Genomic DNA, 128,753 nt, shown 5'->3' with positions numbered 1-128,753 from the left:
ACTCAAACAGCCAGCTGCCGAGGCTTACATGATGTCAGGGCCATTAAAGTCATGTAGCTGGAGAGAGCAGAGAGACAGATGAAAGGCCTGTCATTTAAACAGAGCGAACTATTAGAAGGCTTACAATCGCTGATGGACAGACAGCTTTACTGCCTCGGGGCTGCAGGCTGCGGAGGCCTGTAAGGTAGATACTGTAGGTAGCATGATGAGTCAGAAGTACTGTAGCGTGGATGTTACACCACACAAGTTTGTTTTATCCAATAAGAAAAGCCACACTATAATGAAGGTTGAGCGAAAATGCTGCAGGTATCACTAAAAAGGTAAGATTAATTTTGGCTGAGTCCACTCACACACACTCGCACACTGCCTCAGTTTGGATCTGCACAATCCATCAAGAGTTCAAACAGAGGTTTTTCCTGATAACATTGTACAGTTGCACATGCACACCTGTGCCTTGGCTGGCCATTGCATTGCAAACACACACACACACACACACACACACACACACAGACACACACACTCGTTTTGCTCTCAGTTGATTCTTGATAATAGGATCAAAGTGAGCAAAAACTGTTCCAGTACTTCTGCAAACAGCCAGGGAGTACATGTTCAACTCTGAAAGATCATCACATTTCAAAAGAAAAGGGATTGCTGTCTGTCTGTGTCTACAATACTGCTATGCAGTATTTACATTACGGAGTCCACTCTGTATGGGTGCATCATAATTATGGTACACTGATGAAAAGTTGCTATACATCTCCTCAAGTACCTCAGTACATGTTTGATGTGCATATTTTTTTACTGCACCACTTACAGATGTATTACTTCTTGCGCTGCAGATTAAGAATTTGCTCATACAACATTTCATCAGTTTAGAAAGAACTATGGATTGAAACTAAACTAATGCTACGTTGATGTAAATTCCTAATAAATAATCCAATATTAGAATGTGTAATAATACAGGGGGGCTATTACGCATAGTTTGTACTTTAACCATTGAGCTACGTTTGCCAATAATACCTGTAAATAAAAGTAAAAGTTAAATTATGAATACAGGAATTATCTGCATAATGCGGGATTCAACCCTCATTATTTACCTTAAGTCAAATATGTCAGTTCCTCTTCCAACTTTTGGTAAGCAGGACCAACTTAGCGCTAAGCTAGCTGTCTGCTAAAACAAACCAGATGCCAGTGAGCATGTCTGAACGCATGCAGACACACACCGGTCCCAGCCAGCTGCTGCTAAGTCAGCCACAAGCTGAGGAGCCAAGAGGAGAGAGAGAGAGAGAGAGAGAGAGAGAGAGAGAGAGAGAGACGATAGGGGCCCTGGAAAGGCCAAGGTCAGCAAGGGCCAACGTTACCGTGGCGACGTCAAACACACACTCATGCAGTCACGCAGGCAGACGCATGTTGAGAGCCACAGGGTTACCACAGTAACTTCATACAAAACACACGCACCTCATCCAGAAGAGAAGGGATGTGTGGTCGACTTTGCAGTTAATTATAGACGACGGCTGTAGGTATAGGTTACTGTATGTTCTCACTTAAAATGACTTTCTTCACACCCATCAAAGAAGACACGATCAGTCAAGAGTTCAGTGACCACAAAATCGGAGGATGAAATAGTCCATATGTCATTGACTGGAACTCAAAAAGAAGCTGCAGAAAGGTTTCTCTAACCATCCCCTAAAGATGGAATATTTACCTTACACCTATAGATCAATGTATTTTGTGTAAATGACCAACAATAAATACAATACTGATTAAAATGAAAAAGGATATTTTAATTGCAGGTTCAAGACGTTGAAATGTCCAAATCAAATCATATCAAACTCTGACCTTTTGAATGTTTCCCATGTAGCTACACCTATAAATTAATAAAATTTCTCAAAATTGTGCACAAAGTTTCTGTTCATGATAACTCCTCTGTTAGTGAGATAAAGGATTGAACTAACTCTACAGGATTTCATCCATAACCCAAACCAACCGTCTCACAGGGTGTGTGTGTGTGTGTGTGTGTGGGGGGGGGGGGGGGGGGTGTATGTGTGTGTGTGTGTCAGAATGATGGAGGGGGTGAGGGGTTTGGGTTTTCAAGCAGCCGCTTGTCCTGGTAGAAATGAAGCAGATCGGAAAAGCCCCAACAGCCCCTTCCGACACACACACACACACACACACACACACACACATACCACCACATCTTACTCAAAAGGGAAGCTTGTGACATGAGATACAGAGGAGAGTTCAGGTGCTCTGTGGGTGGCTGTCCTGATGCAGTGGCCCCATGGGAGATGGTATCACCAAAAATCATGAGTCATCTCTGAGATTCAGTATCTTTCAGGTAAACAACCAACTGCATCACTGACAAATGTGTTGCAATGGAGGGATCCTGAGAATAATTACTGTGGGGGAAAAAACTGCTATCAATTTATGTCTTATCAGATACAAACCGCTGGATATGGGAGGTTTTAAAAGAAAAAGAAAAAAAATAATAAAAAAAATGTGACTTTGTCCAGTTTCACCCTAAGCAACAAATGTCACAGGTCTTTGCCTTTACTGACTTGATTTTCTTCCATGGATGTATGCCCCCCCTACATTCTCATGTTGATCTTGAGAGAAAACACTGCACTGCTCTGCTTCAGCCTCCACTCTGTGAAAGGAAAAACCCTTCTGCCCTTTCTGTAGATTATTTATAAGATTCAGGTTCATTCACCGGTGATCCATTAGACAGACAGACACACACACACACACACACACACAAACACTAACCCACACACACATTAACATGCACGCACCCACGCACACACACACACACACACACACACACACTTGTCATCCATAACCAGGTCCAAGGAAGTGGATGAAGAGCTGCCTTCCTTCTGCCTTTCCGGTTCACAGACTAAGGAGGTCAGGGTGTTAGGTGAAGAATTAGTCTCTCCTTAGGAAACCCAATACCACCCACCTGGCCACACACAAATACACTCTCTCTCTCTCTCTCTCTCTCTCTCTCACACACACACACACACACACATACACACACACACACACACACACACACACACACACACACACACACACACACACACACACACACACACGCAGACAGTGAACAACACAAATACACCCACTAAAGCTGCTGTGATTCAAACAGTTGTGACCAATTAGAAGTACACACACACACATACTGACAAACACACACATTTGTGTGTCTAAAGAGCATTAGCTTTCTAAATATGGTGTTATGATCATCAACATGTCTGTGATATTTGACAGATTGCAATATCACAGAATTGCATCCTATAGTTGTAACACCTCAGTTTGTCCTTAAGGGGGAGACTCACACCACTTATCAGGTCTCCAACACAGCTTTTACTTTGGTAAATGATTAAAAAGTAAGAAGCCCAATAGATGTATGATTAGTGTTACTTATACACTGTCAGGAATTCACTTTGTTTCTCACATGCACTGATCATTCATTTTTGACTTACTTTAAGTCCATTGTTCAACATTGAAAAACAACACTAAACGTGTTACTTTATGTATGCAGTAAATGTCTGTCCAGAATTGAAAGCTTTTGTTTAATTTATTTATTCTAGACTAATGGTCAATTGGTATTGATTCAGCCATCCAGTTTAAAAGCCAATCCATTTATGTTCTATTTCCCTAAGAGGTATAGGACGACCATTCCGGCAAGGCTCCAGAGAGTCTTGGTCCTCCCCTGAAAGACAGATATTCATGCAAATGCAACAAGACAGACGCTAATGTACACACACACACACACACACACACACTCAAAGTGGTTGCCCAGGCCTGAGCAAGCAAGCGTTACATAGCAATACGGGTCTCTAGCCAGAGAGAGAGAACTGGTCCTATAAGCCTATTAGTACTATTAGAGATACTTGGTGGTGGTAATGATTGAAAGCCACTTAGCGCTGGTGTATTTACCAAGCGGATCAGCCTTGGCATGGTTAAACAGGCCTGATGGATTAACTCAGTCCAACACTGAGACGTATAGGCAACACACTGACCAGGGCAAACTAATGGGGATCAACCGGGTATATCAAGAAACAACATGTGTATAAGCCCAATGTGAACTATAAGTTTATGGATATAATTATTCCGAAAGCAGGACTAAATATAGATTTGTTTTTTCTTTCATCAAAACTGACAGGTGCCATATTTCAAAATCGCATCAGAGGAATGTAGTTTTTTTCCTCAACTGTGCGAGATTGTTGACCTACATTTAATAATCCATCCATCAAAAATAACTTCTTGTCGGTCATCAGTCATAGCTCCTCCATTGCCATTGTAATTCAAGTTATAGAGTATACAGGTTTGGATGTTAAATGGTAAAGATGTAGGGGTTTTGTTACATACAAGGTCTGTATATTGATGCGTTATTAATAAAAAGAAGTAAGTCTAAATGACTGCTGTGCAATACATCAATATAATGAATGTCTTGACATGGGGACAGGTAATAGTCTACGTGTTGCATAAATGATTGGTTTCAGCAATTATTCAATCTATAGATCCATCAATTTAATTAATAAAGAATGCCTTTTTATTTATTGCTCTCTATTAACATACACTGTGGTGTTGACCTTTTAGAATCTTTAAACTTGTTTTTGTGTGGAAATAGTATACTGTTGCATGTTTTAAAAGAACAGGTAGTAGCCCCCCCAAAATATAATCACACCTATTTACTGTACATCCTATAGGTACACAGTTACCTTACATGACACATACAAACAAACGTGTGTAGCCCAGAGGCAGCACACACAGGATCTATACTTCGCTGTGTGGTGAATAATTTCAACCTGTTAGGATTTAATATGACAGATAGAAGTATAGTTAAAGTTCAATTCAATACAGAGCTGGGAAGGCAGCCAGAAATTACCTGGTACTTTGCCATCCATTTCCATGACAGATACCAAGGGCATTGTGGATCACTGGCCAGCAGTCTCCTTTCTGAGGCACAACAGTATGCGTTAGGAAGCATATGGCATTTATAAGTGCATGCAACCGTGCGTGACCTTAGTTCATGATCTGACTTATGCTTTGTGAAGCCTTAAGCATACAACTGACTTCAGCTAGTGAGAGGTTCTGTAGCATGCCAACAAGACTGTGTGTGGCACAAGGGATATTAAATCTGAGTACTTTTTACAATAAAGCTATGTTGCGTAACTTTTTCATATAACTGAATGTTGGTTACATTCAAGCCATCAGCAAACAAGTTAACACAAAGTTGATTAAGCCTATGACTTCAGCAAAACTCTCTCTGTCTTTCTCAGCATGGCAGAGTGGTGTCAACCCCCAACGCAGGAGCTCAGAAAAGTCCCATGAAGAGCAGAAGAAATGTTTTATTTGTTGAATTTAAAGGTAAGAAAACACCTGAACGTACAGCAGAAGGTTTTTGTTATAGAAGAATAACGTCATGTAGATGCAGTGACTGTTGTTGGAATGACTCAGAATTCCTCATGGGGGCAACAGAAGTAACGCACTATAGCTTTAAACTCCATCAGAGGGATTTAGTTTAAGTTCAAACAAAACATCACTTCTTTTAGTAACCTTTGTAAACCCTGGGAATTCTGGGAGGTTGCTTCTCAGTTTGGATGGTTATCAGGGAAGGATTTTCAAGGATTTTCTCAGTTATAAGTTCACATTCAGAGACGTGAGATTTCCATCACCACATCAAATCCTACACGGCCCCTTTCAACCTCTCACATCAAACACTAACACTGTACTTTATCCAATCGAGCTGTGAGGTGGGAGCTCCCAGATGTTGTTGCTGCAGTGGTGTTATGTAAGAGAGTGTAACCCAGAGATTACCCTGACAGTCACGTGGATAGGACCTCTGTGCTCATGGCACATATACAAACACAGACGGATGGAGGATTACCCAAAGGATTTGCTGAGTAGTAAAGCTGTCCTTTTTTGAAGATGAGTTTGTGACATCTCTGCTTTTACAGGATAGAAAGTATAGAAAAAAAGACACGTGATACTAGGGTTATACAGTGTGTGTGTGTTGATAGATGAGTGGGACTTGAACCCAAAATGTTGCTGCACATTGTGGCACCACCATCCATACCTTCACACTGCTGACTCACAAGAGTAGCCTTACACTGTTTTAATCCTTGAGATAAACGCCCGTTGGTGACATTTGGCGTTGCTTAGCTGTTTTCACCTAGCCCCTTCCTGGCTGGTGAGTTAAGCCATACATGCACCTTATAGGGATAATTCAGTATTTTTAAAGTGGGGTTGTATGAGGTAGGCTACTTATGCATATTTAGTCTGCTAAATGGAGATGGCGATCTCCCCAAAACTCATTAAAATGACTGCGCTGACCACCATCTACATTAGGTAACAGGCTAACTATATATGTTCCTCATACAACCCCACTTCAAATAAAACTGAACTATCCCTTTAAGGACTAAACGTATAAGGAACGATGCAAATACATGCAAATATTAGGAGGCCAGAAGGAGAGAGCCGCTTTACTGCTGAGCAGCTGCAGCTATTCTGCTCCAGATAGCTGCTTGAACACATTGATTACACAGGATCATTATCATTTGCTTGCTTCTCTTCCCACTGATCAGAGCATCACTTAAGCGTGTTGAGTCATATGCAGCATATTGAATCAATTGAGAAACGCACACAGCACAGCCAAAACCCTCCAGATTTTTCAGATGTCTTAGTATTTCTCATCCTCCCTTTCAGGTCTCATCTATTGTCTGATACATTACATACTGATTGGGATGTTCTGCAGCCAAGTCTCAGAGGAGGGAGGGAACCGGAGGGGATTCATGGCTTACAGGGAGCCACTAATACAAAGATGACCTCACTTTATGTGAGGTGCTTTACAAGAGACAAGAGGGACCAGATAGCATCGCTGCAAGACTTAGAAGAAAGGCATAAATGACCAAGTACCATTTTGTTTCCAGTTAGTGGTTTTGGTCATATTGTTTCATTCTGAAAAGGAGCCCCACAATCAATCAGGGAAAATGGCAGGTCCTAGAAAGAGCAAAGGGGCGACAGAATAATATCGAAGAATACTTGTTTTTCGGCACATGTTCGTGAAGGACTTGCCCAAGGAAATGAGAAACAAATTCCCTCTGGCTCAAGATATCTAAAACACACTTGGAGCAAGCAAATCCACTTTAAGTCTCTACTCTGTTGGCAGGGAGTATTCAACAGTTTTAAAGTGCCTTGTAAGCAATCCGGATATTACTCAGAGCCCTGCTTTATCACTATTTGTGTATACAGCATTAGCAGGTTTGCAATGCAGTGCACACTCTGCGATTAATAGCACCACTGCAATATTCACAGTAAGCCTACATCAATAAAGGGAGCATGTCCATTGGCAGTTCAGCACAGTATATGAAGAAGACACATTTTAACATAAAAATAGTGTAACAGCAACACATACTGGTGTTTGCTCCACAATTATTCATATTTAAATGTTTTACTCATTGTAGGTTTTAATGTAAAGGCTCAGATGTTCCTATTGAAGTCATAGTCAAATTAACTTAATGGGAGACCCTGGTCAAAAATTAGCTTCTTGGTCTCCATTATAGGGGAATTATTAAGAATCAATATAAGCTTAAATAATACAAGTCTTATGGGTCCCACAGAGCATTTGCCAAGTTGGAAACCCAGCCTAGATCTTAATTTACACATATTGACATAAAGAATAGACTGTGCCTGTGTATTTAAATTTATATTAAAAAGACACATAGGTTAATTACCACAGTATTGTTTGTCATCTCAGTTCAATTCAAAATCTCCAAAAGTCTGCACCTCTTTTAAGAAATGTTGTTAAAAAACTTTATTTGTTATGAATAAGCTAGGCAATCAATAAATAGAAAATATAAATATAGCCTATCTATCTATCTATCTATCTAGCCTATCTATCTATCTATCTATCTATCTATCTATCTATCTATCTATCTATCTATCTATCTATCTATCTATCTATCTATCTATCTATCTATCTATCTATCTATCTATCTATCTATCTATCTATCTATCTATCTATCTATCTATCTATCTATCTATCTATCTATCTATCTATCCATCCATCCATCCATCCATCCATCCATCCATCCCACCCTATGTGAGATCAGGCAGGCAGGGGGCGATGAGAGGCCGCTGTAAAGCAGTCAGTGGCCGCTGTGAGCTGTGTGCTGGCGGGGGGAGACTGGTCGTGGCAGAGCAGAGATGTAGCGTAGCTCTCCAGGACTCCGCGGCCAGCCGTCTGTCACTTTTTTCTTTTTATACCGGGGATCATTTGTTTGACATTTCCTGCGCTAATGGCGGAAGAGCGGATTTAATTTTTTCGTCCCGGTTAACCTGCATTAATGTGTCGCGTGATGCGACTGAGACGAGCTGACTTTGGTGGGGGAAATATTTATGTTTCTGGACGGTTTTGTTGGAGTAGCTAGTTGCTAGCTGGCTACTATTTTGCAAGGATGCTACGGTGGATACGACAGCAGCTGGTAAGAAAACAACTGCTCTCTTTACCTATTTCTCACAACGCTAACCTTTACTAGCTCAAACCAAGCAGTATCAAAATACAAGGCTTAGCCCATGGACAGCTTTATGAACTTTATTTCGGATATAATTAAGCAACGCTTACCTCGGCATTTAGCTGTTGCAGAGGATTTCTAAAACATAGTTGTTGTTGACAGTCAGGTACAGGTTACGTTAGCTACCTTTCCAGCTAGCTGAAAAGGGTCTACTATAAGGTAGTTGAGACTCAAAACAAAAAAACACATCATATGTTGAGTTTTAAACTGAAGAGTTGTGATTTGATTTGAAAGTTGCCAGCATTTCATTCACGGTCGAATCGTTTATTTAATATAACAGAGAGTTACCTAAGTAAGTTAACGCTAGCTAGTTGGCTAACAATGTTTAACTTTGCAAAGTTAAACAGCAACTGCCTTTAACTCCACACGGACTGAGAGACCAATGGTCCTAGCCTACTGATTCAATTAAAGATGATAATTCAAGTGTCAAAAGAGCCGAAAAACTAACTTCAACAATTGCCCAGATAATATCACTCTCCACTCTCGAACATTAAAACCTACATAACCCTCTCGTATTGTAACGTTATTATAATGCTACCTTTGTATCAATTCAGTTGTTTTTATTAGTTATTATTGCATGCACTGGCTTACATTTAACTGAAATGATCACTGAATGATTGCCCACGAGACGATATGTCCAGGGAGCATCCTGTATTTGCTGTAATCACCTGTTGTTTGCCTGCAAACATGGCTGTGTTGGCTCTCAGGTAGGCAAATTTGGCATCGGTAGTTCGAGCAGTGAAAAGGCCATGTCAGGCAAATAAGTATAGGCTGATTTTGATTTCCTCCTAAAAGACATTGCATTAGTCAATCTAAAAACAAACCCTTAATGGTAGTCTAATGTCTTAAATCAATCTTTAAAAAAAGCGAAGACATATAGGCCTAATTATTTTTGGCTATTACGTTGTGAATTTTAATGAGCCTGAATAAAAAAACAATGACATATCAAATGTAAAGGCGCTATTTTTCAGCATTTGAAGTTGAAAATCAAACCTCTTCACTGGGCCAAAGAAGTAGGCTAATTCATGTTTTTTGTAAAAAGTGTCACAAACCCAAATTTATTGAAGTTGTTTTTCTTTTGTTTTTGCAAAATTGGACATACTGCAGCTATTGGCACCAACAAAAGTTTAACAGACACAAGTTTAGATGGCTTTATCAGTAGGAAGCCTGTTTCACATTAGCTGATACTGGGAGAGTGAGTACAGGGGCATGGTGGGTCAAATTGATTAGGAGGAATGAATGATGTGTGTGTGTGTGTGTGTGTGTGTGTGTGTGTGTGTGTGTGTGTGTGTGTGTGTGTGTGTGTGTGTGTGTGTGTGTGTGTGTGTGTGTGTGTGTGTGTGTGTGTGTGTGTGTGTGTGTGTGTGTGTGTGTGTGTGTGTGTGTGTGTGTGTGTGTGTGTGTGTGTGTGTGTGTGTGTGTGTGTGTGTGTGTGTGTGTGTGTGTGCGCAATCAATGAAACAATTGTTCTCTGAATACTTGTGATAATTTCAGTTTGACAACATAGAATCCAAAGTTTAGATAAGAACCTTCATTGGAGGCCTACGTACACAGTATAAATGAGTGTGGTGTGACTGGTAGACCATGTGAGGGTTGCGCATGCCAACACATGTAAATGAAGCATGTCATCATGAGATTAGTCACACATTGGTTGATGTCACCACAGCCAGTGAGTTTAATCAATGTTAAGGTGTTTCCATGCTTCTAACTTGTAGCCACCGCACTGTGGCTGGGTAGTTTGTCCCTTGCTCAGCTGCCAGTTTGTCAGTATGAGTAGAAAAGTTTTCTTTCTGCTCTTAGAGGTTAATTCTCTCACCACAACGGAGAGTTGAACTCCATATAAATGGTGGCTTCCTTCTAATTCCTTCCAACTATGAGATAGTTCATTTTATTTGACCCATCCCATATGTATTATGGACCTGGCTAGTTAATTAAAAGTGTAATTAAAGTCCAACTTCTGGCTTTAATGAAAACGTTTATCAGGGGCATTTTCCTGGCCTTGATGTCAACTGGAAGGTAATGCGGCAATGTTTATTCCCTCACGTCACTTATCAGTTTCCCACTTTGAAGAGAAAAGAAAGAGAGTTCTAATGGACTGTGTGTTAAGCTTTACATGGCGGTCTGCTTCCTTCAGCAGTGCTGCTGAGTGCTGACATCATGTTAGTTAATGCTGCATGTACATCATAAAAGGGAGACCATTATAAATACAGAGCAAACAACACAAGGCAACTGGACAAACCCCTTGACTTCACGTTATGCAAGTATGACATGGAAAGTTTCAGTTTTTGTGGTGAATCTCAAATTGCAGTGTACAAATTATTGCTGACCATTTTGGATACATCAAGTTTTCACATTTGTTTGCTTCGTCCCAGGCAGCACTTCAAATTCACATGTTCAGGTCATCTGAGATGTGCGATCCGGCTGCTGGACAGCGGTCCATTTATTTCAAGAAACTATCAAATATCAAATTCCTATTTTCCCATCATAATCCTTTGCATTATTATTTCTTGTAAAGCTTTCTGCAGCCAGGCTTCGCTTGCAAGTGCATTGCCACGTAATGATACTTATTTTGAAAAACAAAGCTAGAGTTTATCTGTATGCCTTATGCCTCAGGTTTGAATCTCTGTACGCTGATGTTTTTTAATGCTATGAGTTGATATAGCAGGAAACCTATAGCTCTGATACAAGAAGATGGAAATGTAGATTATTATGTGAATAAATACATTTTATTGACTATTCATCATAATATGCATTTTAGCCTGTACTGAATGTTCTCCACTTTTACAATCAATTTCATTAATCTCTAATCGGACCAGATAATAATACTATGCCACTCAGCTAGAATTGTTGAGTTCCTTATCTCTTCTTCTGGTTGGCATGCCTGTGGTCATGTTAGTATCAGGGATGTCATCAGTAATACCGTCAAAGCAGCAACTAGCACTTCTGACTGCAGTCTATCTCTCGATATCTCTCTTTCTCTGTGAGTGGCGTTCTTCCTGTCTTCAACACTTGCTCTATGGGAAGACTCCCTCTCTCCCTCTTTCCATCTCCGATTACCTCATCCCATTTGATTAAATGCCTCTTGGTCTATAACACGACTCAGTGCGTTGCCTTGGTTGTGATGCATTAGTCTGTCGCCCCCGCCAGTCATCGCTAAGGGTAATGCTTCCCCCAAGGCATCGTGGGACTTGTAGGCTTGATCCAGGGATTAATTACCTGTCAGTCCACACATTGATGGCGGCACAAGAGTCAGAGGACAAATATAAAACTTTTGATTTCAGGGACAGAGTGCTTACAAGAAAGCCATGTCGAAATTATGGCTATACTCACTGTCAGTATTATTTAATTTTTACTGCCATAACTGAGGAGACCTGTTATTCTCTTTTAGGTTTTTGCCTCTATGTTGAGGATTCTCCAGCTATACAATTAACTCAGAACATGTGTGACATACCTTTCATTGAAAAATGTGGGACTTCTTCCAGATATTCAATATCAGCCTCTTTGAACGATCTCAATGGTCCGAGAGCTTTGAAATCCTCCTTTAACCCATCTGCTTTTTGTTATATCCATGGTCCTTTCTGATAGGTAATGGTATACATTTTATTAGGGGAATAAATAATGGAAATGGCTCCTTCTTGGATTTAGATCATTGGGTTACTTAATGAAATGTTTAAGGGTCCCTAAAATATTGCAGTTGTACCTATCCATCAGCCAAGTATGGCATCACTATAGTTGGTTATTTCCAAATAGAGGTACTACCATAACATGACATGGTAGACGCTACGTAATTTTAGGGCTCTGGCTCAGTCATAACTTACATATATTATCTACAAAACCAGATGCATAAATCACAGCCTGGTTTGGATTAACGGTTGAGTAAGGATGGTTATCTTTTTTAGAATTGGATACATGAATAAAAAGATTGGAACATACTCAACAGTAATACTTTTTGGCAGAAATGACAAGATACATTGCTGCTTGACCCATGTTTTCTATTATTTACGAATATAAATGTAAGTGCTCAAAACCGATTCGTTAGAAACTACCGACTTTTTGTTAAAACGATAACAAGTGATACCCTGTCTAGATGTGGTATATAGACAGTCATATTTGTAGTTTGTCAAAACCTATTCGCATCAAAGCAGGTGCAGCAGCCACTTTGCCCAATCAGTCAACCATGGTGAACTGCCTCAGATTTATATGATGCTGTACTTGTAAAATGTTCTTGAGGTTGCTGGTGTTGGATGTTGAAACACAACTACATGTAGCATTTAGCTGGATTTCATTACATGAAGCAAATGAGCCATCACCTTTGAACATTTACCCTGTCAGCCACGACTCAAGTCAACACAGTTGTATAAATCGGGAAAATGCAGCTATGTTACAATTAATACCAGTTACGTGAATAATATGTATTAGCAATAGCTGTCCTGTCTATCAAAATGTTATCAATGTATTGGACGTTGGACATTGTTGGTTGCTGGGAGGGCAGCAGCAGCAGCAGCAGAGGTTTCTTAAGAGATTTGTATAAAGTGATTAAGTGCCCACCTGGCAGTTCTTAATTGAATAACGAGACCTTGCTTGACCTTAACTGCGCCCTGAGCAGCCCTGTCATTCATAATACAAAATATTTTGTAAAGAATAATGTAATTGTGTGTAGATTTTTCAACATGCATTTGAAAAACCTTTTAGCTGCCTGATGGATCACTGTACGTCACTGTGCATGTACATTTGCTGTTGGAGATAAAGACTCTAGAAGAAAAAGTTAGAGTTGACTTCGGCCAATAGGAACATTTTGAGATATCAGCCATCTCTGCTCTTGTATAACTTTGAATGACCCTGAATGTAACCAGTCTGCTGTACTATTTTTAACCTGCATTGATGGTTCACTTGCTATAGTTGAACAAGAAGCTCTTACAGTTGGATCTTCTCGGTGTAAAGTTGTTAGCCATACACCAAACAAGCAATGGACAACAATTGCTTTGTCGAAGCTGCATTGCGTTACTTTCCAAAACATTGAGTAAGAAACTTCCCTTAACATTGTTGTTACAGTGACAGTAGATTTGTATTCAGACAGCACCTAAGATAACTTAAGCCACGGTGTGCAAGGAAGAGGAATGATTAAGCAACTTCACTGATGGCTGATTGATGTGATGGTGCAGCTAGAATCTCTTAAGTCCTCAGACTGTCTGTAGAACTGGGTGGAGAGAAGGGATGAGAAATGTACTCCTCCAACAAACACAATAAAGGATCCTTACAGTATTCATAAGGTGTACTGAGAAAGATGGTTTATACCCTCAAGCACAACATTACCATAATCGGTTTGTCCATGTCAGTGACTCAACAATGACTTTGTTGGACGTGGATATTTCCGGCTTATAAAACTCACTTATTTCTGCCTGTTAGCATCTGCGATTAAGTTAAGGTTTGTGTTGAGTTCAAATATGTATTACTTAATGTAACCTTTAATGTAATCACCCCATGGGAGCCAAAGAGTTATTTTTTTGTCAAAGACAGATAAAAAGAAAAGTGAACTGGATTTCTTCCAGCTGATACAACTTATGAGATTGTTGTATCCCCATAACTTCTGATTAAATATGTAGGACTTTGCAGGCTACTATTTATAAAACTGTAGGCTACTCTTTAACATATTGAACATTGTACTGAAACACTTTTTTTACCAGGGTTCATTCATTTACTTTAAAATGCATGAGAACTTCCTTTGGCTGCATTTCCCTGGTCAGATATTCAGTCATTTGAGAAATGCTGCTGTTTGAAATAACTAACAAGGAAACACTGATGTAGCTCAACTATATGTGGCTGGCTCTACATTCACTTCTACTGCTGGGACTGTGTGTGTTAAAGGGTAACTTTACCAAGTCATGGCGAATGAAAACTGTGTATGTGAGAAATGGATGCAGCAGAGAGTTACGCTCAATCTAATAAATTGCCTCAAGTGATGTCATTTGAGGCAGCATCGGTTGGGGTGAAGGACTATAGGTTTGAAAAGAAAAAAATCTGGGTCGGTGCAAGACGTGAGACTAGACCGCTGTAGCTCGCCTGTCATCTTTACTTGAGACTAGTGACCTGAGGCTACGTTACCTTCTAGTAACATAACACTCAAGAATCTCCAACTGAACTTTTGGCCTTTGAGCGGCTGCTCCAAATGTGCTGTGATAAACACATTGCATTTCCCATAAACCTGTTCACAATAAAAGCATCCCGCTGGTTTGCCAGTGGAAGACTTTTAATTTGAAGGAGTCACACAGCAGGAAAAGTTGGGTTCACATCAGATGCTTAACACAGCCCCAAATATGGCAGAAAGATATTGGGAAAATTCAAACAAAGCTGATATCTGAAAGTAGCCTGGTCCAACCAGACCATCGTACTTCATTCATTTGTACAGAAGGTCTGGAAGTGCTGTAATTGGCAAACGTTGACTCACTTGGAGGCGGGTGTCTGTCGAAGTTTAAAACTATTGGATCTGCCCAGTGCCACTCTGGATAAGCCAACCAATCGCATCACGTTTGGTCGTCACGTGTGTCATGAGCCGGCTTTTCACGGTGCGTTCCAGTTGGACAGGGAACTCGGAAATTTCCAACTTCACTACATATTGTAGTCTATGAATCTACCGGTACCTGGCAACAGTAACTTGTTAGAGCCTAACGTTTAGTTATTTGGACGAGAAAGGTTTTAGGCGTCCATACTTTCGCGAGCAGATGCACTGGAACACAGACAGGTCGGAACTCAGAACTACCAAGTCGGAAATCTCCTTCTTCCGAGTATAAAGGAACGCAGCATTCAACTGAAACTGGAGCGCGACTTCGACGTCATCGTTCTCAGCCACTCGCTCTGTTCGCTGATTGGACGATTGTAAATTCTCCGGTAAAACTGGGAAATGCACTGTACACCCAGACTGACTACTGAAGGGAAAATGAAATTTGGCCGGAAGTAGGCGGGCGGGCGGAGCCAGGCTAATCTGAAAGTACAAACAGGAGTGAAAAGAGACTCCGAAACCACAAGGAGTCAGGTTAAATCAACAAAAGTTAGCCCTGCTGTGGAAATATATCCTTGCTTGGCTTGGCTAAACCGGACTGAGCCGGCCCAATGGAAAAAAAAAAAAACACATCATAGTATATATGTTGTCAAGGGATGAGGGTAAAGAAAGCACACATATTTTGAAAGCTGCGAGCAAAGCTGAAATGGAAATCCCGATCACATTGTTTTCATTCCTAAAAGTGAATCACTGCTTTAATGCTTGGTGATGACATAATGGACACCGTTTTGCAAAGTTAACCTACGGCACCCTGGAAATTTGTAAATGAGGCCTACGAGATATCAGTAAGAGGATAAATACACATTGACTGGCATGCAGTTGTCTGTCTACCTTAGTGTTACACTTGTGGTGCATTTATTTAGGGAAAAGCAGTTGCAGTGGATGGAGAGCTTGAGAAAGTGAAAGAGAAAGAGAAAGGCAGTAATAGTTTACATGTGTCCCTCAGCAGAGGTGAATCTGTGTGGGAGTGAGTGACGTGGCCCGGATACATTCCTGTGTGCGTGCTTGTGGGTGTGTGTATATGTGTGTGTCAGACTTACAGTACGTCATATGATATTTGCAAAAGATTCTAAGCGGCTAACTTTAACCTTCTTAGTGTTAGCAAAGGGCCTTTAACATACACAATATAATTGTGTGAGTCATTAATGGGTTAAGTCTGAAACTGGTAAATTACAAGACAGGCAGCACTGAATTAAAACCTGAACTAAAAAGTAGCTCAATCAAAAACATGTACAATATATAGAATAAAATGGAAAAAGTATGACAAACTACGCTAAAAACGTTCCTCACATTTACATGTAAACAGCTCTGGAAAAAATTAAGAGACCAGTCTGGATTTTCCTTAAATCTGTATCTCTACATTACTTAGTGGAAATGCTCTTAATGACAATATTTTTTGAGGGTATTTGCTAGAAATGTTGTCAGTCATTTATAGAATAAAACCAAAATGTTCATTCTACTCAAACATATGCCTATAAATAGTAAAACGAGAGACACTGACTATTTGGAGTGGTCTCTTGCTTTTTTCCAGAGCTGTTCCTGACATGGTGTATTTGAAATGGGTTTGAAATGGTGCAGTTAACATGCTAAATATCCGATTTACACTGGATCAATGCAACATATTATTGAAGTTCAAGTCTTTTTCTCTCTCTCTCTCTCTTTCTTTGTCCATCCTCCCTTCTCTCAGGGCGTTGACCCCCCTCATCAGAGTGACACCAGGACAATTTACGTGGCCAATCGTTTCCCCCAGCATGGCCACTACATACCACAACGCTTTGCTGACAACAGAATCATCTCCTCCAAGGTACTTTGACCCCAACCTCATGATGCAGGATTTCACGTTATTCTGTTCAAGCCATATTTTAATTGTATTTGTCTTTTTTTACTTCACTTTATATACTGGTATTACTTATTGCCTACAAAATTAGGTACATGTTCTGTTATTGTTTTTTTTTACTAACATTATGAATACTCCTAGGTTTTTTTCACATAACTGCCACAATCATGTTGTCAAATTATGTGTCACCATGTTTGGACTTTCCAGCTTTAGCCAGAAGTGCAAAACAGATGTTTGTTTATTTATTTATATATTGTTTTGGTGGTTAGAGGCACTTGACGCTGCACCATGACATTTCGCATGAACCTGAGCTATGACAGCAACCATTTTTTAGTGGGAGGTTTTTTCAAACCATGTTTTTAGTGGGAGGCTACGGCGGCTAAGCTGCAAAAATAACAGATACAAAAGCACTTTTTTACCTACTGCAATTGCACTTTATAATGACTCCCCTTTCAGTAAGGACAGAGGACATTTGAACTTTTAAACTTTAGCCTGCGCTGCATATTTTGCATTTTCTGCACATGTATAATTGCACACTTGATTGCTTTTTCTTTTAGCATAATTTTTGTTTTTTACCATATCATATGCACTGGCAGAGCTAGTATTTGTGTACTGTTATATACGAGTAACAGCTACTTATGCACTTATGCACAGAGACTATCCATACCACTTTCTCATCTTGGCTATGTATGTATGCTCATGTTTGGGTGGGGATAGGCCTATATGTGCTGTGTTGTGTTCTGTGTATGCTGGCTGCTGTAGCATCTGAATTTCCCTGCTGGGATGAATAAAGTATATCTTATCTTATCTTATCTTATTTCTTAAAAAAAAAAAGAGAGAGAGAAACATAGAGAAACACAAAACCCATAAACTGATTTCTGGCTTATTACAAAATAATCTGGAGCTCTGTTTTGCCAGGGGAGAGCTGAGGAGTGAAGCATGATTTGTTGAGAACAGGATCGAGTCCGACAAACAACTTTTTGGTTTTGGTTTGGAAGATTGAATAGACAAAAAAAGCATACTTATCCAAAGAGGCTGCTGCCCACCATTAGTAGTGAGGATTTTTATTGATTGGTCAGTCGATTGATGGATTGATAGAAGGGTTAAGTCAACTGGGATCATTAAAGTTTCTTTATGGAGCCTCTTTTTAAAGGTATGCATTTCACCTTAATAAGTTAAAAGAAGTTTGTCAAAGCCCCACGCAGAAATGCTTTTTGTGGAAAGAGTGAACAAAAAAAGTGCAACCACATTAGCCATTAGAGTATGCTGCACCGGAAGTGATGAACTGAAACCTATGATTGAAACATAAACAGTAGTTGTCTGGAGAACGCTGCACTCAGATCAGCTGAGGGAAGTCCCTCATTATTTACCAAAACACTTTTTATGTCAAAATCAAATTTTTACCTGCCTAGTAGCTGTAGTTGTTTCCGTATACTTGTTAAAAGCAATACAATCAATAATTCAGATGTTTTTGTAATGCATGCACACACCCTGCCTGAGTCAACCTTTGATTAATCTGTGTCCTAAATATTGTTTTTCCTATTTTTTCTTTCAGTACACCGTTTGGAATTTTGTTCCTAAGAATCTGTTTGAGCAGTTCAGAAGGATAGCCAACTTCTACTTTCTCATCATCTTCCTTGTACAGGTAATGCACACACAACTGTGCACCCACAATTCTTACTATGAGTTAAGAGTAGAATGTGGCCTCACCTTCCCTGTCCTAAATATGCATGTGTGTGTGTGTATCTGTTTGTGCATGCGTGAGTAAGTGACTCATCAACTTTTAGAGAGACTGGTCTGCCCTTGTGTAATTATAGCATTACACCCAACCATACACTAAGTAATATGTGTGTCTTTACAGCAACACCCAAGTGCTAGGCCGTCACTATGCGTCAGTCAGACTGTGCTGAAGTTGGATTAGGCCTTCACATGTCCAGGCCTCTCCTGATTCACTTGGGCCGGTGTAGTGAAGCCAAAGCAATCGACTTGACTCTGTCTAACACGTCTCTGTTTTCAGCTACTCAGCTTGTCAATGCTGCTGAAGTCAGCTTAGGCTCACTCACTTTAAGGAGGCTGTCAATTCATCTCGATGCAGTGAACATTACATTTTCTTAGATGGACCGTTTGACCATTTTACAGTTGGTGGTTCTCTCCCCACCTCCTGCCGTGTATCGAGAGCAAGACATTAAACGCCACATTTCTCCCAATGTTTGGCCAGCACCATGCATGGTAGTGCTTGTGTGGATGGGGGAATTAAAGGCAAAACAAATTGTAAAGAGCTTAAATGTGAGGATCTGGATAAAAGCGCTTTTTAACCGCAGTCCATTTACATATTTGCTGTATCTTGTTTAAAGGTAACCCGAGGAGATATCTGACTACCAGTAGTATGCTAAAATGGGGGCTTTGATTTCATTAGAACAAACTGTATTTTTGCATCATTTAAGAGGGTTGTTATGCTTTGAGGGATAGGCTTTCACTTGGCTATATTAACTAAACAATGTGTGTGAATCTGGATGCAACATTTTTATATTTATATTTTTTTTCAAACGCCAGCTACCAAGCAGATGTAATTTTAGCCAATAACGACACTCTTGGTGTAATGTTAAACTGTATTGAAGTGATGCCTAAGAGGACATATCACTTTGGTTCCAAAGAAGAAAAGTTTTACATATGGCATCCTATATGCTATATCCTTATAACCACAAACCATATAACCACAACGTCCCCGTTTTGAATCCAACCAGGGACCGTTACTGTATGAAATATCTCTCTCCCATCATTTCCTAGCAAAAATAATAAAAATTTAATCTTTGGAAATCCATTTTTCTATTCAAGAGTAAGATAATAATCAACATTTGCAGAGAAATGGTACCTGGGCTTTAATTTTTTGTATTAATGGAGTTCTGCGGAAATCATTTTTAAGCAGCAGTCGGTGTGCAACTTTCTAAACAAATGGTCCTTCAGGTTTGGAAAGCTGAAATGTGTCTGCTGCAGTTAATGTTGCTTTCGCAGCTTTTCATTTCCTTTGCGTTTTTTGCATGTTGGTTTGTCTGGCTCTGTATTGACAGTTAACCTTTTGACGAAGGCAGGTTTCCTGTTTGACACATCAGCCACTACTTCTCTCTTTTGTCATCCTAGTTCGCTTGTTGTCTCTCTAACAGGCCACACCCTATGGTGTCCTTTTTTTTCCCCCCTTCACTTCCAATTTTGTTGAAATCTCTTCACACCGGGCATCTGTTTTTGTCTTTCCAGTTAATGATAGACACCCCAACTTCCCCAGTCACCAGCGGTCTTCCTCTCTTCTTTGTGATCACAGTAACCGCCATAAAACAGGTGAGAACACAAGCACACTATAACTTCCTCTTTGCCGGTACTGAGAATGAGGAACTCGCATCAAGTGTTATTAACGACTCATTTTAGTCAGTGACTTGTGATACCTAACTTGTTTCAACTAATTCAAATTCATTAAGAGAACTTGAATCCTTCTAGTAAATGAACGATGTTGAATAAATGACAATGTGAAAAAGATATCGTTAATTGAGGATGCTTTATCCTCTCACCAGTAATCAAATCTGCGTTGAAGGTGGTGGCAGTGATTCTGGAGAATGCTTGTTGTCAAAATCTCTCTTTATGATCGGCTACCTGTATGTAGGTTGTTTGCACTGAAAACAAATCCAGTGTTAATTCTCAGGCTAGGCTCCGTAAACGGGTATGTAAACAAAGGGGGCCACCTTAGCTAACAACATGTCCATTTACAGAGTGTAGGCTGTGTATTAACACCAGATTTGAGTGCACACACACAGTATAGCCAGGTAGCATATGGTGAGGAGATATTCAGTGATATGACAAAAAGTGATTTTGACAACAAGCATTCGCCTTTATCACTGACTCAACTTTTAATACAAAAAAGATGTGTTTAGAATAACTTAAACAGCATTGGTTGTAAATACCGCTGTATTCCAGAAGTATGTTTTTGGTCATTAAATTATTTTTTCTTTTCATAGGGCTATGAGGATTGGCTGAGACACAAGGCGGACAACGAGGTGAACGGGGCTCCAGTCTTTGTGGTTCGCAGTGGAAGTCTGGTCCAGACAAGATCCAAAAACATCAGGGTACGAAGGCAAAATCTACACCCTCAAAGAACTTTCTGAATCCAGTTCATAGCTTTGCTCTTTATTTAGAAGCAAGACACCACTTCTACCATAGTGAAGCATTAGGTTTGTTAAGAAGGACTTGAAAGTACCTGAAAAGAGTTCTTCGCAGCTCAAAGCAAACAGCATAAACTAACTTAAGCTGGGCTGTTACATTCCTGGTGGGTGTGCTATACAGCCAGAGCCAGTTTGCTGTACAAAGATAAGATAGTGTCAATGAAAAGAGAACTGTTGCATATGTTTGGATTGCAAGAAACTGGGGCGTTCATGACGTTCAAAACAAATACGACTGGAATGTTCTGTGAATGATGCATCTGTTGCAGTAACTATGAATGCCACTGTTTGTAGGGTTGTTACAGAAGAGTGAATATGTTTTTTTCCTCGTACATATACATTGTCTGGTACAAAAATACATTTAACACATTAGCAGAAGAAAACAATAGATTACAATAATACAGAAAAATAATAAAACTCAACAGCACCCATTCCAAGTGTTAAAGACCTATTTCACCGGTAGAAATATGAAGGTGTATTGAACTCTGAGATCCTATGTGGTATAAATGTGCAAACTTTTTAGAAATCGTTTTTTCTTCCTGTGCATCCAGGTGGGGGACATTGTTCGTGTGGCTAAAGATGAGACATTCCCAGTTGACCTCGTGTTGCTGTCGTCAGATCGGGCCGAAGGCACCTGTCACATCACCACAGCCAGCCTTGATGGAGAGACCAACCTCAAGGTGTGTGTGTGTGTGCGTGCGTGCGTGCGTGCGTGCGTGCGTGCGTGCGTGCGTGCGTGCGTGCGTGCGTGCGAGGGCGTTAGCTTTAGGACTATATGTGAGAATATCTGTGGTTTGGTGGTGTGCTACTTGTGGTCAGTAGATTTACCAGGGTCATCTGTTGTGTAGCTGTGTGCTCTGAGGCACTGCACGTTTTCTAACAGGACTCAACAGTGATGGTAGCAGTGATGCTCAGGTGAAGATGGACGCTGTCATACTGATACTCCTGGGACATTACGCTAATGGGGATGGGCTCCATTACCTTTATGTTCCAGCGTTAAGCTGTATGCATGGAGAAGACCTCATTGAGACTCATTTGAAAGCTGTTTAATGGAAATAATTAGCATATTTTGGGAATTAGTCTGTGATAAGTCGGAAAAGAGTGTGTTCGGCAGACCTCTGTGAATCTGTCACAAGACTAATGCCAGTGTGTGTTTGTGTCTGTGTGTGTGTGCTAGGTGTATGCATGTATGGGGGGAAAAAGTATTTTAATGCTATTCCATGTTTTATTCAAACATTTAGTGACATGTGGGATTTGTTTAAATACGCAAAGAGATGAAATGTATAAAAAAAGACAATCCATAGTTCTGTCTTCCCTGACATTCATTATATCCTGCATATCAATGGCAACTGACTCCACTAGTTGTTTTATAAAAATAAAGTTTTCTGTTCTATTTGTAGATCTTTTCACGTATTGTTTCTCAATATTGGTTATTAAACTGTGTGTTGTGTGTCCGTGTAGACCCACTACTCTGTGGCCGAGACCTCGGTATGTCAGTCCGTGACCCAACTGGAGGCTCTGCAGGCTGTGGTGGAGTGTCAACAACCAGAAGCTGACCTGTACAGGTGTGTACACACACTTGTATGGTGAAGGCACAGTGTAAAGTCAATGATACAAGAAGGATCCAGTGCTACATTTAAATTAGAACATTGAAATTAACATCCTGTCTTTCGGATTCCTCATATAGAAACTTCTTTATGATTTTAAACTCTATTACTGTAACACTGTAGATATAATATACTGTATGTCTCAATATATATTTCCTGTGATCCCCTTAAAAACCCCTGAAAAGCTGCAGAACCCACTTCCAAAACGATACAAATGACCAATACACGGTAGCCATGCCCTCCCATAGATGTGTTATTAAATGAGTAATGGGGTGAGAGGGCCTCGTCACCTCTTAAACAACCCCTCCCTCTGTCTCAGTTGGCTACTTCAGGATCGATCCGTCTATTTTTAGATCAGGCAATTTGTTTCGGTGGCAGTTTTCTCCCTTTCCCCCGTCTGTTGGTCGCCGCCTCGTTCTCTTAACACTCTGAGTGAAAAGGCACTCAACCTTAACAGGTTTATTTTCATCCGATTTTTCCAATATTATATTAACCAAAAATAATGCTTTACTATTAAGGGTTAGTGATTGCGATAAAACTTGTTAGAAATTTTAGCGTCCATGTTTTTCATAAAATAATTGAATCCAAAAGTCCAAATTAAACTGACATCGATAGGTCTAAATATGGCCGTGTCCTCTGCTTCACATTTAGACACATTATCACAGTTAAATAAATCTCGTCAACACTTATCCGTGCTCTGTCAGTCTAAACGTTTCAAAGGAGAATCATGACAACCGATCAGCTTTTTTACAGTAAACATATTATGTATTTATGCACGTGTAAAAAGCCTCTCATATTTCCTGTATTTGTAGGCTTTATTCCTGTATCCTGTTTTCCTGTGTGCAATATTGCATAGTTACTGTCTCTATCACAACACTCCCAACTAAAATGCCTTTGTACTTTTCCCAGGTTTGTGGGTCGGATTACGGTGACTCAGCAAGGGGAGGAGATAGTCAGGTGAGACCAGATTTATCCAGCTGCCTAAGCTTATGATTACATTAGTAAATTCTAAGTGTGCTATCTATCCAAGCTTAACACACGCATAAACAGACATTCCAAATATTGGTGAGAGCCTTCTGAAAGGGTACCAAGATTACGCCCTACAATTTTCCTTTTTTGCATTTTTCTGATGTTTGCACTGATAGGACTGCATCCAAATTCGTTGTACATGTGCAAATATTCTTTTCTCTATTATCTCTAAATGGGATATAACAGTTGACAGTGAAACCTGAAAGCCTGTCTGTGTTACTATTCGTCATGCAAAGTGCAGGCTTTTAGCACAGGGTTAAAACGTTTGATAAAATCAATAGCATATATGGGCTGCTATGAAACCAACATGGTGGAAAAAAGTGTGTTGTTAAGTGAAAAAGATTAATTACATATAGGTACAGAAGATGTATGAGCCTTACTGACAGTGTTGTAGTTTATATCACGGTCCCACAGTGTATTTTTTTAACCACAACTCCAGTCAAATTAATCTTTCTTTGTATTTACTATGTTTTTTCTTCAGACCGCTGGGTCCAGAGAATTTGCTGCTGCGAGGAGCCAGGTTGAAAAACACCAAAGAGATTTTTGGTAAGTCGATACAACTGTAGCCATAGCAACAGGTGGCTTCTGAAAAGCTTCATATTGGATGTTGGATGAATGACAGAGATGTGACACTTCCATGCCACAGCTGTGACACAGTCAAGCCAAGCTCGGTGGACATTATAGAGGGGACGGGCCACTCATTATCAGGGCTGAGAATTTGATCATGTTAACTGAAGAATGCTTCTGTAGGCTATATCGGAGTAGGGTTGTATAGAAATGCCCCATAGTGTGTATGTGTATACTGTTGTAATTGTTTGGCATGGAAAACCAGAGCCAGTAATCTGCTTATAATTTCTAATATTTATATATGCTAATACTTAAACCAACTGTGCTGTTGCAGCTGTGGCCGTTTACACAGGGATGGAGTCCAAGATGGCCCTCAACTACAAGTGCAAGTCCCAGAAGCGCTCTGCAGTGGAGAAGTGAGCACTTTCTGTTGTCCGTCATAGTTGGCATTAAAAATAATACGTATCATTAAACATGTATTTTTATTGTTTGTTAGACAAGAGATGTACAATGTCACACGAGTTTGTAGTATTTTATAATGGAATGGTTACATTTCTTTATCAACAAAGTATGTACAATGTTGCAATAATTACAGTATTTTAACAACAGTTACATTTTAATAAACCCCATCCAACCCTAACAAACCATTCTACCATGCAAAGAAAGGAGATGAAAAAATATAGAAATATATATGTATAAAATAATAATAAAGGATATGCTTAGTTTTACATAAAAACCTTTAATATATTTCCCTGTGCTAGGTCCATGAACACCTTCCTCATCATCTACCTGGTCATCCTGCTGTTCGAGGCCATCCTCAGCACCATCCTGAAGTACGCCTGGCAGAGTGAGGAGGAGTGGAACGAGCCCTTCTACAACCAGAAGACTGAGCAAGAGAGAAACAGCAGTCCGGTGTGTCTGCGTCACTTTAAATGTCTTCTTATTGATTTGTTTGTGGAAATAGAGAAAGCTATCAAGCCCAGAGATAAGAGGGGGTGGAATTTTAGTCAATCTTCTCCTTGCAAAACAATGGGAATTTTCTTTCTACTGTGGATTAAATACATAGAGAGTTTGTGAAGATATAAAGATGAACTCGCGCTGGAAACCACACACGCACACACACACACACACACACACACACACACACACACACACACACACACACACACACACACACACACACACACACACAGAAGACAGCTGGTGGTGCAGTTTTAAGTGTCTCCGGATTTTGTGACAAGTGCCTTTGCCGGGCCATTCTGCCAGCCTATCATCCTACCTGCCAACACTAATCAGTCAGGGAGAATTGAGACTGATGGGGAAACGGCGAGATGGATACCAGCTACAAATGTGTTGTGTGTGCGCTGTGTTTTTAGATTTAGTATAACAGCTGCTCCAGAAACCTGCTGGCCCCGTTATAGTGTTTACATTTTTATAAATAACTTCATGTCACCGCAATCACAGCTAAAAAAAAAAAAAGGCTAACTTGGAAAAAACATAGAATTTGTACTATGCCCTGACTGTTACAGTGTGTGTTGTTGCATGTGTTGCCTTGTCCTTAGCATCATGAATAGGCTTATTTTAACCAGTTCATTTTCTTGAGTTCCCTTACTTCAGGAGTGGCACATCATAAATGTGGCTTTATTAAAACTGCTGATAACCGGGTTTTCAGTTTATGGTCATTTCTCACTCTCCTTTCCTGTCACAAGAACTCATTGACTCCTTAATGGGAACGAATTACCCTGCCAGCCATGATTGAAAATGATTATCAGCACCAAAGTACCATCAGCCTCTGTGTGGCTAAGATGTATATTAAGACAATTTTTTGGCAATTTAAATCTTTATCTGCACTCTCTTCAATGATCAGTTGCAATCAAAAGGGAAAAAATGTAGAAGGAAACAGAAGAAAACAGACGAAAAATATTATTGTACAGACCTTCAACTTAAACAAACAAAAGTACAACATTGCCCAATTACATTTCTGTATTTTCTATGCCAAATAAAACATGGCCAGTGTAAACGGAGAATAAAAAAATTCATAAATTAATTTGCAAAACATTTGAAACACACTTCCGATGGACTCTACACTAAATCATGTGAACATTTCAGAAGTTACCGTAATTTTTTTTTTTTTTTTTTTTTTATTAGGGACAGTGCATATTCATGAACAGCTGTAACATTTACAGCTGTAAAAATTCCAGATTTTAGCAAACATGCTAGATTTCATCTGTTGTCCCTGGCATGCAAAGAAATACATGTTAAAAAAAGAATACATATACAAAGGCACAAATAACACAAGAAAATAAAAGAGTTTAAAGGTGGTCACAGACTTGGTTTTCTTTTATCCACTGTTTGAGGTGTGTTTTGAAGGTTGAATAATTTTGCGAGTCTCTTATTGTGAGTGGGAGAGTATTCCAATATTTAGTTCCTTTGACTGACAGAACAGTTTGTCCGAATTTAGTGCGTCTGTATGGGACGTCACAGTCTCCTCGGGCTGTGGCCCTGGTGCCAGTCCCACTCGCAGACTTCAGAATGGAGTCGATGGCGCTTTATCTTTTCTTGTCTTATTCTACTACTCATATTTGCCCTCCTTGAGTTGCTTCCTTTCATGTCTCATTCTAATCACATTGTCTCTCCTCCTTCTGTAGATCTTGATGTTCATCTCAGACTTCCTGGCGTTCCTGGTCCTCTATAACTTCATCATCCCCATCTCTCTCTACGTTACTGTGGAGATGCAGAAGTTCATGGGTTCTTTTTTCATAGTGTGGGACATGGACCTTTACCACGAGGAGACTGACCAGAAGGCTCAGGTCAACACCTCTGACCTCAATGAAGAGCTGGGGCAGGTAATGGGCTACTAGTGCAGCATCAGCACTAAAATATACATACATTTACCTACACTCACATATGGATACACCACACACAAGCACACACCACACCTATGCTACCTACCACATAGAACATTGAACAACAAATCCCCAATGTACAGCATCACAGCAATTATAGCTACAGCTAATTTCTGATGCCGTCCCTAAAAGGGCTTTTAAACCATTGAAAGAAAAAAACAATCACATTTGAAACATAACTACATTGGGGCGCCCTTAGCTCAGTTGGTAGGGCGTCCCCCACCGGGCCGGGCCCAGCAGCAGACCCGGGTTTGATTCCCGCCCGCGGTCGTTCTCTGCATGTCACTCCCCTCTCTGCCCCATTTCACCTCTGTCTCTCTGCACTGTCAATAAAGCATATTTTATTTTATTTTGCATAAAAATGCAAAAAAAAAAAATCTAAAAAAAATTAACTACATTAACAAACCTACAATGCACTTACACCTGTACCACCCCACCACACCACTATATTTGACTTCAAGTCTGACTATCAGTTGTATTTTTCTGTGTCCTAGGTGGAGTATGTGTTTACAGATAAGACGGGTACGCTCACGGAAAACGAGATGCAGTTCCGCGAGTGTTCCATCAATGGAACCAAGTACAGGGAAGTGAACGGCAAACTGGTTCCAGAGGGAATGACTGACGATTCACCAGATGGTTCTATGCCTCACATGGTAACGCACATACACACACGGCAACAATAAGCACTGCATTGCATTGCTTTGTCACAGTTCTTGATCTTAGTGGCACTAATGCATCAGTCCAATTATCCATTGTAATTGCATGAAAGCCTCGAGGGAAAAAGGCAAAACTAACATTTGAGGTACAGTGTACTGTATAAGTATGCACTCTACAGTATGTATTGGTCTGTCTGTCGAAGGAGGAGGACGAGGATACATGAATGCCATATGCATGTATGTGCAGATGGGAAGTACGGGCATAATAATAAGCTACAGTAATAGTTTTGCTCTCTCTCTCTTTCTTTCTTTCTTTCTTTCTTTCTTTCTTTCTTTCTTTCTTTCTTTCTTTCTTTCTTTCTTTCTTTCTTTCTTTCTTTCTTTCTTTCTTTCTTTCTTTCTTTCTTTCTTTCTTATCTGTCCCTGTTGTCTCTCCATCCAGGCTGGGGATGAATTGTTGTTCCTCAAGGCGGTGTCGTTGTGTCACACGGTTCAGATCAGCTACGACCAGCCAGACTGCCTGGGTGGTGGAGGGGACCCGTTCTCCCATGTAAACGGCTTCTCCTCCAGTCACATGGAATACTACGCGTCCTCGCCAGATGAGAAGGCTTTAGTGGAGGCAACAAAGAGGTAGAGTTATTACATTAAGGCTAATTGCACCTGTACAACAGAAGTAGTGAGCCAGTTGACACACATCACATATTTTCATTCTATGGCCAATTGAAGACAGACACAGAAGTCTAGCAGCTGGATTCCTTAGTTTGTAGTTCCAGAATGTTGTGCTCGAGTTTGGTCACTGCTGATTTTCAAGCTTGGATTGTATCTGCTATACTTTGTAAACGGATTGTTTTGTCCATGTGGGAGAATAAGGGATGTGAATCTCTTGTCTCCTCTTGCATCTTTGTCTGCCACTGTTGTTTATATGACTGTGAGGATCAAGGTTGTGCATTGGAACTACAATAGAACCTAGAAATACAGCAGTAGCTGAAAGTAAAAGTTGAGAAAAAGTAAATACAATTAGAAGTGTTTGAGGAAAATGACCCAGTCTTCATGTATGGTGAATTATACAGTACTTCCTATGAGCTTGTGATTTCATCAGACTGCATGAGTATGCAATGGTTACATTACAATTCAGGAAATGCGTGAATTCAATTTTCAAGTTTACGCCTTTGTCGCTTAGAAGCCCCAGTGATGCAAGACAAAAAAATAAAATGTGCACACTGTTATCTACCATGCCCAGTCTGTTGAGGCTGCTATAGGTGAGAGAGAAAAGCTTGGGCTTTAGTTTAACCAGAAAGCACTGCCAGCACTACCTGTTCTGACAGTGTCAGCTGCTAAGGGACATTGAAATATGTGCTGAGGTTAGACTGCAGGCCAAATAGAAAGCGGTACTTTCTCTTACTCACTTGCTCATTTTATTGTCAGAGAAATATGACACAGGCAACAGTTTAATACCCGGGGAGCAGTAGAGAAACCCTCAAGTGGGTCTGTGTGGGAAATGGCTCAGAAGGGGAGGACAAATAGAAGGTTGCCAGTTTCTTCTTTAGCAGATTGATAACAACTCAAGAAACTGAAGCCATAGAACTTCTCTATTTCTACAAGAATTAAATTAGAATAGTTACAAGTCTGGTGATTTTATCCACAAGAGCACACAGAATACTTGAAGCAATGTTGTAATAATAAAATGTAAGTCATTAATAAGTCACTCTCTAAGAAGTTGATGCCTTAAAGACCTGTTTTGTTTTGTTGTTGTTTAAAAGCAGTCTGCGTTTATGGATAAAATAATAGTAATAATCAGTTGTCCTCAATTGCGTTATAGTGTATTGAAACCTTTCCTTCAGTACATTCTATCCCAACAGCCATGTGAAGGCAGCAGGACAGATGTGTTGATAATAATACTGTGCCGCAACAGAGCACTGTGCCATTATGCATTTTTGTCCACTGCCACCACCTTTATCAAATCACATAGATCGACACCAGGCTGCTCCAAATAACTGTATTATAACTCTGTACTCTGTGGTATATGCAGGAGACATCTGCCTCATTCACTCTGGGCGTCATTGCCTCCTTTCCTACCATTTTGCAAAAATGGAACGTTTGTCATATTTTGTTCTCGAAATGCATAACTGTTATGCATAACAAACGCTGTTCTGTCACATTTTAATGTGTGACAATTTACAAAACAAAATACAGTGTTGAATAGCTTTGAAACCGATTCAATTAAAACACACACCATCTGCCTTCGACAGTGTGTTGCTCTCAACCATCCAACACGACTATATGATTTTCCCAAAGAAGCTCCATGTCCGTTAAAGGTGTTGCTGTCTTGCTTCAATGCGATTGGACCATCTGTTTCAGAGCTACTAGCCCAGTAATGTGATTGGCTGAGAGTGTATTTATTACTCACCACCATACCCTCTGCTCTTGTGCAGATGGAGACGCCTACACAGTCCAAGCAACCAAGACCAACTACTATATAGTTGCTGTTGCTGACTGTTGCGCTTGCGTTATTAAAATAGGGCCCAAATGGCATCAGGGGAGCGCTATTATTCAGTCTAATGGTTTATCTTTCAAAGGCCCAATTATCTTAATAACTCACCATTGAATTTTCCTGCAGTATTTTAAAAGTCAAAATGTGCAATTTCCAAAGAATTCTAGCTTTAACTGCGTCTGTCTTTTCTTCCTAAGGATTGGAGTGGCCTTCACCAGCTGCAGGGGAGACAACATGGAGATCAAAACATTTGGCAAATCAGAGAAGTACGTCTAAGCCTGTGTGTGTCACTGAAATGACAAGCGCAATAAAAGCATGTCATCTTGACTGCAAACAAAAAAGGTTGTTTTATCCTGAGTGTCTCTCTTTGCTCTCTCTCTCTCAGCTATAAAATGCTCCATGTGTTAGAGTTTGATGCAAACCGCAGGAGGATGAGTGTCATACTGCAGACTCCCTCAGGTAACTCCATCTTAAAAAGTATGTTTAGCATTTCTTGACCAATTATGGACTGTCCGCAGCATCTAACAGTGAAAGATTGACAACAAAAGACAGAAAATGGATCATATGGTCAAACAGAAGACTGGAAATAAAACTAAAAGGTTTTTCACGAGTTCATAAGGTATATTCAGTATGCATTTTGAATATCTTTTCTCACTATACCTTCTTCTTGCTGTCTTGATTTTCAAGGAGGCAAAGTGCTGTTCACCAAGGGCGCTGAGTCAGCCATTTTGCCTTTCGCTACGACCGGTGAGATAGAAAAGACGAGACTGCACGTTGACGAGTTTGCCTTGGTGAGAAATACTTTTGTTTGTCCATCAGCGTGTACTAATACTGCCAAATTACACTATCTATTCACCGGGTTTAAATTATGGTTTCACATTTCACATACATACAAAAAAAATCGGAATGTGCAGACAATCTAGAGTCAAAGAGTTATGCCGATAGGTTCCCTTCATGTTACCAACAGTATACATCATTTTATTATTTTATATTCAATGTGCTTTGTTTTGTAGTGTGTCACGAACTGCCTGTGACTGTTTATTGATGTGATATGAAAAATCAATGTTCATCTTTTCCCCATTGGAGGGTCGATAAGCAGACGTCGCCTGTACTTTCAGACATATTAAATAAACTTAATAAACCACCTGCCAACTCGGAGAATTTTTCTTCACTGCAAAATTGCTCTCCATCCTTATTACGAAGCCTTTGAAAAAAATCTGAATCAATGCCTCTTGATCCATACGTTCCAAATCGTGTGCCTCTGTGTGTGAACTAAGGCCTGCCATTTCCCACCGTTGCAGTAATTACTTTTGGCTCTGTCCCTATCTAGACTATAAATTCATCACCATGACAGCCACACACTCACACACACACACACATATCCGGGCCCTACATCATGTCATCAGACGTCAGACCCCAGTAGTCAGAGCTCCGGAGTGGGTGATTTGTGGTCGTCTACCCCTGAGGCTGGTTCCCTGATTTAAAACCAAGCTCTGATAATTAGTTTTACTGTGGTCCTTTCTGTTTCCATTTGGGTTCTTTTTTCCTTTTCTTCTTCTTCTATCCACATCTCATCGACCTTACATTACCTTACATTACCCATGCCGTACAGTAACATGCTCTTTGTTTACATATCAATTTACAGAGCCTAGACTGTGTATAATTTTTATTGAAGTGCACACACAGTATGGACAGGTAGTGGATTCATGATGAGATATTCACTGATTTTGACATAAAGTGATTTTGACAACAGAAATTCTCCAGAATGGCTGACTCCACCTTTAAGTACATTTTCATATATTCTGACCCGTTTCTCCTGTGTTTTCTCCCCCCCTCCTCCCCCCACTACAGAAAGGTTTGCGTACCTTGGTGGTAGCGTGTCGTCAGTTCAGCCCTGAGGAGTACATAGACGTGGATACGCGTCTGAACGCAGCCCGCACGGCGCTGCAGCAGAGGGAGGAGAGGCTGCAGGAGGCCTTCACCTACATAGAGAAAGACCTGCAGCTGCTAGGGGCAACAGCGGTCGAGGACAAGTATGGAATATGACAAATATATTGGAATATGTTGGTGTTGTCCCTCCTGAAAAGCAGCTCTCAATCCCTTGAGCTTATGTCTGTGATTTAAATAAAGTTCATGTCAAGACTTAATCAGTTTAGCAGTGGATTCTAAAAAAACTCTTATATTGTTTATTAGGAAATACACATTAAGATCATCAAGCTGAGTTAATCCTGAATCAGGAGTTGCTGGCTTTTTAAAAATGTGAGGGAGTTTAGTTTGGCTATTGGCATTAGCTTAAAGCCACTGAATGGTTTACGTGATTCGCTGTTATCTGAAAGCAAATCAAACGACCTAATTCCAATGGTATCCAACATACAGTAGGTTATAGAATGATGTAACAGAGTTGTTGTTTTTTTTTTACCCATGATGTTCTCCAAGTAGAAGTGGGTAAATAACATATACTGTAGTTACTGTTTGGATCAAACATATGTTCTATATCCGCATGGTTAGCTTCCACAACAAATATCAATCTAATGTGCTACGACGTTCAACTGCCTCTTGTGCATCTGTAGCTGCGTAAAGGGCATCACTATATGGATGGCCATGTCCATGTGACAGTAGGTGAGTCCACCACTTTGGTCCAGACTGAATCATCTCAAATGTCTGGATTTATTGGATTAGTTGCCATGACATTTAAACAGGTAGTCCAGGTCCAGAGAATATCAATCTTAAGGCCTCTGGTGTTCCCCGTTTCATCTAGTGCTATCATCGGTTCAAAGTGTTTGATTTGTCATATGGTAATAATTGTGAACAAATCTGCCTATTAGCTTCAGCTGAACGTTGTGTTTAGCATTATTTATCAAACGTTAATGCTAACACGCTAATCTAATAATATACCTGCTGAACATCAGCATGATAGCGTTGTTATAGTGAGAAAATATTTAGATGATTCAAAATTGTTTGCCACCAAAGACAAATTGGGGCATTATTTCTGCTGTACGTCCAGGTTTCTTTCTTAGCAGTAGAATCAATAACAGGAACATTTCTTGTGCTGATTTTTCTGAGCACTTGGGGGTGACACCAGTCGGTAAATGCTGCCATACAAGAGAGAGTTTTGTGGAGCTGATAGGCTAAATCATCTTTGTGTTGACACGTTTTGCTATGGCTTGAATGTAATGGACATTAATTTATATGAAAAAAGTTATGCGCTATAGCTTTAAACTGAGTTACAATATAGCAGAAAAAACACGGAGACATCACCTCACTGAGCCTCCCTGGAAATCAATGTTGATATGAGTTTGCATGCGCTCACCATCTGCTCCTCACAGAAGCCTCTCACTTCTCCAGCTCGTTTGTCTCTCTGTGTATGTTCTCTCTCTCTCACACACTCTCTATCGTTCTCTCTGTATTCTCTCTCTCTCTCTCTCTCTCTCTCTCTCTCACACACACTCTCTCTCTCTCTCTCTCTCTCTCTCTGTATTCTCTCTCTCCTGCTCTGCTTCTGTTTCTGGGATGAATTCCTCCTCAGGCACACAGTCACAATCCAAAGATCTCCTCTTATTATGGAAGAGGAGAATAAGGTGTCCCTCTGTTCTGAGTCTAATATGAATAATGTAACCCTAATAAGCATGGTAATAATAATGGATCATATTCATAGTCTATTGACCTCCTTAGGTATGTTAACTGTGGACGGAAGTTGGAGAGATCTTCTTAAGAAAAATCAGTGTTGCTGAATTTCAGAGCAAGTTTTCCCCATCCTCCCTTCAGTCATGAATAATATAAAGGCAACAGTTTAGTTTTGTGTGTTTCTGGTGGGGACGTCTTATTACCATTTTGTCCAACCATAATGTATGAGATTTTAGTTGTTGTTATTGTTGGCTTATTTGTTTTGCAGCAGGTTTCTTCCATAAGTACAGAATTTAACTGTCAGATAAAAAGAGGTTTTAAACAAGTTATTACCAATAATTGAATAGGTGAACTGAATTATGGACACTGTAGTTTGCTAACAAAGCTCAAGGGTGTGACCACATTACACCCACAGCGTTAAAAACACCAGGTTTAAATGGTGACTAGCTTTATTATCTCACCGACAGCCAGTTTAAAACAACATTATTCTTCAGGTTTATGTAACTTGGCAATTTCATGTACATAAATATATAATCTTTCTCTCCCTTGCCTCTCTCAGACTCCAAGACAAAGTCCAGGAGACTATTGAAGCTCTGCGGTTGGCAGGGATCAAAGTATGGGTGCTGACGGGGGACAAACATGAGACGGCAGTCAGCGTCAGCTTGTCCTGTGGACACTTCCACAGAACCATGAACATCCTGGAGCTTCTGCAGCAGCGCTCTGACAGCGAGTGTGCAGAGCAGCTCCGCAGACTAGCCAGGAGGTGTGTGTGTGTGTGTGTGTGTGTGTGTGTGTGTGTGTGTGTGCGCGTGGGTGTGTGTATGTGAGTGATTTTGCTTTTGATTATAGAAAATACACAGTGTTTCCTAAAATGTGTATCCAACCTCTTTCCAACAGGATACTGTGCTGGTGAGTGAACCACCAGTAAAATCCATTTCTTCTAATATTATGTTTGTTTTTGCTTATTTTCTTGCAGGATAAGTGAGGACCATGTCATACAGCATGGGCTGGTGGTGGACGGGGCCAGTTTGTCTTTAGCCTTGAGGGAACACGAGAAGCTCTTTATGGAAGTGTGTAAAAACTGCTCAGCCGTGCTGTGCTGCCGCATGGCTCCACTGCAGAAAGCTAAGGTACCAGACTACTGCCACACACACACACACACACACACACACACACACACACACACACACACACACACACACACACACACACACACACACACACACACACACACACCCCACAAACACACCCCAAACACTGAAATACATTACCCATCAGCCCTAATGTCAATGTTATTTTGTCCGGTCCAGGTGGTGCGCCTTTTCAAAACATCTCCAGAGAAACCCATCACCCTGGCTATTGGGGATGGAGCCAATGATGTCAGTATGATACAGGAAGCTCACGTGGGCATAGGTAAACACACACACAATACCCTTCCTAAGTCCTGATATGTATTCCGCAGTGTGTCGTAAAATACATGTGTGTGTTCATGTGCCTCCAGGTATCATGGGGAAGGAGGGCCGTCAGGCTGTGAGAAACAGTGACTATGCAATTGCCAGGTTCAGGTTCCTGTCTAAACTCTTGCTGGTCCACGGACACTTCTACTACATCCGAGTAGCTACACTTGTACAGTACTTTTTCTATAAGGTAAGACAAGGTTATGAACTTTTAAACTTTTTGGGAATTATGGAATACGTTCTAAATGAGGGTGATTTGAATTTGCATTAGCTGTTAACAAGACTGTCTTTTCCAATGTCTCCTTTGACTGCAATGTTTTTAATGTTTCTTTTCCTCACTCTGTCTTTCCTAGAATGTGTGTTTTATCACGCCCCAGTTTTTATACCAGTTCTTCTGTCTGTTTTCACAACAAGTAAGTCTCGTTATCTCTCAGTCTCTGCACTCTCCCATATGTCAATGTGATTTTGTTTGTGGTTTTTATGTTGCACTTAGTTTGTCTTTAACTCCCCCTAACTCATCTTGGTGTTAGGTAGACATACTGTCATTTTCTATTATTTATGAGTTCCAAAATGTTCAACAGGCAAGAACTTCAGTGTGATTCAGTCATGACTTGTACTTGATGCTGGAAGTCATTAAATCTACAGTTACTTTTAAATGGTGGTTCTCACAATATATAATTATACTCTTCAAATATTTCTATAAAATAGCTTCAGAACCTATCTCAAATGATTTATCAGACTTGTATCTGCGTTAATTGAGGTTATCACTTTGGTCCTAGACAATTTATTTTGTAATTATCTAAAGATATTATTTTGAAGTGTAAAGTACAGAGACTCAGAGTCTGTACCTGCCATATGGTAATAGTCTGATTATTTTATGTTTTATTTTGTCCATCCCAGACACTTTATGACAGTGTGTATCTGACACTGTACAACATCTGCTTCACTTCGCTGCCCATCCTGGTCTACAGTCTGTTTGAGCAGTTTGTCCATCCACACACCCTGCAGACTAAACCCATCCTGTACAGGTAGGATTACACGTGCACCTTAGAATAGCACTAGCTGGTTGTGGGAAGCTGCTTTGGTCGCATGTATATACAATCAAAAAGCCAAAAAAGAAAGAAAAAAACTATTAATCTGCATGACACATGTTGACCCACCACTGTTTTAGCAAAGACGACTGATAGAACTTTTATGTATCATTTTAAATAAAATCATGCACACAAACTTTGAGATTGTTGCCAATTGCAATAGTATTGGCTCCATAATTCATGCAACGACAATATTCTGCATGGCTTTGTGAATGAACGACTATTGTCTTTATTCATCTTATTGAAACAGGAACGTTTCTTCCGTTACAGTATATCCTCTAAGGAAGACATTTTGTTGTTGTTGTTATTGTGCCCTACAGGGACATCAGCAAGAACTCTCTGCTGTCTTTCTGGACCTTCCTGTACTGGACTCTGTTGGGCTTCTGCCATGCCTTTGTCTTCTTCTTTGGTTCCTACATCCTGATGGGAGAAGACACCACACTGATGGGCAACGGACAGGTGCGTGCTTGGGCCGTGTAGCTGTGTGTACTGTGTATATAATGGAATTCCCCCAGACAAATACATTGGTCTGCTGAAAGTGTTTTTACAAAGCATAACAGGAGCATTGTGTAGTTATTTAGTTGTCATTGGTAGGGCTGGTTGCCTGCTGGTCTTTTCTTCAGCCTCTCCTTACCTTTATCTTTCATATTTTTAATCTGTTTCTAACTCATTGTCTTGTCATTCAACAGCGGGTGGGTTCAGCGATTCTGGAGAGTGCTGGTTGTCAAAATCGCTTTTGGTCAAAATGAGTGAATATCTCCTCACGATCCGCTACCTGTCCTACTTTGTGTGCGCTGAAAAAAATCTGGTGTTAAATACACAGCCTATGCTCTGTAAACTGGTATGTAAGGGGGCCCACCGTAGTGAGCAACATGCCCGTTTACAGAGCCCAGGCTGTGTATTAGCACTGGATTTATTTTTTTGTTCAGCTCACACATTATTTTGACAACAATCATTCTCCAGAATGGCTGACTCCACCTGTTAAGTGTGTTTGTCTGTATCCCTGTTCCGGCATGTACTGTGTGTCACCCACTTGTTAAAGAGAACATTTTAGTAATTTAACTTTTTCCTCTCATCACATCTTGTGTCCTTCACCACATCTGTTCCATTCTCTCTTCTTTCCTGCTGCCTATCTTTGCCGTCTGTCTCTCTATTTAAAGTCTGGTATTTTTCAGAAATCACTCACTCCTATTGCGCTCTCTTTCTTTCGCTTGTCTTTTTTCTTCTATCTTTTGTTGATTGCTCTTTTTTCCTTCTGCCTTCACGCTGTGCATGTCTTCAGATCTTGCGAGCTAACAGGCAGCTGGTAAGAGTCTGCTCTTCAGTCCAATGCATGTCTCTTTGGGGGGTTCACATAATGAGAGGTCTATCAGGCTGATCACTCAAAGTGTTTTCATCTTGCTAATGATGTAGAAAAGGATAACATTATGTACCTACGCTTGAAATTAAATTAAATTTGATGTACTCCTGTGCACAATGCTGAATCACAAAACACAGAGTTTGCTTTCCTCTTTTACATACTGAGTAAAATGAGTACAATGATTCCACTTGATTCCAAACATGCGATGGCTCATTGACCCCTGATGGTTCTGGTAAATAGTAAATCAGTGTTATTACTCCGTTTCCTCTTCAAGTTAATTGTGTGTTCAGTTCAGTTCTCATTTTAACGTCTCATGCTTTAAAACAGTAGTAGTTACTCTCTGTTTAAAAAAAGTGTCCATTCCTATTTTAATTTATTTTCTAAAAGCCATTTAGAGATATAATGTTTGCCTAGTTAGTAGAGGAAGGATCAGTTCTTACTTTGATTTGGACAAATCTGGAAAAAGGTGCAGGGTTAAGCAGAAGTGTCATCACTTTAAAAGTGCTGTTGGTTAAAAAGGACATGAATACAAATGAAAGTAGGTCATGCAAAACATGCAATTTTATCAAAACATTTGATTAACCATATTCCTTTAAAGGTGCACAGTCATTTTCTCCTTATTGGGTTTTTCAGTGTTCAGACTCCAGCAGGGTTCTGAATTGGCTGGCAGCGAAGCAATGCCCCCCACAGCTCTCTACCTATGAGCAGGAGCTGCTGATGGCAGTCACACAGTCGGGGGACAAGGCCTCATTACAGGCATAGCAACAAGCACCTTGTTAACCGAGGCTATTGCCTTGTACTCGTTTTTCTCTGCTCAACTCGTCCAACCTGTCGTGACTCCCAACTTTAACCACATTCGTGATTTGACTTGTTTTAGTTCATAACATTTTATTATATACTATATTATGTAACATAATGAGCAAATATCAAATACAGCCACTTTGACATTTTTTATTTTTTTATCAATTATTCATTTTTGTGAATGGCAGACAAAATGTCAGATTCTTTCATTTCTATTTGACTGATATGCAACCTTATGCAGAAAAGGAATAACATTATGTTGATAAGTTCATACTTCAAAAACCTAAATAGCAAATTGCAAAGCATCAAAGTTGCATTCAAACCTATCGACCATACAATGATCTTAGCATGTTGTTGTATTACAGGCAACTGAGTTCATGCTTGTAAAAGTATTTCTCTTTTGGGTTGTGATGATGTAAAAACTGTTTCATTAACAGTTGTGTGTCTGTTTGCTAGATGTTTGGAAACTGGACGTTTGGGACTCTGGTCTTTACCGTCATGGTCATCACTGTCACATTAAAGGTACGTTACACCTAATCTTATGCTCTACTAACAAAGGAGCCTGTCTATTTTTCTGAATGGTGTTAACTGGTATTTTAGGATTTAATAAATAAGCTAAATAGCTTGCTAAATAAGCATGTAGCAAGCTAATGATATTATACTTTGGAGTCAGTCAACCAAATTAAATGGAAAATTCAATGTAATATTTGGCCTTAAATCATTGCACCTTGTTGTTAAAGCAGGCAGATGTATAGTCTGTCTTTGGTTCCACAGGGACACCCTTGTAGGTAGACCACAGTCTGAATAAGAAATACATTATGTTGTGAAAAAAGTGTTATGATGATGTCAGTGGCTATTAACAGGAGTGGATTATTTGTCACAGGTTGGGGTGAAGGTCTTTTTTTACAGCACAGTGGCAGATTGCTTTAGTTTATTAATGCAGTGTCAGTGTTTTACACCTCACCTTCCTTTCCTCTACCTCCTGTGTGTGTGTGTGTGTGTGTGTGTGTGTGTGTGTGTGTGTGTGTGTGTGTGTGTGTGTGTGTGTGTGTGTGTGTGTGTGTGTGTGTGTGTGTGTGTGTGTGTGTGTGTGTGTGTGTGTGTGTGTGTGTGTGTGTGTGTGTGTGTGTGTGTGTGTGTGTGTGTGTGTGTGATGACAGCTCGCTTTAGAGACCAATTTCTGGACGTGGCTACACCATTTTGTGACGTGGGGTTCGATTGCCTTCTACTTCATATTTTCTCTCTTCTATGGAGGCATTATCTGGTAAGAAACTGTTTTAACAAAATATAAAAAAGGCTGAGGCTTTAGGTAGGTAGGATCAGCTTTGATTACCTATTAGCGTGTTTATCAGATCAATCTTACCCAGCCAGTCCAGTCAACTCACAGACTGGTAGGATCCACTCTGATGATATTGGAGAAGTCTTGTTATTTGTTGTCCGACATGTGCCCTGGTTGTAAAATTCTGTGGTGTCAGGGGATAATAGCAGCATCTTAAGGGCTAGAAGCCAACTGCCAGTGAGAGCTGAATTTACAGAGAAGAGAGCCAAGCCTGGCTGCCAACCACGGGGGCGGCTCTATGTTTGTTTTCAAAGGCCTCAGTTGTATCTCAAGCCTCAAAGGTGGAGTCGGCGATTCTGGAGAATGCTTGTGGTTAATTTTCTCTTTTCAAAATCAGTGAATATCTCCTCAAAATCTGCTTCCTGTTCGTACTGCAAAGGACTTTGTTAAGGGGGCATGTTGCTAGCTACAGTGGGCCCCCTTTGTTTACATACTAGTTCACAGAGCCTAGGCTGCGTATTAACACTGGCAAAAGTGTTTAGCAAACACACAGCATGGACATATTCACTGATTTTGACAAAGTGATTTTGCGTTCTCCAGAATTGTGACTCCACCTCTAAGACGATTACCTTAGTCAGTTCTTGTAGTTTTGTAACTGACGCTACTTTCAGAAGTTGATGCTTTTCCCCCTTTTCTTCTGCAGTCTATAAAACCATTTCATCTCTCCCTCCAGGCCGTTCCTGCACACCCAGGACATGTACTTTGTGTTCGTCCAGCTTCTCTCCAGCGGCTCGGCCTGGTTCGCCATCATCATCATGGTCATAACGTGTCTCTTTCCTGACGTGGTCAAGAAGGTTTTCTACAGACATCTGAGGCCCACCAACACCCAGAAGAGTCAGGTAACAAGAGGGGGGAAGGGGCAGAAAGGGGAGATCATACGAGACTTTTATAGGTGGTTGTTTGGGAATGTTTTGTTAAGGGGTTCAGCCATTCCTATGATAAAGATTTTAAAAATTGTATAAAAATGTTTTTAAATGTCAAGGACAAAATATTATTTACAGAAGGTTGAAGTATTAGATAATGTATGGAGAATATTTTTTTTTAAATAAATAATATAAACTTACATAAACTAATGGTGCCAACTGGACACTGGCTAGTTCATTACCACATTAGTAGTAGTAGAAAACTTTAGTAGTAGAAAACTTTATTGTCCCCGTGGGGCAGTTGGGTTTGCGGCACAGTCGCACTTCATGACATGACATCAGACAAATGACACAAACAGATAGTCCATTCATCAGACACTGACAGACATAACATGAAGAACATACATTACACACTACAATGCACTATACAACTTTGGACATGACCAGGCCAGCTGGACATCTAGCTTATTTTGACTGATTTAAGGCTTTTATGGCTTGTGGTACAAAAGAGAATTTGGATCTGTTCTTGGTCATAAGGGGTACGCAGAAACGACGACCAGATAGCAGTAGTTTAAAATGGGATGCCAGGGGGTGTGTACAGTCACATACAATGTTATTGGCCTTTTTCACCAGTCTGTCTTTGTAAATGTGTTCAATGCTCGGTAGTGTGATCCCAAGTAACTTGCTGGCAGTTGTAACTGTTTTTCTGATTGTCTTTTTCTGTGATTCTGTGGCATTTCCAAACCAGCAGACAATACAGAAGGTTAAAACACTTTCAATGAATGCAGTATAAAACATTTGAAGCATTTTGTTATTGACATTAAAAACAAGCATTTTCTTTAGAAAGTACATCCTTTGCTGTACAAAGGATGTACAGCAAAGGATTAGGAAGATAATATTACCACTTGTTGTTGGTGAAGAATGCCTAAAAGCTGTGTATCTATAGTTTGTTGGATTGAGTTCTACTGGCAAAGGCTAAAAAGTCAACCTGAAAAAAATTAAATGGCAAAGTCAAGGCCAAACACACTGCGGTAGTTAAACTGTCGTCTGTGTGCAGTGTGAGATTTAATATGTATTCCTCCTTCCTGTATCACAACAATCCAAATGAGACTTTCTGTTTTACCACAAGAGAGTCCGCCTGTAGGGAGATACTTAACTGAAATGTCATGGTCAGTGTCATGGTTACTCAAAGTCTAGACACACAGAGAGAAGTCGCTCTGTGTGTGTCACAATGCTTGAATTGTTCATTGCATTTTTCTCAGCCTGTGTGGTCATGAGATACCCACTGCTCTACAGGAACAGCATGCTGTTAGGTTGAACACACACACACACACACACACTGCTTGACATATTTTTAATCCACTACAAACACACACACAAACACACAGTGTGCATGGTCGCCTTTCGGCAGAGACCCGCTGACACTGTATTGATTTGTCCAGCAGGAGACTGTTTTTGTGCCTAGCTTCCTTCTTTTCAAAACACTTCTCTTGTTCCTCTGAAGAAACATATCTTCTGATCCCGTGTGTTGCTCTAACCTTTGTCCCCTTCTTGTCTTTGTGTGTGTGGGAATCTGTTTAGTTTACTGCTCTAACCTTCTCTGTGTGTCTGTCTGTATGTGTCCTTCCTCCTATCTTCTCTGTGTATTCTCCTGGCGTAGACTTATTCCAACCGCGTGCCGATAGGTGATGACTTCATCGCTCTGCAGCCCTTGTCCAGAGCCAAGAGCCAGCTGGGCAAAATTAGGTAGTGGCCCTAATAGGCTTAAAACAATACATCTAAGAATCAATTCAAATAAGACAATTATCCAAGGAGTGCTTTATTCAAACGCAATGTTTCCAAAGAAGTTGTTTTTTTCCCCAAACTGATGCCGCTTCTTCTAAATCTAATTTCCCTTCCATTATAGTTTACAAATGTTTTTTTTTTTATCCACTGCAACGATTTAAAAAAAAACTCACATTATCTGACATTACAGTGTTAAAATGTATGACATCAGTTAATTGATGAAATTTTTAGATGTGTGAATATTTTTTTTGCACCGCATTTAAAATAACTGAAGATGGTTCGTACCAAAACAAAAGCCAACACAACTTTACATCAACTTACTTTTTACTCCCCCCCCCTGCACTTGACAATCAATTAAATTATTTATCAAATGCTACCTATGCAAACTGAAGACTCAATATGTAATATGTATTCTCAAAAATACTTGCTTTGAAAATTGTCTTGAATTTTCCAAAACATTTTCTTGACGATTATTGATGCCAAGGTAACGACGCCTTTCAAAATCTAATCTCCAACTTAAAAATGTACAGAAAGCCTCTAAGATGGAGAAACATTGCCTTGCGAAACAAGCGCTCCTGTTGATGATAATTCATACCATACCACAAATGTTCTTTCACCTGGGTCTGGACTTGATTTAGTCCCATGGAGGCCTGTTTCTAACACTGGCAGTGCACTGACTGCAGAGATGTGTGCTGTTATTGTTGGAACAGTTTTGTTGTTTTGTCATGTCTTTGAGTGCATGCCCTGGGACAAGCCAATCAGCATTCTCCGTGATTGGGATAGGGGTGGGCAACCAAACATATTTCTTGAGATAATGCAAAAAGAATGTGTCATCAAGCATTTCAGCTGCTGCATGAGTTACATTTAATTGCAAGGCTGATATAGAGATTGTGTTCTGAGACCTCCACCCCTCCCACTTCCTACAGCATGCTCACTGTTCATGGTACTATCATTGTCCAGCCCCCCCACTGCATGGATGAATGTAAAATCAGCTTGGAATACTTATTGTCATTATTGTGTACTATTTCCCTTCCACTTATACTGCAGTAGCAATGTTGTCATACAAGGGATCCTACATGGAGTCCTAAGTTGTTATTTATGAAGTCATGTTTAGACTGGGACCTCCCACATATGTATTAGTTCCAAATCAAAGCACTTGGTCAGACCAGCCTCTTGAGCATCCGCTAGTGGTCTTGTCATGCATCTACAGTTTGGAATGCCGCACTCATGTTAAAGTGACACATAGGCCATACAGTCGCATGGTGCAGCCCATCAAACCACCCTTCTTATCTATAGAGCATGGTCCGTCCTCTTGACATTTATCTGACAAAGCACCCTCAAATTGGATTCACCACTGAATACCTCAGCTGCATGACAGACTCTTGGACTGATCTCTAGCATGATTATGAGCGGTTAGAAGAAGCATGACTGTGCCTGCTGTGTTGTGATGCACACCTATTGTAGAGTGAGGACTTCAAGGCTTGTGCTCTCAAAGCTTGGGGTCTTTTTCGGACACTTTATAGATCAAACTATGAATTGAGAAAATAACTAGCAGATGAATTTACAAAATGAATAATTGGTAGTAGCAGTTCTAGTATGGTACATTTATTTTTTTAGGCTAATTTGTATACATGCGCAAAGCCATATAGCATGTTAATTCTGATGCTTTTGTAGCACTCAGGAAATGCTGCTCTGTACAGTATTCATAAAATGACGAGCCTATGTTTCAAGTTTATAGTCGTTTATATTACACTTAATTGCCAGTAAATACACCTTGCCAAAACTAATGCAATCTAATTCAGCAGCCCTCCAATTTATCATGCCTTCACAAAGGCTATTATAAACTATATAATACTGTACCTACTTTTAAAACGGTTTTAGAGAGGTTTTGATTGAACGTAATTGTCATTTCAGAGGCTGCAGTGAGTGGTACTGTTGAATTGTATCACATTGCACTCGGCGGTGTTTTAACATTATGTCATCACCACATTTATATAAATGAAGAGAAAACTAGAAACAACTCATAGTTTAAACACAAAAGGACTGTTGTAACCCCGATAAAGGTGGGGTTCACTGCAGTAGTTTCAGAATGTTGTATTTTAAAATGACTGGCAACTGAGTGTTTATTCCAAGTCCCTGACAATAAAGGCAATGCAGTTCCCATCCCTCAAACTCGATGAGCAGAAACAAACTGTAGACAGACCGATTTAGAAGTGTTGTGTGCATTACGGTAAGGGAGGGCACAGAGCACATTATGTAAAGCAGATCCTCAGTTTGTTATGTTCAATTGGTAGAGCCACACAAGATGCTCTTACTGGGTTCACAATCCAAACGTCTATTCATGCCGATGTTCTGTATAATTCAAATTATTCAGTCCTGTCAAAGCAATTCCGGTACCTTCCGAAACCTTTTTTTTTTCTTTTTTCTAGTAATTAGATTAGAGGGAAGTTTTCACAAAAGAACGCAGAGTGCCCTCTTGGGTTTCCCGTTGTTTGCCTATACTCCGTAGCTCTGATAGATTCCGCAGCAGGTTAATTGGTTTGGATGCTAATAGATTTGCTCTTATCTGCACTAGAAGTATCATTTTCCCTTGAGATATCTCTCTCTTATGCCTGCAGCTTCTTTCTGCTCATTCATAGCCCAATTGTAAAGCTATTTCTGAGCTTATACCGGCCCACTCGCCAATGTGTTCAATTGTCACTGCTTTTGTGAAAAAATTGAAAGCCCTTCTCCGGCTACCTCGTCACCCCACTCACATTTTCTAAAGGACTTCTTCCCAAGTAGTGATTTATGATAATCTCCCCGGCCCAATTAAAATGCGGTTCAGATCTATTGCTGGGGATTAGGACCCAGGATGTTAATTTGTGTCTTGTCTTAAACAAGCAGCAAGAAGCTGTTCTTATTTGCCTTGTAAGCCAAAAGAAATTCCTCTTGATTCTGTTGTTAAAAAATTGTTGGCGAGGTTACTTGTGAGGGTTTAAAAAAAAGAAGGAAATCAGCATTTATTTGGTCCATAAATATTGTATGTATAAGTGTCGGGGGTGTAATTAACTGCCCTCCTACACTGGAGCCTGGACTGTTTGCTCACTGACTGACTGACAGCTTGCTTACTAACCGATCGAATAATCTATCGGTTGGTAAATAAGCAGCACTGAAAAAAAACATTTCACTCTCTCTGCAGTCTTGTCTTGTATGGAATCTATACAGTTGCAAACAAAGTGTGAAATAATGCAAATAGTTTTGGATCGTTTCAAATCTGGACCCAATGAAAGTCACCACAAAAAAGTGCATTGTTATAAGATAGTGCCTTAGTTCTTCTTGAGCTTTTACAGAGAATTCCTAAAATGGCGAAGAGAAATTTGAAGATGTATTTGGAACAAGGAGTTGTCTCCTAAATTTTCTTTCCATTACTTCTTTCAAGAAAAAATCATTTAAAGACTGTATATGAGACAAAATAACTGCCAAATGTTTTGCAGTACGATTTGATAGCTAACAAGCTAGCTTTAATGGTAATGTTGTTGCTATGTTGGATGTCTGACCTAGCAACAGCCTTACTTGGCTTGACTGATGAGCTGTTTGACTAGCCAGCGGGGGCTCACTGTGAGCGTCTTGTGTCCTTCAGATGGAAGAGGGTGAGGGTTCAGTCGGCCCAGAATATGACCCTGTTAAAGCCCAGCGGAGCCCAGGGGAGGACAATTGGCACCTGCTAGCTGCTTCTCCTCCCCCTGCTGTTATCCCCTCGCCCAGACCCCTGCTCCCCTAGGTAGTACCATACTTCACTCCCATTGCCCCCCCACCTTCATGCTATTATCTCTCCCCCCCACCCCAGCATTATGGCTTCACTTTTGGACCAACCCCAACCCTCCTAACAGTTGTCAATCCATTTGTTTAGAACGACCTGCATCTTCGGTCATTCACAGCCGCCCCTACACTGTCATCTTCTTTCATTATGTAAAAGTTATATTCCTGTATGTGAGCGTATCCTCTCTGTCTATCTTCCTGAATGAGCCCATCCTCTCCATCCAGTCCTATCCTTCCATTGTGGTTGGGCGGTATCCAATTCTTGTAGTTTGCCAGGACATGGACAGCATTACCGTCGTGTGATACTTATTTCTACTTCACCTGTAGCCTATTTGTTGTAGTTTCCCTGCCTAACACTACATTTCACAGGATGACATTGAACTAATCACAATGAAGTAACCTTCGCCAAATACAATTTTTTTTTACTGAAAAGGGCTTGAACACATCACAATACAACCCAATACTACCAACGTTCCAAACGAAGGAAACAAACAAAATCACTGCATGTCATTTACTTGTAAAGTATTTTACGCTGCATTCTTATATCTTAGATGTTACATAAGATGAAGCAGCAGTTGCATTCCTTTTTGGTGGACCAACTCGTTTGCGTTGGCCATATTTTCTTTCTAATTATCCCTTCTGAGAAGAGGCTGTCACCTGACTCACAGCGAGTATGAGTGTTGAAATAGGTTTGTCCATTTTTGACAGGTTTTCTAATCGACATATTAGACTTACAATGCATCATTAACGGGAGGTCTGTTCACTTGCAAAGCATTTTCAAACACAGGCATTGGTGCTGCTGCTGTACACATACGTATTACCACCCAACCCTACCCTTCCAAATATGACATCATCCTCCCTCTCCCTTCCAAACATCCGACCCGTTCCTCCCTTAACCATCCATGGTTGTCCTCGTCATTCCCTGTTCCGGTCTCAGTTCACCTCTGTCTGTCATTGATCTGATCTGGGTTCAGAGTTTATAGAGAGAGAGAGAGAATGCTGTTGGCATGCTGACTTCATTGTCTTCTATATTTTTGTTCACCAATACTGTTTTGAAGCCTGACTGATTGTATTGTGTTTGATATCTCATATAATCCCTTTCCTATTGTATGATTTTTTTTGTAAGTTTCCTTGTTTATTCTATGGTTTGAAACAGTTTATATTTCCTCTAGTGCCATACATCACACGATACATTCGTCATAATCTCCAGGACTATAAAATGACTTGTACCAAACTGTTTTCTCAGAAACAGTGCAAAGGTGGAATGGGCCAGTTCAGTAGATACTCATAAAACTAGCATCGGAGAACTAATGTGACTGCCACTGGAAGCTGCAGTATCTCACTTCTTTCTAGCATTGCATGTGATTTACTAGCACTATGCGATGACTGATCGCTGCTTCACATTGATTTATATTAATGGTTACTGGTAGATCGAGCATAGCTAATAAATCAGTCATTTTTGAGTTAATGAAAAGCTGATGGTTTTTATCACCAATATGGTCATATACCAACATGGAAAGGCCAAGGAGAACTCACCAACAGAAAAACTCAAGGAAACATTAGCAAGCTGTGGTTGTGGCTGCTGTCGATGTTGGTACTGTGGTTTGGAATAATCACATTCTACAAACTCAGCTTTTGCTATGGCCACGTTTCAGTGTTCTGTTCACTGTTGTAACAACTAACAAGAACAATTTTTTTCCACACGGCAAAACAAGCTATATGTTCTAATAGAGCAGGAACAAAAAAGCCAATGCCTTTATTACCCAGGGACGCCCGACGCTGGCACTAAATCATATTCACTTTGTCCTGTCGGTGTTTGGCTCTAGCCAGCCAAGAAGCAGAAGTTTGGTTTCACGCCAGCTCTGTCTCGGATTTCTGCTGCAGAGAAATGTAACAATGGCCACGTCCCAGTACAAAGCACAGTGTGGCATAGATGGATCGCACATTCGGCTACAGAATAGCCCCAAGGTTGATGAAATATTAAAGTTCAGGAATTGTTTCTCGCTCAAAAGCACAATTTTGAATCGTGTTTTCTACTGTGCCGTTTACTTAGTTTCAAAACTTTACATAATTGAAAACATTTGCTGCAGCTCAAAGTTGAATTATACATTTTAAGAAACATTTCCACAGATATCTCTTTTGTGTATCTAATAATAGCTAATTAAAGCTTATTTGTGGACTTATAGCTAAGTGGGCCACTTAAGTTAGTCTGAGCTGAATCTGCGATGCTGTTATTATGTTGGGTTATGCTGTAGAAAAGAAAGGAACAGGATGCAAACTACGTGAGTGTAACCTCACACTCTGTTTCCTCTTTGCCGCTCTGCACTTTACTTTTCTTCTCCATCATCCGCTGTCTGTCTCTTTCTCTCTCTCTCTCTTTCTCTCTCTCTCTCTCTCTCTCTCTCTCTCTCTCTCTCTCTCTCTCTCTCTCTCGGGTGCTGACTGGGTTCAAACGGAGCCACCTGATTATGCAGCTTTCTAGGCAGCGACTCCTTCAACTTTTGTCTGCCAATACATCACCGGCAGACCCTGTTCACAGTAGCTCTTCAGTCGGATGTGATTTTCCCAAAGCAAGGATGCAGACTTAATGTGCTTTGCAACCACCTTGAAATACACTGCCACTCATTTTGATTGAACACTTCATTTTTATTTTGATACAGGTTTTATGATTGAACAGATTGATTTGGAACATGTCGGCCCCCTTGGTGTAGCATGTTTTGAATGTTCCCCCTGTACATCATTGTTTATGTGACAGCATGCACTTTGTTTATTGTCCTATCAGAATGTGACAGTGTTGTTTTATATTAATTGTTTTTCTTCTCTTTCTCACCTCCATCTCCATCCAGTCTCTATCCGCCCCCCCGACGCCGGCCCTCAGCTGTGTGGAGTCCCTGTGCTGCTACCAGCATGGGCAGAGCGGCTGTTCCCGCCTGGCCTGTCTGCTGGAGCAAATGACGGGCCAGTGTCGCGCTGCCAGCACCAACCATTGCCACGCAACCAGCCGCAGCAGCAGCAACAGGTGGGGAGGGCGACCAATGCGACAAGCAGTGATTATTATGAATCCGCTGATAAACACTCACCCACTCCTGGTTTCAACACATGTGGGCTGCAGCAGTCCTGACATGCATTAATAACCCTTAATGTGGCGTCGACTCTACTCTTGTCTTTCTCGGTCAGGTCTGTATTTGAGGGATAACGAGTTTTTGAGACAGTGGAGGCTGAGAGTGAATGTTTTTTTAGGGTACGAACTAGGAGTCAGAGGCAGAAGACTTCATTGACTGCACTATTACGATTTCCTTTTTATTCCATCAAAGTGTGTTTTGGGAGAGTGTGTACGAACCAAACGGAAAGGTGTACTTGATCTCATATCCACAGTAGTGTACCATGCGAAATATATCAGCACGCCTTGTAATCAAAACCATAGAGACCAGTGTGACTGATTATATTGCGATGGCCGTGCCTTCTGTAGAGCACGCAGATGTGCAAAATGTTTGGAAAGTCTAGACAAGGGAGAGTTTGGGTTGCAGCGTTTTTTATTAAGGCCCTCACAATGAAGACCTGCTGCAATCTACCGGTCTCAGTATTACTCTATGTAACCTGTCTTGTCTGTGTAGCCCCTACATTAGGGCGTGTCTCGTCCTTTAGCCCATGTGTCTGTGTCTTTATCACTATGATCTGTTCTTATGTGTGTCCTGTCTGTCCTCCATTTCCTTTCAATTCTCCCTGAAAAAAAAAACAATGTTGGCGTCCGAACGGAAGCCTAATCTGTAATGCACTTTAACAGATGTCTATATGTCATTTAAAGTGGACTCCCCAAATGTCCAGTAAGTCCTCTTGTTCACTGGAGGCCTTATGAGGCCAGATAATGGATAGCTGGTCGAATTATTTATTAACCTCCAAACACCAAATTCAGTTGTGCACATCTGTAGTATTACCCCAATGATTGAATAGATGTGAAAGTGCTTCAATAAGTGAAGGGTTCTACCGTCTTAGCCTTCAAGCTGCACACTGCAATGCTGCATTCATGGTGGTGGTGGCTACTTAATGTCAAGCAGAGGTTAAAATAATGCAACTTGATGTAGGCTTAAAGTACAAAGAGGGCTCTCAGTAAGTGCAGATAAAACTTTCTTCTCTGCCGCAGCCCCCCACTTTGAGATAAAGAACGATACAGCATCAATAACATTATTTACTTACTTTTCTTTTTTTTTCATAAAACATTTTGCAGAGTGCAGCTTTAAGGATGAGAACCCTGAGTTGACAGTTTTTAGCTGGGCTGCTCAATCTGCTGCTTCAGTTGTTATTGTGTCTTTTTTTTTTTACCTGATTCCCAGTGACACAGTGGTGAAGGGGCATTGATCAATTGACCTGATCGGCCCCTTTGTGCTGAGCAATCAATATTCCACCAAACCAACTAGGGACACGGAGTATTGATTCAATCAGTAATGAAGACGTAGCATTCTTGTGCTTTGTGTGTGTGTGAGTCTTTTGCAGTGTACCTTTGCACAGAATCGGGTGGTGTGGGCACGCATGTTTGTTTGTTTGTTCATGACTGTGTGTGTTTGTGAAGGTAATGACAGCATGCTGGTTAAATTTGGGACACACTACCCTCCCACCACACACACACACACACACACACACACACACACACACACACACACACACACACACACACACACACACACACACACACACACCCTCCCTCCCTCCCTCCCTTCCTTCAGCCCCTCTGGACAACACCCTGCAGACTCTCTGTATTCGTGTACAGGACTGTGTCACCACAAACTGCAGTCTTATTAGCTGTAGCAATTGAGATCTAAAATTGGGACTGGCTATAAAGACATCTCCTCGTTAGTAATTTTATTCCGTGCATGGCCTGCGTGCAAATAATTAACATTTTAGGCACCACAGGATCATTTTACAGTTTAATTCAGGAGCATATAATGGTCTCTACATTTAGATATCTATACCTTTCATTAGTCGTGTGTGGGATATGCAGCGTGAAATGATCTATTTCAATTGTTGTCAGGGTCCTTTTACTGGAAGAATGGAAACTACACTCATTGTTTCTGGGTTGAATTACCTCTTAATGCGTGATTGGATTTTGATGAATTCCTTCCTCGTGGGAATGATTGATTTGTTCTTTGACACGCAAGCGGCCAATTGAATTCTTCCAACTGTGCAAAGAGCGGCCAATTTGTACTCCCAAATGGATAGATTAAAAACTATGAACATCAGTAACATGCTCTGCTTCGGTGGGCTATATACTGTGAATTCAAAAAGTATTTGAATGTGGAGATTTAGTTTTCATCCCTCATCTCCTTACCTTAGTATGGACTTTCCCCACTCTCTCCTCCTCCTCTTCTCACCACTCCCTCTACTTTTGGTTGAGGAAAAAGGCAGACTAGAACCAATAGGGAATGAAAGACTAGTTAGACTTGGCCCACATTTGGCCTTAATGCTACGATACTGCCATAACGGAAAGGGAATATATATCCACTCAGTTCTATATAACATGCTTAAATGACTGGAAGGGACGTGTAGCAACCATATTTACCAACATATATAATACATAACGTATTTATCTGTTCTATATTGGAAGCCCAACTGTAGCTGGCTGCTTGACTTGGCCTGTTGTTGCAGTGCCGATCTCGAGGCGACAAAACTGGACATGTTTCTCATTATATAGAGACACTTACCCGTATGTGTGTGGTCAACCCGGCAGCTGCGTTTCCATCCAAATGTTACACTGAACTTTTAGATTTGATAAAAGCGAAGAAGCATTTTTGATTGGCATTTCCAAAAATGCTTCTTGAATATCAAAAAATAACAAAAAATGCGGTAGAAAATAAGAAACAAACTTGGTGGTGGGTTTGAATGTTCCAATTAACAAGCAGATATAGAACAACAATAGAACAATATCTAAACACAAAACACTTGGAAACTGTTGTCTAACTCAATAATCATTGGATGGAAACTCAGCTGCCTCCCCACACTCCTCTTCTCCTAGAACAAGGGGACCACACTCTAAAACAAAGAGGCTGCTGGGACATGTAGTCCCTGAGAGTCTGTTTTTGCTACTTCCTTGTATCTATGAATCTTTTTTCTACTGGATCCCGAAGCCTTATATGTGCTTCTGAGAAGAGGCCAACATTGAGGGCGTGCTTGTTTTATAACCAGGAGTGTTCCCGGGTGGGTGGAGTTAACCTTCTCTTTCATGGCTACAGTCTATAACTCCACCTGTCTCGTTCCACACTACCAGCTACAAAACAAGAATGCCCCAGACTGTGTCTTGTTGCATGGGGACTGCTGTTGCCTTTTGGTACTTTGTATACAATGTAAACCTGTATGTGTTTGTGCCCTCACACTCTCCTCCTCTTCTTGCACTTTTTCTGTCCTCACTGTCTCTGTGTGCCTGTCCTTCTGTGTCTGAAATCTGCATAATGTTGTTTGACCTTCCAGATTAATTATTCATGTGTTGTGAACGTCCCCCGTGAGCTTGGTCTTGTCAGAAAATCTGCCTGTTTTGTTCTTTTTTTTGGGTTCATGTTGCCACCAGCCAATCCTAAAGAGGTTTTTAATGCTAACTCTCCTAGTCCTCTTTGTTTACCGTCGTAACCCGGGGAGCAAAGACACTTTTAGCACCAGGGACTTTTCCATTTGACCCGGGCCCTCGGTACACAGCCGAGCTGGTGATGTGGCGCGTGAGACAAGCGCCTCCAGCCGGAAAAAAGAAAAACACTATTTGAGTCATCAACAGCTTATTTCAAAGTCCCTGGGTGGCCTCGTTTTTTTTTTTTTTTTTTTATACCAGGTCTTAAAACGGTTGTCTTTTTGAAATCTCAAGAAAGCAGCGTTATATTAAATGTTGTGGGAATTGTTCCTAGGTGAGCAGAGGACATTTAGAAAGAGTTGTATGGACATGTGCAAGTATTCGAGGTGCAGACTATTCTCTCTCATTATGTAAAAGGCTGCACACGTATTTCTAGCTTTACTGGCGCAGTCATATGGAGATGAGGTGTAGCAGTCAGTGTGGAGGCCTTGTTTGAACCCAGAGTATAGCTGCTCCCTGCTGGGGCTCCTGGGAGAAGAGAAGCTCTGATCATCCACTCTGGTTCTACTGTGATGTGAGTCAGCATGGTGCTGGTTTGTCGTGACCTTTACGGATCAAACGGTAGCAAGCTGTGGCTTTCATGATGGATCCATGTTTTATTATTTGTATTCCTTGTCCAGACAAATCACTGGCCTTTTAGCTGGAGTGGTGTGTGGAGTGAAGTGGGTGAGATTGTGTTAAAGCTGTCTTGGTTAGAAAATGTCCAAAGGAGACCCAGCTATGATAAGCTAACTACAGGAAATCGGAATGTACAGTATGTCAGATCGATGGTATATACAGTATCTCACAAAAGTGAGTACACCCCTCACATTTCTTCACATTTTTCTTTATATCTTTCCATGGGACAACACTGAAGAAATGACACTTTGATACAATGTAAAGTAGTCAGTGTACAGCTTGTATAACAGTGTAAATTTACTGTCCCCTCAAAATAACTCGACACACAGCCATTAATGTCTAAACTGCTGGCAACAAAAGTGAGTACACCCCTTAGAAAAAATGTACAAATTGGGCCCAAAGTGTAAATATTTTGTGTGGCCACCATTATTTTCCAGCACTGCCTTAACCCTCTTGGGCATGTAGTTCACTAGAGCTTCACAGGTTGCAACTGGAACCCTCTTCCACCCATTTATGACAGCATCACAGAGCTGGTGGATATTAAAGACCTTGCGCTCCTCCACCTTCTGTTTGAGGATGCCCCAAAGATGCTCAATAGGGTTTAGGTCTGGAGACATGCTTGGCCAGGCCATAACCTTTACCCTCAGCTTTTTTAGCAAGCCACTGGTCGTCTTGGAGGTGTGTTTGGGGTCGTTATCATGTTGCAATACCACCCTGCGGCCCAGTTTACGAAGGTTGAGTGCACGTGGTCAGCGTCGTACACAGAGGTTGGCTTTGGAAAATAGACGTATGAGTGCTGCCAGCATTGCTGAAGGGCTTGAAGGGGTGGGGGGTCAACATGTCAGTGCTCAGACCATACGCCGCACTCTGCATCATACTGGTCTGCATGGCTGTCATCCCAGAAAGAAGCCTATTCTAAAGATGATGCAAAAGAAACCCCACAAAAAGTTTGCTGAAGACAAACAGACTACGGACATGGATTACTGCAACCATGTCCTGTGGTCTGATGAGACCAAAATACATTTATTTGGTTCAGATGGTGTTAAGAGTGTGGAGCGGCAACCAGGTGAGGAGTACAAAGACAAGTGTGTCTTGCCTAGAGTCAAGCATGGTGGTTGGAGTGTCATGGTCTGGGGCTGCATGAGTGCTGCCAGCACTGGGGATCTACAGTTCATTGAATTCTAACATGTACTGTGACATACTGAAGCAGAGCATGATCCCCTCCCTTCATAAACTGGGCCGCAGGGCAGTACTGCAACATGATAACGACCCCAAACACCCCTCCGAACGACCACTGGCTTGCTAAAGAAACTGAGGGTAAAGGTTATGGACTGGCCAAGCATGTCTCCAGTCTTAAACCCTATTGAGCATCTTTGGGGCATCCTCAAACAGAAGGTGGAGGAGCGCAAGGACTCTAATATCCACCAGCTCCTTGATGTCGTCATGAATGGGTAGAAGAGGGTTCCAGTTGCAACCTGTGAAGCTCTAGTGAACTACATGCCCAAGAGGGTTAAGGCAGTGCTAGAAAATAATGTTGGCAAAACTAAATATTGACACTTTGGGCCCAATTTGGAAATTTTTTCTTAGGGGTGTACTCACTTTTGTTGCCAACAGTTTAGACATTAATGGCTGTGTGTCGAGTTATTTTGAGGGGACAGTAAATTTACACTGTTATACAAGCTGTACACTGACTACTTGACATTGTATCAAAGTGTCATTTCTTCAGTGTTGTCGCATGGAAAGATATAATGAAATATTTGAAGAAATGTTAGGGGTGTACTCACTTTTGTGAGATGCTGTATATATTTGTGTTGAAGGTTGAAGAATAACTATTTTTCTAGTAAAAAGGGAAAGATATTTTAAATGGGTAGATTATCAGATACTAGTCCTGCTTGTCTTGAGAGTGGATACATGAGGCAAGAATGTTGCTGATCTGTTGTTTGTTGTGATTTTTTTTTTTTTTTTGATGATTATGATTTTGTTGATGTTTCCATGAGTTGAGTAGCTCAAGTCTCATCTCACCTCCTCCTTCTCATGAGAACTTAACCAGAGATGGATTAGGCGAACCAGAGACATGTATTACAAAGAAATGAGACAGATAGATTTGGAAAAGCGGTTGAAGCAGTTAACCCTTATCGTCATTTCTGAAGTTTGAGATCGGAAACGTACAAGCTGTGTCTGATCAGCTTTATGAAATCTAAACCTTAAGACTTCTGAATCATTTGAATTTTCAAGCACAACATAGATCTACTCTAACTCCAAACTGCTGCTGTATACGCTAATAAGGCAAATAAGAGATTATAGTTGGTTATACCCAGATTCTAACTGGGCTTTGATCCCAGACTTAAAAAAAAAAGACAGATTAAGGTATTACCAGGTCCTCAAATTAAAAGATTTAAGGCCTTAGAGTCGTTCATTTGTGACCTTCTATTTTACAGTTTTAACCATAACTGGTGTGAGTAAATGAGGAGAGACTTGTGATACTCATCACTTCCCACCACCACACCACATTACCACCTCTTCACTCTTCCATCCCTCTCTCCTCTCTGCTTCCTTCAGCCTGGTTGTGTAGATTAATAATAATAATCATTCATTTTATTGATGGGCACCTTTCATAACACTCAAGGACACCTTTTAGATAAACAGATTAAAATCACAAACTTGTGGATAATTGTGTTTGACCTAGTCACGGCCGAGCTCACTGTCCTCCTGCCACACTCACAAACACACACACACACACACACACACACACACTCTAACTTACACACACACATTCACTCTGTCAGTCACCTAACCCTCAGTCACTGCTGCCTGTTTTCAGGTCTTGGAACGACACAGAGAACTTCTACTCCAACGACCGCAGCATCCTGACGCTGTCGCCCATCGAGGCCACACACTGCTGACTCCCAGGGCCTGTAGGAAGCAGAATTGTGGGGTGGGCTACGAGTCATAACCACACCCACCACCACCACCGCCATTTTATAAACCTACTTCAACTTTAAATGAATGCAATATCAGCCGGATTGCAGTGTCGAACACAGATGGGAGCTGTTCGCATTATGTGAAACCAAATGACTTGGCACAACAGGCTGCTTTTGGCCTTCACCAATTAGTTTCCCCCAGTGAATCAATTATTATCGGGAATGAAACATGAAGTGTGGAGCAAGTCAGCATGGCGTGAAGCCCACATCTGTGGAGCTAAAAAAAAAAAGATCCAGCGACAACTATTATCAGATACCCGCACCTGAAATGGTGTCTGCAAAAGTCCTGCAGAAGTATCTGAAAAACCCTGATTGAAATGAAGTACTTTTTAAAAGATGTTGGCTCACAGGTTGCTGCCCAGGTACATGAACTCTCATGCAGCAATTACATTTTCATTTTCAGTCCGGTTGCCATACGTTTTGTTTCTTGCAACTGGCATATAAAAATGACCTTCTTGAATATTTGTAGACAAAGAATGAATATTTCCTGGCCATCTGGACGTTTTGCTTCAGGTGTTAGCTAATGGCAGGTATCAGTCCTATTCAAAGCATATCAGCATAAGGACTATCCAAGCTGGTTTGGAAATGCTGCAGATCCCAGAATCATTCATGTAGCACCAGGAAAAAGGCTACTCGAAGTCAGACCTCATTAAGAGTTCATCTCATAGGTGTCGACTAAAAGCTAAGTCTCGATATCATGTTGCTTCCATTAAAACTTACGTACACTTCCTCATCCCAGCTGCGACTTCACTTCTCATTTTGCTGGAGAGGAAAACAGCTAACCCACACACACTCAAGCACACACACATACACTCAAACACACTCACACACACTCACACAGTCCTGTAGCTTTCGGAGCCTGGCTGGTTCTGGTAACGTCTTGAACTTGCTTCCTTTGGACCTACAGCACTCCCTCCCTCAATACTGTACAAGGAGTTGAATCTCCAGCGTGGAACCAAAGACTGAAGTTTGAAAGATAAAGTGTTTCTTTTTGTGCCTGATTCATTGTACATTGTTAAGAGGAAGACTATTATAACTGTTTGCGCTGCTTTTCCTCGTCTTGACTTCTCAGGACTCTCTCTCTCTCTCTCTCTCCCTATCTCTTTCTCTCTTGCTCTGAAGGAGTCCGGATGGGGTCTGTTTTTAAAAAGCCATACATTTCCGAGAGGTTATATTATTGATAGATTATGAAAAGCAACTGTGGATAGAAGATGTTGTTGTTACTTTGTGTTTGGAAACTTGTTCAAACGACTTGAATGCCTTTTTTTTCTCAGTCAGCCCCGGTTAGCAAAAGGCATTTTAGCATTAAAGTCCATGGTGCTCAGGGAATATCTTTGAAGTGACTGGATTAAAAATCGTCTGTACAAACAGAATTGGAGGTAGAGATTTTTGCTTTTCGGTTGCCTATACATTTTCCTGAGTATCTGATCAGATAACGGCACCGTTCTTATTTCGGTGTCCGTGACAAAAATGGCTTTTAATGTCGAGATGCTTTTTTTCCCCTAAACCAGCGGCTGACGCACGTCGACCCAGACAGCAGAATGTCTCCAGAGAGTAAGATATATATATCAGATAATAAAATCTTATTCAGCTTCCACAGAAGTGGAAAGAAAAAGCAGAAGGTTTTGCACAAGTCACATATCAAAATCACGTTGTTGTTTTTCAAATCATCTCAGCTCGTCTCTCTCCCCATTGCAATCATCTCAATCATGTTTTTTCGCTGTTACGTTGTTGTTTTTTTCCCCCCATGTGTGTTTATAATCCAAATGTTGATGGTGTGTGTTTGTGTGTTGAAGTGTGTTTCTTTTTGTATGCCAGCCACGTCGGTTGCAGGAAAATACTTGTTGTAAGCAGGTCAATGGTGAAGGTTTCACTTTGACACCGGGTTCACCTTCTTTTCCTAAAAGGAAAAATCTTGACGGTTCTTAATTTTTTTGGGGGGGAAAGTTCAGTTGACTCCAGAAGGCCACTGACAGAAGTGTAACTGGAAATCTTTCGAGACAACCGTTTTAAACTTGACGCAAAAAACCACCTCAGCTTAACACAGGGAACATACAGAGACATAGGATGTTTCTGTAGCCACGGTTACTGTTCAAACAGCAGCTCGAAAAGTCAATAATATCAGTTCATGTAATGTTGTATTTCCTCTACGGTACACCTTGTTTGATGCATACCTGGGCCTGTTTTATCCTCTCTGTTCACGCAGGTGGAAGTGTCTATTTATTATTGCAGCAATTTTTTCTTCTGTATTTCTGTGTTGAACTTTTGTTCTTGTTTTTTTTTTACATATCACTATATATGTTTGTGGTCCTGTACATGGTTCGAATGCAGAAACTTCCCACAATGTTTTACTCTGTCTTAACTCTTGTAATCACGCGGTTCATCTTCCATTTTGGCAAATGTGTGTTGTTGTTTGTTCTGAAAGGTCACGTCTGGTTGTTAATTTTTTGTTACACTTGGGAAAATCAAGTTAACGTCACTCCATCCAACAAACCCAACACATGATGTTAAACATTTGAACTCATATCTTCTATTAAAATGACTACCTGGATACACCTATGATACCTGTAATCTGTACCCGGGTGTTAATGCTGTTTGAAGCTGCACTTTTGATTTTTACAACATAGAGGTCAGTTTGTTTTATGGATTGCGATATCCAGCCCGTGAAAATAGCTGTAAAATGTTAATCTGTGGCTCTGAATTAAGCATGGGACAATATGAAAATATATCACGATTCTCCTTACCAAAATAATTTAAAGGTGCTCCGGGGAACTTTAATTTTTTGTTCATTCTTGCACCCCCTTTGGACAGAAGTGGTCGTGTTTTTACTACACCAGCTGTAATTCCCGGGTGAGCGTACCCATGACAAAGGCATTAAGAAAAACTATATGAAAATAGCATTCTTTGCACTGATGGTTTTATTTACTGTTACATGTCATGTATGATCATCAGAGTGAAAATGACAGTTTCAGAAATATTCAAAAGTTTCTCATAGCACCTTTAAATTCATGATATGATTCTATTAATCATCATTCTCAAAAGGTTGTGAAAAGATGACAGACCTACCATAGTCTTTATAACCCCTGCAGTGGGATGCCAGTGATGGTCAATTGATGACGATATTGAATCACTTATTTGGACACTCCTCTTCACCGGAAATGTCATCAAACTCTGTTCAGGAGGATTCAGAGGCATCAGAGCTGTGACCTTAAACGATCTCAGAATACATGGCAGAGGATGGAAGACTGCAGTGTTAATGCATTTCTGATGCCCCCTTGTGCTCATCTATGAGAGACCCAACATGATCAAAACTAAATAAACAACACACAACGTCAATTATTATATAAAAGGTGTGTCCTATTCATTGGGATGTACAAATAATCAACATAAAGTTGTTACATGAGTAAAACAAAGCTCCTTCCAAGAGTTCAACAATTAAATTATCATTCATTAAAATGAATACCAACAGCTTATCTCAAAATGTCCCTTTTTTCCAGAGCAAAAGTCAATCACATAACAGTCTCCTGTTCTTGATTGATTAGTGATAAAAAACTATAAAGTTGCCATTTTGGAACTAAACAATTTTGTGAAAGTAAGCCAGACAAGGAAACAGTTCTAAAATCTATGGGACTATTTAGCAATTTCTTGGTTATATATTGATCATTTTGGGTCTCTATACTCTGTGAGGGGAAAAAAACTAAAACATCATCCAGTACAGTTTTGATCCAAAGCAGACAAAATAATGCTTCTAAATTATTCAGACTATATCCAGGTACGTTTTTTTTTCTTCTAGTTTTCACATATAAAATGTTGCACTAGAGTGATACCTTTTATGCTGTTTATGAAGAAAACCTATGGTGTAACGTGACATTATTCAAATCTGAATCTCCAAGCACTGACGTCATTGTAGAACAGCGGGGTCTGAGTACGAGGCCTCTAGGGGTTTTCTAGCAGTTAACCCGGCCACATCATTTAAAAAATGGTCTTTTAATATTTCATCTAACCTCGACTGCAGATGAATATGATCACGTCACCCGTCAGAAGCACTAGCCCAAGTTTAATTGGGTATCTTATAAAGGACGCCGATGGCTGTTTAAGTCCGCAGGCGAAGGTAGGAAGTGCTTCTGCTTCTGGGAATAGCCTATTGGCCCCGCGTTGGAATATGTGAGCAGCATCGGCAGTGCAGTCAAAATATGCAAATCAGAGCATTCTGTTTGACCTTTACACTACATTATCCAGTGACCAAGTCTCTTGTGAAATGTGTGTAGTGAAGAGAATGATCCGGAAATATTAATTGAATGGAATTATACCGAATATTACCATGATTTTTATTTTTAGTATAAATGAAGGATCATACAGAGAAGAAACATTTGGAACTGGAGAGAAAGCTGACGTCAGTGCAGAGATGCTCTTGGAAAACTCACTTAGCCGACTTGAATCAAAACTAACAGTTTCCTGGATCAAATCAGCTAAAAGGAGGAACCCAAATGAAAATGTCAAGCAGCGATCAGCTTTGTGTGTGTGTGTGTGTGTGTGTGTGTGTGTGTGTGTGTGTGTGTGTGTGTGTGTGTGTGTGTGTGTGTGTGTGTGTGTGTGTGTGTGTGTGTGTGTGTGTGTGTGTGTGTGTGTGTGTGTGTGTGTGTGTGTGTGTGTGTGTGTGTGTGTGTGTGTGTGTGTGTGTGTGTGTGTGTGTGTGTGTGTGTGTGTGTGTGTGTGTGACTCAGCACCAGGCTGCAGATCATGTCGGTTTTTATTCTCTTCTCTCATCAATAAAATCTTGCTGCACCAGATTATAAGTAACCCATTTATAATCACTCTTCTGTCGACTGGTGTCTGTCTATGTGTCTGTCTGTCCTCCCTACTGTCTGTAAATCTTGTCTTATATCTGATGTTTATGAAGATGCGGTTCTATTTACAAAATATATACATTTTTAAAAACTGGTATTTGGAGTGTGGCTTTTTTCATTTATATAAGCTCTATAATGGGAGGAGTAGATGTTAGCTGAGCAGGACCAAACAAAAACAACAGCAAAGTTGTTTCCTTTTTTACTATTTTGACCTTTTCATATTGAAATATTTTATTAACAGGAAATTAATGTACAATTATTGTCTGTTGTGTACATTTAGCAGCTTTGGTTGGAAAAAACAAGCAATTTGAAGAAGTATTCTCTGAGATATGAATAAATAGAAATTAAGTTGTTACACAAAGCAACCCACCTTTAACCACAGTACATCACATATGACATGGAGCTGTGGCTTTATACTTTTGAAACATTTTTATTACAGTATCTGAGCAGTCCAATATCATTATTTTACAAAAACTAATCATTCGTCAAAAATCTACAATATGAACACAGGTGTTGATCAGTTTAATCTACAAGGCCTCAAAACACACCAGTTAGTAAGAAGAGAGTGAGCAGCAGAAAATAAATGGGTCAAGTTCACTTGAAAGGATGGCGTATATACACAGAAACAAACCATCTGTCATTTTCAAATCAGAGCCAAAACCGTTAGCAAAAAAGTTGGGAATCGCTTGATAATTCCGGAGTGTTTTTCAGCCATTCTCCTTAGTGCCATGTTATAATCTCTTCTACAACAACACACAGGCAGACATCTGTGGAGTCAGTCTGGGTAGGCAAAATGTATGGACATCAACAAACCCCCATAGAAAATATCTTCGTAAACCAAAAATAAATTGACATCAAGCCTCTTTTATATGGTAACATCACTGTCCAGTGGAAGCCATGTAGCTTCAAAATGAACATTTTGAATGAAAAAGGAAAACATTTCTTGCTTTAAGTCAAGTTTTTTTTTTTTAAATACTGGCCAGTTTTATAATATTTACAAGTGGTACCACAGTTTTTTTGTTAAAAGGGAGTATTTGACAATGAGCCACAGTTTAAAATACATGGTTTTACTGGACAGTGATAATACTTTATCCACCCAAGATAAGTCAGTTATAAAGCCTCAAACGTTGATGTAAATTGATGGTATTCACTCAGGAAAAATGTGGAGCTCAAGTAAAAGTGAAGCTGTACACCCTCAGTCATCAGTAACTATTCCTATAGCCATCTATGGCAGAATTCAAGTGTTACATCTACCTACTCATTACTCATTCCCCTTCTGATATAGTTACAAACAATGATTTTGACTTAGTTGTGTCACTGTGTAAAGAAAAAGAACAGAGAGGACTAACAAACACTACACCGCTGAATGGAAACTTTGAGTGAAATTATAAAGATTCTCAAAAAACACAGAAGTTGCCAGAGATCCACTGATTACTGCAAAGGTAAAAACACACAAGAAAGAAAAGTCGAAACAAACCAAAAACCTCTACAAATCGACATGAAGGCAATAGTCTGATGTGTGAAAGGCAACTATACATGAGAGATTGTTTCTCTGTGTTCACCCACAGGATGAGCCTTGTTTCCCTGCTGCCACCCGAGTCAAACCCAGTGACATTTACTGTCGCTGTAACAGTGTATGACCTTTCTAAATGCATTGCGGGTGACACAACCTCGGGCCAAACTTTGCGTCTCATCCGTTTCCAGACCGAACCAAACCCTCTCACCCCAAGCTGATGATTCAGGTCCTCACTCGCATTGTTTAACAAATATCAATCAAGTTGCTGGAGACCTCTGAGCTCTGATTGGATAGCTCTCTCTCCCCCTCCGGTTGGCATAGTAACTAGTCCCGGCTCCCTCCTACCTGTCAGTGTGTATGTATGTTAGTGTGTGAGTCTGTTTACTGGCCCACCCCCTCCTCCTCTGCCTCTGGCTCCTCTTCAAACTCCACCAGAGGAGCATGGCGACTGGCCTGAGAGCCCTCGCTGAAGAAAACCTTCTTGATCACACCTGCCTTGGGCGCCCGGATCGTGTGCTGAAGAGACAGAAGCAAAACAATTCATTACAAAACGCAATGTTTGCCATAGTTAATGAGGGGACCGATCGACATACCAATCCAATTCCACACGCTAGAGACTTCTAATACAGGTCTGTAAAAAAACTGTTCCAGTAAATGGGTTTGAATACATGTAAACCTTTTTCTTTTCTGTTTTTAAATATTTATAGCGCTCTTAAATTAGAATTGCTGTACTGCTTAAGCCTTTATAACCTATTAACCTTACACATAAAAAAAAAGTATAATTCGGACGGATATATCGGACAGTATCCTTATCAGCCAATATCCAGAACCCAGATATCGGAATCAGATCAAGGCTGAAAAATAGTGGATTGGTGCATCACTAGTGACAGTGAGGATGTGTGTGTGTGTGTGTGTGTGTGTGTGTGTGTGTGTGTGTGTGTGTGTGTGTGTGTGTGTGTGTGTGTGTGTGTGTGTGTGTGTGTGTGTGTGTGTGTGTGTGTGTGTGTGTGAGCCAGCATATGTTCCTCACCTCCATCTTCATGGCATTCATAACCATCAGAGGGTCTCCTAGAGCCACTGTGTCCCCGGCCTTCACCATCACCTGAACACAACACAACAAATGGATTTCAAACGTATTTGAAGTTGCTGTAAGTCTCTTGTTAAATGTCATCCTTTTTTAAAATATTTTCTGCTGTTTAATATATAGCAGACAGTGTGCTCTTATCACCTCTGCTTCAGCCTCATTACACTGGCTGCAGATGTGTCCCCATTAAATTTACATTTCTGTGACTAAGTCCAATTAATTTCTGTATCAGCAGGAATGTATTACAGACTGGAAGCACAATACAGTTATGTCCAAAACTCCAATAACCTTTAACAACTCTAAAGTTCACTTATCAACATACTGTATATCTTGCTAATTAACAACATGGTGTGGGGGATACAATAGGAAAGGAAATGAACAACTATCTACATTTGTTTAGCTCTTTGCTGTTGTTTCTTGAACCAAAGTCTAATTCCTGTACTCAAGAGCTGTGGGAAGACATTTTTAACAACCGGTTCAGCCTTAAGAAAACAAACCCAATTCCTCTGGATGACAATGGTTCAAATCACTGCAAATTATAACACATTTGTCAATACAACCAAACTCACCTTCTCTATGGTTCCAGTCATGGGGGCCACAGCTGCCCCCTGAGCTGCAGAGCCGCTCACCCCAGCCAGATACTTGGGCACTGGGACAGACACTTCAGCGCTGCCCTCCTACAGAAACAGTGGCAGGTTAAAGGTTATTCTTATTAAATTGACTGAATTTACAGCTTTGACTAAATATCTTATTTGGGCATTTTACTCCATGAGGAATTCACTTTTTATTCAGAAACATTGAAGTAATCTTAAAAAAAATTGTGCATTTTTAATAAATACAACATTGATTTGAGTAAATCTGTGTATGAACCATAATAATAAAATGACTGCCTTCAAGAAGTAATAGTATTAGTAGTAGAAGTAGTATTGGTGGGAATGTACCATGGAGAACAGGTGCACTGTGTTGTCCAGGATCACCAGTTTGGGACGAGACTTTACGCCGTCGACGGTGCAGTGAAGGAATGACACTCCACCCTCCATCTCCAGCTCCCCAGTCACATGGTACGACTTCTCACCCATCTGTTAACAAGACATGTATTGGTGATAAATGTGAAGGGGGCAGATCTATGACTATATCTTCACCTCTTTAATCTACGCTGGGCTTGGGCAGTATTCAATTCACTAAATAATGGCTGTGAGATGTGGTTGAAAGCTCCACAAAAATTGACCCGGAGTTAAGATTACTTTTTCAAACTACTGTTCCTTCGGCCTATGTACTAACTTTCATGTGTAGGAAATTTCATTTGGTTGATTTTAAATATTAAAAATCATACTTTAATATGAGCTATGATCAATATTTTAAGTGTACAGAAATCTGCCCTATAAGAAAGATTGTCGGTACTTTTCTATGAAAACATTAAAAATTAAACTCTCCCTGCATTCCAAATCGCATACTTTTTAATTTTACTATACTACATATACTGCAGCTGCCCTTTTAAAAGTATGTACTTTGCATGCAGTATGCATATATATAAGACATGCTATTTCATCTATACATTTCGCCTTGAACTTTTGACTTTTCGTCCAAGTACATAGCACTAGTTGTTCTCTCTCGGTGGCTCAGTCCATGTGATGCAAGTTGCACTCAGAACAGCAAAAAGAACATGCTGGCTTGCATACTGCAAAATGATACCGGATGTTGTAGGACATATTGGTATTTCTGGCATGTAACATTTGTATTGGGGGACATCCTAAATCTCTTTCTGGCATGCTAAATAGTGCGGAAGTAGAGGTATAGACAGTGATTAATGTTGTAGGACAGAAGGCCTTTTTCCAACTCACCTTCATTGTGTAGCTTCTGTCTTTGTTGTACACGATGACCACATCAACTTCTGAAAAGACAAACACACGAGGAGAGACTAAAGTTACTTCAGCTGAACATCGTCTGCACTCTGACTCAGCAGCAGCAGACAGGGGGATTTATTTTTAGCTTAGCGTTGCCACGTTTAATAGAAGCGTTGAATAATGGATATAGGTTCATTATCAAACTGTCAAAAGACCAGACCCCGGCCCAGACTTAATGATTCAAAACAGTCATTAAATCACATCCACAGTTATGAATCAACCCCTTCACTGCAGGGCTCTGCTTATTAAAACTGAAACACTAATTTAACATATAATTTAATAGTCACGGTGGTCATTCTATAAATCTAAACACAAAGTTAATACACCAGGTTTTTAATTGGTCCAGTTATTAGATAAGTGATGAGAGGAAGAGAGGGACTTTCCTGTCCTGCCATTATTGAAGTGAGTGCTTAAACAAAATTAACCAACAACAATACTGATAATAAATCACATAAATTGTTAATCCATTATGAAAAACATGAGTATTTGCTATCTATCTTTGTTTATGTTGTGTTCATTTGAATGGATTTGCTTCGGTCTGTTGGAGGGACAAAACCAGAAATGTAGAAGGTGGTTTTAGAAAAATTTAAAAAATGTAGTATGTTAAAAAGTGCCTGGAATCATAAGTTTGTCATGTGTTAAGTTGAACTACAAAAAAAACTTTGACAAAAATGTCTACTTTGCAGTCACTTCATATTCTATCAGTCAAAATTCAGATTTTCTATTCGTCTCCTTGCCCTTACACTAGGGGGCGGTACAGGCTCACCACACATCTGTCACTTACTTTTGTCTCCCAGCTGTAGCGTCATGCTTCTGTTAAAGTGACTGTTGCTTCGCCATCCGCTGCTTGAGCCAAATGGGGAGAAGGGGTCTGAAAAATCACACACACACACATTAGTATACGATTACTTTTTCAGGTCAGATATTCTATAAATAACCATCCCCTCACCATTAGAGCTCTTGGTGAACTCCTGTGTGTGTTTCCTCTCCTGTAGCACCAGGCCCAGGGCGGCGTGGCAGAGCGTTGCCCCAGACGGAGCCCTGGGAGCGGGGAAGAGGGAGGCGTAGTGCTGGGGGATGAAGCTGGTGGTCACGTTGCCCGCCTCAAACTCCGGATGGCCCGAAAGACTCAGCAGAAAGTCAATGTTGGTGTTCAGTCCCACGATCTGAGGACAGGGGCAGTAGTAGAGAGGACAGAAAGGACGCAAAGAAAAGTTGAGATAGAGATCTGTGAATAAAGGCATATTGCATGTATTCGTTGGATAATTTCCAGTTAAAAGCAAAACTTAGGGTTACATGTAACAAATCATTTGAGTGTGTGTGTGTGTGTGTGTGTGTGTGTGTGTGTGTGTGTGTGTGTGTGTGTGTGTGTGTGTGTGTGTGTGTGTGTGTGTGTGTGTGTGTGTATGTGTGTGTGCGTGTGTGTGTGTGTCTGTCTTACATTGTACTGTCGTAAGCAGTACCGCAGCTTCTTTAATGCAGCAGATCGGTCTTCTCCCCACACCACAAGCTTGGCGATCATTGGGTCATAGTGTGCTGACACTTCGTCCCCTGAAGACACACATAAACACACGCATGTATTTTTGCATTACAGTGCTAATTCTTTATTATATACACAGACCTACACAGACACTACTTATACCTCCATTCTCATGTTGGATTGATTGATCATGGATCAAGAATTTAAAAAAAAAATTAACAATTGGATGATTTCTGCCTTAATCTTTGTTTTGTACGTAACCAGGAAGTTCAGCCATTGTGATAAATATCAAGCAACGAATAGTTCTAGTAGTGAATTGGAAACTCGATTCTTTAAAAGAAACAGAAAGATTTAACAAACTATGTAAAACACCACCGGAGGAATGTAAAGACTCCCTACCATCCCTGACTCCAGTCTCTATGCGCGTGTGTTGGTCAGCTGGAGGGGTGGAGAGGTGCAGCAGAGGCCCCGCCCCTGGCAGGAAGTCATTGTTGGGGTCCTCGGCGTAGATGCGGGCCTCAAAGGAGTGCCCGTTCAGAATGATGTCATCCTGGAGGAGAGGCAGACGCTCCCCTGCTGCCACCTGGAGGGGATTCACACCAAGAGCAATCAGTCATCAAAACTTTATGTTCAATTTCAGCAATATATGTAACAGACACACATAGGTATGGAAAATAAGTTTCTCTACGACTCACCGTGCAATAAGTACAAAGGATTAAAAAAGATGAGTAATATATTACAATTAATTCATTCTAAATAGTGCGAAAAGTAAGTCAAAACCAAAACAGTCGAAAAATAACTAAATTGAAAATGTACAATATAAAAATGGAATAACACTTCACAGTCAGGGAATAAATAGATGCATAAAAAAATTAAAACACACAACCCTGATTAAAAGCAAGGAAAAAGGTATTGTTTCTATGAAGTGGCTTTAGTCTTCTCTCCCTCCCTCTGCTCTCTCACCCTGAGCTGCCACTCCACCAGGTCAGTCCCAGTGATCATCTCAGAGACGGGGTGTTCCACCTGTAGCCTGGTGTTCATCTCCATGAAGTAAAAGTTATGCTCCGCGTCCATTATGAACTCCACCGTGCCTACACAGGAGAGAACAAACAATATCATTAGAATAATACTTAACACGTCTTTATTTGTATAGCACCCTTCATACATGAAATGCAGCTGAAATTGCTTTATATGCACAACATGAAAACAATACAATACAAGCATCTAAAAGCATAATTCATATAGCAAGCGTAAAAAAAATGTAATAAAAAATTATGGTGATGGTATGAAGGTGTTGATAAGCTGTGAGGTCTGGTTGTAAGCTGTTTGTGTGTCTCACCTGCCCCCACGTAGTCCACAGCCTTGGCTGCTTTGACCGCAGCCTCTCCAAGTTTCCTCCGCACCTCGGCACTAATACCAGGCTGAAAGAATGCACATAGAAAAAGTTGAAAATAAATTTTTTTTTTTAAACTATCACAGCCTTAATGTCCAGTTTCACATGATAGAGCCATGCACTCAATCCTTTGTGATTGGTGGCTGTGAACTCTACAGACACAGGTGGACTAAACTTTTTTTCAAGATTTTTATCATCATGATACATGTATTCTCTTTGAAGACTAAGAGAGTAGTAGGAAAACTAACTGTATGTTTATGGGTTTGTAGCAAAACAGACTTCCAGTTTCTTGTTCTGAAGTTTAGTCTGATTTGTGCAAAAGTTTACAGGTCCCTACTTATCAGTCAATATAAACTGAGTGATACATCCATGCTCCAACCACTCACTCTCTCACTCACTCTCTCACTCACTCACTCTCTCACTCACTCACCCCTGGTGCTTCCTCTATGATCTTCTGATGTCTCCTCTGGACGCTGCAGTCTCTCTCAAACAGATAGACAGCGTTACCGTGCATGTCCCCGAACACCTGAACCTCCACATGTCTACGAGAGATAGGCAGACAGACAGACCGTCACATAGATACACATAACACGGTGGTAGAAAGGGTTGGTTAGTAGTTATAATTGAATGAATATAAATACCTGGGATCCTCAACAAACTTCTCGATCAGCATTACGTCATCGTTGAAGGACTTTCTGGCTTCTCTTCTGGCCGATTCCAACTGCTCCAAGAATTCAGAGTCTGTCCGTGCAATACGCATCCCCTAAACCAGACACACACACACACACACAGACGCAAACACACACACACAAACAAACAAGGTTATTTTATGTCTACTGGAGTTATTTAGTTAATATTATTCAAGCTTTATGTCGTCCTCTCACCTTCCCTCCTCCTCCTCTGACTGCCTTAATCATCACAGGGAATCCTATCTGGGCCGCCTCTGCCTGAAGCTTCTCATTTGATTGGTCCTCTCCATGGTAACCACCAATGATTGGCACCCCAGCAGCTGACATGATGTATTTGGATGTGCTGAAAAGTGCACAATGAAGTTTCTAAGTGACTTTTGTATTATTAAATGTTGTTATTTTTGATCATTTTTTGTATATACAATGTTGTTACCTTTTAATGCCCATGTCTCGGATGGCAGAGGATGGTGGACCGATGAATATGATGCCTTCCTGTTTACACGCCTCTGCAAACTCTGTGTTTTCTGACAGAAAGCCGTAACCAGGATGGACCGCCTACAATCGTACAAATGCACAGAGATGTTTTTGAACAATTTAACAATGTCAAAGCTCCTAACAGATTAAGGGGTTAAAAAGACCTGACCATCATAATGAACACTTCCTTTTGAAGTAAATTCTTTAAGCAGGGCCTAAGGGAAATAACAGCATGACTTCTCTTCCCAAAGCGGTTCACGACAAGTAGAGAATGACTCACATGTGATCCAGATTTCTTCGCCACCTCCAAAACTTTCTCCATGGAGAGGTAACTCTGCTGGGAGGCTGCAGGGCCGATGTGGTAGGCTTCATCTGCCTGCAATGAATACAAAGCATCAAAACAGACTGTTAAGAAATGAACATAGCCAATGCAAGAGAACTAATAATGGACAGCACTTTAGCAATGTGCTGTCTCTTTTTTGGAGCACAAAGTGTAGAGGAAGACAGGGAGAAAAGACTGAGAAGCAGATGATTAAAAATACTTAAGAAAACCGATCCAACATCTCACCATGGCGACGTGCATGGAGTCTCTGTCTGCGTCACTGTACACAGCCACAGAGCGGACGCCCATCTTCTTGGCCGTGCGCATCACACGACACGCAATCTCCCCTCGATTGGCGATCAGCACCTTCTCTATCCTTCCCACACCTGAACAAAGCAAAGAAGACACTTGAAGAGGTTTTCTCCAACATGTCAACAATATAAAACATGACAGACTCCAAAACATGTATTTTGGCTTATATTTTTCTGAATTTTAAATTTGTTTTATGTACTTTATTGTAGGAGCAAAAATGAATCTGACAGTTATTTTTCACATTCACAGCATCCTACACTTTTGTTATATGCAATCAATTAAAAGAAAATAGAGAAGAATAAATAAAAGAGAAGAACATGTGATGTACATACATACATATGTACAAAAAATACATACATAAAAAAAATGTAAATAATAAAAATTGAATAATAATAAATGTACAAGAGTACATTCACATACATAGGCCTACATACATATACATAACCAGTACAGATATACTCACCAAACAACATGTAATAAAATATATATATATATAAATGAACTCTTCTTACTCTAAGAAGTTTCTAAATGATGGTGGAGTAGGTTTTAACCAGTTCCTCGTTATCTGTTTCATCGCTTTGATTCTAAGTAGCCTTAACAAATGTGTATCTATTTCTGATGTGAGTTCAGCTGGTGATACACCTAAACTAAAACATTTTGGTTCAGGACAGGAGCCTGCTTGATTTGGAAAATTTTCATAATAGACTTTGTAATCAGTTGCCAGAACTTGTTTCTGAAATTTGATAGTCTGAATATCTCAAAACTTAATTGATTGTAAAATAATATTTTATTTTTTTGCAGCACCTATGCTTTACTGCCAATATCACCTTCACACTGGAATGTATGTTTTTACAGTTAGTTACAGTTATAATCCCAAACAGATGATCATCAAGGCAAAATTCACTTAACTCTAACAACTGTTTTCAAGTTTCTAATAAAAACAGATACATTTTGTATAAGGTGTTCCAACATAATATTACAAGGAGCATTTTCTTTACACTCACCTCCTGAAACAAGCCTCAAGCCTCTTTTGGTCCATGACAATTTTCTGAGAGGAGATTTAAAAAAAGGAGAAGAGGAGAGCTGTCAGCCCCATTCAAATGTCTACGTACATAGCTGTAAAGGGCAGCAGAGCATATGCTAAATGTAAAACATTACGTGATGTAACTATAAAACAAACCCCAGCCTCAGTAACTTAGCTGAACGTGTTCCTAAATGAAGGCGTTTGTGTGCAAAACACTGTGCATGTTGTTGTATGAGCAGCATTAGACACGTTAGCTGATGCTACCTTTATTTAACCTTGCTGGACTCTTAGCTGATTCATTTGCTTACGTTATGATAAAAACAAAACATTTTAAGAACACGTTGATATCTAGGGGAGAATTAACCAGATTTGTATCCTTGTCAGTTATAACGAGCACAGGTAGATACTCAAATACAACGTGAAGTTAAGAACAGCTGTCAGGTTAGCTCTGTGTTAACATTGCTGGGCTTGCAAACTTGATAGCTGTTAGCTTATTTTAAAAATAAGGTAATACCAATTGTGCTTGGTGGGAGTTAAAGTTTGAAGGGGCTATAACACGGCAGTTCTGTAACGCTTTGATACTCACTGTGTAAATATTCTTAGGCCCTGCAGAGTTGGGAAACTCAGGATAACTGCAGCCATAGCTACCAGATACTGAAGCAAGCTGCTACCTGGCTCGCTAACCTACTGTCTGACCAGCTGATGAGGGAAAGGCGAAGCTGTAATTTCCTAAAAATGCTCATAAATTCTTTGACTTGATTTTAACTGTGACTAAACCACTTAATTTGACCCATATATAAATATTTTGGTCCCAAAATGTATTCGCACGCACTAATAAACCCTGTCACGGGCTTTTAAATTAATGTAGTATTCATTATGACCCATCCAAGGACTCGTAGTGTCAACAGCCAATGAGAATGAAGGATATGGAGGCGGAGAGGACGCTGCAGTTACGACAGATGACCAGCAGAGGGCGGCGTTTCTCTAACAGAGCGATAGATAGATACATCATACATAAAAATACCACTCCTTTCACAAATATAAAATTAAACACATTTTATAAAATGAAAAATAAGCATTGACATTGGCAAGAGCTGGACAAAGATATGTAGCCTATAATGGGTACAATATGATATTATGAGTTATGTATCAACTCTGACATTACTATAAAATCTATTTTATGAATTTCTCCTACAGTCTCATAAATAAAAGTGGCAATACTGTTTTTATTCAAAGTAAAAATATGGAACATTTAAAAAGTTATGTTGAAGTTAAGTTGAGGTGTTTTGAGAACTTTTTGTAATAGTAGAAAAATAAAAAATCTCAGAGTTGGGTGTATCCTTCTCTGCGGCGGTCTCTGATGAGCAGGAAGGTTACCAAGGCTATCAGGATTACACCGACCACCGTGGCCCCGAGGATGATGGGAATAACTCGCTTGTTGTAGTCGGCCCAACACTCCACCTCTGAAACATTAGGGAGGAGGAAAACATTGAGAATTCATTTAAACAAATAATATGGATATTATCTGACATCTGAATTTGATGATGTTCCACAAATGACCCATAGTCTAAAAACCAAGCAGGTCTGATTCTCAAAAAAGGGAAGCTCACAGTATCTAGATTCAAATTCAGAGAACTTCATGTATTCATCCTCAAAGGGGCAATTCATTTTTAGCCTTCGCAGCCAAACATCCATCATAAACCAGACAGGCTTGCCGTTAGATTTAATTTATTTACTCTGGCCTAACTTCCTGCTTCTGGCTGCGGTGTCTGAGGAAAATAAAGACAATAAAAACCTAGAAGGTGTGGACCACAACCGTTTTGTATGGCTTCCTCTTTTTTCAAAGAACATTTAGATATCATTGCTTTCGATGTCCTAAAGTTTCGCAAAACTATCAGTGAATGTTATTGGTTAGATGCTTTTAAAGCAAGACAGTAACCTCATCCAACGGAAGAAACCAGCCTTCAAAAAATATATTTTTATGTATGACAAAACTGGTGCTCATATTCATTTATACGTTTCTTTGGACAGAGGAAGCACAGACCATTATGCGTAACTGAACAGGTAGTGTCATCTTATCTGCAGCTTAATATAATTATAACTCTACTAGCCTAATTTATTTAAATGTTTGCATCACTGCACCCAAAATGATGAGCCCAGTCACCTTCTCCATACTGTCCCGTGGGCAGAGTGAAGGCCTGCAGCTGCAGAGGAACCAGCTTGATCCATAGCCCCGACTGTGACGTCAGAAGCAGATTCTCTGATTTGCATTTGAAACTCTGTCCACTCGCTGCAGCAAACAGCTTTTCATTGGCCAACAAACCTGAGTAGGTCTTATCTGGGAGGAAGAGGGTGTGACACAGGGACAATTACTTTCTCATTGTTTTGCAGGTCATTGGTCCCAATGTAGTCTCGCACAGCCAGACAAAACTACAGCCAGTAGTAGTAATAGTCCCAATGTGAAATAGCGGCTATGTGTTTTTTCTGTCTTACTGGGACATCCTTGGCAGGTGGGCAGAGGAGACACATGAGCATTCAGTTCGGTGACATAGACAAGATTATTTTCCTGGGGAGAAAAATACAGAGAAGTACTTGAGTGACAGTGGACTGTGGAATACAAGGGATATGTGAGATTGTTGTTGTTGTTGTACCTTTCTGAAGGTAAGCTGCAGACTGGTAGTATTGTGTGGCAGTGTGAGGGAGAGAACGGCAGCTTCATCACTGCAGTAACCAGTGGTGCTGACCCTAAAGGGATCCAGGTTGGAATACAAAGTCATCTGAATGCACACAGGAGAGAAATATTAAATATTTTAAACTTTTGCCAAAGATGTGACTATACTAACAGTAATCACTTAAACTGGAGACATGAGGGTTTAAAAGGAGTCAGCAATTCTGGAGAATGGTTGCTGTCAAAATCACTTATTTTCAAAATCAGTGAATTTCTCATGTTACCTGTCTGTACTGTGTCTGCCCTGGAAAACAAATCCAGGGATAATAACATCCTATTTACATAACCGTTAACAGAGTGAAGGCAGTGTATACACTGTCAACAGTGAAACCAAAACATGTAACGCTTCACAAAGAGATGCCACTTCACTTTCTGTGCACTCTGAGTCTCTCTATCTAGGTGTTTAGGTGTTCAATAATTGATAGGTTTTATATAGCGCTTTATTGCCTAGGCACTCAAAGACGCTTTACATTTCCTGGTTCAATTCGTTCACACTCAGTCATACCGGTGGTGGTAAACTACGAGAGTAGCCACAGCTGCCCTGGGGCAGACTGACGGAAGCGTGGCTGCCATTCAGCGCCAACGGCCCCTCCGACCACCACCTCAAACATACAGCAATCATACACATTCACACAGGGCAAGGTGGGTGAAGTGTCTTGCCCAAGGACACAACAACCATGACACAGGTGGCCGGGCGGGGATTGAACCGCCAACCCTTGGATCGTTGGCCAACCCGCTTAACCACCTGAGCCACAGTCGCCTCGTTCAACAGTTGCACTTTGACAAGCCTAACCACATGCTGCAGCTCCCACACTGCACTCACCACCAAGTGCATTGCATTATTCTACTTAATTCTATTCTTTTCTTTACTGACATGATGCTGTGGGGTCATGCAGGTCGATGGTCACTTTTCTTCCTGGCTGCCGTTATCCAGGTCAGTTTGATAATATTCAAATCTCAATTCAACCTCAGATAAGAGACTCTAAAGGCACTCTATCAACTGTTCTTTGTCTTTTCTGTTACTAAGAAAAGAATACGGATCTGAAGATTTTTTCAAAGAGGAATATAGTTATGTTTACACAAACTCTTTGCACAAAGTGCTGAATGCCACACACACACACACACACACACAGTGCTGAGTCAGATCCTCTAACCGTCTTTTGCATGACGATGTACTGTACTCCCACAGTGGCTTTGATGCAGGGTTTACCAGCAGGGTTCTTCACCGTGTAGGTCCCTGTGCACAAATATGCAGGTCATTAACACACACGGACATACCAAAGATATAAAAAAATATAATGTATTTTTTTTTTTACATTGGTCACATTTAGGTATATGTTATCTTTAACTAACACTATTTGACAGTAAGACTGTAAACCAAATTGATTTTATCTTTAAATGAAAGTATTACCTCATGGGAATACAACTAGCTTCATGTTGGGTATATGTTTGACTTTTTGCTGCATTTATCTGACTCTGTTTTATGATATTGAATTGTGTGTACTAGCTCTTTAAACAAGCTATTTTTTAACTTTCCTTTATCACAGTATATGTTTGAAAAAAAATCCTTTAGAGACCTACTGTATATTGTATTAGCTATTTCCTCTATAACTACAGAAACAATGACTTTGTAAGAATAATTTACTTCAGAAAGTGCCAATATATTTTCACACCACTTGTGCTCCTTTACTGCAGCTATTCATGACTTGTGTTCTTCTTTGTAAAATAGATGGACAAATAAGGCTGTTTGTTTTTTGTTCTTTTTTCATATGTTTGTTATGAATGTAGTTCTGGTTCTGGTGTTTACCTATTGGAGGTGCGGCTTCAGAGCGCTGTAAAGTGACCGACTGGTGGATGTGAGCCTCAGAGGCAGGCCGGACGGAGGCTCCATCTGTCTGGAGCCGGACACCTGGCGCAGGAAGAGAAGCATCATTCTCAACAAACCAAGAGAATGAACTTTGTCTTATATTCTGTTTGTTTAAAGCTTGAAAGCAACGTTAATAGTGTTGGACAAGCAGAGACCACTGAAACCATCGCTGACTGTGCACGAGAACAGCTTTTAACAGACATTACATCATCACATTACAGAGACTATGGAATATCTTTAAACAGAAGGTAAAACAGCAGCTATTAACAATGAATACATTACAAAAATTATTATAAATGTCATCCCAACATGATCGACACCTTTGCACCTGTGCAGATAGTTACAGTATGGGTCCAACCTCTTCAAACTTAAAGTCTTTAAAAGAAAAGTTTTATAATTTCATTCATTGTTTCCGAACAAAAGTTTGTTTCATTTTACTGATTGATCAGGGTGTGAAAACATAACTATTCCTCTTTGAAAAAATCTTCAGATACATATTCTTTTCTTAGTAACAGAAAAGACAAAGAACAGTTGATAGAGTGCCTTTAGAGTCTCTTATCTGAGGTTGAATTGAGATTGAAATATTATCAAACTGACCTGAAATAACAGCAGCCAGGATGAAAAGTGACCATCGACCTGCATGACCCCATAGCACCATGTCAGTAAAGAGAATATTAGAATTAAGTAGAATAATGCAATGCACTTGGTGGTGAGTGCAGTGTGGGAGCTGCAGCATGTGGTTAGGCTTGTCAAAGTGCAACAGTTGAATACCTAAAGACCTAAATGGAGCGTGCACAGGAAGTGAGGTGTCAGAGACTGTTGCTTCTCTCTGCACCAAACTAACACTTCTGATGGTGAACTATGTGACATTTAAATAGACAAACTGTAGAGCCTCCCAGACTGGTGGAAAAAAAACTGCTGTAACAAAAAAGTACATCAAAAATAATTTAATGTACAGCATATTGTGTAGGTGTCTGTATACTGTACTGTATGTCTGTATGGACAACACCTAACTAGACAATTTACACGTAAAATATGTAATTTTCCGCCGCTGTAGGGGGCTCAGGATGAAAACAATAACAAAAGGGGGCGCCCTTAGCTCAGTTGGTAGGGCGTCCCCCCCATGGGCCTCGGCCAGCAGTGGACCCGGGTTCGATTCCAGCCCGCGGTCGTTCTCTGCATGTCACTCCCCTCTCTGCCCCATTTCAACTCTATCTCTACACTGTCAAAAAAGCATAAAAATGCCAAAAAAACTAAAAAATAACCAACAAAAGACGAAGTTTGAAATGGTTTAATTGTGAAATGTTCTCTTTATTATATATTATTGTAATAGTTTTGATTTAATTTTTTTTTTAACATTATAGTAGAGTATAAGGGCCACTGTTGGGAACGAAAATGTCTGATGTTTTTTGAGGAAAAAGGTAAAAGAAAATGAAATTTTAAGTTGAGGACCAACTTAATAGTTTATTATTCAGTTTTATTGTTGGACCGGTCTTGCTTGTCATTGATTTGGTTAACAATTTGAATATGACTGAGGGAACTGAACAAAGATATACAGTACTGGGGCTGATTAACTGATAAGGAGCAGGTGAGTGTGGGGCAGACCAGGTGAATGTAACTAACAGGGAGCACAGAGCAGGAGCAGGAGGGAGTGGCCGGGTCTGAAATGGCATGAGAGTTAGAAAGGAAACCAGGAAAACAGACATATGAAAACAAACTAAATACTGGCTGAAGTTGTGACACCATCATACTACAGACTTGGACTTTACCTGCCATGGAGGACCCTACTGAAATAATACTTCATTATTCGATTACGCAATAAGGAAATACTGAACTTTTATTGTGTTACAGTGTTCAACTTGGGAAGTAAGTGATGTTTTTTTGTGAAACAATCTTTTCCCATTGCTCCAGAGTCCAATCTTTAGTCCCTTGAGTTCTCTTCACATTTTCTCTCGTGGAAATACTCGTACTTTCACTTTTAAACATAGCTGTGAGTTCTACTCTTGTTTTTTATGATTTGATTTTACCAAACGTTTAAGTTTTCTTGATCATTCAAAAATAAATTCTGACCACATTTCTTCCTTGAAGATGATGGTTCACCAGGATTTAATAATGCGTTGGACTGTTCTCAACCCAATTTTAGTAGTTTCAGCTTCTCCTTAGTTGTTTTCTTTGTTCGATGCAGGCCAATAATCTGACCCTTCTGAAACAGAGTAACATATTTTCCACTACCACAGGATATGTCTTCCGACATGGTTGTTAAAGAAATAAGAAGCTATTCACTGCATCAATTAGGGTTGAATAACTTGTTGGCAACTGAAACATATTCATCACTGCAGTTTTTGACCGATGGAGGGCTCTTGCATATTTGCTTAGTTAAATCCAGTTGGTGACTTTTTTTTGCTGGGCAGTGTATATGGCTCTTCCATTCTTTGACTGGGACTTTTATTTCAAACCCAGACTTTTCTTTTCCCTGATGAAGCCAATGTGTCATCTTGCACATAACAAGATCTTTATTTAGTTGACAGCTGAAATCCCTCACGTCCAAGGGGCTGCTCGTGGTGTAGTGGTCAGAGTGTCCCCATCGTGCATCGATTTTCTGGCTAACCTGCTCCAGCAATTTTGAAAAAACACAGAAAACTAACGCCTTTTGGTTAAGCTGCCAATACTATTTTCTCTGTATTTTTTTCTCATTTCAGATTAGAGAGAGCAAGCACAGAAGAGGTGACAATTATCCAAACCTGAAGAAGATGAGACGTAGAGCATTGTGCTCCTAGCTCCATCAGGGGCCCTTTTAACCTCTCTGTAAGCTGCACTGTGTGAGTCCACCAGTAGGCTCACTCCAACCGATCCACCAGCTCAGATAACTCTCTTACTGTTGGCAACCACATGTTTAAGGTGACTGTATGAGCAGCTACTCCAGCAGACGCAACTTTCTGTGACCCTGAACACCATGCAGTGGACCATCAAGCATTGGCTCTTATGGACCCATTTGGCCGGCCTCCTGACTGTGCTCTTCTTCTTCATCATCATCACCCACCAGCAGGATTGGTTGCCTGGACCTAGTGGACCCCGGAAGAACCAGAGCAGCTCCCTGAGGAGCCTGTGGGGGGGAACCCCAAAGCCTCTGCTCAACATCAGTTCTAAGCAGGTGGATGGGTTTGCTGGCGAGGCAGCTGGAGGAGGAGGAGCCACGGTGGGAGTAACTGGGCTTGGGCACGCCATGAGCACTAAAAACAGTTTACAGAAGCAGATGGGTGTGGGAGGGCCGTACCGCTACATCCTGAACGAGCCCTTAAAGTGCAGAAACAGCACACCCTTCCTCATCCTCCTTATCACTTCAGAAGAAGGAGGGGTAGAGGCCCGCAACGCCATCCGACAGACATGGGCAAATGAGACCATAGCAAAGGGCCCGGGGTTTGTCCGTCTTTTCCTCCTCGGCACAAGAAAGATCTCAGACACCTACAACCCTAGCAGCATAGAGAATGAGAGCCATGTTTACCACGACATCATCCAACAGGACTATCAGGACACCTATAATAACCTGACCATCAAAACCCTGATGGGGATATACTGGGTTACCACCTATTGCCCGAACGCCTCATATGTGATGAAGACAGACAGCGACATGTTTGTTAATACTGAGTATCTTATCCAGAATCTGCTGAAGCCTGAGCTGCCTCCCAAGCAAAAGTACTTCACTGGCGTTCTCATGAACAGCAATGGACCAAATCGAAACAAAAAAAGCAAGTGGTACATGCCACCAGAGCTGTACCCAGGTGAGCGCTACCCACCATTCTGCGCGGGCACAGGGTACGTGTTCTCTGGGGATCTGGCCAAGCTGATATACCGGACCTCTCTCAGCATACCCATGCTGCACTTGGAGGACGTTTATGTGGGGATCTGCCTGGCGAATCTGCAGATTGAATTAACGCCATCTCCCAATAATCCTTTTAACAGTTGGCGAGTGCCTTACTCCAGTTGTGGGTACAGAAACCTGGTCACATCCCATCAGATCTCCCCCAATGACATCATCAAGTATTGGAATGACATGCAGAGAAACAAGAACAACATGTGTTAAGATAAAGGGGTTTCAAAGAGAGAGGCCTCCTTCATGCATCCTGTGACGAGTACCCTGATCCACAAAGGGAAGATGGTCTGCAGCAGTTGGGGGATGGTGAAATCAGACCATACACTATTTGGGGAAATGAGTTTATGTAAATTCAGGTGCCAACCAAAGTCTGGTATTTCATGCTATTGTTAATGCGTAGTACATTATAATGCCTCACTACAAATAAAGTAAAATAAGAAATTGTTTAATAAAAATACATTTAAAAAAGACAATTGTGTTTTCAGAGACAAGGGAAAATGCACATGCATTACAATGAAAATTGCAATAAAAGTGTATTTTCTCTCAAATGGCATTATTTAAATAACAAAACAGCTTTATAGAAGACAAATAATGTGAAATGTTTCACTGATGGTGGTTTCTAATTTAAATGTATTTATTTTTTGCTTGGGATCTCCAGTGACCCTGTCAGTAGTCCATGTTTGTAAAATACGTCGGTAGAAAGAGGGTTAAGGATAGTTTTACTGAACAATGTTTTAAACACTCTGTCTTCATTTAATAAATGTGGCATTCCATTTAACTTCTTCTAATTGCTAATTTAAGTTTCACACATTCGAAAGTGAAGTTTTATGATTTAAGCAAGCACAGAGATAGGATCCTACCGCAGACACAGGGAGGACAGTTGAATTAAGTGGTTTTGTTGAAGAAATTGACTTAAATGAGGCCTGTGTCGGCACTTTACAGTAAATAGCATTGTAGACGGCAAATCGTTTACTAAGTGAAGATGATGTGACCGCGCTTCTCCGAAGTGTAGTTGGCGTGACCGCAGTTTTTTCGCGCAGTTGTCTAGTGACTTACTCTGACGTATTGTCCAGTCCGCCACATATTACACTCGGGATTTTTCGGAAGTTAGAGGGGCAAGAAGCAGGGGAGAATTCCCATCCGTCAGTGATGGGTGACCATTTAACTCGGGGCGTTATTTTATTAAAATTAATCACTTCCTCTTTAATTGAAAATGTTTTGAATTTTTTGGGATGTTTCAATACATAACTCAAAAATATATTTTACATTGGTTATTTGATTTGATTTGATTTTAGTTTATTTCAGACATACAACATACAAAACAAAATGAAAAGCATGGAAATACAATAAATATGCCTGAAAAGGAGCAGGAAGAAGTATACACTTATTTAATCCTACCCCTTTCCTTAAAAAATTAAAAATCTAAATATTTATTAAATAAAAAAAATAAAAATAAAAAATAAAATAAAATAAAACAAAAACAACAATTATATTCGCCTCTCTTATCTATATTCTCTGTACTATTGCTATACTACTATATACTATATTTGCCATTTACATACAACCCAATATACTATACATTTTTTATATTTTATATATTTATATAATGCATATATCTATATTTATATTTAAAAACAATCAATATATCCATATATACATACATATCTATACAATTAGTATATATATCCATATAATTATAATTACCCTCTTACTTCACACCCTCATCCCTGTACCTTATGAAAATCATTGCTTTGAACCTTTTTTTAAACTGGATCATGTCTGGACATTGCTTTAGCTCCGTGCTCATCCCATTCCACAGTTTCACACCCCAATTGAGATGCAATGACATTTTAAAGTCGTGCGTACCGCCAGTGTCTTAAAGTTTAACTGTTGCCTCAAATTGTAACCCCCCTCTCGGTCAAAGAAAAGTTTTTGTATGTTACCTGGTAGCAGTTTATTTCTAGCTTTGAACATGATATGTGCAACTTGATATTCAACCAGGTCATTGAACTTTATGATACGGGAATGTAAAAAGAGGAGGTTGGTGTGATCATAATATCCAGCTTTATTGATTATTCTTATGGCTCGTTTTTGAAGTGTGACTAGTGGTTGCAGTGAGCTTTTGTAAGTGGTCCCCCAGACCTCCACACAGTAATTTAAATAAGGTAAGATCATTGAGCAGTAAAGAATATGCAATGATTTGTGATCCAATATATGCTTTGCTTTACCCAGGACTGAGATGCTTCGTGACAGTTTAGATTTAACATGTTTTATGTGAGGTTTCCAGCATAGCTTGTGGTCTATTGTCACACCCAGGAATTTATTTACATACACTCTTTCAATATTAACACCATCTATCTTGACATTTACATCACTATTTAAATTACAATTTCCAAACAACATGATTTTTGTTTTGCTTAAATTCAATGATAATTTATTATTGTCAAACCACCTTTTTAATTTGCTCATTTCAGATGTAATTGACTCCAGATGTTGCTGCAAGTCCTCTCCCGTACAAAAAATATTTGTGTCATCTGCAAATAACCCAAATTGGGTAACGCTTTATATTAAGGTTCTTGTTATAAGCCTTAGTAAATAGGTAATAAGGACCTTATTAGATGCTTATTAACATTAATTTGTGTTAATAAGACTATATATAAGTGTTAATAATAACATAATAAACATGTTGACAGTGTGATTATAAGACTTTTATAAGCACTTATAAGACACTTCTTAACTATTAATTGATTGCTTAATATCATTAATAAAAGTCTTATGAGTTTCTGATAGCTGTTAATAAAAGCGTTGCAAACCTATTTATTGAGTCTTACTAACTTACCTATTATGTCATTGTTAAACCTTTACTAAGCATTGTTTGTTGCTTTATGAAGGTAAACACATCTTTATTAATCAATTAATAGCAGTTAACTATGCTCTATGAACAATGCTTATTAAGGTTAATAAGTCCTTTATTAAACACTTTTTAACAGTTAATAAGTACTATATCTTGTCAAGGAGGATACAATGAGAATTAGAAAAACGACATGCAAATACAATGTTAGAGCGGTGAAGGTATTTGATTAGCTTTAATGTTTTTCTTATTGAAGTACCTTCAAAAATAAGTTTTCTGAGTTTGGTTTGCAGCGCCATATCTTAGTAGGCTAAAGTCACTGATTTTCATCCCTCTTTCCAAAATGTTGTCTTTTGGCATGTAGCATAATGAGTGCATAATATATTTGTTTTTGCTCTTAAGTGATTATTTCACCTCTATGACACATGTTGAGTGAGTGTTAAAATTAGATGCCCCGAGAACGTAGTATATTTTTCACAATATATGATGAATATGACTCGTATGATCGGTTTGCTCAAATCAGATCCTTAAAGGGCGTTTATTTTGAAGGTAGTTGTAAAACCGGAAGTTCCGTGTATGCAAGTCGCTGATGGCTTGACGCCAGATTGACGGCCATGCTTGACAAAGTGTTTCACGAAAGTAAGGAGAACATGTCGGAGTCGTCAGCACGGTCAGCACCCCAAACCAGGTCTCTGAAAAATAAGAGGGTGAGGTCCGAACTGGAGGATGACTCTTCTGGTAAGTTTAAGAATGTAATGTTATAGTAACGTTAGCTGGTTCTAGCTTGCTAGTTGTTTGCCTAGCTTACATTACTTTCTTTCAGAAGCTTTGGTGAGCTTCCTTTTTGAGCTAACGTTTAGCTTACACTATCATAAAAACTGCAACCAAACTATCTATTAACAGTTGTGTCATGCTAGCTTGTCAGGAAGGGCTAAATAATGCAAAATTGTTATTTCTGTGCTGACCCAGATGCTGCCCAAATTGTCCCAACTGCCAAACTGGGTCTACAGAAACATGAGCTGGCCAGGATTAAATTAGAATGCCAGGATGTAAAAATAAAAGACCTGACAACGGAGAGAGATTTATTTGTTGAAGGGACAACTATCTGAATGAAAGAAAATATTTACTTTTTTCGAACAATTTTCACCATTACAAACTATATTTAATTTGATACTGCACCCCTTTTTGCAGATTCCATGTCCAAATGACTTAGGGTGTATTCACACTGGGAAAGTCCGCTAGTGCACTTGCTTTGGTCCAGACCAAATAGAGTTTTGATTTTTTTTGTTTGGTGTGGTCCACTTTCATATTGCCCCTTTTGCAAGTGAACCAGCATTACGAAGCAAAACCACACGTGATCTGAGGTCATTCATTCATTGGACAGACATTCTGGGGTGGAGAGAAACAGGAAGCACGAAGTTTAAACTGCGAAATATATATCATTGATATAATATGGGGCTAAAAATAATAAAAGGGCCTACATCTAACCTATAAATAAAGAGGAAAAACATCAAATTATTGTTGTTTCATATGGTCATAATGTGTAGCCTTATGTCAATGCCACGTTATGTGGCTTGTAGCCTACGATGTGAAACATCATTTTTACTGTATTTTTGGTGCTGGATGCGCGTCACGCGAGAAGAATAGGCTCAAGCTGACACTCAGCTGATTAAGCTGTGTATCAGCTGGGTCGGCGCAGTTCAGCTCCAAACTGACACGGGGATAGTATTCACGGTCCCGTACATGGGAAGCAAAATAAAAACACACTTCTTGCGCAGCGTGAACCTGTTGGCACTGTGCGAGAGACGCTCCCCTCTCCTTCATCTGATCGCTGAACACATTCAGCATTTATATTGTTCTGGGCTCCCGGTCAAACCACAACTAATCTTCCTAATAATGGTGACAACAACACTTTCCCATAATGTGAAGCTGACGGCTATTTATTAAAAAAGAAAAGAAAGAAAAGGCACAGTGCCTCCTGCATTTGGGTCGGATCGAGTCCGAACAAATTCACACCACAAACGAACTGCAGCAGAGTGCGTTTGGAAACGCATCGAGACTACCTCTTCAGCTGGGTCTCGGAGCGTTTGTTTGGTCCGCACCCGAGTGCGATTGCTGTATTCACACCTGCCTGAAAGATGCGCACCGAAGGCAGAAGTGCATCTGAGTTCGTTTCAACCGAACTAAACACGGCATGTGTGAATACACCCTTAAATGCTTAGTGTAACCTGTCTGCTATCTGTCTAATTGTGATCAATGTTTCTTTGTGTTGTCTTTATACAGTAACAAGAAAGACCAGCCTGACTCAACCTTCCCCTGAGGCTAAGGAAAAGCCCGACTCAGAGTCAAGTCCGTTGTCTTCTGACTCCTCTGACCCCTCCTCAGACGATGGGAAGAGGAAGAGGAAGTATAGCAGAAGTCAGCATTGTACTGTTGCAGAGGGGGCCAGCAGAAGAAGGCTTTTTTTTTTTTTTACCACATACTGTACAGTATATAAAATGATCTATTTTTGAATTGTATTACTTGATTTTATTTCAATACATTTTAAACATTTAAGCCTGACCAATTGTCTTACTATTTTGTTGACACAATCGGGGAACGGTGGGACTTGAAAATATTCCCACCTCCAAAGTGGGGAATGACAAAAAAAGTTTGAGAACCACTGGGTTAGCATCTATTAGTTGTATGTGGTTTTCTGCTTGTCCTATCTGCAACAGTATAATGCTGACTTCTGATACAGCAACATCTCGCCCAAATTCTTATAGTGAGGATTGCCATCTCCATAAGGTTACATATTCAATATGCAGAAGCAACTCATACAACCCCACGTCGTTTTATATTGTTTTACCTACAACAGAGTTTTTTTTTTATTATTGTTTGATGAAAGTTTTTTTTTGCTCTACTCGTTTAATTGTTTTGTTGTTCTTATTCATTTAATATTTTAAATTAATAGTCTTAATCATTGGACACTTGAATTGATGTCAGGCAGCATTTTTATTTTACAAAGGTATTTTTGGTAACGCTTTATATTAAGGTTCTTGTTATAAGCCTTAGTTAATAGGTAATAAGGACCTTATAAGATGCTTATTAACATTATAAGATGCTTATTAACATCAGTTTGTGTTAATAAGACTATATTTAAGTGTTAATAATAACACAATAAACATGTTTACTGTGTGATTATAAGACTTTTATAAGCACTGATAAGAATCTTCTTAACTATTTATTGATTGCTTAATAGCATTAATAAAAGCCCTATGAGTTTCTGATAGCTGTTAATAAAAGCATTACAAATCCATCTATTGAGTCTTACTAACTTACCTATTATGTCATAGTTAAACCTTTACTAAGGATTGTTTGTTGCTTTATGAAGGTGAACACACCTTTATTATTTGTTTATTAGCAGTTAACTATGTTCTAAGAACGATGCTTATTAAGGTTAATAAGTCCTTTATTAAACAGGTAATAATGCATTTCTATGCTCTAAGAACAATGCTTATTAAGTCCAATAAGTTCTTTATTAAACAGGTAATAATGCATTTTGAAGGTACCTGATCTAAAGCGAGAACAATGCTTATTAAGGTTAATAAGTCCTTTATTAAACAGGTAATAATGCATTTTGAAGGTACCTGATCTAAAGCGAGAACAATGCTTATTAAGGTTAATAAGTCCTTTATTAAACAGGTAATAATGCATTTTGAAGGTACCTGATCTAAAGCGAGAACAATGCTTATTAAGGTTAATAAGTCCTTTATTAAACAGGTAATAATGCATTTTGAAGGTACTGGATCTAAAGCGAGAACAATGCTTATTAAGGTTAATAAATCCTTTATTAAACAGGTAATAATGCATTTTGAAGGTACTGGATCTAAAGCGAGAACAATGCTTATTAAGGTTAATAAATCCTTTAATATACACTTTTTAACAGTTAATAAGTACTATATCTTGTCAAGGTGGATACAATGTGAATTAAAAAAACTACATGTAAATACAATGTTAGAGAGGTGAAGCACAAAAACTTACTTTTAAAGAAAAAAAAACACTTAACAACTGTGCAATTGTAAACATGTTTGTTTGTTTCCCAGAACTTTCATGAACAACATTTTACTAAATGTAAAAAAATAAATACCTTTGTAAAATAAAAATGCTGCCTGACATCAATTCAAGTGTCCAATGATGAAGACTATTAATTTAAAATATTAAATGAATAAGAACAACAAAACAATTAAACGAGTAGAGCAAAAAAAAACTTTCATCAAACAATAATAAAAAAAAAACTCTGTTGTAGGTAAAACAATATAAAACGACGTGGGGTTGTATGAGTTGCTTCTGCATATTGAATATGTAACCTTATGGAGATGGCAATCCTCACTATAAGAATTTGGGCGAAACGTTGCTGTATCAGAAGTCAGCATTATACTGTTGCAGATAGGACAAGCAGAAAACCACATAAAACTAATAGATGCTAACCCAGTGGTTCTCAAACTTTTTTTGTTATTCCCCACTTTGGAGGTGGGAATATTTTCAAGTCCCACCGTTCCCCGATTGTGTCAACAAAATAGTAAGAAAATTGGTCAGGCTTAAATGTTTAAAATGTATTGAAATAAAATCAAGTAATACAATTCAAAAACAGATCATTTTATATACAGTATGTGGTGAAAAAAAAAAAAAGCCTTCTTCTGCTGGCCCCCTCTGCAACAGTACAATGCTGACTTCTGCTATACTTCCTCTTCCTCTTCCCATCGTCTGAGGAGGGGTCAGAGGAGTCAGAAGACAACGGACTTGACTCTGAGTCGGGCTTTTCCTTAGCCTCAGGGGAAGGTTGAGTCAGACTGGTCTTTCTTGTTACTGTATAAAGACAACACAAAGAAACATTGATCACAATTAGACAGATAGCAGACAGGTTACACTAAGCATTTAAGTCATTTGGACATGGAATCTGCAAAAAGGGGTGCAGTATCAAATTAAATATAGTTTGTAATGGTGAAAATTGTTCGAAAAAAGTAAATATTTTCTTTCATTCAGATAGTTGTCCCTTCAAGAAATAAATCTCTCTCCGTTGTCAGGTCTTTTATTTTTACATCCTGGCATTCTAATTTAAACCTGGCCAGCTCATGTTTATATTTCTGTAGACCCAGTTTGGCAGTTGGGACAATTTGGGCAGCATCTGGGTCAGCACAGAAATAACCATTTAGCATTATTTAGCCCTTCCTGACAAGCTAGCATGACACAACTGTTAATAGATAGTTTGGTTGCAGTTTTTATGATAGTGTAAGCTAAACGTTAGCTCAAAAAGGAAGCTCACCAAAGCTTCTGAAAGAAAGTAATGTAAGCTAGGCAAACAACTAGCAAGCTAGAACCAGCTAACGTTACTATAACATTACATTCTTAAACTTACCAGAAGAGTCATCCTCCAGTTCGGACCTCACCCTCTTATTTTTCAGAGACCTGGTTTGGGGTGCTGACCGTGCTGACGACTCCGACATGTTCTCCTTACTTTCGTGAAACACTTTGTCAAGCATGGCCGTCAATCTGGCGTCAAGCCATCAGCGACTTGCATACACGGAACTTCCGGTTTTACAACTACCTTCAAAATAAAAGCCCTTTAAGGATCTGATTTGAGCAAACCGATCATACGAGTCATAATCATCATAGATTGTGAAAAATATACTACGTTCTCTGGGCATCTAATTTTAACACTCACTCAACATGTGTGCGCACACTTAGAGGTGAAATAATCACTTCAGAGCAAAAACAAATATATTATGCACTCATTATGCTACATGCCAAAAGACAACATTTTGGAAAGAGGGATGAAAATCAGTGACTTTAGCCTACTAATGGCGCTTTTCCACCGCACATGTAGCTCGACTCGACTCAACTCGACTCGACTCAACTCGACTCGACTCAACTTGGTTTGGTAGCAGCACGGGTCGTTTTCCACCGCAAATAGTACCTGCTGAACGTGGGCGGGGTCGTCGTAAGGGGCTGAAAGCCTACTCCGAGTCCGGAGCAAAGTAGCAAAGCAGAAATTACGAGCAGTTGTTGCACTATTAACTGAACCAACCGCCAAAAACACGGATGAAAAATGTTTAAGAAATACCCCCCTTGTATCTGTTTGCTAAAAGAAGTAGAAGAATATTGCTACGGGCCATTAAAAGGGATGGTTGTTGTCCCGATGTGTGACTCTGCCACACAGTCAGCTGTAGGGATGCACGTAAACACGGGCATGATAAAGTTGACTGTTTAGTGCTTGTTTTAGGATACGTGTTTTCAAATGCAAGCCTTGTCTCAGCCTGAATATTTTATTGAGGTAATCAGTTCAGTCCGAGGCTTGTAATGTAATAGCTCGCTATCATGTCTGTCCCAGCTGGCTACTATTTAGCCTAGCTGCTAGCTGCCCTACATGTCTCCTCTCGTATGTAAGTAACTTCCCCAACAACCAACACTGGGTGAGCTTAGCGAATATATGGAAAATAAATTCGGATCTGTGATGCAAATCAAATGAAAGAGAGCCAGAGAAGGCTGCACGCGGCGCAAATACACTGAAAAGTCCCGGAGAGTTGGGGAGAATAAACAACAGAATGAAGCCGGTAGTCTCTGGCCACTGATTGGCCAGACAATAGTCTCTGGCCAATCAGTGGCCGGCCGTCTTCCGACGTCACCTTTTAGCATCGGCTCAGCTCGCTTGGAACCTAGAGCGAGGCGATACCAAAAAAGCAGCCGCTACGTGGTACCAGGTACCATGAAATTGCGGTGGAAAAGCCAAAAATGCGAGTCGAGTCGAGCTGATACCATGCGGTGGAAAAGCGCCATAAGATATGGCGCTGCAAACCAAACTCAGAAAACTTATTTTTGAAGGTACTTCAACAAGAAAAACATTAAAGCTAATCAAATACCTTCACCGCTCTAACATTGTATTTGCATGTCGTTTTTCTAATTCTCATTGTATCCTCCTTGACAAGATATAGTACTTATTAACTGTTAAAAAGTGTTTAATAAAGGACTTATTAACCTTAAAGAGGACCTATTATACTACTTTTCTGGTCTTAATTTCTTGTTTTACACTGCTATAGAGCAACCTGACACGAATCACAAACAACTATGTAGATTTTCGGGAAGCTCTTTCTCTTATTTTGGCGATCCAGCACGTCCTGTCAACACTTGAGTGTGTGTGCTTCGGCAATCTCCGCTCCCTCCGCCTGTGCATCGGCCATCTCCGCTACCCTCCCCCCTCCTGCAAACCCCACTCCGTTGTGATTGGTTACCTTCCTTCCGGAACACTTTCAGTGGCGGGAAGCGCGAGCATGGACCTATAAGGGCGCGAGGCAGACGCGAACAGGGAAGTGACAGCATCACCATACATGGAAACATCGTGGTGACTTCACAAAGTTACATGCGACGTCACAAAGTTACAAAGGGTAGACTGCTTTGAAGACGTGACTTCTCGACTGGCTAGAATAGTGTTTAGTGCTCTGCACAGACACCCCAGATGGTCAGCAGGGAATACGTCGAAATGCATGTAAGTCATTATTTGATAATTTAGTATGGTTAAGCATGACTATGAATCATCATAACAACGTTTATAGGTCATAAAAGTCAAAAAGCATCATAGGTCCTCTTTAATAAGCATTGTTCATAGAGCATAGTTAACTGCTATTAATTGATTAATAAAGATGTGTTTACCTTCATAAAGCAACAAACAATGCTTAGTAAAGGTTTAACAATGACATAATAGGCAAGTTAGTAAGACTCAATAAATAGGTTTGTAACGCTTTTATTAACAGCTATCAGAAACTCACAAGAGTTTTATTAATGATATTAAGCAATCAATAAATAGTTAAGAAGTGTCTTATAAGTGCTTATAAAAGTCTTATAATCACACTGTCAACATGTTTATTATGTTATTATTAACACTTATATATAGTCTTATTAACACAAATTAATGTTAATAAGCATCTAATAAGGTCCTTATTACCTATTTACTAAGGCTTATAACAAGAACCTTAATATAAAGCGTTACCCTTTTCTTTACTGACATGATGCTGTGGGGTCACGCAGGTGTATGGTGTCTTTTCTTCCTGGCTGCCGTTATCCAGGTCAGTTTGATAATATTCAAATCTCAATTCAACCTCAGATAAGAGACTCTAAATGCACTCTATCAACTGTTCTTTGTCTTTTCTGTTACTAAGAAAAGAATACGGATCTGAAGATTTTTTCAAATAGGAATATAGTTATGTTTACACAAAATCTTTGCACAAAGTGCTGAATGCCTAACACACACACACACACACACAGTGCTGAGTCAGATCCTCTAACCGTCTTTTGCATGACGATGTACTGTACTCCCACAGTGGCTTTGATGCAGGGTTTACCAGCAGGGTTCTTCACCGTGTAGGTCCTGTGCACAAATATGCAGGTCAGTAACACACACGGACATACCAAAGAATCATATAAACATTACATTGCATTGGTCACATTTAGGTATATGTTATCTTTAACAAACACTATTTGACAGTAAGACTGTAAACCAAATTGATTTTATCTTTAAATGAAAGTATTACCTCATGGGAATACAACTAGCTTCATGTTGGGTATATGTTTGACTTTTTGCTGCATTTATCTGACTCTGTTTTATGATATTGAATTGTGTGTACTAGCTCTTTAAACAAGCTATTTTTTAACTTTCCTTTATCACAGTATATGTTTGAAAAAAAATCCTTTAGAGACCTACTGTATATTGTATTAGCTATTTCCTCTATAACTACAGAAACAATGACTTTGTAAGAATAATTTACTTCAGAAAGTGCCAATATATTTTCACACCACTTGTGCTCCTTTACTGCAGCTATTCATGACTTGTGTTCTTCTTTGTAAAATAGATGGACAAATAAGGCTGTTTGTTTTTTGTTCTTTTTTCATATGTTTGGTATGAATGTAGTTCTGGTTCTGGTGTTTACCTATTGGAGGTGCGGCTTCAGAGCGCTGTAAAGTGACCGACTGGTAGATGTGGGGCAGACCAGGTGAATGTAACTAACAGGGAGCACAGAGCAGGAGGGAGTGGCCGGGTCTGAAATGACATGAGAGTTAGAAAGGAAACCAGGAAAACAGACATATGAAAACAAACTAAATACTGGCTGAAGTTGTGACACCATCATACTACAGACTTGGACTTTACCTGCCATGGAGGACCCTACTGAAATAATACTTCATTATTCGATTACGCAATAAGGAAATACTGAACTTTTATTGTGTTACAGTGTTCAACTTGGGAAGTAAGTGATGTTTTTTTGTGAAACAATCTTTTCCCATTGCTCCAGAGTCCAATCTTTAGTCCCAATCCCTTGAGTTCTCTTCACATTTTCTCTCGTGGAAATACTCGTACTTTCACTTTTAAACATAGCTGTGAGTTCTACTCTTGTTTTTTATGATTTGATTTTACCAAACGTTTAAGTTTTCTTGATCATTCAAAAATAAATTCTGACCACATTTCTTCCTTGAAGATGATGGTTCACCAGGATTTAATAATGCGTTGGACTGTTCTCAACCCAATTTTAGTAGTTTCAGCTTCTCCTTAGTTGTTTTCTTTGTTCGATGCAGGCCAATAATCTGACCCTTCTGAAACAGAGTAACATATTTTCCACTACCACAGGATATGTCTTCCGACATGGTTGTTAAAGAAATAAGAAGCTATTCACTGCATCAATTAGGGTTGAATAACTTGTTGGCAACTGAAACATATTTATCACTGCAGTTTTTGACCGATGGAGGGCTCTTGCATATTTGCTTAGTTAAATCCAGTTGGTGACTTTTTTTTGCTGGGCAGTGTATATGGCTCTTCCATTCTTTGACTGGGACTTTTATTTCAAACCCAGACTTTTCTTTTCCCTGATGAAGCCAATGTGTCATCTTACACATAACAAGATCTTTATTTAGTTGACAGCTGAAATCCCTCACGTCCAAGGGGCTGCTCGTGGTGTAGTGGTCAGAGTGTCCCCATCGTGCATCGATTTTCTGGCTAACCTGCTCCAGCAATTTTGAAAAAACACAGAAAACTAACGCCTTTTGGTTAAGCTGCCAATACTATTTTCTCTGTATTTTTTTCTCATTTCAGATTAGAGAGAGCAAGCACAGAAGAGGTGACAATTATCCAATCCTGAAGAAGATGAGACGTAGAGCATTGTGCTCCTAGCTCCATCAGGGGCCCTTTTAACCTCTCTGTATGCTGCACTGTGTGAGTCCACCAGTAGGCTCACTCCAACCGATCCACCAGCTCAGATAACTCTCTTACTGTTGGCAACCACATGTTTAAGGTGACTGTATGAGCAGCTACTCCAGCAGACGCAACTTTCTGTGACCCTGAACACCATGCAGTGGACCATCAAGCACTGGCTCTTATGGACCCATTTGGCCGGCCTCCTGACTGTGCTCTTCTTCTTCATCATCATCACCCACCAGCAGGATTGGTTGCCTGGACCTAGTGGACCCCCGAAGAACCAGAGCAGCTCCCTGAGGAGCCTGTGGTGGGGAACCCCAAAGCCTCTGCTCAACATCAGTTCTAAGCAGGTGGATGGGTTTGCTGGCGAGGCAGCTGGAGGAGGAGGAGCCATGGTGGGAGTAACTGGGCTTGGGCACGCCATGAGCACTAAAAACAGTTTACAGAAGCAGATGGGTGTGGGAGGGCCGTACCGCTACATCCTGAACGAGCCCTTAAAGTGCAGAAACAGCACACCCTTCCTCATCCTCCTCATCACTTCAGAAGAAGGAGGGGTAGAGGCCCGCAACGCCATCCGACAGACATGGGCAAATGAGACCATAGCAAAGGGCCCAGGGTTTGTCCGTCTTTTCCTCCTCGGCACAAGAAAGATCTCAGACACCTACAAGCCTAGCAGCATAGAGAATGAGAGCCATGTTTACCACGACATCATCCAACAGGACTATCAGGACACCTATAATAACCTGACCATCAAAACCCTGATGGGGATGTACTGGGTTACCACGTATTGCCCGAACGCCTCATATGTGATGAAGACAGACACTGACATGTTTGTGAATACTGAGTATCTTATCCAGAATCTGCTGAAGCCTGACCTGCCTCCCAAGCAAAAGTACTTCACTGGCGTTCTCATGAACAGCAATGGACCAATTCGAAACAAAAAAAGCAAGTGGTACATGCCACCAGAGCTGTACCCAGGTGAGCGCTACCCACCATTCTGCTCGGGCACAGGGTACGTGTTCTCTGGGGATCTGGCCAAGCTGATATACCGGACCTCTCTCAGCATACCCATGCTGCACTTGGAGGACGTTTATGTGGGGATCTGTCTGGCGAATCTGCAGATTGAATTAACGCCATCTCCCAATAATCCTTTTAACAGTTGGCGAGTGCCTTACTCCAGTTGTGGGTACAGAAACCTGGTCACATCCCATCGGATCTCCCCCAATGACATCATCAAGTATTGGAATGACATGCAGAGAAACAAGAACAACATGTGTTAAGATAAAGGGGTTTCAAAGAGAGAGGCCTCCTTCATGCATCCTGTGACGAGTACCTTGATCCACAAAGGGAAGATGGTCTGCAGCAGTTGGGGGATGGTGAAATCAGACCATACACTATTTGGGGAAATGAGTTTATGTAAATTCAGGTGCCAACCAAAGTCTGGTATTTCATGCTATTGTTAATGCGTAGTACATTATAATGCCTCACTACAAATAAAGTAAAATAAGAAATTGTTTAATAAAAATACATTTAAAAAAGACAATTGTGTTTTCAGAGACAAGGGAAAATGCACATGCATTACAATGAAAATTGCATTAAAAGTGTATTTTCTCTCAGATGGCATTATTTAAATAACAAAACAGCTTTATAGAAGACAAATAATGTGAAATGTTTCACTGATGGTGGTTTCTAATTTAAATGTATTTATTTTTTGCATGGGATCTCCAGTGACCCTGTCAGTAGTCCATGTTTGTAAAATATGTCGGTAGAAAGAGGGTTAAGGATAGTTTTACTGAACAATGTTTTAAACACTCTGTCTTCATTTCATAAATGTGGCATTCCATTTAACTTCTTCTAATTGCTAATTTAAGTTTCACACATTCGAAAGTGAAGTTTTATGATTTAAGCAAGCACAGAGATAGGATCCTACCGCAGACACAGGGAGGACAGTTGAATGAAGTGGTTTTGTTGAAGAAATTGACTTAAATGAGGCCTGTGTCGGCACTTTACAGTAAATAGCATTGTAGACGGCAAATTGTTTACTAAATGAAGATGATGTGACCGCGCTTCTCCGAAGTGTAGTTGGCGTGACCGCAGTTTTTTCACGCAGTTGTCTAGTGACTTACTCTGACGTATTGTCCAGTCCGCCACATATTACACTCGGGATTTTTCGGAAGTTAGAGGGGCAAGAAGCAGGGGAGAATTCCCATCCGTCAGTGATGGGTGACCATTTAACTCGGGGCGTTACTTTATAAAAATTAATCACTTCCTCTTTAATTGAAAATGTTTAGAATTTTTTGGGATGTTTCAATACATAACTCAAAAATATATTTTACATTGGTTATGTCATTTTGTGAAGTTTTAATGCAAAATCTTTACATATTGTACCTTTAATGTAATTATTTTCATTCAGTTATTTGTTTTTATTTATTATATTCCCACTACAAAATATATTAATATTACAGGAATGCTGAACAACATGAACAACAACAGTCTAAGATGATAACTACTTTGATGAGACCTGCAATAAAGTATTTTTATAAAAAATAACAGGAGTGAATAAAAACAGACACGTGATGCTATTCTAAGGATGAATGCTAGTAAATGTTCATGTTGTATTATGTAGGGTGGCTGACAGTGTTGTTTCTTCTTGTTTTTCATTTATTAAAATCCCACTTGCTGTATGCACTTACAGGTAACGGGCATTGAGTATGATGGGACATATAAGTAAAATGGCCTCACCTTTCTTTACTTGACCCATGTGAAACTCCTGAAAAAACTGATAATTACTTAACAATCAGCTGATAAAGAGTTGCTAATAAATGGAATGTGTTACTAAACAGAGGCGAGCTTGTCTTTTCCTCTGTTATGCTAAACTAAACTAACTGCTGCTGGATGGAAGAGCGCTAGCGTATCAGTCTTCTCATGTACTATAGCTCTCATGCAGAAAGTTGAATCATAGCCTATAATACTTGAATATTCCTATGAGTTCTTCAGAGGTCAAATAATTCAATAATGAAAATGAAACAAAACATTAAAATAAGTGGAAGGTTTAAAGAAAATAAGCAAAACTTTTTGTGCTAAAAATGATGTGTTTTTTTTTTAACCTTTTTCAGATGTGACACCGTGTGGGACCCACCTAAGCATTTCAAGATGTATATGTAACCACTAGAGGGAAGTATTATGCTTCTAAAAACCAGCTCTTGTCTACATGTTCACACTATCACAAGTATGTGTTTCTTTACAATCTCAAACATATCTGTAATGTAATATAATGCATAATGCATAATAATAATAATAATAATAATAATAATAATAATAATAATAATAATAATAATAATAATAATAATAATAATAATAATAATAATAATAATAATAAATTGTATTTATATAGCGCTCTTCTCTCACTCAGCGCTTTACAAAACAAACATAAACAAACAAAAAGAACATGTAGAGTTGGGTTGGTGGGTGAACTATTAAGTGCAACATAGCCAATGATCAGTCCGGGAAGTGTGTGGGATTAAGGCATGTTGTCATCAGTTTGACTGGTGTGCTGACCTCATCGTACTTGTTCTGAACAAGACAGAACAACACACAATGTCTGCATGAGACATCTGTAACATATAGGGGAGAACGGGGGAATCTGAGGCATCGGGTAATGTGAGCCACCCCCTGTATCTAGGCAACGGAAAACATTTGTGGTCATGTGAGATATATGTTTTCAAGCCCCTCTCATTTCCCCATGGCCCTGAAAGAGAGGACCTCATGGTGCTGTGGTAAGCATGTTTTTTTTTCACCAAAATAGGTATTTTGCATGTAAAAGTAAATTTTCTTGCTGTCAACTTAATCAACTGTTGTGCCAAAGCAAATGTATTCACGTAGAAAAACTTCTATCATACGTGTTGATGAACTACCAACATATGAAACCATGTGATGATATTAGCTAAAGATTAGCCTGAAATGCTAAGAGAGGTAGTTTTTTCTCAAATTGTGGTGGTGGGGGAAAGTGAGCCAAATGCTGTGGGGGAAAGTGAGCCACTGTCTCACTTTCCCCCACCATGAGGCACAAGTTAAGTTTAGTCTTAAACATATTTTAATGTAATATTACATGACATATGTTTTATTTTAATGTCATACACATTGTAGAAAAGCCATCATGCCAAGGAAATACACCAGGAAGACGACCTGGGGCAACCACATGGAAAGAGCACCTTCTCATCTTTCCCTGTAACCTTCAGGGCTGGAATGTAGAGTAGGCCTAGTTGTAGAGTATAACAGGCTGATGTTATAATCCAGTTGGGTCTTCTCCTGTGTTCTGAGTCCCAGACTGTTCTTGCTCGTTCTGATTTTCCTATGCTTTGACCCCCAGACACTAGCTGGCTCTAAGGGTACTGTGTTCTGACCCCCAGACTGTGTTCTAATCTAACTGGTTCTATCTTTCATTTGAATCTTATTAAAACCTTTTGAATTATAATATGTTGTATTTGATTTTGTTCAAAGTTACTTTCAAGTGTTTAGAAAATGTGCTTTGCTTAATCGACCAAACCCCATCATTCTTTTACTAGTCCGACATTAGTTCTGGAATGTGTGGCTAGCTTTCAGGATTCTTACTGTTACAATATGTGTTGTTAAGGTAGTTTCAGAGTGGAAAAAGTAAGTGGATCAGTTTACCCCACAGCTGGGGTAAAGTGAGCCACATGACAACTTTTTTTAAAACAATCATATTTTCACTGCCCTTTGTCTTGAAAAAATTCTGCCAATGCCCATTTCTAGGAAACATCCTGAATTAATGGGAAATGTGTAAATTTGAGTGATAAATCATTTTAGCTAGCTTAGAGGGGAGCAAGTGTAAAAAGTGGCTCAGATTACCCCGTTCCCCCCTATATTGAGAGTGACATCTGAGCAGCAGTTCACCTCATTTAACAGAGGAGCTGTGGGGAAATCAGAGTGGATAAGGCTAAAGGTCGGCAGGGACAAAGTACAAGCTAAAACACACAAATCACACACACAAACACACACACACATGCAACGTCCCCTAAAAAAGTACTGTTAAGGATTTTTTTGCTAGCTTACAGTGAGTGTCCATCAAGTCTACTTATTGTGGTTTCATCTGTGTATGTGACCATGAAGTAGGAGATGTTTGCCTATTCAAAGTCACTCCTAAGGAAGTTGGTAAATCTTCTTACTTGCTCTCTTTTCGCTCTGATACTGACTGTTGTATTGACTTGACAAGTAGGAGTGCAAACAAAAGAGCAAACATTTACTCTCCTTTCCCGACTGAGCGCTTTAAGCATTAACGTGTGTGTGTGTGTGTGTGTGTGTGTGTGTGTGTGTGTGTGTGTGTGTGCGTGTGTGTGTGTGTGTGTGTGTCCTCTGTACCCTCCTGTCCTCTGTGTCTATCAGTGTGTCATCATCTCTCTCAGGATTCACAGTTTGAGGAAAACTAAACTCAGCAGTCCATCGACAGCAGGCCACTCCATCTGCAGAAACCGTAAGTGCTAAATGTTTAATTTGTTTTTGAAGATTTGGCAATAATAACCATTCTTGTTTTTTTTAAATAAGGAATTTGATATTGATCCGGCAAACACTGCCAGAGTTAGGAGGCCATGTGGACATGCAATGCACTCTCATTGCACTGATAAAGTGTTCATTTTCTGGTTTACCTGATTTACCATAAGTAGCAGAGCAGAGCCAACATCCATCAGCATCAGACCATGAGGAGCCGATTGGGGCTGTGTGTGCTGGGCCTGCTGTGCCTCCACAGCTCAGTATTTGGGCAGGTAAGGAGAAGGAAAATCAAACATTCCAATGCCTGACAGGTTTTCTGGTTTACGACTTAGATTATACTGTGAGAACAGATGATGATTATGCTGCAAAGGGTTAAAGCAGGGATGGAATAAGTATTTAGGTCCTTTACTTAAATTGTAGTAGTAATAACACACTATAAAAATACTCCACTACAAGTAAAACTTTACTAAAGTAGCAGGACAGCGTTATCTACAAAAATGTAAACCAAAAGTACTCATACATAACTGGCAAGTTACCGTCCTATAACAATTACATAATTTTATATAATTAAAGATGAAGGATCATGTAAAAAGCATTTTAGCTTACACACTGCAACATGGTGTATAACATATGTGTAATAACATAGTGCTGCCTAAGTGGGGTTAACTAGTGACTACTTATAAAAATGCATCATATTTTGCAGTATGCATATTTATTCTATGGAGAGGATTTTTTTTTATAAATAGTAACTTGTTAGTTTACAAGTTGTATTGAGTAGAATAACCATAATTCCCATTGTATAAAGTGGTAGGATGTTTATTTGTGTAAATAATTGTTTCTGACTTTTCACCACTGCAGCAATGTTTGTGTATTTTTACAGCTTTCAGAGAAAAAATAAAAAATAATAATCCCAAGCAGTAAGGCAGAACTAATTTTGGGCATTTTCCTCCTCTTCCAGGAGGTAACAGAGGTGCAGCCCGGCGTCCTGATTTTCTGTGACGACCCGTCTGTAGAGCAGGCCGCTCACAGCGCCGTGCACAAGTTCAATGAGGAGATGAGCAGCGGACACAAGCTGGCCCTCTATCAGATACTAACAGCCAGCAAGGTAGTGACAGGATAAAAAAGGTTGTGGCTTTCTGCATATTCACTTGATTTGATATTACGTAATCACTGATAGCTAAATTACCTATATCAGACAAATGTAGTGTGTTAAAAGTACGTTTCCAAATGATTTCACTGTTGTGTGTTATTGTTGTGAGGGGATTACCAAGACATTCTTGGAAAACAATCTTAGACACTTTGACCTCTGGTACACACTGATTGCATGTGTGTGTGTGTGTGTGTGTGTGTGTGTGTGTGTGTGTGTGTGTGTGTGTGTGTGTGTGTGTGTGTGTGTGTGTGTGTGTGTGTCTCTCTACAGTCAGAAAACGGCTCAGACTCTGTGTACTCGCTGCAGTTCACCAGCAGGAAGAGTGACTGTCATGTTGGGAGCAACACATCCTGGACAGAATGCAACTACCTGCCTTATGCACGAAGGGTAAAAAGCATGCAATAAAATAATACATCTGCTTATCCCTCAAACACTTGTAGACATGGAAGCAGAAGTTAAAGGTGGAGTCAACGATTCTGGACAAAGTTTGTTGACAAAAATCCCTTTTTGTCAAAATCTGAAATATATCTCCCCACAATACACAGCCTAGGCTACTTAAACTGGTATGTAAACAAAGATTATGTTAACTAAGGGGTCCCACCGTCGATAGCAACCGGCCTGTTTACAGAGCCTATGTATTAACCATATAAACACTGGATTTTTTTAGTTAATACACAGTACAGACAGGTAGCGGATTGTGAGGAGATTTTCAATTATTTTCACAAAAAGTGATTTTGACAACAAGCATTCTCCAAAATTGCTGACTCCACCTTTAATGTAAAAGTTATTATTATGATTATCGATATCACAACTCATAATTCTGACATCACCCACGCCTGTTATTCTCCTTAGAGGCCGTTTTCATGCAATGCCACTGTCTACATGACAGAGACCGAAGCAGACACCAGACAGGTGCACTGTCTTCTCGGTGAGTGAGTGAATGAATGGCAAGAGATAATTGCGTGTTTTTAACAGTTATGACACACAAGTAGGCCTACTACCAGTAACATTTTGACTTTAATGAAGCCGGTTAGAGGAGAAGATTGATGCCAGTCTTATGTTGGTGCATGGGATAGAAATGAAGCTGGAGCCAGCAGACAGTTAGCTTAGCTTAGCATAACCACTGGAAACAATGGGGAAACAACTGGCCTGGCCTATGTAGCCTACATATATAATGTTTAATTCTTACAAAACCTGAATGTGTTAAGCCGCGAGTTGTTATGATTACCTCATGAATTGACTTCCTCTGGTTACGTTGCATCTGTTCCCTGCCAAAAGCCCAATTATCAGGCATATAACCTCCACTAAAACCACAACTTGATATTTTCACAGCTTTTGTACGAATAGAAACAAAAGAGATTTAACTAGTAAACTGTAGTAGACTTTTGCTACTTTCAGACAAAGCTAGGCTAGCTGTCTTTTATTCCCTTGTGTTTATGCTAATTGGCCTCTGGTTGCAGCTCCCATCTGTTCTCTGCAAGAGAGCAAAATCAGCATATTGAACAGTTTCTATTTGTATTTATTAAAGTTAATAAAGCTTGAACAGATGATACAGCCCTTTGCTAACTTTGTCTTGAGTTTTCTGAAGAGTTAAATAATCTGGGACAAGCAATTTGTTTTTTATCTGAAACCTCAACGGAATTTAAAGTGAAGATTATTTCATATTTCTCTCAGCAAATAATATTAGTAGAAATAAATGCTTCAACTTGGGAACTCAATTAGGATAATAACTGCAAAACCTGTGGCCCATTGTACAGACATTATCCAGACAGTTTTATCAGGTGTATTGGTTCAGTCCAACATGATTATCAGGGGACAGCATATTTCTCATTAAGAAAACAGTGAGTCATTGAGGAAAGTGCACACAGGTGGGCGTAGGGAATACATTGTGATTTTGTAATATATCAACACTATGTGCAGCCATGGAGAGCTCAATATTAACTTATCTCACCATGAAAGGTAGTGACAGTGTAGACTTTAGACTGTTTGTCTAATCAGCTCACTGTGCGCCTACACAGTAAATAGATTCTGAGTTTTCTCTATCCAACTTTCAAAATGTTTTGCAACTTTTAATGGCTCCATTTGGAAGAAAAGTAAACGCGTGAATTAATGTAATATTGGGAGTCTGTCCTCTGAGAAAATACAAGGTGTGCGTTTCTAAACCTGAGGTATCAGAACAGGTAAACTTAAGTCAAAATAGTGCAAAAATAAAACCAACATTTCTCTAATTTTACTTTTTTATGAATGATAACACTGCAAATATTATTTGACCAGACAAACAAACAGACAGTAACATCAGTTATCACATACTTACGAGAGCTGAGAACAGCCGTGCTTGCAATTTTTCTTTAGTGTATTTATCACCTGAAAACGATATGCTATTTTCTCACGATCTCGAGAAAACAAAGGGTTGTTCATTTGCTATTGTTACTATTGCATTTTGTTATCTTGAGACAACAAGTTATCTCAATATAATCAACCTTTTATCACAATAGAGCATTCCCTCTTCTGTTCATTATCTCACGATCTTGAGAAATCAAAGCACGTTTTCTCCAGCGATGTTATCACAAGATAACACAAGAATTCAGTCATGGCCACTTATGCTGATGATACTCATTCATAAATTTTAGTCACAACTTAACACTTTTTAAAACTGTTCTTCGTGAGTTTGACAACATCATTGGAGTTTAGTGCTTATTTAATGTGAAAGTTGGTGCTTTGGGCATAACTTTCCTTAACCTATAAAGTAAACATGACACCCTCTCCTATATGTCATTGGACTCCATCTGCTTTACATACAACTATAATCTTCCATTTTGACAAACATTTCTGAACATGTTACGATACAGAAAAGTTGTATCTTACCTTCATCTCTTACATGGAAGATTAGAAGAAAAATGATCTACCTGTATAAGCTTCACTTCTTTCAGAGCTTTGCGTTTTTACTATCTGCACAAAGTTTATTGAACATTTCCAATAGTTTATGATAATGAAGACAGCGTACGGGAATTCTGGAAGAATTTTCCTCATGTTCAAATGGAAAGTGGAGATAAAATAAATCTTAAAACTAATTCAAGATTTTAAAAACTTTAAAAAAAATACTAGAAAATCCCGCAGAGATTTTGAAAGTACGGGCAGCCCTGCGCAGGCCGCCAATCCCCGCGTCGGCGGCGCCCCACCCGTCGGCCGGGCCGAAAGCTTCTACGAACCTCCGCCGCGGGCTTTCCGAACTCCAGTCCCGAGTTGTGGCCGATTGAAGGTCGCAATCGTGGCAAAACGGCACGAAAATGGCCGCTCTTAGCGAAGACGTTTTCGTTAAGGGCGGCCATGTTTTTTGAGCTATCTGGCTAATACACACGTGTACGTCGGTCACCTGATGCTGTGTACACAATTTGGTGATGATAGGTTGGAAATCCACAAAGTAGATGTCACTTGACTGAATTTCAGGTCATGTAAATTAGGGAAGAAAAAAAATCATGGCTGACCCCTATGGTCCAAGAGGCTTTATTGTGTAAGAAATTTCAAGTCAATCAGAGTCAGTGGGAGAGGGGCGTGGCCTGTCAAACATTGCATTTTTGAATGATGGTTTTCGTGGCGCCCCCTATGGGTTAATCTCGACAAGTTTAGAGGGCCATGCTACCACATGTCTTCTGCACATATCCTGCAAGTTTCATGATGATAGGACCTATGGTCAATTAGTTATGGCTAATTTGTTATTAAGCCTCGCCCCTGCGTAAACGTTTTAGTCAATGTCGGCCATATTTTTCAAGCTTTCTTACTAATCTTTTACGGGCATGTGTGTCATAGTCCCCCGAGGCTCTGTGAGAAATTTGGTGTTGATAAAGTAAAATTTGAGAAAGTTGTGGTTCAAACCCTGTTTTTCAGTTTATGCTAATTAGCGAAAAATATTCCCTGGCGGATTTATATGGTCCCAGAGGCTTTTTTGTAGAGCACCCTAAAGTACACCTGTGTGAGAAATTTCAAGTCAATCGGATTTACGGTGTGAGGGGCGTGGCCTCTCAAAGTTTCTTCAGTCGGGGCTTAATAACAGCGCCCCCTAGCGGAAATTCAAAAAACTGTATAATAGCACACCATTCGGGGTAGGGACGGACGTTCTGTGAAATTTTTGCGTTTCTAAGTGAAACGGTGTGGGAGGAGTAGCAGCTCGAAAATGTGGCGGAAGAATAAAAAGAAGTAAGAATAAGTATGGTGGAGAGTAATAATTACGGGCCCTAAACAGAGGGCCCGTACTTAATTACTTAACTCTGCATATACCTAGTGTCATCACACATTTCTTATTTTTTATAAATCTGGTGAACCATTTCAGTTTCTGCTAATATCCTTGCATATTTTACTGCCCAGATCAAGGCTTATGTACTTTTTAACAAGCCCAACATTTGAGATGACTTGACCGTGTCTTCCCTCTCCAGATGACCACATCAACCCAGAGAAAGCTCCCTGTCTGGGCTGCGCCCAGGAGATTGATGTTAACTCAGAGGACCTCAAGGTTCCAGTGTCTGTCTCCATCTCCAAGTATAACACCATGTCCGACTCTACTCACCTGTTCACCCTGCATGAAGTGGGACACGCCACCAGACAGGTAGACAGTGGGTGATGGGTATATTATACTATTCGGCCGTCAGATACCATTCCCTCGATGTTTAATGTTGTTTATGTTTAAAGCCCCTGTAAACCCAAATCCACAACATCCTTCTAACTATGTCATTTGGGGAGTTAGTTGCATGATAGTAATCATCTGAAAAGAGTAAGGCATATTTATCAATCCAAATGAAGATATTGTCATTTAAGTTGAAGACATTTTACAGATAGTTGGTGTAGATGAGGCAAGCATTGCTCTGGTTCTCATGACAGCATAAGTATTTTGAACCAATCACAGCAGCCAGTTATCCCTAGCCCAAGGGGAAATATTAATGTTAGAGGAAACAATTATTCTCTTCCACCTATACTGTCTTGATGTATCCCTGTATAGGTGGTGGCAGGTTTCAGGTACAATCTGAGGTTCGATATGAAGAAGAGCAACTGTGCCAAGACTGAACACAAAGACCTCAACGAACTGTGTGTCCCCGATGACCAGGATGTGGTAAACAAAAAATAACACGTCACTGTATGACATAACTGTTATCGTTTCTAGGATCATTTGACCTGAAGTGTCTCTGATTGTGTGTGTGTGTGTGTGTGTGTGTGTGTGTGTGTGTGTGTGTGTGTGTGTGTGTGTGTGTGTGTGTGTGTGTGTGTGTGTGTGTGTGTGTGCAGGAGTTTTATTACTGTAACTCTACAGTGGATGTGGCCCCATGGAGATTTGAGGCCCCGCAGGCCGAAATAGAGTGTGAGCAAGGAGCACTGCCTCCCACGGTGAGACTCACTTTACACAAAACACACAAACACACAAAACATTAGACTTTTCTCCTCCTTTAGAAATCCATCTAAAGTCTGTTTGTGATGCCTCCTATAGGGCTTGTTTTTTCTAATTTCATGAGCTAAATATGCTAATGTTTCAAATGCTTTTCCCATCTTTTTGAAAAGTACTACATAAATAAACATTGATTATACAGTGATTGAATGTTCAAGTCCTCACTGAGAAGTTTAGTGTTCAGTGTCCTGCTCTGGGACTCTTCAACATGTGGACAGGAGGAGTTAGGGATCGATAATGACAATACAATAATTGGATGACATTACTCTCCTTTGTTGTCACTGTCAATCCTAAACGGGGGGTGTGGGGGGGGGGGGCTGTGCCACACTTTAAGCACAACATTCTAAATGTGTCAGTAAAAAAAGATTGTTTTCCAACTGTGAAGTGTCAAATCAAGTGTATTTATACAGCAGATGTATAACTGCTGAGGTGGACCAAAGTGCTGTACGGTAAAAATGGTAAAACGATAAGAAGAAATACATCATAAAATAACATGTAAAAAGCAACATCAAAAGCAAACTTTAAGATATCATAAAATAAAAAGTAAAGGTACAAACTAGTGAAAACTGCTGAGATAAAACATTCTCATCTAGAGAACAAGGACCAAAGAGAAGAGGTGGGTATTTTTTTATAATGATGTGGTGCTGGCCATAGAAAAAGTTGATTAACCAGTCCAACCCATTCACCCAGTTGTTGAACACCGTATTCCTTTTCTTCAGCTGTTCTCCAGACGGCGTCCTCCTGGCTTTTCTCCACTCAGAAACCTTCTGTATGACCGTGACGTCCCCTCCTCCGCCGCCCCTCCTCCCCCTCCCCCTCCACCTCCCTCCCCGGCCAAGGAAGAGTCTTCTGAGGAGGACACCACCTCATCCAAACCTCCCGGCTCCAGCGACAATAGCCCCTTCCACTGCCCCTCCAAGCCCTGGAAAGCTTTCAATCCAAACTCTCCACCGATGGCTGCCGGTGTCCCAAGGCAGCTCCCGGTAGATCCCGATCCTGGAGCAGATATGGCCTTGAAGGATACAGACCTTCTGGGATAACATGTTTTCCATTTCCATTTAAAGAAATATTCAAAATAGTCTCACTTGTCACGCTCTCCCAACACATTTTTTTTTTGCTTGTTTATTTTGTAGACGTCAGTCCTCTATTATAGGCCTACTGGGCAGCTCCTTTGTGGGAGTTCTGTGGATTTAAAACTGTCAAAGCAAAATGTATAAGTTAATCAAACAAAAGCAACCCCACAGCAACCCCATAGCTCCCAAGAATTCACAGGCAAAGTTTTTTTTAGAGATGTGATAAAAATAGGAGAGTGCATTGGAAATCTGTCATTTTTCAAAGGGAAAGATCTGCAGGAAAATAAAATTAAACTTTGCTTTGTGTACTGGCTTTACGTTTGAGTATTAATTCACCTCAACAATTTCTTTCAGCACTTTTTGGGCATTTTTATGCTTTATTGATAGTCAGAGAGACAGAGGTGAAATGGGGCAGAGAGGGGAGTGACATGCAGAGAACGACCGCGGGCGAGAATCGAACCTGGGTCTCTGCTATGAAATGCAGCAGAGGTCACGTAGTGGTTTTCCCTCTGACACGGAGACCCATGACTTCCACTTCCGTTGCCTCTAACCATCTTTCCGGTCTTTTAATGTTGTTGTTTCTAAAATAGAACAAACCATTTGATTCACTTAACAGTTTGGCAAAAAAAATAAAAATGCACGCAACACACGTGAAACTATTTAATAGACACTAAGCTGTTTTTCTGCGACATTAGTGGAACTTGTCTGCTCTACGAAAATAGATTCTGTAATTTACATGAATCCACAAACTCAGGAAATAAGACAAACAAAGAATTTAGGTTGTTATGGTTGAACACACAAGGTCAATTACACATTATTTCCATAAAAATATATTTTCGTAAAGAAGCCTGCAGCTGTACAGTCAAATTGACAAAGAGGACGTTGCAAGAGCAAACATAGCCGGGTGAATGTTTAACAAATTTATTTGTACATCTTCACAGAAACACTCAGATGACCAGACAGTCAGTCCGTCAGGGTTTACAAACCTTTACTCTGTGACCAGGGAGCCAAAATAAAAAATGAAACACAATATACATTTATAAATAAAAAGGCAGGTTATTTTGAGGACAAACTGTTAAGGCATTCATATAGAAAATGTCTGTATGGCTAAAAGAACAAAAGCAAAAAACATGTAGCAAGAACAATATTCCTCTTTACCCAAATCTCATGCGGTTAGGCTGTGGAAAAACAATACATTGGCCCGTTGTACATTCATTCATATAGTATACGATAAGGTTCTGACAGCATGGTATGTTACGAATGGTAACACGCTATTAATATATTTTAGAACACTGCATACAGCAACAAAATAAACTAAACTAAACATGAGACCACAGAACATTTTAGTCAAGCTCTCTCTCTCTCTCTACAGGGAGAATTTGGGACATCTCAGAAGCCACAAAAAATATCACAAATGACCAATAATCTAAATGATAAGTCATGATTGCTGCAGAGTTGTATATATATATTTTTTTTTTAAACTTGACATTCATTTTGCTTGAAGCCAATTTCAAGGCCTTTAAAAAACACTATTTTTGTCAAACTGTAACCGTGCGTTTGACAATGTTGACACACTGAGATCTGCGGGCGTGTTCACTCAACATAAGTGTTCTTATTAACACTCAGGAGGTGGACACAATAATGTGAACAAATAAAAAAAACATTAGCATAATGACTTGTCTGACAGTCATCGAAAACAGAACACCATAAACGTCACGATAGTAGTACTTACTGCACGGATACTGCATTGGAATTGCATTATAATATCAGGGTGTTATGTGATTGTAATAGCAGGGGCGAACGGAAGAGCACGATGAATGAAAATAGCACTCCTCACATCTCTGTTTAAACATCACAGAAAATCAGTATTTCTCTGCACACGTGGGGAGCTTAAATAAAAATCAGCTAATGTTTTCAACTTCTAAAGCCTGGGTGCCTTCACTTAAGGAAGGTAAAACTAGTGCAACAAGGATATATAGCTGAATTTATGCACCAATTTAGTGCCAACAAACAAACAAACATGTTCTGAGGAGATGTGAGCACATTCACTTTAGGTGCTGGACGTTATTGTGATTTTGAAGCTGAAAGAGAAAATCTAAAAAATGTAATCTTATTTAATCCTGAAATATACTTCATACGTACTTCACAGTTCTTACTGAACCTCAGGCACAACTTTAGTCCTTTGAGAAGTTCAAGTGTGTTTAGAACACACACACACACACACACACACACACACACACACCTTTCAACCAACAAAATATAGCTTGGGTTCTGATTCGTGACATTTCAAGTAAAACATTTACAACTTATATGTGAAAAAAGTCTCTTAGTTTCCCTGTTTCCTTACAAATGATTCCAAAAAAAATCTGCATTTTTATTTTTTCCTTTTCTGGCACAGACCAGCCAGTAGGAAAAACATTAGGCTTACAAAACATTTAGAGACACCACCACTTCAACAGTTAGGTGTCATCACACACAGACACATATATTCGTTCGTACGTACGTAAGTACATAGATAGTGTGTGGTTTTCATTGGGGCCTGCCAATGAAGCTCTGCAACCTGTACAGACAGACGGTAATGTGTATCGGCACGCACACACACACACACACACACACACACACACACATACTCACAGCCAATCAGATTGGAGGACACATGGGAAAGAATATTAAATATAACACTGCAGGTTTGTCACACCATAGAAAAAGAGGTTTGACTGTAACTATACACACATACTGCTTAATGCTGCATCAAAATCTACATCATACGGGTTAAGCCGCTTGAGAAACATGCATACTAGGCTATTTATCTTCTTACAGAGTCCCAGGGGAGAAAAATTATTCTAGATTAAAAACTAGAATTTTTAAGTGCATACTTTTTTTTTAAAGTCTTGAACTGATCTGTTTGACTGTGTGATGCGATTACAGCATTAGCTTTTTCTGATTTGGCACATTATGAAAAAGAAGTGGATTTATGATAAAAAATAATCCTGAATCATGCAAAACAACATGAAGAAAATATGAGTGCACATAAGGTCCATGTTAGGAAGTAAATACATTCTAGCCATTAATGCAATAATATGTCATCACAGGTGCGCCACAGCAGAACACACCACACCTTTGGCTTCCCAGGACAGTCAACAGTCTAAATGGCAAAGTGCACACTTTCGTTTCGGCTTGCAGATTGACTTTCCTTCTGTAGGGCTACTAAAATAATCATTTACATACATTGTAAATTGCACTTTTTTTCTCTCTCTCTATCTTCAGGAAAGCACACCGTGTGAGTAGTTTCAGGGATTATGTGATTATCGTTAAAATAATTTTTGCAAAAATAAAATAAAAACTGACAATTTCTAGAGAACAGCCAGGTATGCATTGCTTTAAAGACACAGTGAAACACAAATATATTTAAAGGTATTGTTATTTCATGCAAAATATCGTTGACTAAATAAACTAATTCATGTTAATAGTGCTGTCAAAGTTTCTTACTACAACCTGTTTTAGGCTGTAGGGCTTTACAATGTGCAGTGTTGAGGAGTGCTGTGCTGTGCTGTAGCGCCAAGGCATTTATCAACAGGAAGACATGACATTCTCCTGGGCCTCAGCTTGCCGTCATAAGAGACAGACAGAGGCTTGAAATAGGGCTCATTATCTATAAAAAGGTGAGACTGGCACTTTCACTCCTGCCAATTTGCATCCCCAAACAAAATTGTCCCTATGATTCCAAGAAGGGGCTGCAAAATAGCCACAATAAGACAAACTGGGCTACTATGACATACGGCCAAATGAGATGTTTGACTGAACTTAAAAGTGATGGGAAGCCAAAAAGGCATCAGCAGACTTGGCTAAGAGAATAAGAGCAAAACTCTATAGACGAGAAAATGGGGGAACATTTTTGCACTGGTGTTTGTCAGAAGGTAGAAGGTAGCAAATAAGTAAACATAAAAATTAAAAAAAAACTCTAAACATTTACAAAAACAATAGTGTGTTTCTGGAAAGTCAAGATAGGGTTTTGTCTGTGTAAAAACGGAAAGAAACTACTTACATAAATACATTTTAAAAGTCATAATACATCTCTATGTTACTCTGGTATTTCTAAGTGCAATATATATATATATATTTAGAAATATATATATATTTCTAAGTGCAATATACAGTATCTCTCTCTCTCTCTCTCTCCCTCTCTCTCCACCACCAGTACATGTTCCAAAGGACCGAGTGCTTTTATTCATTGAGGCTGTCGGAGGCTGCAAAACAACCCTGAGACTCTTCTGTAGTTTTTGAGCTTTGGAATTTCCTCACAAATGGATAATAGGTAGGAACGCTGACAGCCAATCAGCTCAGGCCAACTTCACCACAAAGATTGTGGAAGACTTTGCAGCGATGACCACAGAAGCCCCCATAGTCCATTATTTCCCGCAGTGTAGAACAGATCTGAGTAACACTTATGTCATGTATGATACTTTAGACGGTTCCTTGTGCTGGCTAACTTTTATGTGGTCCATCATGATGACTTCTTTAAACCCCAAGATCAGACTGAAGTTGGTGAAGATGGGAGGCGACTACCACCTTTATCATGGAGGGACTTTACACCTATAGACCTTTATTTCCATCCCGTATGAAGAATGCAAAAAGAGGAGGTGCTCCAGGAACTATACTGTATCATCTCCACCCTGGACTATTCCATTGCCTCATGTATCTGAAACACAAGGCCAAGTTGCTGCCCAGCAGAGAAAATTCATTGGTTTGGACGAAGAAAAACAGCGCAAGCATAGTAGCAGGCCAGTTAGGACACATCTTCACCAGGACATAAGGACAATACTCTCTTGTAGACAATCAGAAAAGCGTCAGATGAGGGCGTAGTCGAGGCCACACAAAAATATGACAATAGTCAAATAAACATTGATGGTAAAACATTGATGAGAAAGAGGAATATGGTTTAAAATGTCAAAAATGATGCTGGTGTAAAAAAATAAAAGCTGCAAATTTCCATCATCAGTGAGCGGTGCACTGCAGGTGTCTGCTGTATTGGTGACACAAACTTCCTTGAAATACCAACTGACAACTGACAGAGGTAGCAAACTCCATGGTGGTTTGGTTGGGAGTGCTGGAGACTGGTGGGTTTGGTTGGGAGTGCTGGAGATCAGTTAAGTGCGTGCTGTCTTATTGTGTGGAATATCCAGTCCATCTTGGTGGTCCATCCTCCATGGTGAGCATCGTTCATCTGTTTCATAAAGTAGTCCAGCGCCTCCTACACAAAAAACAGAAAAGATTCAAATAGATAACATAAGTAGATGATATAATCTTCCAGAGAGCCAAATGTGAGACTAGTTAAAGGTGCAGTCAGCAATTCTGGAGAACACTTGTTGTCAAAATCACTTTTTGTTAAAATCAGTGAATATCTCCTCACAAACTGCTACCCGTCTGTACAGGTCTGTGTTTGCACTGAAAAAAATCTGGTTTTAATACACAGTCTAGGCTCTGTAAACTGGTATTTAAACAAAGGGTATGTAAACATAAGGGACCCACCATAGCTAGCAACATGCCTGTTTACAGAGCCTAGGCTGTGTATTAACACTGCTTTTAATTGAGTGCACACACAGTAAGGAAAGTTAGCGGATCACAAGGACATATTCACTGATTCTGACAACAAGTATTCTCCAGAATTGCTGACTGCACCTTTAATAACCACGAGCATAGAGAAAAAGGTTATTCCTACCTGTTCACTTTTCTCCAGCGCCAGTGTCTTCCTAATGTAGGCGATGTCATCAAATGACTGCAGCTCGGGCATTCCAGAGCCCAGCATCATGGAGAACAGGTTGATGAAGAGGTTAGCATGCTGCCTGATGGCCAGGTAGGCTTTGTAACACATCTCCTGGAACCTGGAGGGAGATGGGGAATGTGAGAAAGGCCAAGAAAAATGCACTGCGCAGCTTAAAGTACAACAAAAATCTAAGAGTAAATCTATTCCAAATCCATTCTATAAAAAAAAAAGGTTTTGTGTGCCCTCCAGTTATATCAATGTCATCCTTCAATCCCAGTTAAAGAGAAACACACTTTTGGAAAACCTTTGCAGTGGCTGTATTTGTTGCTGTGAGTTACTATGCTGCAGTACCTTTCAAACTCTTTGGTCTTAGCACACTCCTGGGAACCCTTGCTGATGACGATAAGGAAGTCCTGCGTCAGTACAAAGGGCACTCGCTCTCTCTTGTAGCCAAATTTCTTCTTCTTATGATCCAGGAAATGGCCAAAATCTATGTGAAACAACTGGAGGAGAGCAGAGCAAAGAGTAAGGCAAGAAGTCAAAGTTTAGTAACTCTCTCTACACAAAGTTAACCTTCATTAAAGTCATCTATCTATATTTACTTTATAGCCACAGGAAAACACAAGAAATCCACACCACACCAATATTATCTTTATAGAGGTGAGTATAAGTATCCAGTCTGATTAGTGTTGCTTATTCATTTGATCAAATATGTACTGCACAATAACAAATCCCAAATAAATAAATTTAAATAAATAACTGACAAAAAATAAATTTGAAAATTATAAGTAACACTTAACTAAATCATAATAAACTCTGTGTGTGTGTGTGTGTGTGTGTGTGTGTGTGTGTGTGTGTGTGTATGTGTGTGTGTGTGTGTGTGTGTGTGTGTGTGTGTGTGTGTGTGTGTGTGTGTGTGTGTGTGCTTATACAATTTACCTGTCCATCATCTTTGACCATAATATTGCTGTTGTGCCTGTCTCCAATCCCAAGGATAAATGTAGCTACACAGTAGCCAGCACAGGACCTCGTAAACAGATCCACAGCCAAGTCATACCTGCACACACACACACACTAGTAAGACACCATTCATTTTGTATATTTATTTTAGGAAATGTTTAAAAGCTAATTAAATAAAGCATGACATAGAATTAAGTGGGTTGTAATTTTAAACAAGGCTCCAACAGATACTGTATAGTCTAATGGACGTTGTTCGTTAATAATTCATAATTCCATCATGCTGTAGAAAATAAAAACTCACATCTCGCCCTTGTTCTTGTCCTTGAGCCACTGATGCAAAGTGTTTGAGTTGAACTGAAGGGCTCCTTTCAAGCCGCCTTTACACTGAATCTGCATGATGGTGTGTGAGCTGCGAACCACCTCGATGAGGCCCACACAGTCCCCTAGTGACAGACAGCCATAGGGGAGCATCCTGCACACACACACACACACACACACACACACACACACACACACACACACACACACACACACACACACACACACACACACACACACACACACACACACACACACACACACACACACACACACACACACACACACACACACACACACACACACACACACACACACACACACAACACATATAGTATTAACACAGGTGCAATGAAGCAGAGAAGACTGAGATAAAGAGGAAAATAGATTGAAAAAAAAACAGGAGAGAGAGTAATACCGCAGGTCCAGTCCCTGATTCTGCCAAATATTCTCCATGATTTTTATAATCTGCAACGTCAGCATATCCTGCCGCAAGTCTGCAACACAAACACACACAGTGAAGACAGCATCACTTCAAAATGTCCTCACAGATTATACACAAACATGACATAGGGACGCGTTAGTTTGATTATAGTAGACAAACACACCAATAAGCTCTTCAGACCTCTGAACAGCACTTTAAGGTTTGTGTCAACATTTAACTGGAAGAGTTTCTACCAATGATATATGGTGGCATGTGTGTGTTAGTGTGTGTGTGTGTGTGTGTGTGTGTGTGTGTGTGTGTGTGTGTGTGTGTGTGTGTGTGTGTGTGTGTGTGTCTTACCATCTCCGTTTTTGAAGATGATCTCATTGTTCTGAAAGAGCAGCTCAGACATGATGTCAGGATTCTCCCAGTTCAGCCACAACGGCCTCTTCGCTGACGACATGATCCTGCATTCATCTAACCTGTGCACAAATTAGTTCAAGGTATTAGATAATGTCAGTCTGGGATTTCTGTACCGCACACACACACACACACACACACACACACACACACACACACACACACACACACACACACACACACACACACACACACACAAACACAAATACACTATTTCATCTAACCTTAGATTTCCCAGTTGATGCGCTGGGTTGAGAGGAGAAGTGTAGTTCTGCAGAGCATCCATGTAGTCCGGTCTCTTCATCTGGTCCACAAGAAACCGCATCTGGACCTTCACAAGACACACAAACACAAATCTTCTAAAAATAGCTGCATTTTGTGGGCTGAGGGCAAAATATGCATGAATAATGACCAAACTAGAAAACTAAACATAGCTCCCAGGTTAAAAGCTGGTTATTTAAAAGGATATGTGACTATTACTTACGACTGATCATTTAAATGTTATGTGTGGTGTCTGTTGCGGAGAAATGTACTCTCAGTACAGAGTCAGTTAGCTGGAGTTGAAACCTAGCCTGACTGGTAAAATGAATCTGGGGTCAGTGTTATACTGCTGGTGTATCACAACCCCTGACAGAGTGCCGTGTGTGTGTGTGTGTGTGTGTGTGTGTGTGTGTGTGTGTGTGTGTGTCCTTACCTTCTGCGTCTCATCCTTCTTCTCCTGTTTAAGGATGTCAGTGAGGTTAATGAGCTTCTCCATGGCCTCTACCTGCCTGCTCAGGTGTTTGAGGTACATGCCACAGGCCCTGCAGTAAGCCTCTAACAGCAGCCCAAAGCGCTGGCTCACCGTTTTATTGTGCATTTCTGACCTGTGAGAGAAGAGAAAGGGGAGACAAGCAGGGCACCAGGATGAGTTTTTAGCTTTCTAGACAGACACAGAATAAGGAAGTTATACAAATATGAAGAAAAAAGCAATTTGTATGGTGACTCACTTGAGATGCCAGAAAAAGAAATGGCCTATCCTCTGATTGGTCAGGGCCTTTTTGAGGAGGAAACGGGACAGGGGATTGTCAAGATACTGCTCATATTTTAACACCTAGAACAGAAGGAGGGAGAGAAAGCAAAAAATTGGAAGGAGAGAACAAAGAGAGATGTTTCAAATGAGTCATTTCAGACTCTCTGTCTCTAGCTCCAAATACGGCCGAAGGCAACACAGACCGGAACGCTTTCAACACACAAAGAATAGGTTGAACAAAAGCTTCTTTTAGAACAGATATAAGACTAACAGCCAAGGACACTCAGACTGGAGAGAGGTACTCCACAGTCCACTTGAGACATAGTGCTCTTAGTAAATCGATATCTTCATTTTTCCACCTTTTCTCAAGTCAATCAATTCCTTGAAGTCAATTGGCCCGACTCTCTGTCAAACCTACCTGAACAAGCTGGATGAGGTACTGGGACAGTTTGTCATCAGTCAGGTATTTGTCAAGGCAACGTACAGCAAAGTGCCTGACCATGGGGTCTGGATAGTTACAATCCAGCAGCTCCATAGCCTGCTCAGGACGGGTAGTCGGCCACTCCTTTAACAGACAGTACATCTGGGAAACACAGGAACAAAGAATTGAGTGGACACATTTTATCATCAAATTGCAAATATTTAAAGAAATTAAACAAACAAAATTATATTCTGGATAGTGATAGTCTTGTTGCAAAGGTACAGCCCAAAAGCTCAAATTGCTTCAAAAATCAATCTATGTACGCTGGGGTAAATCTTGTTACAGCAGCAGACATTCAAACTTGAGAATAACACGAGTAGATGGAACAAGTCTTTTCTTCTACATGTGTTGCATTTGGCACATCAATTATGAAAAGGCATTGCATTACCTGTGCGACTTCGTCTCTGGAGTTCCACTTGACAGCGAGAAGGATCTTGGGAAGGATTTCCGGGATGTTCATGCAGTAGCCCCTGGTAGAGTAAAAGAAAGGGAATGACTTGTGTGTGCTACCAGTCCGTTTTAAATCGTAACTGGCTGTTTGGACATACTGTATGTAGAGGTTTCGGCATGCAGAATGTAGTTAGTATATGGTTAATCCCAGAAATTTAATATTTTTTAAACAAAATGTATGTTTAACTCAACAAAAAAAAAAAAAGTGTCAACCACTAACTTAAGAAGAAATAGCTTGTAGGAAATCTGATGGGGGCTGTGCCGAAAATCTTTGTGAAATCTATGCCATTCTATGTACTATATGGCTCTACATAAAGTAGCATATACAGTATGATAAGGGCTATATGGCAAAGTAGTAAATAGTGTAAAGGTTGCTTGGTTGGGAGGTTACCTGTGTCTCCAGAGGAAGTCCTTCTCCTGCTCAGTGATTTCAGAGAGAGGGTCTCTGTTGCTCAGCTGTCTCAACTGCTCTTTGTCGCTCTCCGTCAGCGTGTGATCTCTGGCCACTCGGTTTCCCTGAATCACAACAAAGAGAAAAAGCTTTAAAACTCACTGCATTAATACTAACACTACTACTACATTATTGAGCTCTCGTCGCCATGTTTTTTATATTAATTTACAACACTCTGATATTTTAGTTTGGACAACCAGCCATGCAGTCAATATGGGCACCAAAAATAGCATGGAGCATTAACAATTATAATCCATTAAGACCTACTGTTAGGGAGGCATCTCAAACAACTCAGGTTACAGATAAAGGAATTATTTAATACACATAACATTGTCCTCATGAATAACTCAGCACTGAACGGTCCAGCTCTCTAGAATCACACAGTATCTGATGGCCATGTAACAACACGCCACAGTTAAGATTTATGTCCATTTGCTATTAATCCTGTCATTTATAAGACACCTTGTAGCATCATTTTGGTCCACCATAGATTAAAAGTTAAACCACAGGTCTAAATCAGTGCACGAGGTAAACTGAACTGAGATAACCATAGCAGCAATACAAGTATAAGCAAAGTTATCCATTCCCTTGGTCCATTATTTTCTATTTTAGGACACTGTGGAGTACACTATCACATTTATGCTCAGCAAAAGGAGAAGTTGTGTTCAAGCTGTTTTCAAGTCATCATCTGGGTCTGTTTTTGCCTGAGGAACTTGTGTCGTTGAAGAATGAGTTTCAAATATAAAGGCAGGAAAGTTGTGATATTCATTTTTTTAAATAATTAATTTCCCTTGTGTCTGACTTTATCTTCACATATATAACTCGTATAAATGTGTATCTATGCTTGAAAAACACTACACTTCTGAAACATTTCCAGTGGACTTTGAGGCTTTAAGGCTCAGGATGGTAACAACCATTGCTATTCCCTCAGATCCCAAGTTTGATCCTCCTCCTCCAGGCCATCACTTTGCCTAGACCACAAAATCTTTAGAAACTTTACTTTGTCTTTTCATTTTCTGGTCAGGTTTTGAGTTGGGCACACCTCATGAATAACTAAACACACAACCTCTCACACGGGATAGTAACTCCAACCAAGTAAGTGTCACATTATAAAAAGAGAAGTCATGGTTCTAATGCCCCACGACATCGTCAAGAAATCTGATAAGACAGCATTACCATCAGCATCATGAATAACTGAACACAATAGCTCACTCACAGTGGCACCGCTGAGTCACACGGAAAGTGTTGGGGAGCAGCTCAGTTAACAAAAGTATCAACAATGAGTTTTTTATAGTTAGATGTTGTACTGGAAAGTAAACACACTGATCAAATGACTTACTGACCTAATTTACTACATACAAATGATCAGAAATACTTTAAAGCAGCTCAAACGCTCATTGACTTTTAAGTATACATTCAACTGGCAGTGCTGTGGGTTATTTAAAAACACACACAGACACACACACACACACACACATACATATTATATATACACACAAAGATAGAATAACACCTCACTATAATTACATGTGGCCTCTTACATAACACACATATCTGTTCAAATTACTTACACACGACCATCACAGCTAATGTGTGCCTTCAACAAGGATAGGAACACACCTTGCATTAGAGCCTCATAAATCCCTGTCAAACTAAATATCTCACGCCACAAAGAGCTCTAATGAAACGTGAAATTCAAACACCACCATTAAATATTTATCTTCTCAAAGCACCTCCGCCACAGTATCTTCTTAAAAGTTTGTATGTGAGCTCTTTTCAGTGAGAATATGAAGGTAAAGATGTATTATATTATGTTTCGTAATGCTTCAACTTATGTATTTATTTGTGTTGCTTTAATTAGTTTGGTTATCTAAAAGTGCACACCCCTCCAGTCCCATGTGCTACTCCTGGTCCTCATGCAACTTCACAATTGCAAGTTCCCCTTCTTCAAAGGCTTTCTTTGTGTTTCAAAAAGTGTAACCTAAAGGTGAGGTCAGCGATTATTTTTTTTTTGTTAAAACCAGGCTTTGTATTAACAGCAACTATCATGGGGAGATATTAACTGATTTTAACAAAAAGTGATTTTAGCAACAAGCCTTCTCCAGAATTGCTGTATATACCTTTAATGAACCCATTGACTGTGTTGGGGCATCTTTCCAGCCCACTGGCCGGTGGCTATTAAGCAGGATATCATTACCTGTCCAGAGAAGTTGTAGTTAAAGCCCTGTTCCCTGGATACTGCATTCATCTCCGGGTATTTGACGAGACTACTAAAGTGGTCAAACTCCAGCTCCAGACAAGGGGTTTCCTGGACAACACAGATAAAAGAAATAGAAAAAATATGATCACATTGTGGAAACGGTACCACAGCAAAAAAAAACAATCTCTCACTTTAATATGGAAACCAGTTACATTCTTATGCCCCATTTCTGGTACAGTGCCCATTTAAAAAACTAATTGTGTACAGTGCAAAATAATATGAAAATAAATTGTTCATGGCAAGTTTTTGAATTTGAATACCTTGTTGGGGTTGGATCCAGTGACTCCAATGGGGTTGAGGAGGTCTTCCAGGCCGTGAGGGACGGGCCACAGGTTCAGAGCCATCTTGTTGGCCACCAGAGTGTGAGTGTAGTCAAACAAGTTGATATTCCCCCAAGCCAGTGGACAGTGCTCCTATAGAGGGAGACAGAAGTATGGAGAGAGAGGGAGAAAGACTTGAGTTTTTCGGAGATTCAGACTCAAACACAGAAGGTGTACCACCCATTAAAAGCACCAACTCAGACAACAAGTCAAATACAACATGACAAAAATTGTATAATATATTATTGTGACGGAATATTAGTTTTTTAGGGCTTAAGCTAGTTAGTAATAATTAATTTTATACACATATTGCCTGTCATATGTCTCGTGTAAAAAGGCACTGTGAGGTCAGCTGTACAGATAAAGTCTCCTCTCCAAATCTATTCTCAGAAGATGCCAAGGTCGTTGTTCACAGTGTTCAGCTCAGACCCAAAACATTGATATGATTGGCACCCAAGCCTCGTGCCCTTAGAGATTGCAGAGTGTGTGCGCTGAGGACAGACACTTTGATTTAGTCAACAATAGTTACTTGTTTATGATTAGGTATCCAATAGAATGTTCACACCTGTTCTCATTGGCCTAGCTTCTATAAATATTTTGGCTTAAGACATCCAAGTCTCCCAAAACTTTCTCAAGGCTGAGTTGACCTGCTTCAGAAAATTCTTCATTATAATGAAAACAAAAAGGTTCTTTAGCCAAGTGAAACAGAACACACATCCGCAGGTTACATTTATAGCTCCGGTATTGGTCTGCTCTGTCCAAACAAACTCATTTCATGTATTTAAACCTGTTAAGACACAACACTTCTCACAAAAGGAATTCTACTCATTCAAACTGATCATGCACAATCATTCTGATGAAACTCTCCACCGGTAATGGGTTGGGTGCTGGGTCTTTCCCTTTTCTATAGGTTAAGGTGTATTTAAGGTTAGGCAGAGAAAAGGAAATGCTCTTTGGTGGATGCTGTTTATTTGCATTTACCATGTTGATTTGAAGCATGCAGCTGGTACCTTTACAGAAATATTTTTCAACTATGAAGTTTAAAAAAAGACGTTTAAGAGTCTTAACAAGGTTTAAGTGGGTTAGCTAGAATGCCAGTCCTACACTCATTCATCCTTAAAGGTTATGGCTATGAAATGTGGCTGTCTGCATTTCGCAGCCGTAAATGACTACACAGCCTGTTATATTATATTGCACTTGAAGACTACGCAATTAAAGACAGAATTGGACCTTTATGGGATTGCTTGCCCTCATATATCGTCAAATCATATGGTGTTGGAAATACAGTGAAACAAATTCTTATCTTCTGATGTAAAGGGTATCGAATAATTTTTCAACTGCAGAGCTACCATGTTAGCATTGGAAGGAAATGTTTACGATACAATCTTGCTGGTGACAGTGAGTCTTCATTAAGAAACAGTGATGAAAACCGGTAGACAAAGGGCTGCAGCTTGGTGAGGCAGACAGAGTTACATGCAGACGGCCAGTCAAAATGCACCTATTAATAGTAAGTGCTGGAACAAAAGGCTTCTGTGGACATGTGTTTATCTTTAATTCAGGCTGAGGCTTGAAAGAGCATCCGCTAACCTGAACTAAACCCAGCTTGGTATGGGACAGGATTCATCCCCCCAGGTGTCTGTTACAATATCCATGTCTGGCATTCATTGATACACTCCACACTCAGGGTGTCCGACCAACTGCACACTCCAGCAGGTTTAAACCTCATGGGTCCCAAGAGTAAAATGTCAAGTTATTTTGTTTTGTAAATCTGATCTCTCTTGAATATGTAAATAATAACTAAGATGATTTTATTTTGGTTCGAAGAAAGCATTATATTTTCAACTTTAAAATTTAATTAATAAATGTACTTACTTTATAGCCCTTGTTTTTATTTGGCTTTATCTGAGATATTGTTGTCAAAGTTGTTCAGGTACTTTGATAAGAGTTTGAGAGAGAACAACAAGCCCCTTTCTCAACATGCCATCACATGTGGCCTGTAGCACAAGCAGGCCATATTTCATCAAAGAATGAACGGGAACATTTTCTTCTGACGACAGTCTTTCCGTCTATGTTTTCTGCCAACACAGTGGCCGTAGCTGATTAGTAATTAAACAGACCCAAAGACGATACCACTGCCCCCAGTCACCTTGGACACATATCCTCAAGTCATCTCAAGACATGGACACATAAGAGTCGGGTAGGTTTGTGTGACAATACCAGTGAGCATGCTGACAGATACAGAAACACACACACACACGCATGCACGCACACACACACACACACGCACGCACGCACGCACACACACACACACATAGATAACTTTGTGTGTAAGTCCCAAAAGGATGGGTAAGCATGATGTTGAATTAAATATTAAGCATGTAAAGGTGATCAGCTCACTGCTATCTGTAGACTGAAAACTATATGCTGTCTGCCTTTCTGTAACATATCAGTAAGACTATATATAAATGTATTTGTTTTATTAGGTACTAGTTTCTTCCTTTGGCTAACATGAACTCATACTGGTGTGTTGTGCCCTGATATACAGTAAATGTTCACCAATCACCAATGGCCATTTTCACTATTTACAAATATTATTTTTAATTCAGCTCTTCTATTCTATAACCTTTCCCTCAGTGAAACTGGGGGGCACTACTAAGTTCTTACTTTTCCATCATTTTTCCTAATTGGTGAAGAAAAAGAAAAAAAAGGAACAGAACTATCCAAATGACCTAGTACGATACTTCCTGTTTCTACAATGCTATTTCCTGTTAACTTAAGTAGCGCTGCGGAGTGACATCCTGAACTGCTCTCTATCCTACCTCCTTGGCTCCCTTCCTGCCCTTGACAGAGCAGATGGAGAGGCAGAGTCTGGCAGCCCGCGGTATGTCTGGGATGTACATGTCATAGGTTAGCCACTCGTTCCACCTGAAGATAAACAATGAAAGAGATATTTAATCATTAGGGGATGCATTTATGATACCGGGGTCAACAATACGAACCAGAAACAATTGCAAATATTGGCCTACAGGATAAGCTACAAGCACCAAAAAGACGGCCGTAGAAAACTGAATGTGAAGAAAGCTTAGACTGTTTTTACAGAGCCCTGCGTTTACCTATCATTTCAGCAACAACATTTAGAAAGTGACAAAGCAAAACAGAAAAATATACCTCTATACCACAATTATTTTAAAATCAAGACCGTCTACTAGGCATATATAGTATAGACACTATTCTTTTAACCTCTCCAGGGGAATTAGCAGCACACCAAGGCTTGGGTTTAACAGTAATGTAATACAGCAGGTTAGTATTACTAGCCAGCACTACAGTGTTAACTACACCCCCCTGGCTTTACTAGACTGCTTGAAGTAAATTAGCTGTGTAAATGGTCCAAATCACTATTATAGTGAAATGCAGAGAAAGTGGATGAAGGAGTATGTATTTCCATTACCGGGTACCCTAGTTGATTTCTCGCATTACATTTTATCTTTTCTGTTTTTAATTTTCACTGTATAAGTGCAGACTTTTATATCATAGCAGTTCTTATAATCATCGGTTTCTGCATTACATGGTTGCAGAATAGTTTTAAAAGGTATTTTAATGAATGTTAGACTGTTACCTGGGGTTAGAGCAGGGTACTCTCTGTGTGTTGACATTGTCACACATCTGTTCACCTCCATGGTAAATGCCCGTTCGCACATATATCTGTAAGATAGGGAAAATGCAAAGACAAAAAAAAAAAGTTGTTATGTATCTTTGCTATTACATTTTACAGACATAGGCCTGTTGGTCAACTTGTCTCATACAGTAGGTACCTAATTAATAGCATGTAGCAGCTGTCGTGTTAAATGATCATTACGCTTCAGTGTCTAGTCAGCAGTCTATCAGCTTTGTAAAGTGTGGTTACTTTAACACAAATGATTCCTGACAGCACACACCAGCGTGAGCTACTTTCCCCCTTTGTAAATGACTGTGTTCACATGAGACCTGGACAATGGCTGTTTGTTTCCACAGGAAGTGAGGGAGAAGGAAGATGGGAAACTGTGCACAACTGAGAAAACAAGTCAGCGGATGTTGCTTGAAAACAAACCGTCACAACATTTATTTGACTGATTTTCACTTACTCATCTGCAAACACACGCTAAATACCTTCACACATTATCTTTTTAATAAAAGATTCTTCCAAGACCAGAGTATAGTCAAGAATCTGTTATTTTATTCGACTGATTGACACAGTGACTTCTACTGTAAATATGTCTATGAGCACAGCTGACCGCCCACCTTGTCTATGTCCCGTATGTTGACGTTAACATAGGTGGCGCAGAGGATTCGTATTCGCAGAGTTCCGTTGATGGTCCACAGCGACTTGGCAGTTCCCTCGCCATTCATATAGGAGGTCGCCGTGGAGATGCGTCGAGAGTATGACGGCATGACAAAGTTATCTGTAGGCAACTGGGTGTACAGGCTGTCCTTAGCCATTAGCATCAGGTTAGGCATCCTGCCCAGCATAATGCAACTACGGATATACTAGAGGGAGAGAGAGAGACAAAGAGAGGGGGAGAGAGAGAGAGAGAGAGAGAGGGAAGGACACAGAGGAGGATGGTTAGAGCGAAAGTACACAGAGCTGCTAGAGTTACACTTGTGCGTAAGTGTAATCAATGATGCCAACTGGTCTTTTTCCAGCAGCGGACGAGGGACATAGAGCGTGAAACTTTGTGCATCTTCTTATCTACTTTGATGTCACTGATGTGTGATTTCTACAGATTTTGAACATTGGGTTTACACTTTTAACATCTTAGAACATGGTTTTTTATAAAGGGTTTGGTATAAATCACTTTTGAATGCTATTCAAGCTAAACGTTTTCACAAATTGACGGTTTCCTAACATGATTTGTAGATTTAGAATCTTAATATATTTTTTGTCCATATGTCTCTTACCTTATACTGACTGATGGGGTACTTTTCCAGCAGGTACTCATCACAGCCACACACTTTGAGTATGTATTTACCCTGATATTCCTGAACACACATCTTTAGCTGCTCTGGGGACAGCAGCATGCTCCGTGTCTTTTTACGAATGGCCTCCGCGATCACCTTCAGGACGAGATACATGCAGACAACATACATGAGACACCATGCAATTTTCTAACCATTTAATTTAAAAATGAATGTTGTATACAGTGTGGCTCTGATTCAGTGTCTTTTCATTTAAGCACCTGTTCGGGCACACAGTCGTGGTTGATCTTCAGTGTATACTTCTGTTTGTCGTTGTTGGGAGAAACAATCACCCAAATCACAACAATGATCTGACCTATAAAAAGAAACAGACAGATTAACATTAAGACGGCGAAGAAAACAAACCCAGAAACAACACCGACCTTTAATTGGTAAAAGGTCAGAGGGTATTGTATTGTATCCTAAGAATTGTTTTAATACAATAGCATCACACAAATAGCACCTCCATTCAATTCATTGATTGCCGTGCTCATTACTGCAGTTTCTATTCATTGTGAAGGCTGGCTAGCAATGATTAACAGAAGAAAAATACCCTTTCTATTACCAAATATTCGTATTTGTCCCTTTAAATGTAAAACTGATTAGCTTGCAACCTAGGAAAAAAATTATTTGTTGCCTACCTTTGTCTAGTTTGCTATGGATGTGTTTGGGAAGTTCCTGTGTGGATTCTACATTGGGAGGGTAAACATACAGCGCTCTACTGTGGGGCCCGCTGGCGTCTCTCAGCTCCACAGAGTCTTTACAAACATTCAAGATGTTTCTCCTGAAATCCTGAACCTCGGGATCCTTCACAAGGTCAAACTCACACACAGGCATACCGATGGCAAAACCTGACAGAATAGAAAGAAGACAGTGTTTTTTATTTTTATTTTAAGGCACTTTTGGCCACATTGGTCCATTTGGAAATATAGTAAAATAAAGTTTTCCTCGTAATGTTTCGGGATAATACACTAAATGTACAACTGAGTGATCCAAAACAAATGTTAGCAGCTTTGGTAGTTCTGCTTATCACGTCAAGCTCACAATGAGTCTAATAACCAAGCTTAGGTACGCTTTTTCATTCCCAACTTAATTAGTAGAAAGAGCCACCAAATATTGTACTTAATATGCATCAGCTAAACAGGTAGAAATTTACTTTTGCTTTTTTCATTGAATGAAACGCAGAAACTATTTAGGTTAACCATAACGCATTTAGCAAATTGAACAAATAATTATTTGCTAAAAATGTACCTACCTAAGTAATAATACAAAAACAAACCAAGGCTATAGCAGAAGCAACGATATCAAAGGAGAAAATGATCTTCTCACCAATCTCTCTATTGAGGATCTTTTCCTCTCTGTTGCCCACTGGTTCAATGACCTTGAGGAAGGGCTGGAAGAGTCGGAGGTCACACAGCCTGCGGGTCTCATCATAGAACTCCTCCCGCTCTGCTTCCTGCAGACAGGGGAAAACAAGGCACAGGTTGGGTTAAAACTATTAAATATTCCACTTTCTATTTTTTCATGAGATCCAGAGGGGATTTAGTGTAAGAGCTGGCGGCCTTCCTGTAGGGGCAGAATGGATGTTTTGGAAAAGTGCAAAGCGTGGTTTTTTCTTAAGTGCAGGGACACTTGTTTTTCAAAGCTTATTTGTGTGCAGTTTTGTAAAGAGGCAGGCATGGTTTGACCTACTTGTTTTTGTGAGTCTCCCATTCACAGCAAATTGGCCACATTGTATAGTACAGCATGTGATGTTTCAGATAACTATTATTTTTTATTAAAATCTTTCTGGTTTTGGCAGCTCCAGAAACATTTGTTTTCTCCTTTATAAACAGCTGCCTGGGGTGATTCCATCAATCTTTCAATAAGGAGTTTCTATTATATTCAGTCATGTAGCTGGATAACTCTGCTTTACCAGATATTCAGATCGGGATTTTTTTATATAGGATCCCCATTAGTTATTACCGTCATAACAACTATTCTTCCTAGGGTCTACTATTTGGAGAGTTCTTACCTGTGTAACACTGACAAAGATGTAGGAGGTCTCCTCCTGAAGTAGGTGATGAAGGGGATATTTCCTGGCCTCCTTGAACAGCTCGTGTTTGATGGTGATGAGCGTGGCCTCACGGAGACACTCCAGGGTCAGAATCATCCCATTGGGCAGCAGGCAGTCCACCAGGATCCTGCAGACACACTCACAGCTATTATTCAGTTTACACTTACCATGCACTCTAGTCACACTGTTAAGATTGTATTAACAATCCATATACTACATAATATATAACTAATAATAACTTAATACTAAATCATATATGAACTAGCATTCGTTTGTATTGCAATAGCATTACATTAAAGGTGGAGTCAGCGAATCTGGAGGACACTTGTCAAAATCATTTTTTGTCAAAATTTTGTGAATATCTCCTCTTGATCTGCTACCTGTCTGTATATTTAAGAAGACTAGTGTTAATACACAGTGGAGGCTCTGTAAACCAGTTTGGATATAAAGGGACTCGGTCAATATTTAAATAAGTGTTGAAGCTAAATACGTATCAACGCCAAAGTATTAGCCGGTCAGCAGCTTAGCTTATATCGATAGTATTGTTGCTAGCTAATAGTGGGTCAGTCCGAGCCACTTTGTTTACATACCCATTTACAGAGACTAGACTGTGTATTAACGGCAGATTTTTTTCAGCACGCACACAGTGTGACAGTAGCGGACCGTGAGGAGACATTCACAGATTTTGACAAAAAGTGATTCTGACAACCAGCGTTCTCCAGAATTGCTGACTCAACCTTTCACAGGACAACACATGTTAAGTGATTGTGCACTGTGCACAATGGAAAACAACAGATGCCAATAAGTATCCAGACTAAAATCAAGTGAGCCATACCTGGGAGGCATCAAGTGGATGCCCCATAGCTCCCCTGAGGATGGCCTGGGAGGCATCTTCCTCTCTGTCTCCCAGCTCACTCACACAGTTAAGCTGCAGAGCACAACCTGAAATATAAAAAACACATGAAAAGTATATATAAAATATATTAATTTAGTGACCCAGTAAGGCAACCACAGTTTTGCAAATTTAACAAACCAAGGCGTCTGCTAGATCTGGCAGGTGGCCCAGTGATAAATCTGGAGACTACCGAGCTACTTTCGCTTGACAAGAGTCGAGGCAACTGCTCTGTGAATCTGCAGTCCTCCCTACTCGCTGTGAGACGTAAGCATGTTCATTCAAGCACAAGGCGGCAAGACTAAAGCAATTACAGTGACTGATATATGGGAGGTGTGAAACCTGCATCTTACCAACGGGCAAGTTTACAGTCAAGATTTTTTTTTTTTTAATATTTATTTAACTCATGTCATCATTACTTTAAACTCATATTAATGGGTACTGGGTGATCACAGATGTGATGCGAGACATTCAAGATGCAGTTGTTATACATATACTTTTAACTCAAATGCAATGACTTTAACCACACCAAGGATACCACCGTACATCTGAACTTCTGCAAATCATATCTGTTTGGTCCGACAATCAAAAAAATATGTGTTAGTCATATTGCTTGATCCTATAAACTACCCCAGTGTCTGCAACAGTTGTGCTCATATCCTCTTGTACAATTTATAGTCCACTTATTAGCCAGACTATTAGTCAGACTTCAGGCTGGAATATATTATGCTGATGGTAACTCAAGACTGTTATGTCATGTGTCACAATTCCCTAGAGAAACCCTGCAGTTCTGTACAACTGTAAAGACACAGGGAGATGTTTATTAATGTCATGTTGACACACCTTTCTGTTCAGAATTTGAACATCACATCCAATTATTTCCCCACATTGGGTTCTTTTGCTCAACAGTAATTGACACTTGACAATACATACAAATAAGTCACTATACCTTTTGGAGGAATTCATCCAGGCCCTAGCATTTAACTGTAACGGTGAGATAAAATCCAGCAAAACACCTTCATCACAAGCCTTCTAAGCTTATCCTGTCACATACGTATACACTTCTCCTATAACACTTTCGGACTTGTAACACCAAAAAATATACTGATAAAAAATCTAAATACTCCCAAGTACTAATGTTGAATAACTGCGTAGTAATCCTCTCTTTCACACCAACGGTAACACCACTTAGACCTGAATTCAACCCCGGTCTCTCAAGTAAGGAGCCCTACACTGCTTCCAAACCTCTAAATCATCATCTGAAAGATCTACAAGTTATTTTTGTTTGGCAGGATCAAGCTGGATGTCTATTTTTAAAATGGATATCATATCAGTTTATAACATATATAGCATGATTTTAATTTATAGTGAGCAGGGCACCAGTGCATAGTAAAAATAAATGCCCAAAAAAGATATCTTAACCTGAGACCGGAAGGGTAATTAAAAC

The 128,753-nt window shown here is 40.0% G+C and overlaps 6 protein-coding genes across 6 annotated transcripts; 4 read left to right on the top strand and 2 right to left on the bottom strand.

Moving 5' to 3' along the window:
- Positions 1-8,236: 8,236 nt before the first annotated feature.
- Positions 8,237-59,369, top strand: atp11b (ATPase phospholipid transporting 11B). The gene is made up of 30 exons (XM_080032524.1): positions 8,237-8,492; positions 16,826-16,942; positions 18,531-18,620; positions 20,228-20,308; positions 20,980-21,087; positions 21,732-21,860; positions 22,642-22,745; positions 23,697-23,744; positions 24,298-24,362; positions 24,718-24,799; positions 25,145-25,295; positions 27,032-27,229; positions 27,784-27,942; positions 28,388-28,575; positions 30,634-30,702; positions 30,822-30,895; positions 31,124-31,227; positions 32,288-32,469; positions 34,620-34,823; positions 35,037-35,190; positions 35,371-35,473; positions 35,562-35,707; positions 35,871-35,930; positions 36,418-36,545; positions 36,929-37,067; positions 39,226-39,291; positions 39,930-40,033; positions 40,782-40,947; positions 49,404-49,576; positions 56,607-59,369. The coding sequence occupies exons 1-30, from the start codon at positions 8,466-8,468 to the stop codon at positions 56,686-56,688; spliced, it is 3,501 nt and encodes a 1,166-aa protein (XP_079888650.1). The 5' UTR covers positions 8,237-8,465; the 3' UTR covers positions 56,689-59,369.
- A 2,699-nt stretch (positions 59,370-62,068) lies between these two features.
- mccc1 (methylcrotonyl-CoA carboxylase subunit) lies at positions 62,069-72,537 on the bottom strand. Its single transcript, XM_080032480.1, has 19 exons — positions 72,398-72,537; positions 71,792-71,835; positions 70,722-70,861; positions 70,434-70,529; positions 70,113-70,234; positions 69,875-70,022; positions 69,632-69,753; positions 69,421-69,532; positions 68,937-69,018; positions 68,561-68,688; positions 67,997-68,180; positions 67,559-67,668; positions 67,067-67,283; positions 66,902-66,988; positions 66,055-66,104; positions 65,155-65,292; positions 64,783-64,890; positions 64,160-64,231; positions 62,069-63,645 (listed from the first exon to the last, which is right to left on the bottom strand). Exons 1-19 carry the CDS (start codon positions 72,451-72,453, stop codon positions 63,511-63,513), a joined length of 2,151 nt encoding a protein of 716 aa, XP_079888606.1. The 5' UTR covers positions 72,454-72,537; the 3' UTR covers positions 62,069-63,510.
- A 6,822-nt stretch (positions 72,538-79,359) lies between these two features.
- LOC307253975 (beta-1,3-galactosyltransferase 2-like) lies at positions 79,360-80,487 on the top strand (the record flags this gene model as incomplete). The annotated part of the gene is made up of 1 exon (XM_080032198.1): positions 79,360-80,487. The coding sequence occupies one exon, from the start codon at positions 79,360-79,362 to the stop codon at positions 80,485-80,487; it is 1,128 nt and encodes a 375-aa protein (XP_079888324.1).
- A 12,998-nt stretch (positions 80,488-93,485) lies between these two features.
- LOC307253974 (beta-1,3-galactosyltransferase 2-like) lies at positions 93,486-94,624 on the top strand (the record flags this gene model as incomplete). The annotated part of the gene is made up of 1 exon (XM_080032197.1): positions 93,486-94,624. The coding sequence occupies exon 1, from the start codon at positions 93,497-93,499 to the stop codon at positions 94,622-94,624; it is 1,128 nt and encodes a 375-aa protein (XP_079888323.1). The 5' UTR covers positions 93,486-93,496.
- Positions 94,625-99,058: 4,434 nt separating this feature from the next.
- kng1 (kininogen 1) lies at positions 99,059-106,473 on the top strand (the record flags this gene model as incomplete). Its single annotated transcript, XM_080032196.1, has 8 exons — positions 99,059-99,124; positions 99,814-99,957; positions 100,273-100,389; positions 100,855-100,930; positions 104,433-104,602; positions 104,993-105,103; positions 105,277-105,375; positions 106,153-106,473. The coding sequence occupies 8 exons, from the start codon at positions 99,059-99,061 to the stop codon at positions 106,471-106,473; spliced, it is 1,104 nt and encodes a 367-aa protein (XP_079888322.1).
- A 5,024-nt stretch (positions 106,474-111,497) lies between these two features.
- On the bottom strand, positions 111,498-127,305 carry pik3ca (phosphatidylinositol-4,5-bisphosphate 3-kinase, catalytic subunit alpha; the record flags this gene model as incomplete). The annotated part of the gene is made up of 24 exons (XM_080032185.1): positions 111,498-111,757; positions 112,226-112,388; positions 112,622-112,773; positions 113,210-113,327; positions 113,532-113,702; positions 113,967-114,045; positions 114,333-114,454; positions 114,617-114,723; positions 115,087-115,258; positions 115,382-115,485; positions 115,823-115,987; positions 116,274-116,355; positions 116,727-116,851; positions 118,984-119,094; positions 119,307-119,459; positions 122,186-122,291; positions 122,983-123,068; positions 123,645-123,890; positions 124,302-124,457; positions 124,580-124,674; positions 125,000-125,209; positions 125,688-125,814; positions 126,373-126,541; positions 127,250-127,305. The coding sequence occupies 24 exons, from the start codon at positions 127,303-127,305 to the stop codon at positions 111,650-111,652; spliced, it is 3,183 nt and encodes a 1,060-aa protein (XP_079888311.1). The 3' UTR covers positions 111,498-111,649.
- Between the last annotated feature and the right edge of the window lie 1,448 nt (positions 127,306-128,753).

This window comes from Ammodytes marinus (assembly GCF_949987685.1).
Source record: "Ammodytes marinus genome assembly, chromosome: 8".
NCBI classification, from domain to species: domain Eukaryota; kingdom Metazoa; phylum Chordata; class Actinopteri; order Uranoscopiformes; family Ammodytidae; genus Ammodytes; species Ammodytes marinus.
The sequence above is the reverse complement of the archived record's forward strand: the minus strand, read 5'-3'. Positions and strand labels throughout refer to the sequence as shown.

Bases quoted from the DNA above. Each gene is read 5' to 3' on its own strand.
- mccc1 (XM_080032480.1), bottom strand. From the start codon at position 72,453: ATGGCTGCAGTTATCCTGAGTTTCCCAACTCTGCAGGGCCTAAGAATA. The intron at 68,181-68,560 runs GTGAGAGAGCAG...AATCCCCTCCAG, and splicing joins TGGTGGAGTGGCAGCTCAGG to GTGGCAGCAGGGGAGCGTCT. The intron at 64,232-64,782 runs GTGAGTTTGGTT...TGTTGTGTTCAG, and splicing joins TGACTGGAACCATAGAGAAG to GTGATGGTGAAGGCCGGGGA.
- atp11b (XM_080032524.1), top strand. From the start codon at position 8,466: ATGCTACGGTGGATACGACAGCAGCTG. The intron at 18,621-20,227 runs GTAATGCACACA...TTGTCTTTCCAG, and splicing joins TCATCATCTTCCTTGTACAG to TTAATGATAGACACCCCAAC. The intron at 32,470-34,619 runs GTATGGAATATG...TGCCTCTCTCAG, and splicing joins GCAACAGCGGTCGAGGACAA to ACTCCAAGACAAAGTCCAGG.